Below are 144179 nucleotides of genomic sequence, written 5' to 3'. Positions count from 1 at the left end.
AACTTCGCGCAGGGCAGATTGGTTCGCAAAGTGAATATATTTGCCCTATGCATGTTTATATTTAAAAAGCTGAATAAGAGGGTGCAGAATGCGAATGTCTATAGGAGCTTTTTAAATATGTCACAATTCGCAAATTGCTAATATTTACACTCTGTGACTCAATTACACCACAATTTTGGTGGCGGATAAAATATTTGCAAAACAGTTGCGCAAACTGCGAATTTAAGTTACTGTCAACACTATTTTCGCACACAACAACCTCGCACATTGGGTGCACTCGTGCAAACTCCTGTCTCATGTGCGCGCCATTTGCGAAAATTTATTCACAATGCCAATTCGCAAAAAACGTAAAGACGGGCAGAGCAGTGCAATATATTTGCCTTCAGGAAAAAACATGCGCAATACAAACATTTGCAAAAAATATGCGCTGCGCGAACTTTTTAGATGACCCCCCACTGACTTTTTCAGTAAGAAGTTTTATTACATTTACTGCGCATTGGTGCAAACCATAAAATTTGCAAACAGTCTTCTACTTTCAGAAATGATCTTTAAACAATTTCTTGGTTCGCAAAAGGAAAAATTCACATCTCGCAATATTGTTCCTTAAACTGGTATTACATTGGGAATTTTAATTGCATATTGTGAATTTTAATTGCGCACTCTTAAGAAGTGCTTGAAGGTGTCGTATAGGGGAATGTAATACAAGTCGGTAACGGAAAAACTTTACGTGGACAAATTCTGCTTTGCGCAAATTTAATATAGCTTTTGCGAACCCGGAAACTGTTTAGCGACCACTTCCAACAGTGGAAGTTTGCACCAATGCGCAATAAATGTAATAAAACTTCTTACTGAAAAAGTTGTTTTGCTCCAAAAGATTACGACACCTTCAAGCACTTCTTAAGAATGCGCAATTAACATTTGAAATGCGCAATTACAATTCGCAATGCAATAACCGTTTAAGGACCAATATTACATTGCGAGATGAGGATTTTTATTCTTATTGGTGCAAATTTTTTGCTCTATCTTTTGGAGCAAACATAACGATTTTTTTGTTTTATTACATAAACTGTGCATTGACGCAAACTATAAAATTCGCAAATGGTCTTCCACTGTCGGAAGTGGTCGCTAAACAGTTTCAGGGTTCGCAAAAGCTATATTAAATTTGCGCAAAGCAAAATTTGTTTGCGCAAAGGCATAACTTTTCTCATTGCGAATAGTTTTTCTGTTAGCGACTTTTATTACATTCCACCAAAAGACTTTTTCAATTGTTTTCCATGTTTTATTTTTGCCCATTTTTCTGCCTGTTATGAAATGAAAATGTCTGCTCAGCAGGACCAAAGATAAGAGATGTATCAACGAATGATATATGTATTGCATATAATTTGTGGATACATAGGGGGCACTATCCTGGTCCTTAAACCATGGTTGAGACATGATACCCTACTGTGATGTGTTTTTATGCAACTCTGCAGTTTGTATATGATAAACTACTAAACTTTCCTTCACCATGCTTATTATGATGTCTGCATTAAATGGCATAAGGAGAGAACCTATTTACCTTCATTATTAAGTATTTGGCAAATCCGAAAAATAAATATGCGCAAATTACGCACAATTCAGTATACCCTGTGATCTTTGAAAGTTCTTTATAGTTGCTGGTCAAAACATGATACACAGCTGTTGCTGAAGGCACAAGACCCATACCAGGATGTTACCATGGAGACCAACCCAGAAAATCAGTGTACAGAAATGAACTATTATCTAGATGCTAACCAAAGGAATTTGTGCACATAAAATCAAAGTTTTTAGCTATCAATGTATGACAATCTGGGACAGCTCTGATTACAGTTACACAATCACCAGCAGCACAGACATATTTGTTAATATGTAAAAGGGGTCCTGCTGCTTTGTACTGCTTTTGCCCCAATAATATATGCTTCAAGGGTTCTCTCTGGAAGCAGCAATGAAGACAAGCACCTGCTGGAAGTTTATAGCCAGATCATGATTTCAATTAAGCACTGGGCAACAGAAGTATGCACGTAATTTTTTTTTTTTTTGTAATTTATATTTTTTATTAAGTTTTCAAAGCAGGTAAAGGACATACAAAAAGAAGAATCAAAGTAAAATAATATAAAACAAAACAAGAAGTTGTTTACAACATTGCTTAACCATAAATGCAGTGGTCTTAGTGTTACATTACACTTTAATTATTTGTAAATAGCCATGTTAAAGCAGTTTAGAACATACAAGGTGACCCTTTAGATATCCGGTCTCTTATGGCATTCTAAGAGAAATTGGTCGTAGTACCAGTTAGCTATGACTTGTTTATCTCAGACACTTTCTGCACATATTTTGATTAAGTGTCAAATTGTAGCACCTAGTAGCTAATTATCTTTATGTTGCTACTGTATATGTGTCTGGCAGTAACCCTCCTGTCTGTGTGCGCTAAAGGTGGCATGTTTCCCACGCTGACCGCATCTTCAGATATTGTCCAACTTTATCTTGAATAAAGGCAATTCTAAGTTCAATTTCTGCTCTGGTGGGTATAATGTTGGACATCCATCTAGATGCTATTGAGATGCGTGTAGCTGGTTAACCAATATCTGTGTTTGCTTAGGTAGCCCTTCTGAGGGTCTTCCCGTTAGAAAGGTTTGTATATCTAGCTGTATTTCATCGATGCACATAATTTTAGAACCTGGTAAATAGCAATGTACTAATGAGATGAAAGGGCTTGTTTACGAGTGCAAGGGCTGTGCAAGTTAATTTTTTTTACCCACAATGCACTAGTTCTCCCATAAATCTGGCATAATTCAGCCTTGAAGGGGTGATACATTTGGTGCTGGACCCAATGCATAAAAAATGCATGCAATTGCAATTGAACTTTGGCAAAAATCAGACACAATTGCACTGAAAGCGTTTCTAACATTTCTGGTGCTAACCCTCAAAATACTATTCAAAAAATGAGAAAAAGATAGTAAAAGCCCCCGCACTCTTGAATAAGTTAAATTAATTATTTAAATTATATTGTGAACCAATCAATTGATAAATATAAATTGCTTGTGCTAATAAAGAGAACTTGCTTGGTTAATTGAAACCTTCTAATAGGTTTAAATAGGTATTAAACAAATAACAAAACAACAAGTTCAGAGAAGCATAGAATTGCTTTTTCTGTGTATTAAAAATGGCTAGTGCCTTATTCCAATAAGTTATATTATGCAAGTGCTCAAATGTTTACAGTCGCCGACTGGGTGTGGTTCGAAATAAATAATTTATGCAAGTGCTAGTGCATTATAAAATCACAAGGTAATTCATTAGCAAAATTAGTTTAAGAAAAAGGAACCAGGAGCGTCATTCAAGGAAAAACTAAGTAGGAAAAGGAAAATAGTGTAGAGGTGGAGAAGTCCCAAAGAAACTGCTGCCTATTATTTTCTAAGCCCTGGGACCCCACACGCAGTGACGTAACTAGAGGGGGGCGGCAGCGCCGATCCGCGCCTTTATGCCGCCTGAGGCGGCCTTCCATTGCCGCAATTGCGCTCTCTGCACTAGAAGAGCCGCATTTCCGGGTTGAAAACCAGAAATTCGGCTCTTAGTTACCAGGAGCGGCATTTTTGCCGCCCCTGGTAACCAGGGGGGTGCTGCCGCCTGAGGCGAGTGTCTCAACTCGCCTCATTGGTGGAGCGCCCCCGGGGGGGCGGGCCCTGGCGCGGGACGCGCTGCCGGGTCCCCCGCCCCCCTCCGTACACCTGGAAACTGCCGGAATCGTGGCGCGTGAGCTGCCGGGGGGGCCCTGAGGGGGTTCAGGCCCTGACCCAATCGCACCCCCTGCTCCCCTGGTAGTTACGCCACTGCCCACACGGGGAGAAAGTAGTACACTGAGGACTGTGGCATTTGCCTGTTGGCAGAGTCTCTCTTCACAATATTTTTATTTTAATTGTTGTTCAGATCCTAATACTATTTCGATCACCTGGAAAAAACCTTTTAAAAAAAATCTTTTTAACTGAATTTGAATACTCATAGCCTGGTCCAGGGAACCGCATTCAATTCCTTCATTCTCTGTTATTTATATGGCACTGGTGTTTTTTTAGGTTATTTTAGCTCTTTTAAGAGAAAGGTTATGTAATATACGAGACCACAGTCCTCAGTGTACTACTGTAAACATTTGAGCACTTGCATATTATAACTTATTGGAATTTTGAATCTATCGCTTATAGACTCAGTATATAAATTAACAAGTTGGCACTGGCCATTTTTAATACACAGAAAAAGCAACTTTATGCTTCTCTGAACTTGTTGTTTTGTTATTTGTTTAATACCTATTTAAACCTATTAGAAGGTTTCAATTAACCAAGCAAGTTCTCTTTATTAGCACAAGCACTTTATATTTATCAATTGATTGGTTCACAATATAATTTAAATAATTAATTTAACTTATTCGAGAGTGCGGGGGCTTTTACTATCTTTTTCTCATTTTTTGAATAGTTGTTAACAGTAATTCACGCCTCCGATTCTCCACGAGGTAACAATTAAACTTAAAGGACTGCCTTCCTTCTTTGTATTTTTATAACCCTCAAAATACATCACTGAATTCTTTAGATAAAAGTATACTGTGTCTATTGACATAAGCTGCTGTGAGGACTCTGACGCTACCTTACTTTTCAAATGGCAGTAGCTTCATGTTTCCAGCACACAATTTGTAACAGGAGGTAGCATGAAAACCGAGCACAACTATGTTGAGCAAGGAATAGCTTTGGACGCAAGTACCTATAAAGAATGGCGTCAATGAATGACTATGGTCATTTTTATGTGACTATGTGGCAACTGCATTTGTGGGTCAAAAAATGAGCCTTCCAAACATTTTTTTCAGATTGTTCTCCAGAAATGTAGACTTTTTTCAATTACTTTCCATTTTTTATTTTTTACCGTTTTTTTTTTATTTTTTGTTTTTAAACCTTAGTTTAAAGTTTCAGTCTGACAGCTCAGTAATTCAGGTGCAGACTCTAAACCAGTGGTCCCCAACCAGTAGCTTGCGAGCAACATGTTGCTCACTAACCCCTTGGATGTTGCTCCCAGTGGCCTCAAAGCAGGTGCTTACTTTTGAATTCCAGGCATGGATGCAAGTTTTGGTTGCATAATAGCCAGGTTTACTGCAAAATAGAGCCTCCTGTAGTCTGCCAGTCCACATAGGGGCCACCAAATAGCCAATCACAGCCCTTATTTGGCATTGCAGGAACTTTTTGCATGCTTGTGTTGCTTTCCAACTCCTTTATTTTTGTATGTGGATCATGGGTAAAAAGGTTTGGGGACTCCTGCTCTAAACTGTTACAATTTTGCAACATTTAGTTGCATCTCTAGAATATTAGCAACTATTGTATTAATTCCAGCACCTACCAGTAATGAAATTCAGGGATTCTGCTCAGCAGGGACAAAGATAAGAAATGTATCAACTAAATGTATCAATTCAGAACAGTTTACAGGTTTGGTGACTCCCTCCCCCTTCCCAGAACCGTTTTTACAAGGTTAAAAATGAAACTTTCCCAAGAAGACGCTTTTAATCGGAAATGGACCCATTGGCTCCTCTTCATGGAATCAACGGACTGTGCAGCACTTATCAATTAGGTGGGTTTCCTTATTTACGGTATTGATGCATATGTATTGGTACCATCATTACTACATGGGGCTTCTCTGTGGACCCGGCGGGCCTCCCCTCCACGCCACTTCATAATGTCTAGATATGTTCTTCCTTCTCTCGTTTACTTACCTGTAACTCTCTTACAGCTAATGCATATTGTATTGCACAATGTTAAACAAATGGCATAATCCTTTTGTTTTATTATTCTCTTATGTTCTTATATTTTCATGTTCGTGGTTTTGTTCCCATGCTCACGTCACGAAACTGTATCTTTCTATGGATGTTATTTACTGCAATAATGATTCATGATACAAAAATATGAATATGTACCATTGCATTTTGGATGTGACTGGTGGATGTGCGTTTGGAAAATAACGAATTTATAAAAAAAAAAATTAAACTTTACATTTCAATATTAGAAAAACGGTCAAACACAGAAAATAGAAAGTAATTGAAAAGTCTTTATTTCTGGTAAACTATCTGAAACCATCTGAACTGAAAAAAGTGTTTGACGGCAAACAATCCCTTAATAGAAATGGAGCAATAGAAGTTTCTTGTAAAGGGACCCTGGTGCCCTGCCACATTATGAGTACAGGCACATTCACACATATGTACAAAATATGCCTTGGAAATACTTCAGATAGTATTCCATGGGAAGCTGCTTACCCCTAAAATGAATTTACAGCATGTGCATGATGCCTAAGCAGAATTAAAAGGAGAGGGTACTCTCCCTGGGGCAAATACAAGATTTATGTATAGTGCAGGTTATAAATAAATATATAAAGCAATCACTAAGCTGTGGGATACCAGATCTGATCTTGAAATATGTAACCCAAGATAAAATAAAGATTGGCTGTAGAAAAATATCTCTGAAATATAAGATAGCTAAGGGAAACGAAATTATATCGATTACATAAAATATAATAAGAAATTACAAATGTGGCAAGAACAAATCAATCACATGTAGGCAGCATTATGACAAAAAATATTTCTATAAAATAAATTAAATAATAATAACAAACAGTTTTATGGTAGTCAGGTTTTTGTTCTAGATGTTGTTTCTGGTTGCAGTTTTTACAGGAATAAAAACATTCATAGCAATAATGTTTGAGGAAATATGTAACGAAAATGTTATGTTTCAGATAGGTGAGGCCAATGTCTTGACTACAGAACAGTTACACTAAAAAATCATCACTCATTGGTAATTTACTTATGCATCTTTATAGAGGAAACTTACCATAGTTGCCACTGCTTATTTCCAAGCCGTAAAACAATAGGATGCTCCTTTACAAACACAGGAAACTGCTAAAAAAAATCTAACAGCAGCATCAATGTGACAATAAAAAATACCCACCGCAAAAAATGTGTGCACCCACGTTCTATTCATTCCTGGATTTTTAGAAGGGTGTTTATCAATGGGTGAAAGTTAGAGTTCACTGTTTGATGATAGGCTTCTATAAATCCAATAAGAATGAATAGGAAATATTTTAGTTTTTCTCTGGTGAGCTCTAATTTCACACTTTGATAAATATGCCCTCATAGGGGCAAATTTACTAAAGGGCGAAGTGGCAAAATTCGCCAGTGTTACGTCATTTTGCCACTTCGCCGATTTACTAACAGGCGATGTCGTAAATTCGCTAGCTAACGAGATAGACTCTTCGCACTCTTACACCAGGCGAATTTTCACACTGGCGAATTGACATAACTAAGCTAATTCACTAAAATGCAGATTTTCCTGAACGTTACCTCTTGCGACAGACTTGCCTTCACCACCTCAGACCAGGCGAAGTGCAATACAGTAGATAGGAGTTCCTCAAAAAAAAATTTGAAATTTTTTCAAGTCCCAAAAAAATCGCTGGTGTCTTTTCCTTTTTACAGGATGATAGGCTGAAAATAATATATACCAGGACTTATCTAGGGAGGTACTTATTATAATTAAAGGTAAGATAGCTATGCAACCAGTGGCATAAATACATATAAAGCAGACCCCTCAGGGGCCCTGGGCAAAAGGGAACCGGACCATGGGGTCTGCTGTTTCGTATTCTCCCCTCTGCAGTCTCTCTCCTACCTTAAACTTCAGCAAAAATTAGATGCGCCCCACAAGCAGATAGAAAAGTAGGAGGGACTGTTTGTACCGGTAATTTGTACCAGGATTTGTGGGTGGCCCAGTGCTTTCAATGTATGCTGCTGTGAGCAGCTCTCTTTTGTTATGCAAATGAACAAAGCAACTGTCTAATATACAGTATATATTAGGCCCATAAATCTTTGGACAGAGACAACTTTTTTTCTAATTTTGCTTCTGTACATTACCACAATGTGGTAGTGCTTCTGTACATTACAACAACTCAGATGCAGTTGAACTGCAGACTTTCAGCTTTAATTCAGTGGGTTGAACAAAAAGATAAAAATTTGAGGAACTAAAGCCTTTTTTTAACACAATCACTTCATTTCAGGGGCTCAAAAGTAATTGGACCATTGACTCAAAGGCTTTTCCATGGGTGGGCAATTCCTTCGTTATGTCATTATCAATTAAGCAGATAAAAGCCCTGGAGTTGATTTAAGGGGGGGTGCTTGTATGTGGAAGATTTTGCTGTGTACAGTCAACATGTGGTCAAAGGAGCTCTCCATGCAGGTAAAACAAGCCATCCTTAAGCTGCAAAAAAAAAAAACTAATCTAAGAAATTGCTACAATATTAGGAGTGGCAAAATCTACAGTTTGGTACACCCTGAGAAAGAAAGAAAGCACTAGTGAACTCAGCAACGCAAAAAGATCTGGACGTCCACAGAAGACAACAGTGGTGGATGATCAAAGAATCATTTCCATGGTTAAGAGAAACCCCTTCAGAACAGCCAAACAAGTGAACAACACTCTCCGGGAGGTAGGTGTATCAATATCAAAGTCTACCATAAAGAGAAGGCTGCATGAAAGTAAATACAGAGGGTGCACTAAAGGCCTGGCAGAGCATTAAAAAGAAGGAAACCCAGAATCTGGTGATGTCCATGAGTTCAAGACTTCAGGCTGTCATTTCCAGCAAAGGGTTTTCAACAAAGAAATAAACCTTTTATTTTCAGTTTTTTAATTTGTCTAATTACTTTTGAGAAATGAAATGAAGTTCTTGTGTTCACACTGGAGGTTGTGCAGGACTCACTGGTTATGCTTACAACTGATTTATTAGAGCTCCAAAATGGCTAACTTTGTACATACATTTCAAGAAGGAAGTAATTCAAACCATAGAGAGCAAAAGAGAAAAAGAAGCTAGAAAAACACATCAACTAGCAGAGAGAATACATAGCACTGAAATAACATTTTGACCAGTAGCTCCCTCTAGTGGTACACAACACTCCTCCCCCTAGCCGACGTAATCGTTCATCCACCTTGGAGGCACCCCATTGCACTGTGGCCGTTCATAACCAGAAGTCTGACCACAAGGGGCATTCTGGGAGGAGTTATCAAAGTTCTCTATAGGAGCAGAGTCACTCTCTGGTGAAGTATTGGTTTCATTAGTTCCTTGGCTGCATGAGGCTGCCACTTCATCTGGAAGTGAGCCACTGGGAACCATATTGGGGCACTCCATGCTGTCCATTAAGGTAATGTCATTTGGCAGAACACGCCTCAAGTTTTAAGGCGCCATCCCATAAGAAGCTCAGCAGGACTGACACCTGTGGTTGGACATGGGGTAACATGCTGAGATAAAAGAAATCGTGCAAGTCTTGTTGACCAGTCCCCATTTGTAATCCTTCTAAGTGCATCCTTTGTCCATTTCCTTGAGGTTGACGTGGTGCAATAGTTACTGCCCTAATTATGTTGTTTTTCGTAAAGGTCTTAAACTCTTCAGAAGTAAAAGCAGTTCCATTGTCCGATACAATTACATCTGGTATTGCAAACAACTGACGAAGGGTTAAAATTGTTTACCGCTGATGTCTGAGAGGACACTGGGATGACCTCTAGCCATTTTGAAAAAGAGTCTACCACTACAAGGAAGTTCTTCCCCTGGAGGGGTCGAGCAAAATCAATATGAGGTCTAAACCAAGGCTTTTTTGTAATTTCCCAAGGAAAAACTGGTGCTGCAGGGAGGCTGTGATGAGAGTTCTGGCAAGTGTCACACAGATGTACAGCCTCTTCTATGTCTGTGTCAATTCTGGGCCACCAGACATAACTCCTTGCAAGAGCTTTCATGCGCACAATTCCTGGATTGGCTGCATGGAGCATGTCAAGATCAGTTTTGCGTCCTCTTTTAGGGATGACTACTCTGCTTCCCCATAATAAACACCCTTTATGTGCAGACAGTTCATGCTGAGGGCTTGAATATGGTCTGAACTCTTCAGAAAACTTTTCATTTGGCCATCCCCACCACACCTAGTTGAGAACATGAGAAAGGATTGGATCCTTTGCAGTCATATGAGCAATCTCAGTAGCTTCCAGTGGAGAATCGGGTAGAGATTCCAGCATTAGCACTTCAAGTAAAGGAGATAGTGAGCAGTCTGAAATTTGAACAGGCAAGGGTGTAATCATAAGCACTTAGCTTAAAGTGATACTGACACTAAAAAATTTATTTTAGCATATGAATGTACATTAAATGTTACCTATAGGTCATGTTGATCATTTTTTGCTGAGAGGTTTGTTTTGTATATAATTGTTAGTTGAAGTTCCTAAGCCTGACTCACTGACACTCTGACTTTGCCAACCTGACTGTCCCATCTCAGCCTGTTAGTTACAGTTTCTAATGCTAACGGACTCCTGCTGCACAAATATGGCAGCCCCCTCATACAGGAACATGGGGGATCAGACAGGTAATGTAAAAGCATCATGCAAATACTTTATGGCAAAGTTAGAAGTAGCTTGCAAAGCCAATATTATAATAGATGTAAAAAAAAGTTTGATTTCAGGTGTCAGTATCTCTTTAATACTCCATCTGAGCATTTGAGGTGAGATAACATTCGGAGTAGGAAAATCCTTTGAGAGCAAACCCAACAATGGCTTGTGATCCATGTGGATTTCAAATGTATGTCCATAGAGGTAGTTCTGAAACTTTTTAACACCTGCTATGACAGCTAATGCTTCTTTATCAATTTGTGCATAGTTCCTCTCTGCTGATGTCATGGTCCTAAAGTAGTAAGCAACTGGTGCCTCTTTACCATTTGGCAGAATGTGACTAAGAACAGCACCAACACCATAAGGAGATGCATCTGCAGTAAGAATTAATGGCCAATCTTCATCATAATGAACAAGAAGAGAACAGATGTCAGCAACTGTTTAACTTTGCGGAAGGCCTCTGAATGTTTGGGAGTCCAGTTCCATGGAGCCCCTTTGTCAAGTAAGCGATGAAGAGGCTCTGCCACTGTTGCCTTGTGAGCAAGGAAGCTGTGGTAGAAATTAAGGAATGCTTGAAGCTCTTGTTTAGATTTTGGTTCTGGTGCATCATGAATAGATTTCACTTTATTTTCCGTAGGACGAATGCCTGAAGCATCTGGTAATGTACAGAACCAAAATTAGAAAAAAGTTGTCTCTGTCCAAAGATTTATGGGCCTAACTGTATTGATATCCCTCGGTGAATACAAGATTCATTGCCTTTTAAATAAAATTATTAATGTCAATAAGGCTCCAGGCTTACATCCATAAGCACAATAAGTGCATTCAAGTTAATATTTTGGTGAGGTCCATCATTAGTTCTAACCTGAATAATGTAATGCTTGGTTTTACAATGCAGTCAACAGGAAACTGGGCATTGGTGTTGCAGTAGATTGTGGCCTGTTTTTATTTGGCTAAGGCTTTTGCTATAGCACCATCATTTTCTCTTAAAACTAAAGTATGTCAGTCTTAGGAACACTAATTACACATGGAGAATTGTCAGTGTATAGAGCGTAGTGCAAACAGTTGACTAAGTTATAAGTATACAACAGTGTTGTGTACTGACTCTGCTTTTTACCAAATGATTATAAAGGACTTTCAAGTGGGCAATATACAGTATCTCTTGTCCCCAGTGAAATCTGAGTTCAATTCATACAAGATGAAAAATACAGGACTTGTAAAACCCCATAAGTTTTCTTAGCTATTTCTGATCAAAGAAAAATCGTTCGATCGATGGATCAAAGTATTTGCGGTAAATCCTTTGACTTCGATATTTGAAGTCGAAGGATTTTACTTCGAGGGTCGAATATCAAGGGTTAATTAACCCTCGATATTCGACCCTTAGTAAATGTGCCCCGCAATGTTTATTTAGGAAGGAATTTTAGCAGACTGTAGTCACTTCGATCAAGTTGAAGCTAAGTAGGAATTATTTAAGAAAAGGGATATTAAATGTGTGTCTTTTGTAAAGCTCAGTTGCAATGAAACCATTTTACATAAGACTCTATCTTTCTGCACATTTCAGGCAGAGCAACAGAAATGTGCAGCTCACTAAATGCCCAGGGTCAGGTCTGCTTCACTTTCACTGAGCACATTAAATATAATTACAGTTCTGCACTGCACACATAAACTGTGTATTTAAAATAAATGTTTTCTTTATTCTGGGTTGGTGATTACTTGTTATGGTACATTTACATTTTTTAAGAAAACAGGAAAGCGTTATAACATGCATATGTACTATTTTGTAGCTAAGAATAGTTTGGGTGCAGTAGAAATGTGATTACAGTTTAATTTATCACTGTTGTTTAACAATGTAGATATTACCTTTGATGGTAAGCAAAATTTTTCTAAGGTCTTGGATGACAATTCCTAGTGTTCGAAACAAATGCCATTCAATAAAAGACAATGCCCTTGAAAACACTGTAGAATGCTACATTAGCTATGCGACAGACATCAAAATGCAATGGGCAGCATACACTCAGTTTCTTGTTACCTGGCAACACTTGTATTCACTTGGCAACGTAACGTCAAAGGAAAAAAGGGAAAAAATGTTTCAAGGGTAAGCCTGAATAGGTAACAATACCTGAACAGAATATTCTAAAAAGCTAAATTAAATACAAAAAAATTAATTTTCAGTTTGACAAAAAGATACTTCCATTAAAGGAGAAGGAAAGCTATAATCACTGGGAGGTACTAAATAGTAAGGCACCCCCCTTATTACTTGGTACCCCCAGCCTGGTGCTCCAGTTTGCTGAAAATTGCACCAGACCATGTATACTATTACCTTGGGATCCCTTGTGACCTATATTACTATATCACCTTGGGATCCCTTGTGACCTATGTATGCTGTCAGGTATGGGACTTGGGATTTCCCCATAACAGATCTTTCCTAATTTGGATGTTCATACCTTAAAGGAGAAGGAAAGGATTTGTGCACTTGGGGGATGTCAAATGTTAGGCACCCCCAAGTGATTGTATTGACTTACCTGAAACCCCAGGCCGGTGCTCCTGTCAGCAGAAAATTGCACCGGCCCAGGGTTATACCAGTGAGCACCACGGACAGGGCCGGCCTTAGGCCTATTGGACCAATTGGGCCCAACAGGGCCCCGCACCTCTGGGGGCCCCGCACCACAGGGCAGCACAGATAATATTTCCCTCAGCACATGATGCTGCCTGGCCTGCCCCCAACTTTGAGAGTCCAGCCCATCCCCCAACTCCATAGTAGGGATGTAGCGAACGTCGGAAAAAATGTTCGCGAACGTCCGGACCAAAATGCGAACGGTTCGCGAACGTTGCGAACCCCATAGACTTCAATGGGAAGGCGAATTTTAAAAGCTAGAAAAGACATTTCTGGCCAGAAAAATGATTTTAAAGTTGTTTAAAGGGTGCAACGACCTGGACAGTGGCATGCCAGAGGGGGATCAAGGGCAAATATGTTTCTAAAAAATCCATTGTTGACACAGCGCTGCGTTTTGTGCTGTAAAGGGCAGAAATCACACTACGTCACTCAGGTGGTGTTTCTGGAGACGGTATTATTATTGATATTTAGACAGAATGTGAAAAAGCTCACACAGCTAGGTGGCAGTGGTTTGAAGAACAGATGCAGATGAGAGATCAGCAGCAGGACAGACAGCTGCCCACAGCAGCTACATACAGAGCACTGCAGTAGAAGGTAGATTACTAGCCAGCAAAGCTACCTAACCTAAAATGTCCCTCAAATCCCTGCAGAGTTCTGTCCCTACAATACAGAGCAGTATCAAGTAGATTACTAGCCAGCAAAGTTACTATCAACTGTCCCTCAAATCACTAACAGCTCTCTCCCTACACTAGCTCTTCCAAGCACACACAGGCAGAATGAAAAAACGCTGCAGGGCTTCAGTTTATATATGGAAGGGGAGTGGTCCAGGGGGTGTGGGGGTGGTCCAGGAGGGAGAGCTTCCTGATTGGCTGCCATGTATCTGCTGGTCTGGGGGAGAAATGGCAAAAAAAAGCGCCAGCTAAGGCGAACCCAAATTGGCGAACGTTGCGTTACGTTCGCGAACATTCGGCGGACGCGATCGGTCGATGTTCGCGCGAACAAGTTCGCCGGCGAACAGTCCGCGACATCCCTACTCCATAGGTCTAGCCTGCCCCCAACTCTCATAGGCCCAGCTTTCCTCCAACCTTGATAGGCCCTGCCTGCCCCCAATCCAACCAAGCCTGCTCCCAAACTGAATCGGCCCAGCCTGCCCCAAACTAATTGGCCCAGTCCACTCTCCTATTTCCTCCCTCTCTCTCTTACCCTGTGTGCCCCTATTATGTGCCCCTATTTCATCCCTCTCACTCTCTTACCTTGTCTGCCCCTTTCCTTTCTATTTTGTGCCTGTATGCCCTTATTTTCCTAAATACTTGGAGTGTCAGTAGTCAGCAACACTTTGTCTAGGGGCCCCGCCAACATGGTCCCAATTGGGCCCCACATTTGATAGGATCAGCCCTGACCACGGAGCATGTCTCTTCCATCTTCCACTTTCTTCTCGTGGCTGCGAATGCACAGTAGAACGAAAAGCCGAACTTTAACTAAAAAGTCGGCTATTTCGTTCAACTGCGCATGCGTTTGCTCTGGGAAATTTGAAGAAAAAAGAAGCTGGAAGAGGTTTGCTCCGTGGTGCTCACTGGTATAACCGCAGACCGTTGTAGTTTTCTGCTGATAGGAGCACTGGCCCAGGGTTTTAGGTAAATCAATACAATCACTTGGAGGTGCCTAACATTTGGCACCCCCTAGAGCATGAAGACTTTCCTTCTCCTTTAAATAAACTAGAAAATCATGTAAACATTAAATAAAACCAAAAGGCTTGTTTTGGTTCCAAAATGATTCATTATATCTTAGATTGGATCAAGTAAAAAGTATTATTTTATTATTACAGAGAAACAGCAAATCATTTCTAAAAATTAAGATTATTTGGAGGAAATGGAGTCGATGTAAGACAGCCTTTCCATAATTCAGAACTTTCTGCATAACGGGCTTCCAGATAGCAGATCCCATACCTATGCGTACCCATACTGTGCATGCTCACTCAGCCCAGGGCCATAAAAATTAAGAGTAAGAAGATGGCAACATGGGACTCTTACAGTATTATCCCTGGTTGCCTCAGTTTTCAAGAAACAGGAGCACTGGCAGGGGTGATTATGCCTTTCGTTCTCCTAAATTCTAGCTGATTCAGTTAAGCCATTCTGAACCTCCAATTTGCCTGACAAGGAGAATAAAATTCCTGAATATTGTACCAAATTTAGTAATATTAATAGATTTGTTTTTACTTGCTAACAAAGGTGTCAAACCATTTATTGTAATTATCTGGCTGTATAATTCAGGCGGAGACTTCTGCAACTTTACAGATCTCACAGTCAAAACTGTTTGGAAGAAAACTTTCTCATTTCATGGGATGTACTTATGCTTTCTGAAATGAGCTACTACTACTATGGCATTGGGATATTTAGGGGCTATTTAGGGGCGATAATTGTCTAATATCCCCTGCAAGGTTGCCATATCATTTAAAAGAGTAGTTCCTTTAAGTTAATTTTTAGTATGTTATAGAATAGCCCATTCTAAGCAACTTCTGAATTGGGCTTCATTTTTTTTAATTATTAAGTTATTTGAATTATTTGAATGAATTAATGCATGGTTGATAGGGTAATTTGGACCCTACCAACCAGATTGCTGGAATTGTAAACTGGAGAGCTACTAATAAAAAGGTAAATAACTCAAAAACCACAGTTAATAAAAAATGAAAACCAATTGCATATTGTTTCTGAATACCACTCTCTAAATCACACTAATGGAGGAATGTAATATTAGGGTAGGACTACACAGACGTTTCCGGCGCGATCTGACGCGTTGCAGCAAAACGCAGGAGACAAAACACAGGCAACAAAATAAGGTAAGTGAATGCATTGTCAGATGAAGTCGCAGTGTTGATCCGCCGCGACTGTCGGATGCAGACAATGCACGATGCGTCTGCATCCAACAGTCATGTCGCATTGGATCAACGCTGCTACTTCATCCGACATTTCTATCTCTTGCCTTATGTCCGTCGCATGCGATTTGTCGCCTGCGTTTTGTCGCAGCGCGTCGGATCGGGCCGAAAACGTCCGTGTAGTCCTACCCTTAGGCACTAACACAAAAATCGCTTCCAATTTATTTGTAATGTGAATAAATATTTGCAATTTTGCCTTTGCTCCAAAATTTTACGCCACCTTCAAGCCAGTGTTAAAGGTTCGCAATGCAATTGAAGCCTAATGAAGAATACTAGATTGCAACATTTAAATTTTATTTTGCAAATTTGTTCTCTTTGCAAATTTTATTGCATTTCCCCTTAAAAGGCCTTTTATCAATAGTCTAATTTTTATGGTTTTACAGGTTTTTCAAATCACTACTACACTCGGTTTCTCTAAACCCATGAATGTCATGAAATTAATTTTAAAAAAATCAACCACGAATAGGAAAAGTCACAAAGACTGCAACTTTTTTTGTATTGTTGCATAAAAGTCAGAGTCAAAAATACCCGAAAACCTCTAACATCATGAATCAAAAAAAGATCTTCCAGTTGTAAAAGGGACATCTGCCATTGACATGTTTTTAGCTGGAGTATGTTTTAATTGTAATTGATGCCGTTTTGTTGCATAATAAATCCTGAAAAAGTTGCACTTTTTTTCAGATTTTTGGTGCCAAAAAGCCTGACCGAAAAAGGCCCCTACAAGTTAACTCAAAGGTGAACAAGGGCTTTCAATGCCCTCCCCAAGATATTAATAAACAGATTACAAAATTGCACTCAGCCACCCACTACAGAACCTTGGGAAAAACCACATAGAACCAGAGTCCAACTAGAGAATGCCCATGTGCCAGTAATCTGTATACAATTCTTTAGCCAGTTCAGTATCCATACACAACATAGCACTAGGGTTGCCACCTTTTTTGGAAAAAAATACCGGCCTTCCTATATATTTATCTTTTTTCCCTATTAATAATATTGGGGTCAGCCATCATTTTTACTGGCCAGGCCGGTACCAGCCAGGCGGCAACCCTATGTAGCACCATAAAGTCTAACAGACCTAGGTTTAGAAAACAGAACATTGTGGCATTGTCTTGGCCAGATAACCACATGTATTACAACACCACTGTTCAATGTCCTGCTTAATGTGATGCTCAAATCAAGAGAATTTGTTCACCCTGTTGAAGATAATGTTGGTCTCCAGGATATACTCTACTTACAGGCCTAAAGTTGTAATTAAACATTTACAAAAATAAATGTAGAGAACCATGTAGAAATGAATAATATTTGTGAACACCTCTTATGGTTCTTGAAACTTTCTGTGTACATTTTTCTTAGGTTCAATAGTTATTTTCCTTTTGTTGTGCAGCTTAGTCTAGGCTAGAAAGGAACCTGATACTCAAAACTCTTATATGGGAAAAAGGGACAGAATGCTAAAAAGAGGAAGAGGGAGACTGGTTTAGTGACTTGGTTTATGTTCCTGTGACTTTTTTTTACACTAGTTAAGTTGATATTACAGCAACATACTAACTATTTTGAGCATTGTGTTATAATGATAGTTACAATACATTCTCTGTTCTCTTGGCATTCATGTAGAGTTTAAAATGAGCAGCTCATGTTCCAGTGACAAAATATAGATAGTGCTACAGCCCTGTTGTGATCAATTTAAGGACATATGTGGCATATTGTCTCTTGCATTTTATTGCATCGACAAACCACCGGAAGATTCCTTTGCATTGTGGGGACTGAGAATCACTGCAATCAAATAGAATAATCGCATGAAGATATGTATGATCGCATTTTCATGCAATTATGCAATTTGAGTGTTTTACGTGCTAATCTCAGTGATTACCTGAGGAGATGTGTGTCTTAAATTTATAGCAATTGAGAGATACAGTATAAGACTAAAGATGACCATACAAATCCTCTCATCTGGCAAGAACTGCTCCTGATTTAGCCACCACATTCTGGACCAAATTGTGCTGATCTGAGCTTGGAACAATGTTCTCCTTGATTGATGGGATTATCAACCCAATGCAGGACTCTAGTGATGTGACCAATACCCATGGGACCCGCACCCCCCTTTCCGGGTCCAGGTTGAGCTCATCTGCCTGCTCTTCCTGCACCTTACAATACAGGCTTCTGACTTCAGCTTTTATAGACGCACGCCTGCTCGCCCCACCCCTTTTGTGACATCAACCGCGGGGCAGCGCGCGTCTATAAATGGAACCCTGAAGTCAGGTGCAGGCAAGCGTGGGTAGAGGGAGGGCGGACATCGGGCAGGTGCAGATCGGGTAAAATTTGAAATTCTAATTCGAAATTCAAATTTTCCCTTCAACCCTTGATAAATCTGCCCCTAAGAATCTTGCATGTGCACTTATTTATTATTTATTGTTGCATAGCTTGCCAGTTTTTAAAATAGCAAATTTTTATATTCAAATTTTCTAGTTTTTTGCGCTTCAGCTTCCATAGTGCTGCTATAAATATAATAAAGTATTATCAGGAAATTATAAAATAGCAATTTAGGGGCTGGTATTCTAATGCTTGGGCTAAAATGATGCTTCTTTTGGTTGAATGCCTTGGCTTGCTGCCAATTGGTTTTTCAAAAAATAAAAATTTCAGCACCTAAAACCTAAAATGATCGGCAGCAAACCAAGGGTGGAAATTCACTAAAAAGCTATGTCTTTTGTGCGAATTACAGTTATCTGGCAAATTTACCAAGGGCGAATTTTTTTCTTGGAAGGCTCGACTACAGTTCACGCCACTTCGTCAGATGTTAATTCACAGTGCATAAGCGAATTCATCAAAATTCAAAGTTACGTTTTCATGGCCGGATTTACATAGTGGGCACCCCTAGGCCCACTGCCGTTGGTCGCCCATGCCCTCCTCTTTATTCATGTAACTTTTCCTAATCGGGACCGGAGCAATGTGGATTGGGCAGGGGAAATGTACAAAATTATTGCTCATCCCCAGTGTTTCTGAACCAATGTGGGTTTGGTTTGGCAGCATGCCGCCCCCTAAAATCCAACCACCCTAGGCCTGGGCCTAGGTGGTCTTTCCACAAATCCAGACCTGTACGTTTTGGCAGACCAATGCTGGCGAAATTTTGCTAGCAAAACATTGTCAGCGTGAGCATTTCATAGCGAACTTTCAATAGTATTAGTGAAATTAGTATGCGAAACTTCGGTAATACAATTATGCTGAGGTCAATTTAAATAGTGGGGTTATATATATCACATGTTGGTGAAATTGCTTGAAGTGTTAACTTATTATTTAAAATGTCCAAGAAAGCAAAATAAAGACAAAAAAAGATTATCTATTGTTCTAAACATGAGCCCACCCTAAAACAAATGTGGCATGACCTTTAAATGGTTAAAAAAACATTTAACAGTTATAACTTTTAAACACAATCCCATTTAAAAAAAATGGCAGTGTTTTAAACATTTTTATGACTTTTCAGCATACAGGATATGATGCCACTGACATAAGATTGAGGAGGATATAGCTTCATCTCATCAGACTCTGGTGAAAAGGGTATCATAATTGATAATTCACACCTTAGTGAATTTGAGGACAAACGATTGTTCGTCTGCGCAAAAATTCACCTGCCAAAAAGGCACAAAACTTTGTTAGCAATGCAGTCTTCCACTAGCAAATTGTCCTCTACACCTGTTAGTAAATTGGTGATGTCCTTGAGGACTGAATTTCTGAAAATTTTTCACTAGCAACGGGCACTTCAATCTTTAGTAAATTTGCCCACAAGGTATTGACTGCCTAAGCCTGGAGGCCCCAGTGTATGATAAGAGTAGTGCATACATCCAACAATGCAAATAAAATACTCTTGGAACATATTGTTCTGTTATTAGAATATTTAATAAATAGAAACAGGGAAAATATATGGCATAAAAAGACCAGCAGGCCCATCTGTTCATATTTACGTTTGTGAGAAACATTTATTATTCTTGGTGGTTCTTAGACTAGTGGTATGTCTATCAAACATGTTTAAGTGCATGATGTGTAAGATGCACTTGTGAGTATAACCTTTTAGCTCATAATAGTTACCAACATTAGAGTTCCGTGTATCAGCCTTTCAGCAGCCAATGGTCCAACAATATAAAACATCAAATATGTGCTCATTTACAATTCCAAATATCCTCATAATGGCCTGTAAAGGGTGATTTCAAAAGTTTGGCCCTGCATGTTTCGACTACAAAAGTGTCCCTTTGTGCCATTGTGGTTACTCTCTATGCTTTCTGCTGGGAGGGAGTTTAAAGCATCTGCTACCCTTTTAGAAAAGTTGAACATAGCGATACTACTTAGTTTCACCCGAGAACTGCAAGGCGGGCCTATTGTTCTATTATTCTGCTTCCTCTGAAATAGACTCACTTATTGTCATCACATAGCCTATTATAAATAATATATGGTTCCAAATTTAAATTTGGAATGAAATTAATTAAGGCAATGTTCACTTTTATTTAACTTTTAGTATGTTATTGATAAAATATTCTGAAACAGTTTTAAGATATTTAAGGTCATTGGATTAATGACATTCCTAATTTGTCGATTTCCTTCCTTCAAAAATCTTTGTTTGTCAGGGTCACTAAACATGTAACAAAAAAACAGACTGATCGAACAATGACTGAAGGTTTATTTTTGTTTTTCATTTTAATTTTTTAAGTCCTCTCATATTGATCTTTTCTGACTGCCAAAATTCTACTTGGGTACTAGAGCATAAAATCCAAAGTAAATAGATAGAAGTATAAAAAAATTAATTAAAATCACACAGAATGATGTCTTATCTTAGGATACTTATAGCTACATGATGTTGAAAGTGATATGAGCTAACGCTTTCATGTTTACAGTTGTTTGGAGCTCCATATAGGTGTCCAAAAGGTTCATCCAGTCGATCTTAGCTGGTAACTAGTATGTCTCAAGAGGAGTCCCCTGTCCACAAATAACACCAGATTATTCTCCTGAATGCTTATATTACATTTTTGAATGTAACAATTATAGTTTCCATTGTACTGTAACAGATCTTGCAGAGGTTGGGCTTGATGGAATGACATTGGTCTTTGGTAGACATCATAAATGAGTCATGGGCTTGTCCTTATATTCATTTCTCATGTCACCCCAGCTACTACAGGCTAAATGAGTAGTGGGGCTGCAGGACGATCAGAAGAATACCTCATCAAAGCACTGATGAGGTTCTCATCCATAAGGATTTTCAAACCTGCCCAATAGATATCTTTTTTTGAGCCAGATATCTGTAGGACAATCATCAGGAAGGACCCGTATTTACAGACAGATAAACTGCAGAATTGGTCTGAAAAAGAAAAACTGCTGTCCTAATTCTGCCCTTGTCTAAGAAGGAAACATTGCTGTCCTAATTCTGCCCTTGTATGGCCAGCTTTAAGGGGTGGTATACCTTTAAATTAACCCTTAGTATGCTATAGAATTGCTAATTCAAAGCAACCTTTCAATTGGTTGTCCTTTTTATTTTTTCACGTTTTTGACTTTTTTGCCTTCTTCTTCGGACTCTTTCCACCTTTCAAATGGGGGTCACTGACCCCATCTAAAAAATCGAATGTTCTGTAAGGCTACACGTTGATTGTTAGTTCTAATTTTTATTACTTATCTTCTATTCAGACCCGATTATATTCATACTCGAGTCTCGAGTTACCCTGCATGGTTGCTAGGGTAATTGAATCTTAAAAACCACATGAAATTGTAAACTGTAGAGCTGCTGAATAAAAAGCTAAATAACACAAAATCACAAATAAAAAATTAAAACCGATTGTGAATTGTCTCATTTGCTACATCATTCTAAAAGTTAAATTAAAGGTGAACAACCCCTTTGAGGTATATGTCATGAGACCATAATAGGCTACTTGCCTCACAGAAAGAGTTAGTGAAATATATTTTAAAGCCATCTACAAGTAATTACAGTACTAATATCTCTATGTGGTACGAGACTAATTGAATTGTTATTTTCCTCTGTTCATTTATGCTGCTGATTTATCCCCCATACCAGTGCTACAATATTTCAATGCATCTGTCTTTTAAAAACAAGCATGTCAATGCATGCTCTCACTCTGTCCAGACTCACACTTGTCTAGCATTTCAATCAATCCAAACCCCTGCTAATATCAATGCAGCATTCTGAGTGGGACAGAAACAATGCAAATGAAAAACCTTAGGTGTGCTAAAAGGAAACATACTTGCTTTTTTACATATCTGAAATCCTGTCAAGGTGTGCAAATGTTTTCTTGACTCATTTTATGTATCTGAAAGTGTGGATAGATTTGCTTTACCTTATTATATGTTGTATTTCCCTCTATTTCCACAGGGCAAGAAACTTTCTGCGATTTTTTATGAATCACATCCTGCTACTGCTAAGTACAAGTTAATACAATTTGTTTCAAGAAGATCTCTCAGTTTTCAAATACAGTAATTAAAAGTTAACTTTTTGTAAGGAAGGCTTACCTTCCACAGCATGACAGCGTCCCATCCTCTCCCCATGCGGTTCTTCCTGGGCGCAGTTCTATGACGTCATCATTTGGGCACCAGCGCAGAAACGCCAGTGTTGGATTCGACGCCAGCACAAAAATGCCAGCATCGGATTGGACGCCAGCACAGAAATGCCAGCGTGATGACGTCACCATGTACGTTTTTGGCGCCAATGAAGGGCTATTTAAGACGCCAGAGCACTCCAGAGTTTGCCCTACAATAGGTTCCACATTGTGAGTTCCTGGGTGAACTATACTACTTTCTTCTATTGATTCTGATCTTGACCTTGCCTGGAAGATCGTGTATTGAACCTTTGCTGCCTGAACTGACCCTTTTTGCCTGGACCTGACTTCGCCTTTCTCTTAACCCCTTGGATACCACAAACTGGTTGGACTTTGCTTCCTCCTTGGTCCGCTACTCCTGGCTGAGCCCTTCGGGCCCCATACACTTTTAGGGGCCGATTCACTAACTTCGAGTGAAGGATTCGAAGTAAAAAAACTTCGAATTTCGAAGTGTTTTTTGGGCTACTTCGACCATCGAATGGGCTACTACGACCTTTGACTACGATTTCGAATCGAACTATTCGAACTAAAAATCGTTCGACCATTCGATAGTCAAAGTACTGTCTCTTTAAGAAAAAACTTCGACCCCCTAGTTCGCCATGTAAAAGCTACCAAACTCAATGTTAGCCTATGGGGAAGGTCCCCATAGGCTTTATTAACCCTCAATATTCGACCCTTTGTGAATCAGCCCCTTAGTGTGTTATAGAATAGCTAGCTCTTAAGCAACTTTATTGGCCTTCATTTTTTCTTTTCTTTTTTTATAGTTTTTGAATTATTTGATTTCTTCTTCTGTCTCTTCTTCTGCCTCTCCAGTTTAAGGATGACTGACCCCATCAAAAAACAAATGCTCTGTAAGGCTGCACATGTATTGTTATTGCTTTTTATTACTAATCTGTCTATTCAGGCCTTTCCTAATACTATTCCTGTCTTTTATTCCATGATTGCTAGGGTAATTTGGACACCAGCAACAAGAATGCTGAAATTACAAACTGGAGAGCTGCTGAATAAAAAAGCTGCATATCTCAAAAACCACAAGTAATAAAAAAAACTGTTGCATATTCTCTCAGAATATAACCTGGACTATGTGGACACTTAAATCATCCCACTATTCCTATCTTGAGTTGCTTGCTCCAATGGGAAGCAAGTGACAATAAAACAAGAGTTTAGTCATGTCAGATCAGCAAGTTTGATAGGGTGTACATTGGAAGCTGGTATTCCATACTGGCCAGTAGCCAACAGTGATCCGGAATTAGAAATTCGTAGTCTCATGTTACCCCAGCAGCAAGTTTGTATAAGCGGGTGAAGCTGCTTTATATTCTTATAAATGTTTGTCTCAGCTGACATTTAGGCTGGCTATACATATCCAGATTTGCCCTGGCTGTATGGGCAGTTTTGACCATAATGAATGACTATTTGGACAAGCACTATTCAGGTTGCGGGGATGTTGCAACAGATCATCCTGGATTGCAGAAAATTTACAATTCCATCTGTCGATACACAACGTGGGCAAGTGCATGAAGTACTGAATACTGAAAAAGAATACATGTTTCTGGATTTTGGAGAATCATGTTTGAACAGTGAGACGTTTTAGGGGTCATTATACATTGCCCAGGGCATAACGGCTAGATTGCTAAAAGGCACAAGAGCACGCCCCTCAGTACTTACCAACACTTGTGCCACAGGGCTGCTGCTCTCTGTTCCAGTGCTTAGTGCAAAGAGCAGCACCAGGGAGCTCAGAAAAGCCCTGTCCTTTTAGCTGCGCTTCCTGACACTCCCTTACTTGCACGTATGATGTGCGAGGTGGGATGCCTATGTGCATCCACCCACCTGCCTCTTTTGGACAGAGAACTGCCCAATGCAAGTATCACTCTATTCAAAAGGTCAGCCATAGGTATTCATTCTGAAATATATACTATACAATGTCAAAGTGCAAAAAAATTGCCTTTTTGGCACATGCTGGTTTCATTGTAAACAACCCCTTTTAAATATTGTTTAATATTATTACATCTGTAATAAAAATGAGCCATATATAGTCATAGAATATTCTCTTTATGCTTATTAATGAAATATATTACAGTAGATCCCCCATTTTCAGTTTTTTCTGAGGACCAGAAAAAAAATTTTAACCCCAGGAAAATGCATTATGGATTTTATTATGGTAGGACCACAAAAATGGTTTAAAAGGAGGAAAAACTTAAAATCAAGGTACGTAAATTGAGGTATATAACTATATATTTGAGGTATACATACAAGGTACAATAATATATACAATTAAGTGCAATAAAAAGTTATTTGAGATAAAGCTCATACGTACAGTATCCATTATCCGGAAAACTGTTATCCAGAAAGCTCTGAATTATGGGAAGGCCTTCTCCCTTAGACTCAAATCAAATAACTAAATTTTTTAAAAAAAGAAATTCCCTTTACTGTGTAATAATAAAACAGAACCTTGTACAATATCCCAGTTTAATTATGAATATTTCTTATTGGAAGAAAAACAAGCCTATTGGGTTTATTTAATGTTTGAATTATTTTTTAGCAGAGTTAAGGTACGGAGATTAATGAAAAATATGAAAAACCATCCAATACATCTTTACTATGGCCTAATTGTCTGCTCTACTCAAAATAAAGCTCTTATTCAAATAAAGGGTAAATATAGTCAGTAACTACCCACAGCCAGGCCACGGTGCAAGATGTGCCTTACTTTTATCCTTTTTATTTATCTATAAGTAAAAATACTCCACAATTTTGTAACTGCCCTCCGCAGCATGATCCTTGCACCGGCACCTCGTGGTCCTAGTGCCGGCACCGCCCCGACTCTCCCCGCTCTCAAGCATCCGAGCACTGCGGAGCTTTGAGTCCCCAGTGCTCCTTATGGAAGCGGCATGTCAGTTGGGGCATATTTAGTCCGAAATTTTAAAAATAGAATATATAGCTACAACAGAGGCAGCCTCCTATGTTTACTCATGAACTGTACAGACAAACAAATGTATTCCTTGCACAAAGAACAATCCTTCATGGAAATATGTGTTAACAATGTCCCTGTAATGCACATATAACTGGGAAAAGTCACATACAGGTACATTGAGGTTTGATTCAATCACCCTTTATAATGTTCACATCTATCATCAGGCTTAATATTGCTCACTGAGCTTATGATATAAATGCTATTTTTCAATTCTTCTACCCATTCTCCTTTTTTTATGTAAAATTGTATAACTTTAAGTAAAAATTGTTTTTATTCTTATAACTTGGTGCTCTATCTTGTAATGCTCTTTAGCAATAAATGTGAAAAAAAGAATTCTAATTGACTCTTATTCTCTATGTATCTTCCTTTGTTCCTTTGCAAGTTTAATGAATGTCTTGTAACCTATTTTGTCTGCCACTCTTTCTGTGTCTGATTATGTCGCTCAGAGACAAAAGCAAATCGGTTACTTCAAACACTAGCCACGGACAAATTGTTCATAGAAATTTGACTGAAATTCCTTTATTTGAGATAAAAAGTTTTTTTCTTGCTTAAATACAATTCTTAAGTACATTTTGTGTGATAATTACAACTTCCATAGACATGTCCTTTTAAAACAATTTAGGTTTAATAGGTGAGAAAAGTGAGAGGCACTTATTTGTGGCCGAATAACAATGAGTCAGCATTGAGAAATGAATAGCAAGGACAGCTTTGTGAAGCACTGAGCTGGAAATATTATACCGAAACCAGAATGAAACTACAGCAATCCTTCACCTACCCTCTTGTTTTTTTTTGTTTTTTTTTTGTTCTCACAAAAAGCATTGTTTTGTGCCAAGTGGCTTTATTTCTTAGGTTTACCAAGATTAGACATTAATTACTAAACATGTTCATTCTCCGTACTGCTTTATCTAGCAGCCCCTATTAAAAACATATAATGGAGGAGATTTATGCAAGAAATTGAATAAATTGTAAAATTAGCTATACAATACAAAGATTTATCGATAAAAAAAAAAAAAAAACTGACAATATTACAAATGACATTATGCAACAGTGAAAACCATGTGATGCCTGATAAGGAATGGCGTGCCAGTAAGTATACACAATATGCACTTTTTTCCTTAGGTGTTCCCTATTCAGCAACTTTATACCTAAATACCTTGCACAACATAATCTGAGTTGTATTGTAAACACAATTACATGGTTTACTAAAGTCCTGCCCATCTAACCTTATCATGAAACAGAGGGTTTCACTGTGTTTGCATTTTTTTGTGTTCTTTATTCAACTTAAAGTGATACTGCAACTAAAAAAACTACTTTTTAAAATATGAATGTACGTTAAAAAATACCTATAGGTCATGCTGATTGTTTTTTGCTAAGAGGTTTGTTTTTGTAAGTAATTGTTAGTTGAAGTTCCTAACCCTGACCCTGTTTTGCCAACCTGACTGTCCCACCTCAGCCTGTCAGTTAAAGTTTCTAATGCTAACGGTAGAGGTGACTAAGCCCCAAACATCCCTTTATGGAGCCGTTTGAGCTGTGACTCCCAGAAGGCTGCATGTGACATGGGTGGAACATAATGACAACACGCAGAATCCCATCACACTCCATCTGCACTCTAATGGACTAAACATGTGTCCTCTCTGCACAGAAATGTCCCAGCTAAGGACCCAAGTGTATATAATATGCAGGGAGTGTACAACACAGAGATGTTTGGCAGGGGGGGGCAATCCCAAGATGTATAAATCCTCATCCTTCTCTTAGCTGCCGGGGGTCTGGGGAGCACATTTATTGAGAGTTTTGATTAGATATTAGAAATAGAACTGGCTCTGGGGAAACCAACAGAAACCTGGGCACTATATTGTTCCTATAGTCAAGTGTCAAGTAGCCAAACCTATATTTTTGTGCAAGAGAAGCACCGCAAGCCTACATGAGAGCAGGGTTCCAAGTTTAGAGGAGGAGCCCAAAGGTTCAATAAATCCACCCCTGGTGCTGAATGCTGTGGGTGCCATGCACTAAGTGAATCACTAATTTGCCAGGCAAATCACCGGGGGGTTCTGGAGGAACGTCATTTAGTTTCTACTATGTACTGTATTTACTGTATATGGCTGAAATGACAAAAAAATCCACTTGACTTGACTATTGGCCTACTCTTTCCCTCTAACAAGATGGCAGTCCCTGTACCTACTCACTGCCAGAATGCTCCTACCCTTCCTGCTCAATTGTTTATATAAACAAGCTGCTGGTTTGTAGCCACAGGGGCAGCCATTCAAGCTGGAAAAAGGAGAAAAGACACAGAATACACAGCAGATAACAGATACGCTTTGTAGTATACAATGAGATTCTGTAGAAATTATCTGTTATCTACTGTGTATCCTGTGCTTGAATGGCTGTCCCCATGGCTACACAGCAGCTTGTTTATATAAACTATAGTAGTACTTATCTGTTATCTACTGTGTATCCTGTGCTTGAATGGCTGACCCCATAGCTACACAGCAGCTTGTTTATATAAACTATAGTAGTACTTATCTGTTATCTACTGTGTATCCTGTGCTTGAATGGCTGCCCCCATGGCTACACAGCAGCTTGTTTATATAAACTATAGTAGTACTTATCTGTTATCTACTGTGTATCCTGTGCTTGAATGGCTGCCCCCATGGCTACACAGCAGCTTCTTTATATAAACTATAGTAGTACTTATCTGTTATCTACTGTGTATCCTGAGCTTGAATGGCTGACCCCATGGCTACACAGCAGCTTGTTTATATAAACTATAGTAGTACTTATCTGTTATCTACTGTGTATCCTGTGCTTGAATGGCTGCCCCCATGGCTACACAGCAGCTTGTTTATATAAACTATAGTAGTAGTACTTATCTGTTATCTACTGTGTATCCTGTGCTTGAATGGCTGACCCCATAGCTACACAGCAGCTTGTTTATATAAACTATAGTAGTACTTATCTGTTAACTACTGTGTATCCTGTGCTTGAATGGCTGCCCCCATGGCTACACAGCAGCTTGTTTATATAAACTATAGTAGAGTTTCTGAAGAAAACACTCCATTTTTACCAGGGCAGGGCAACAGTACATTATATTGTCATTCCTTTAAAGCATTTTTATTTGTTTTCTTTAACTGTTTATTTGCTGGAACATCACACAGACTCTTATGAATAGGCTTTCAGGTGTTACTTTAGGATTGAACACATTCAAATTGTGTCTGTAAATTACATTTAGACTGTAAGCCCTACGGGGTAGGGTCCTCCATCCTTTTGTCTCCTTGACACTGAGCACTTAATCTGTAGTGTAATTATATTTAATATTTATGTAAATTATATTTCTAATGATACACTAGTTAATAAGAATAATTGTGTGATCCAAATGTTTATGGATGGGAAACTGATGGCCATGATGTTGTTTGATTTTTTTTACAGCTTCTATCAATATGGCTGAGGATGATGTGTTTTGTAATTCACAGCAACTTGATGCTGGAGATTTAATATTTCCACCTTTAGACTCCAACAAGTACAATTATATACTCAGTCTTATGAAGAAACCATTTGTTTGTCCATTAACAAGGAGAAAAGGAAAGAAGGGAAAAGGGAAGAGAGAAGGAGAAGGAATAAGGAGAAAAGGAGAAAGCAGAAGGGAAGAGAGAAGGAGAGAGAACAAAGAGAAAAGGGGAGAGTAGATGGGAAAAGAGAAGTTGAGAGAACAAGGAAAGAAGGAGAGAATGGAATTGAATGGAGAAGGGAAGCGAGAAGGAGAAAAAACAAGCAGAAAAGGAGAGAGCAGAATGGAGGAGACAATGTGTATATAAGACATGGGGAGAAAAAGGAAGGAAGAAAGAAATGAGAAGAGAGAAGGAGAGAACAAGAAAAAAGCAAACCCACTGGCCTCTGCCCAATCCTGTGTCTGTGCTAAAAGGCAAAATGTTGGCCTGAATTCAGACACACGGAGCCCACAAATACTGCACTCACCTCACACACCCTACACAGCTCCCTAGTCTGGCCCTTGCCCCCCAGACCCAAATAGAAACCCCAAGAGCAGGAGTGCAGAGCAAAATCATAGTAACGACTGGTTGTCATGGCATTGCTGAAAAGGTACAAATTCACCCAATGTTGGTGATTGGAGAAGTGAACTTCAAACAGGAGGGGGTTCATCATTAACAAAATGTCATATTTTCTTTCAATTTCACTTTACTTGCACAAAATCCAGTGTAAGTTACAAAATACATATTGTTCAATTCAGTGATGTAACTGGATGTTCCTGGGCCCCACAGCAAATCCAAATTAGGGCCCGGAATATTGGTGAATTGTACTAAACTCAACAAGATGTCTCATTAATTAGGGCCATGCTGGTCCCACTACTCCCCTGTCCCCCCTCCTCTGCAGTTACACCCCTGATTCATTTACACTTACTCCTCACCTGCCTCCTGCATTGACTGACTCATGTAATGAAGTCTCACAGCTTCAACCAACCATCTAACAATAATCATTCCACACACTTCTAATAGTTTATTGCTTTTATTATAAAGATCTATTTGGTTTTACACATGTTTCATAAAAATAGATATAAAAATATATGTATAAATATATAAAACATTTTGTATAACAATAGATATATAAATGAAAAAGCTGTATAAAAACATAAATATTCTTCTGGCTTCTAGGAGTTTTGCTAATTTTCCGTCAGTACATCGTTGGCATCAGTTTCAGGAGTTTTCAGGGAACTCATCAAATCCTCTGAAGGCCTTTTGTGCAGTTGGGGATATTTGGAACATAGAGTCATGGGGGGTTACAATCCCCCCCTCACTGTCCTCTTCTCTAGTATCATCCGGGCTAGGGATGAATGGGGCTCGCACTTGCTTGGCCATAAGAGCTTCCCACATTATTGGCTATAAATACATAGAAAAATGTGTTACATTAAATATTGAATAAGTTGTGCCTATATAGCAATATGAACACCATCATTAGATTCATAGAACACAGCAGAGGAATATAAAGTGTCTGCCTTGCAGTTATGTCTGGAGATATCTGCATCCCAGTGTTGGACTAGGGGGTGTTCAGACCAACACGGGCTGCCACATCAGGGCCTGCACACCCCCACCCTGGGCCCCTGACCCCCCTCTGCTAATTCCAGGGCCCCCCTCACCAGCCCTCCACCATCCGCCTCTCCCCTGCCCCCGACCAGCACGTACCTGCTTTTTTTCTATTGGTCTTTACCTGTGTCCCACCAGCCCAGTCCGACCCTGCTGCCCCCATTCCTCAGTACAACTGCCCTGCAACAGGTATAAAATAGAACTTACATCAAAGTAGCTACAATTCATCACTTCTTCTCCGTCGTTTCTAAGTGATCCGAGCCGGCTTATACAGTCTTTGTCTAAGAGCTAAACAAACACAAATAAAAATTACACACAGGCCCAAAGCCGAATGAAAGTGGAAACTACAACAAGATTATTCTATTGTTTTATTCTACATTTCTATTGGCTATAGTGTAGGCCTGTAGATACGGCACTTACCAGTTTTATCACCATACTGGTTTCATTATCCAGATTGGCTGGAAGTTCGGGTTCTTCATAGAAGACATTTTCCCGCAATTCTCTCAAATTATTTCCGGTAAAAGGCACCTGCAAAAATAGAAAAATATCATGTCAGGAACTCGGGTATTCTGAGAAAAGAACGACGGTATTACTCCGGGGCAGGAGTTGTTATTAGTGAAATTCTAATGGCAATTTGTCTGGGAAATTGAAAGAGTTTTTATGGAATATTTTACTGGAAACACAACATTGGACTGGGGGGCCCAGTGACCACTGGTCCTGTTGATTCAGGAACCCAATAAAAAAAACCTCTAGGCCCCCAGTCAAAAAGTATTCTCTGCCCCCTCCAAATCACAAACCCCCTCTGGACCCCCGTGCCCACTGTTTCCTTCACCCGGCAGAGCCAATATTTCAAGCAGGGAGCGGGTCTGGGCGGGTTATGGAGCAGAGTGAGATCTTTACAATTTGAGTCTCTTCAATAGAATAAAGTAAATAGACAGCATTGTAGAACCTAATGGGATTATTAGTGACGGCTTTATACTCACATAGCCAACGGCCATTTTATAGATGATTATGCCTAAAGCCCACCAGTCCACGCTTCTCCTGTAGTTTCTTTCTGCAAACATTTCTGGAGCCCAGTAACACTCCGTTCCACATGGATAGGTCATTTCATCTCTGTAGCCAATACCTTAAGTACAAGGAAAACTGGGTTAGTTCCTAATCAATGAATAGGACTAATCTACTAACAGCTATATGATACATAGACTAACATAATCTAGGACTAATCTACTAACAGCTATATGATACATAGAGGTGCATGTGATACATAGAGGCCAATGGAGAGGATCAATTATAGTCAATTAAAATGACCAAAGATATTATTTATATGAGAATTCATTTGGCGATTATATATATTACAGGTATGTGACCTGTTATTCAGAATGCTTGGGACCTGGGGTTTCTTGGATAATGGATCATTCTGTAACTTGGATCATTATGTAATTTGGATCTTCACACCTTAGGTCTACTAGAAAATCATATAAACATTAAATAAACCCAATAGACTGGTTTTGCCTCCAATAAGGATTAATTATATCTAAATTGGGATCAAGTACAAGCGCCTGTTTTATTATTACACCGAAAAGGGAAATCATTTTTAAGAATTTGGATTATTTGGATAAAATGGAGTCTACGGGAGATGGCCTTTCTGGATAATGGGTTTTTAGGATAATGGATCACATACATGTAGAAAATACCAGGATATCTTACCTGCTTTGCACAACCCAAAATCTGCAATTTTGGCATATCCATCACTGTCTAGGACAATATTTGCAGGCTTTAAATCTCTGGAGGGAAAGAAATAACATGATCAGGAAAGTCTTTGGTTTCTGAACAGAGAACTAGAGAATTACCCCCCATCCTTACTATATAGGCCATATCTAATATTGACCTAGAATGCAGAACCCTCCTTTCCGCACCTGTAAGAGGCCACTTTATTCTGCCTCATAATAAAAATATAATAAAATATAACCACTGAAAATTAAATTCCCTTTTTAATTCTCTTACCGGTGGACAATGCGATATTCATGTAAAAACTTAATCCCAAGAACGATGCAGGCGGCATAGAATCTGCAAGACAAAACACATATTTCAGTTGCATTTACAAATGTGGAACATGTATCTATAAGAAGAAAGTGCAGTACTACAAGCCCATGTGAATGTACCAAAGTGACCCAATGATACTTACAAAGTGTCGCTTGGGGGCAGTGCTCCGTTCTTCAACCGGGATTCCAAATTTCCTCCAGCAGCAAACTCCATGGCTATGTATACATGGTGTTCTCTCTGGAAGGAGCAGAATAAGCTCACCAGGAAAGGGTTCCTTGTAATCCTCACCAGCCTTAATATGTCCCTTTCCAGGTAAAGTCTGAAACATAAACCAACCAACAAGTCAGGAGAAAGGAAATGAGTTTCCTTCTAGAACTATTTAATAGCTGATCAGTGTTGTCCAAAAAAAGCAAATAATTAAAAAAAACTATAAAAATTAAGCAATAAAGACCAATTGAAAAGTTACTTAGAATTGTCCATTCAATAACATACTAAAAGTTAATTTAGAGGTGAAGCCCCCTTTAATGTGACAGTTGCCCAATGATATTAGTTTGGAGGAAAAAAATGACAAAATTAATTCCTCAACCGTTTTTATGTTAAATAGACAAGTTGCATTGACACTCGTGCAAATATCCCCAGTAATTATAATGCTCACAGGAGTTGTGTGTATGTGGACCTTACAGGAACGTATAACGTGTATATAAGAGTAGTGTAAAGGATATTAAAGATCATGGAGATGCTTCACTAATATACCAACCTGTTAATCATATCACTTTGCAAAATATTTTTCTTTTCCATCTTTTTGATGGCGACCGTTTTTCCAGACTTTTTATGTACTGCCTTAAAGACCTGAAAAAAAGAGCAAGTTCATGAAATTTCAATAAATATGCAAATAAATAGCCTAATCTTCATTAAGGATGGGCTACTCACTTGGCCAAAGCTTCCACTGCCAAGCCACTCGCAGAACTGGAAATCCTCAATTGGAATAGAGGGAATAGCAGGGGTCGGAGAATCACTGAAAAGAAGAATAGAATGTTGGTCTTTGTAGGATTGAGGATTGGGGTGTCCAATAAAAAGATTAAAGAAAGAACTGGGCAGGTAATATTGTAACTTACATTGAGTCTGGTGAGAAGTTTTCTGAACATTCACTGTCCGATCTCTTCCCAATCTGAGAGGGACGAGCACAAATCACAGAATTGGGTGGAGCCTGAGCAAGCTAAAGAACAAGAAGATTCTCTATTATTTCAGATCCTTTATGGGAAAAAGGTAAATTCTACCAAGAAGTAATGCAGTAATTAAGTTCTAGAAACATTATTATCTCATAATTATGACTATTAGGAATGCACTGAATCCAGGATTATACAGATAAGGATTGCCAGTGCCAGGCCTCAACTGGGAGTCAAAATAGGCCCTGCCATTCCATGTACACAGAGGCCCAAACAGCCCCCTACCAGCCACTATATGGTAACTTTCTATGGAATCATACAGCAGCCCCTTTGGCATTTGCCAGAACCCACAGATTGCCAGTCCGGGCCTGACCAGTGGCACCTTATATACAGTTAAATACTGAAGAGGGCAGGCAATAATGTGCAGGGGCAGGATGATGATGTGCAGGCAGCATCGGACTGGGTCACCAGAGGCCCACCCAAAAACCTTTGACCAGGGGCCCACTCTCAGTACTAATATTCTTTATCTCCTCAATCAACCTCCTTTCTCCTACTCTGTTTTCTTTACATACTATAATCTATTATTCCATCTATTGAGCCTCTTTGTTCTCATAGAAATAGGGAATAGGCATGAAATAGGCCAAAAGTTTAGCAGCATGAGGGCCCACTGACATCTGGGCCCACCGGGTGGTATCCCTATGGGCTAGTCCGACACTGTGTGCAGGGGTGGGATGATGATGATTCAAAGGGTGGTCCAGGACCTGAGGGGTAGGAGATCCAATTAGCTGGAGAGACATCTGTTTCCCATTTCGGCATTGCTGAATTCAGACTGTATAATCATTTGCTAGATATTGGATGATTTGCAGGATAATGAGGGCACACATTAGTTTCCTGGGCAGGACAGTCACTAGAGGAAGTGAGAGCTGGAGGTTCATCAGTAGAGTTAGTCACTCATTATGAAGAGCTCGAAAATGGCTCGGGGGCTTTCTAGGTTCATGAAAGATCTTTACAGTTGGGCACCCACCTCTATTCTGGGCCCTTAGCCTGTCTCTGCCCCCAGCAGCCATCCCTGGAAGCCATTGTCAGTTCCCTGTTGGACGTCATTGGGCAATGTCACCAGCCAAAGAGCCACTGGAGGATGCTGGGATACAGGACAGAAAGATGGGGAGAGACAGAAGGCCAACCTGAGAGGTGGGGGGTAAACCCTGAGCACCTTTATCTGATGACTCATAACTGTCAGCCTTCATAGGCACATGGGGGTTAGTTGGCATTATCTTCTATTAATACCAGCCTATGAGGGAGTGTTATCCAGGGAATCCAGTGTAAAGGCCCAGAACCCAAATACAGATTGGGCCTAACCTCAGATGTGAAACACATTGGAGACACAGGTAACAACATCCAATAGATAAGGAAAGTGCATGACATGTCAACTCAATAGCAAGAAATCCAGGGGCAATTTTGCAGTTCAGTTTTTGTAGGTCTGTCCCAACCAAAGTGACAGGGCCCAGGGGTGCAATTATAGAGGAAGCAGATCCTGTGGTGGAGAGGACCCCACAAGGCCCTAATTAATTAACAAATTCTATATATATATATATATATATATATATATATATATACATACAATCTGCAGGGAAGCAACATGCATCTAGATTTATACACAAGAAATGCACACTAAAGCTAAACGACTCAAAAACCACAAAAAATAAAAATGGTTGTCACTCCAGCACTCCCCTGCATGTTGCTCTTGTGTAGGGGATTTATGTAGTTAGTCAGCTTAAATATTGCAATATATGGACAAACAATCCCTGTTTTCTTTAAAGGGTAAGGTATTTTTTAGTCGCTTAAGGCACAAAATGTCTCAATGTCTTAAATAAATTGATAACGGGTTGAGTACAAAGGACCTCTTGTATTTGCTTGCACTAGAGATGGCAGGGGTAGGTGGCTGTGATAATTCTCTTGTCTTTTGGCACACTTCCTAGTTGGCCGGGCACTGTATGCTCAGTACACACATGAACAGGTCTCTGTCTTGCTGAACTGCAATTGGTTCTTTCAATATCAGCTTCCAATTCTCCCCAATCTCACCCTAACTGACTACAGCTCAGGTCCCTTCAAGCCCAGATTCTGGTTCCTCCTCAGGTGGGAGGTGGGTGCTGCAGGGCCACAGCTCAGAAACCATTGGTTCAAAACTAAGTTGGCTTGGGAAGAAAAATACATTCATTTGTATCAGCCCTTCTAGGGTTTTTGACACCATCCTCCCCCATTACTTACCAAATAGAGACTATATATTTATTACCTTTCCCATGCCAGGCAGGGGCAGAGATATGAAGCCAGGAACAGTATTTAATAAACCCACTAATTTGAACTTTGCCACCAGCGGGAACTTTTGTTCCATCACACAACTTTACCATAGAGACCAATACCATACAATACCAAACCCTGGCAACCGTTTTCTGATGGGATCACTTTTTACCCCTTTGACAGTCAGGAATAATCTATAGATTGTCATGATTCTCTGCACTTCCTGTGTCTGGGCTGCTCTCTTTCCCATGATCGGATTTCTTGGAAGTGGTGTCCTTTCCTAAAGTATATGAACCAGAAAATATTATTTCTGCTGTACAGTATTTGGTGTATTGTATCTATGCCACCAGGAATGAATTAACATTGAATTGGACCTTGGGTGGTCCCCCTGCTCCACCCCCAATCCACCTTATGACTACCCCCATCCTGCTTTATATTGATGGAACCCTGGAAACCATGGGCCTCTGGTGACTTGTAGGATTGCCTTATAGTAATCTGCAACTGGGGGGCACAATGTGCCCAGATCTTTGACGCTTTCTGTGTCTGTGCCAAAGTCTTGCATGTGTTTCCTTTATTTTGGGAGCTTCTGATAAACGAAAAATATGTGAGAGGCTTAAGGATATTGTACCCATTAGTATAGGGCCATACCCATAGCTACCTTGCAAACCAGTTCAGGTGAAATAGCAAAGTTACTACTGAATAATGAAACTTTAAAACATAGTCTTTAATAAATATCATTAAAACCAAAGTATGCAGGGCCATGCGCTCAGCACCACAAAATCAAACAAGTGTGCAGACCCACTGCCTTAATAACAGTGCAGGACAATTGCCTTAAAAACACAAAAAAATTAAAAGCTGCAACAGGTGGTAAACGGTGGAGTGAAAAACGGCGTAAAGTCAGGCGATCTTTTAAAGTTTAAGGAGGCCTAGTTACAGCCATTCAACCCTCCCCTCAATTCTTCCCATTCCCTGGAGGACAATTCTGCCTACCTATGTTGGGAACGGATGGGAGCTTCTCCCCCACCGTCCACCTATGCTGCCCGAAGCATTTCGCCGTAAAAACGGCTTCTTCAGGGGCATAGGTGCTGATCTCGTGTCTAGAATCGGTTTAAATACCTATCCGGTAATTTTGCTGCAGTGGCGCATCCAATTTGCGTCACTTCCGGTCGCGACTTGCTGAGTTAGAGGCGCCAGCCGGAAGTAGTCATCCGCGTCTGCCCTTAGATGCACAACAAGCTAAATGCGCATGCGTCTTCAGTACTGTGCCAGTACACAGGCGAACTGGGTGAAAGCAGTTATCTATCCTCACCAGTTCCTGCATATCATTCAAATTGCGCATTTGCTATAGTGACTTTTCCAGTACTGAGTCTAACCAAGTCCCTGGCTCCTTTCATGTTATATAACTATATGATTGACTGCATAAATTACCTGAAAATAAATATAGAAAGGCTCAATTACATGAAATGAGAAATAAATAGTCAGGTTTAGCCATTATTTTGTTAGACTACCTATATATATATATATATATATATATATATATATATATATATATATATATATATATATATATATATATATATATATATATATATTTATTTCTACAATGGATACTGGGAAACATATATCAAAGGAAGGGTAGGAAGGTAAATCCTTCATTTAATCCCGAGGGGGCTCTGCTTTTCATAGTATAGATCCATTCTGCTTCCTTACATAATAGTTTTATTATCTAAATCACCCACACGTGTGGTATTATTAATTTTTTCAATACCTATGAAATGCATGACCTTAGTATTGCCTGCATGTACTTCATTTATGTGGTTGACTACTGATGTGTTCCTTTTGTTTCTAACATCGCGAACATGTTCCATAATTCTCCGTTTCAATTGTCTGATCGTTTTGCCTATATAATCCATGCCACACTGGCAACGCATCATGTATATGACCCCTTCAGTATTGCAATTAATGAAATTATTAATGTGATGCTCACAGTTGTCAATTTTTCTAGTAAATGTGGACGTTCTTTTTATAAATGGACACGCTACACACTTGCCACATTTGTGACAGCCTTTTATTCTATTGGACAGCCAGGTACTTGATGTAGGGGGCACATAGTGACTTTGGGTAAGACTATCACGGAGATTTTTACTTCGTCTAAAAGTTATGAGCGGTTGATCCCCCAATGACTTGGTTCAGTGTGGTGTCTTGTTGGAGAATGTGCCAATGTTTGCTCACTATGTGTCTTATTTCTCTATGCTCTTTACTGTAATCTCCAATAAGTCTAATACACCCTGGACTGCTATTCTTCTGCTGGGTGGTCTTTTTTTGACTTCTTAGGAGTAGGTTACGATCCGATTCCAGAGCTCTTTTATATGCTTTTTTTAGAGCATTGGGGCTGTACCCACATTCTTTGAACCGTGTATAGAGTTTTTTAGCCTCTATTTTATATTCCTCTATTGTGCTACATAGCCGTCTTATCCTTAAATACTGGCCAACTGGTATTCCTAAAATGGTATTTCTTTCTTGGGTGTTGGCTGTCTGCATGAAGTAAACTATTAGTGGCTGTCTCTTTCCTATACACTGAGGTCAGTAAATTGTTATTGTGAACCTTATCACGGAATATTCGAATATCCAAGAAATTTAAAGTATTGGCGTCAATCTGAGCAGTTACCTTTAAGTTAATATGATTGATATTGAGCTTCGCTACAAATTCGTAAAACTTATGACTGGTACTAGTCCATATTAATACTATGTCATCTATGTAGCGAAGCCAGAGGGGAATGTGCTGTGTGTATTCTGACAAATCCTCTCCGAACACCAGATTATTCTCCCACCAGCCCAAAAAGATGTTAGCGTACGAGGGGGCGCATGTACTTCCCATTGCTGTCCCCCTTAGCTGATGGAAGTATTTACTGTTAAAGGTGAAATAGTTGTGAGTTAGTACAAATTCAAGCAACTCAACAACAAAATTGTTATGTACAGTAAATTGGTGTCCACGCTGTATGAGGGTGTCTTGAACTGCCTTCAAACCAAATTCATGTGGTATACTGGTGTATAGTGATTCGACATCTAAACACACTAGGTAATGATCGGGTCCCAGGCTAATGCCATCCATATGCCTAATTGCGTCTGTGGTGTCCTGTATGAATGACGGTAGGCAGCTGACAAATGGTTTTAGAACATACTTACTGGAGGGTTATATCCCTGAAACTATGGGGCGTCCAGGTGGACTTGAGGGATTTTTATGAATCTTGGGGATAGTGAAAAAAGTTGGAATAACTGGGGTATAACTGTCATGAATTCAAATTCATCTTTATTGATTATTCTTTTTTCTAAACCTATCTTCAAAATTCGGGAAAGCGTTGTTGGAAATTCTTTGGTAGGGTCCTTGGGTAGCTGCGTGTAACACTTTTTATCACCTAGTTGTCTCATGCATTCTTTCACATATGTGGTTTTGTTTTGGATAACGATGTTGCCACCTTTGTCACTAGGTTTAATAATTATTTCATTGTTGGCCTGTAGTTGTTTCAACCATTGTCTTTCTCTCCAGGACAGGTTGTTACTAGAATATGTTACTGTGCTGTTTTTATTCTTGAGGTTTCTGAGGTCATGTGTGCAGGCCTCAATAAAAACTTCAACCTTTGGGCAAATTGGACCTGGAGCTTCTGATAAAGGCAAGTAAAGCACAGGGATTGTGTTGGAGATAAGCACAGTACGGACTCCTGCTACACAAATATGGCAGCCTGCTCATAGGCGATCAAAGGGAGTCAGATAGGTAATGTAAAAGCATTGGTCAAATACTTTATGGCAAAATTATAAGAAGCATGCAAAGTCAATTTTATAGTAGAGGTAAAAAAAGGTTCAGCATCTGTTTAATGCTGCGTTTTCCTTTTCTAGACCATTAATTTAGCTCCATCGGGCATTTGCATAGCCATAGTAAAAGGGGTTAGTCACCTTTGAATTAACTTTTAGTATGATGAGTGATATGCTGAGACAATTTACAATTTTCATTTTTTTTATTATTTTTGGTTTTTGACTTAGCATTTTTTTCAGCAGTTCTACAGTTTGCAATTTCAGCAATCTGGTTTGTAGGGTCCAAATAACCCTAGCAACCATGAATTGATTTGAATAAGAGACTGGAATATGAATAGGAGAGGGTCTAAATAGAAAGATGATTAATAAAAAGTAATTTTATAAATAGCAATAAATGTGTAGCTTTACAGAAAATTTATGTTTTAGATGGGGTCAGTGACCCCCATTTGAAAGCTGGAAAGGGTCATGTAAAGAAAGCAAACAATTCAAAAACTATAAAAAAAGATATAAGATACTAAAAGTTAACTTATAGATGAACTTATAGATGAACTACCACTTTAAAGTAAAAAGGGTATATACTTGCATAAGGAGGTACTCTATGAAATGTTAAATGAGTGGTTCACCTTTAAATTAACTTTTAGTATGTTATTGAATGTCTGATTCTAAGAAACTTTTCAATTGGCCTTCATTATTCATTTTTTTTTAGAGTTTTTGAATTATTTTCCTTCTTCTTTCCAACTTTCAACTAAAAACAAATGCTCTGTAAAGCTACACATTTATTGTTATTGCTACTTTTTATTCCTCATATTTCAATTTAGGCCTCTCCTATTCATATCCCAGTCTCTTATTCAAATCAGTGCATTGTTGCTAGGGTAGTTTGGAGCCTAGCAACCAGACAGATGAAACCAGAGAGCTGTTGAATAAAAAGCTAAACAACTCAAAAAACACAAATAATAATAAAATAAAACCAAATGCCAGTTGTCTCAGAATATCACTTTCTACATCATACTAGTAGTTAACTCAAAGGTGAACAACCCCTTTAACTGTTTAAGCAATACGTCTTATGTTTAACGCTAATAACTCTTTCAGTACAAACCACCAGCCAGGTGTTTCCAGTAGCAATAAAGTGCAATTAGACTATTGCCTATGGCATTTTTTAGCCAAAGCAGGTAAGTTACTTGTTAGTATTACTAGTAAATGTACACTAATATAACCCAATAGGATGTTTTGTCTCCTATAAGGATTAATTATATCTTAGTTGGGATCAAGTACAAGGAACTGTTTTATTATTACAGAGAAAAGGGGGAAAATTAACAAAATTTTAATTTTGATTAAAATGTAGTTTATGGGAGATGGTCTTCCGGTAATTTGGAGCTTTCTGGATAATCGGTTTCTGGATAACAGATCCTAAACCTGTATTTATTATTTGCCTTTTGTATAAGGCTGCGGGCACATGGCTAAAGGTCTCCACTGCTCTCAGCCTGCATATCTATGCAGGCTGAGAGAAGCAGATCCGCTCCGTGTCCCTACTTAACTGATTTGAATCTGATCCGCCTGAGGGCGCACACATGCAATGGAGCAGAAGTGGAGGTCAGCCCAAATACGCAAAAGGAGGCATCTCAAGGCTGACCTCTATTACGTGTGTGCGCACACAGGTGGATTTGATTCAAATCAATTGGAAAGGGACATGGAGTGGATAACCTGCATATTTATGCTGGCTGAGCGCAGCAGAGTTTTTCAGTCAGTATGCCCACAGCCTTAGAAAGAATACATTTTGTGTGTGGCTTAATATTTTTCAGTGTTGACCACTGTATGTAGTCACTTTCCATGCCATCACTGGTGAAACTCAGGTAAGAGGACACAAGCTATTAAAAGAAAAGAAAAAAAAACAAAGGAAAATACCATCCACTCCTACATTCTAGATGTGTTTATTGAACTGTCAATTACTAAAAAATCTTTGAAATAGTCCACTTTTTATAACTGCTTATAAAGTATATATATATATATATATATATATATATATATATATATATATATATATATATATATATATATATATATATATACAGTTCCAAAGGTGCACTCCGTAGACCAAGGCAGTACCTGGGTGCTCAGCAATGAAGGTAGATAGAGTTTTGCAAAATAGCGGCACTCACAGGGTTTCTTAGTGCAAATAAAAGATTTTTATATATATATATAGACAAATACAAGAGTACAAGAGTCCTCTGCACTCAACCCATTATCAATATATTTAAGACAGAGATATTTTGTGCATACTGCTACTGAAAAATGCCTTACCCTTTAAACAAAACAGGGATTGTTTGTCCATATATTGCAATATATTTAAGCTGGCCAACTACGTCAAAGTCATCCCATATCTGGCCAGTCCTATGCTTGATTTTCATCTGATTCGTTAAGCATTCTATTGCTTAATTTTACAAAGGGACTATTTTACCTGCAACTTACTAGCTGCTTTCAAAGTAAAACTCCCAAACTTGGCTGCCCTTTTATTAGACACCAGTGGGATCACCTGACTACAGCTGGGAAGGGTGGGAGCTACAACATGGAGCTGGTCACTGCTCCTGTATAACTATAACAAACAAGGGAAAGTTGTGCTAACCACTAATTTTTAAAACCATTAGGCGGGGGTTGAGTGCAGAGGACTCTTGTATTTGTCTATATGTATTTTGTGGTCACAGCCTCATTGCACCCCCACCTAATGGTTTTAAAAATTAGTGGTGAGCACAACTTTTCCTTGTTATTTATATATATATATATATATATATAAACAAAAGTCCAGAGAAAGCACTCACGGCCATGACCATCAGCTGTGTATCAAAATATATTTATTCGTGCATGGTGCATCAAAGCGTTATATATATATATATATATATATATATATATATATACACATACAAGTCAACACTCATCAGGAATGGCAACACTGCTGCTTTATAAAGAGATATATAAGAGGTATAAAGAGAATATATCAGTGTCTATAGAATATATGGATTGTCTGTTGTCTTTTGTCAGAATAACACTGCTATAAAAAAGCAGTTACAGATCATCAACAGAAAATATACACAGAAAATATATACAGAAAAAAGTGCATTCTGTAATGATATTGGACACTACCAGGTCTTAAGCAAGGAAGGTGAAACACTGAGTGAGTTGAGAAGATGTCCCTTGGAGAGTGCAGAGAAAGTGTATGAGAGTAATGGAAAGGCCAGTGATATAAGTGTTTAAATAAGAGAAGGGCTTGGAAGAGCAAAGAAAATAATTACATGCAAGGGATTTAACAAAAGCCAGCTGAGAGATGTTATCAAGAGAGAAACTGAGCTTGAAATAATAGCATTGCAATCTATGAACAGAATTTCCCGTGACTTGGTCTAGATTCTGGGAGCACAGATACCTGTAGTCAAGTCAAGAAGGAGGTAAGGCCCATAAAAAAGGGCAAGGCTGATAAATAAAAGACCTCTGTATAAATGGCACCTCTGAATGATTGCTAGTGCCTATTTCAGCTTCTTATCCGGTAACTAGATGTGCACTGTTTCTATCTTTATTTTATATCTTGCCATTTGGCAAGAGAGAGCTAAAAATCTAACAAGCATTTGTCACAAAATAAGTGGTTGCTAGTTGTTGCCTGAATCTAAGAAAGTAACAGATGTTTCGTCCTCAATTTGTGCTCGAGTCAGGCAGATCAGCACCGAAGCAGGAAGAGGACAGAGAAGGATTTAGATGACTAGAAAGATAACCAGGATTAGTAATTTCCTTAATTCCAAGTGGGGGAATTTGTCAACGAGTTTGCATTCTGCAGTGTCAAATATTGCTGAAATGAGAAGTAAAATAAGCAGAGAGTAGATGCTGGAAGATTTGTGTAATGGCCCACTTATTAATAATTATACTTGAAGCAATATGTCAAAAAAGCAGTATCAAGGGCTGTGTGAAAAGCCCAGTCTAAGAGGAAAGGGAATGCTGGAAAAATGTGTTGGCTAGAATAAACAAAAGGAAGTAATTGGAAAGAGAGAACAAGTGAAAAATTGTCTAAATGGAGTGAATTTAAAATTATGAAAAGACACATGGGTCTAGAGACACTGGTCTTGCTCCTAATATGCATATAAAGAATATTTTACTTCTCTTCCTCTGCACTGAAATACCTTTGGCGTTTTTACTGAAGGGGCAAAGTGCAAAGTGCCATGTGTGCCAACATTGAACCTTGTTGCACCATACATGCACCTCCAGAATTTAGAGCAAAGATTTGCATGGCTCACAAATAAGCACATATCATATAAAATTATAATTCCAGTAACTTTTATAAGATTGGGTGAGCATACAGGTTAAAATATTTTTGGCTTAGTCTTGATGGGGCCCACGGCCATATAATTAAACAGGGCCACCCTACTTTGAAATCACATCAAATGAAACACAGTGGTACTATTCTGATTCAGCCTTCTTAAGCCTGGGGCCAAAGGAAAATCGTGCCATAAAATTCTTTTGGATTATTACTATAACAACATTAGTAATAAAATCATTGTATAAGTAGAGAATGTCAGGTATCTTACGTGATTACAAAAACAAAAATTAATACACGAATCGGACCTGTTATCCAGACTGCTCGGGACCTGGGGTTTTCTGGATAACGGATCTTTATACCATAAGTGTACTAGAAAATAATGTAAACGTTAAAAAAACCCAATTGGATGATTTTGCTTCCAATAAAAATTAATTATACAGTATCTTGGTTTGGATCAAGCACAAGGTACTGTTTTCTTAATACAGAGGGAAAGGAAATCATTTTTAAATTTGGATAAAATGAAGGCTATGGGAGATGGCCTTTCCATAATTCAGAGCTTTCTGGAAAATGGGTTTCTGGATAATAGATCCCGTACTGTAGTTCTATTCATGTAAATGATATTACTCAGTTACCAGTTGCAGGGTTAACCAGCACCTCTACCAATACCCTTGCATTAAATCATACAAAAGAGAGGGTTTAAAACAATATCTAGAATATCTTTTTTTGTTTTCTAGGCACAATTGAAAATAAAAACGAGATATTAAGTACCTTTCTATGCAGAGTTATTGTTACCATGCTTTATTTTTAATGTTTATTAAGCCGAACTTTACTTAGAATATTCAATTGTTGGAATTAGTGCCAATCTGCTCCAACACCTTCTATTACATTTCTTCACTTCTGAGGAGTAATGACTTCTCTGCTAGCAGAGAGATCTGGAACTTGAAACAATGAAGGATAACCACATATGTTATGATTTTTAAATGAATGTTCTAAATATCAACTTAATGTTGACCTCTTCTGAAACATGATCATCTATGGATCTTATTAAGTTACATATTTATAGTTACATAGTTAAACAAAGTCCATCAAGTTCAACCCCTCCACCCTCTATGCACATACATACACACTCACACCTCATTAACAGAATTAGCCATCACAACATCATCACTGTGGCCTCTGGTGATCCTTTATATGGAAAAAAGATCCCCCACTATCTGTCTATAATCTATTGTGCCCTCTAATGTACTTGTAAAGAGTAATTGCAAGTTATCATTATACTGGAATTCTAGAAAAAAATACTGCAGTGTTGGGAAAAACGCATGGTGATTTGTGTTCAAAATGTACACCTTGCACTGCTTTCATAAATTAGGCTTTAAGTGCGGTAAGCATAAGGCATGCGGCAGACCCTGCCAACTTGAATGAGGCCCCAGGTTTAAAAAAACCCATCTAAATGTAATTTGCCTAACCATGCCCAATGCTGTCATGACCATGACTTTTTTCCCCTAAAAACATACACAATCCATCCAAAGATCCTTTCCTCTACAAACTGTGATGTCACCACGTCACAGACCGGACTTCCACCTCCACCCACAGTGGTGGTTCTTGTTCCATCCACCACCATAAGAATCACTTCAGGGCTGTTCATTTATAAGGGGGTTAAAATAGAGTGTTCCACAGTTTCCCAGAGGAAAATTCCACAGCTCTCTTATTCACTTAAATAGGATTTGTAGGGGCAAAAATCAGGTGATTTATTATGAATATCAAGAATAAACAAATCTGATGTACTTCTTATCTGAACCCTCAGTTTAAGATTTCTCTCTGGATTTAGTTTATCAATGCACTATTGCACAATATATTAGTTGAACGTACTTATATGCTCACAAATTGCTGTGCTAGTAGCCAAAGCATTGCGACATGGAGAGCAAAAACAAGACATTAAAAAGCCTTTTACTACAGTTATTTCTTAAAAACATCCAGAGTCAGACCCTAGAGCTTCATGTTTCAAGTTAATATTCTTCTTTAATACTGGGCTGCAAAAGAAGAGTGTTTGCTATTTGGATAACTGTAACACAATGAGTGCTTCATGTGGAGCAAATAAAACTCATTGCTTATAGCAAGCTTTAGCCTTTTGTCTCCTCCTTGCACATTAGCAGGAATGATTTGTGAGTAATTGTACTCCTCAAGTTGCACAGAGGGAGAGCCTTGATTGTGCTGACATTGGTGTATCTAAGCAACTATCTAAGCAACTAGAGTGAAACTGTAAGGGCAGGGTAACAAATGCTCTTGACCTACTACCCAATGGCAATGTGTGTAAAAAAAAGAGCAGTCGGATTAACCCTATGAATGAAGGCTTTGATATTTAAAAAGTAGGGAACATTGCCGTGAATCTGACATTTGGGAAACACAAGAAGATTTATTTTACTGCATATACCATACCATACGGCATATTTAGGTGTACAAAAACATCTTACAGTTATTGATGAATGCTAGGGGTTTTAGTGTAAAATGATGGATAACAGGGTACAAAAAAAGTGCCTCTAAACTGTATGCATGTTTTCCACTTACCATTAATGCCACCAAACAACCCCATGTGCCACCCATAAGTTTCTGAATATAGTTTTTAACTAAATATTGACACCAATGAAATGCACATTGTTTGTATTTTTTAATCCAGCACTGCATTGCATGAGAGTTGACTAAATGACTCTGTATATTGATCATACCCCCTAAAAATGCTCAACAATTTTCTCTGTTCTTTCTAACAGTGTTCTCTCTAACAGTGTTCTGTCATAATGACTTTTTCATTTCCTATCTGTCTCCCTGTGTTCGTCTATGAGGGGGCTGCCCTATTTGTGCAGCAGAAGTCCTTTAGCATTAGAAATAGAATCTTTAACTGACAGGCTGAGATGGGACAGTCAGGTTGGCAAAACAGTCAGGTTTAGGAATTTCAACTAACAATTGCTTACAAAAACAAACCTCTCAGCAAAAAACATTAGCATGACCTATTGGTAATGTACATTCATATTTTAAAAAGTAGTTCTTAGTGTCAGTATCACTTTAATAATACTGGAACTTGTCTAGTATGGATCCTGCAGCAAGATATTTTAAGGCATCTCACAAATAACCAGAGCCTCCCATAAAGTGAAATTGCACAAGTCAGTGAAAAAGCCTATTATGCCCACCCCCTACACATTCTGACCTCTGACTGGGGTTGAATTCTCTTTTTTTATGCTACTGCTGTGACGATTTTTTAATATCTATTTGCAAAACATTGCTTTTTCAGCCACTAACAAAACTTTGGGGAAGTCACCATCAACTGAAATATAGCCTGTATCTTTGGGTAACAAGAAAGGCCACCTGCAGAAGGAAGGAGGGAAATTTTAGGGATATACCAAATCCATAAATGTCGAATTTGCCTGAATACAATACAATCTGAACTAGTTTTCCAGTAAATTAGAGGTAAAAGAAAAATTAAAAAATTGCATCTGAAAAAATGTGAATTAATTCATTTGACTTGCTAGTTGTAGATTATTTATTACTGAATTGTTTCTCTATGTCAAATTTTGGTTAAATTATTAGTCTTAAGTCTTTTATTATTATTATTGTATTATATCACAGATGATATGATATATTGTATTATCAGATATAATCATTGATGTTTATAATGCCCTAGAACACGATTGGCATCTACTTGTTCTATATGGCAACTTCCCTAAATGCCAGCAAACAAGCAAGAAATGCAGAGGTATTAAGCTCATCATCAGATTTTTACCTAGTATGAAATATAGGGCACTGGTTAAGTGAGGGACTTTGGTGTGCTTAAATCATCAATTCTTTTATGTTATCTATGTAACTTTGTTTATTCTTCTAAGGAGGTCAGGGAAGGTAAACATGGGCAGTTGTCCGAAGTCCAAGACATTGCTACTGTGCAGTGCCCTCCCCCACCACTTACTGTACTTCTGCAAAGGATAATAAATAACAACAGTGTTGTCTACTATCCTGAACCCAAGTACAGTCAACGGCCCTTCTCTGCCACCCAGTCTCAGCGTAAAACACTTGCAGCCCTCCACTACATGCAAGTACAAAATATTTGAAAATCAAATGTTTGCATTATGCCATTGGATTCCCTTATGGGGAGCACAATGTTTGTTACAGTATACAGTGTCTAACCTTTAATACCTTTGGAGATTATTTCCTGTGAGGTCTTGTTTCCTGGCAGTGATAATTTTTGTCCTTAAAAATATGAAATTGGCCTACTTTTAGAGAACTTAAAGGAGTGGTTCATCTTTAAGGTATCTTTTAGTATGGTATACGATTGTCAGTTCTAAGCAATATTTACATTTATCTTCATTATTTATTTTTTATTGTTTTTGAATTCTGACTCTTTCCAGCTTTTATATGGGGGTCGCTGACCTCATCTAAAAACAAATGCTCTGTATGGCTACAAATTTATATTTATTGATACTTTTTATTAATCATCTTTCTATTCAGATCATTTCATATTAATATTCCAGTCTCTTATTCAAATCAGTGCATGGTCGCTCGGGTAGTTTGGACTCTAGCTGCCAGATTGCTGATATTGCAAACTAGAGTTCTGCTTTATAAAAAGCTAAATAACTAAAAAAACACAAATAAAAAATAAAAACAAATTGCAAATTTTATCACTCTCTACATCATACTAAAAGTTAACTCAAAGGTGATCAACCCCTTTAAATATGGCACTTTAGTTAGGTCAGCAAAGTGTGCTCCTCTGTTTGAAGCTTTCGTGTCTGGTATAAAAAAATTGCTTCTGAAGGAATGCAGTTGGTTTATAGTATCAAAGAGATGCAGCTAAGGGCAAATAGAGGCCATATTGGTTACTTAGAAAACCAGTCCTTCTGCTTTAAGCCTTTTGCGGAGCATTTGACTCACTGCACATTAGCAAAATGTCCAGCAGCACTGTATATTCTGATAAACTAAAGCAACAAATGTTAAGCCATGCACCCAGCATGCTATCGTTCTCAGTGAATTCACCAAACGGTGCAGAAATAGATTTTGCAATGGCTTAGGTAGCTCTAGCACTACAGGAAAAGGACAGAATGTTCAAAAACAACTGCAATTGCTTTTGCTCATTACACTGTCAGACCTGCAAAGAGAACACTTCCTTTAACCAGTGTATCTGTTTATTCCCAGTAGAAAGCTCTGAGTTCCCTCCCGCTCAACCTTGAAAGCCAGTCAGTTCATTCTTTCTCTGTAGAAGCCAAGTAAGCCAGTGAAAGTTGTGTATCTATGTAGGAATTAGCTGCAATGAAAAAATAAGGAGAAATGTAATAGTGCTTTCATAATGCACTGTCAGGCCCTAAACCATGGATCCTTTAAAAATATTCCATAAATTAGCATGAAGCAGTGATGTTATCTCAGCGCGTAAATAATGCAATTCATTGAATAAATGCTGAGTCTGAGTTACTTAGCAATTGCCTTTGTGTTTGTCTTTGAAGAGATGAGCTCTTCATTGTCATTCATGGAATATGTATACCTGAGAAATGGAAGCCATTCTCCGCCCAAAAGAACTACTGACACGCTTGAAGTAATTCAGCTCCTATATTACTGGCAGAATTGCAAGGCAAGGACGTTTTATTGTTGATCATTTTAACATGGGTAATTCTTCCGTATCAGTGCTCCAAATTAACCTTTTGGTGCTGAAAAGCTTTTTACTGGGGGGGGTCCATCGCATAAGAAAATGTGTAACTGAGAATGTACTTGATAGTCAAAGTCTATTAAAATACCTTTGTAAATTGCTTTTTCATTCATTAATGTGCATTTTGCCATGACGCAGAAACTGTATAGTTTGAAACACTAGAACCAATATGTTTCTCCAACGAATTGGTTGCTTGTTACTGAAAGATCAGTTAATTGTTTGTCTTGTTGAGATATATGTTGAAAAAAAAACAACAAAACAACTCACCATATTCCAGGATACTGTGGAGAGGAAGATTAAACCTACCTGTACAAAGAGGTGCAACATTGCTATGAGGTGGCCTACATCTTTTTATTGATATTTTTTCTACATGAAATTCTAATGATGAAAGTACATTATTTTTGTATATTCTTAAAAATACTCCACTTAAAAGGGGACCTGTCACCCAGACTTAAAAGGCTTTATTATAGAAGTCTTTTATAAATTAAACAGAACACCCAAATTACAGTAAGCTTGTCTTAATAAGCGTGCCCACAAAATTATTGATTTTCAGCAACAACGTAGCTCTATGTAAAAATCCAGCTTAAAAAAAGCAGCTACATGAAAACGCTATGAAAACTACAGTGTTTTTTTCCAGAGCGACTTTTGCCAGAACTTACTTGATGCTTGAACAGGCCCGGACTGGCAATCTGTGAGTTCTGGCAAATGCCAAAGGGGCTGCTGTAAGATGCCATAGACAGTCACTATTTATTGGGCTGCTGGGGGACTGGTTGGGCCTCTGTGTACTTGAAATGCCAGGGCCTATTTTGAGCCCCAGACCTGTGCTTGAATTTTTCCAACTAAGTTTTATGAATTACGTGAATTCTGTGATGTAAATTGATAGCATCAAATGCAGCGTTTTGGCAGTGTTAAATAAAACATACACCTTGCTAAATTCACCATTTATTTTATACTTTATTTGTTTTTTCCTGCTTTAATTGTTTTACACAGGGGCGTAATTTCAATGTATATTTGTGAAACAGGACAACCTGTGGATATTTTGGGGGCCCTAAAATTAATTTGCTGTGGGGGCCAGTAACATCTGTTTACACAACTGGTTTTACACAGCTGGCCAGGAATCCAGGGCACACACTGATAGAGATCAGCACGATAATTTTTTTCAGGTTTGATCGGTCAGCATCACACCATACTGATACTAGTTAGTCTGACATCAGTGGTAGGAAAGCTTTTCGAAGGGTTAATAAAGGATAAGATACTGGACTTCACGGCAAATCATAATACTATTAGTTTGTGTCAGCATGGTTTCATGTATAATAGATCTTGCCAGACTAACTTAATTTCTTTTTATGAGAAGGTAAGCAGGGACATCGATTCTGGGATGGCAGAGGATGTGATTTACTTAAACTTTGCTAAAGCATTTGATACAGTGCCACACAGAAAGTTACTGGTTAAATTAAGGAATGTTGGCCTGGAACATAGTATTTGTACCTGGATAGAGAACTGGCTAAATTATAGACTACAAAGAGTGATGGTAAATGGAACATTTTTTAATTGGACCAGTGTTGTTAGTGGAGTACTGCAGGGGTCTGTACTAGGTTCCTTGCTTTTCAACTTATTTATTAATGACCTGGAGGTGGGTATTGAAATTAGTGTTTCTATTTTTGCAGATGATACTAAATTGTGCAGAACTATAGGTTCCATGCAGGATGCTGCCACTTTGCAGAGTGATTTGTCTAAGTTGGGAAACTGGACAGCAAACTGGAAAATGAGGTTCAATGTTGATAAATGCAAGGTTATGCACTTTGGCAAAAATAATATGAATGCAAGTTATACACTAAATGGCAGTGCGTTGGGAGTTTCCTTAAATGAGAAGAATCTTGGGGTTTTTGTAGATAACAAGTTGTGTTTTTGTAGATAACAAGTTTATAGGTCCCTGGTAAGGCCTCATCTGGAGTATGCAGTGCAGTTTTGGACTCCAGCCCTTAAGAGGGATATAAATGAGCTGGAGAGTGTGCAGAGACGTACAAATAAACTGATTAGAGGGATGGAAGACTAAAATTATGAGGGTAGAGTCGGTAAACTATCAAGGTTGGGGTTGTTTTCGCTGGAAAAAAGGCACTTGCGAAGGGACATGATTACATTTTACAAGTACATTAGAGGACATTATAGAAAAATAGCAGGGGACCCTTTTACCCATAAAGAGGATCACCGTATCAGAGGCCACCCCTTTAGACTAGAAGAAAAGAACTTTCATTTGAAGCAACGTAGGTGGTTCTTCAAAGTGAGGTTGTGGAATGCACTGCTGGGTGATGTTGTGATTGCTGATTCAGTTAATGTCTTTAAGAATGGCTTGGATGATTTCTTGGACAGACATAATATCAAAGGCTATTGTGATACTAAACTCTATAGTTAGTAAAGGGTATATATAATTTATGTGAAAGTATGGAGGTGTGTGTACGGATGCTGGGTTTTCATTTGGAGGGGTTGAACTTGATGGACTTTGTCTTTTTTCAACCCAATTTACAATGTAACTATTCTGGAGCTGCGTGTGATGTTATGGGAATCCAGGTCATGCCTAATCCTTCTGTGAGTGCCGTATGCATACACAGAATGCACTGCCTACCCAGGCACCTTCCAGCCAACTGCCTGCTTGCTCTGAACCTTCAGGTATTTGAGGCAGATTGTCGCTAGCAACAATTTTTGAAATTCATCATGCCTACCTGCTATCAAGAGATTTGCCTGGCCTGCTCTCCACTACTATAGTTTCTTCAACAGAGAAACATACAACAGTCTCTACCACCTATGGAGAAATACCCATGACCATCTCCAAAAGCTACCATTAACTTTAGTTTTCAGATGTGAGTGGTTGCATGCCTAAAAATGCTTTGGTGAACAGCAATGTTTCCCACTAGTCAATGGGAGCAGTCAAAGACAGTCACATGTCCGTCTTTGCTGAAAGAAAATAGAAATCCGCTGGTGGAAAAAATACAATGGGGCATATTTATTATGTGGCAGGATAATACACCACACATCACCAGACTTCTCCATGTAAAAAAGGTGTAAAAGCGGCGTACACGTTTTTTTCTTAGAGTGACTTCTGCCGGAAGCAATGTAAAATTACGGCAGCGAATCTGGGGTTCACATGGTGTAAAATTACACACACCTTGTGATGTTTTACACAGCTTTTTACAACTTTATTTGTCAAATTTTGTTTTACACAGTATAATAAATATGCCCCTTAGTGTGTGATTATCTTAATGTGCGATTGCTAGTTTGACAGTTGGTTTCTTTTAGACAAATACAAGAGGTCCTCTACACTCAATCCATTATCAATATATTAAGGACATTGAGACATTTGGGCCTTAAGCTAAGAAAAAAAAAAAAATACATATAGACAACTACAAGAGTCCTCTGCACTCAACCCATTATCAATATATTTAAGACTGAGACATTTTGTGCATGCTGCTAATGAAAAATGCCTTACAAACAGGGATTGTTTGTCCATATATTGCAATATATTTAAGCTGGCCAACTACGTCCAAGTCATCCCTGGTATGGCCAGTCCTACACTCAAATTCCATCTGATTTATTAAGAATTCTATTGTTTCATTATATATTTTTCCCATTTTACTCAGGGACTAAGTTTTACTTGTCACTTACTTGCTGCTTTTAAGGTTACAACTCCCAAACATGGTTGCACTTTTATTTATTAAACTCAATGATATTATCTATTAAACTCAATGATAGGTGGAACAGTCAACTAGTCAAGTCGAGTAACTGCCTTTTTTAACATTATCTTAACTCTGATATAATAATGAGGTTGTGGATCAGTGGCAAAACATGACCCAACTGGTCGTGGGTGGGGGGGATTTTATAGAGGAAGCTGCTTCCTCTATAGTTATGCCACTGTAGTGGATACTCTGTTCATCGGTTAGATAAGGTTGTCTGTTCTGTCGTTTTTGCTGCTGCAGTTGCAGACATTATACTTCCTTAGCAGTTTTTGGGCCCTCAAGCAGAAAATCAGAAGGTGGGTATTTTCCTAAACAGAATAATCTGGCTCTGGGTCAAGGGCAGTGGCTGATCATTCCTATCCCCAGCCCTGTGAGTTCTTCCTGTGTATTATACGTTGCTAAGATTGGTGCTTATAATAATACCATGCATGTTCTAAACTTTAACAGCAGGCTTCAAATCCAATGTAGCATATGTCAACTTTAAGATGTATAATGCATAAAGTTTTGTAACCTGTACTATACTGAGTACTGTATTTATATATCATATGTATGGGTGGGTACATTTATCAAGGTTCGAGTTGTGTTTTCCACGAAAAAATTTGTTTTTTTTCAAGGTTATCTTTGAGTTATAAATCGATTTTTCGAGGTCAAAAAAACTAAATTTTAAAAAAAAATTAAAATAAACTTAATTTTTTTCAAGATTTATTATACCCCAACCCTGGAAATAGCTAGAATCTGAAAATACACCTTCTAAAACCTGTTGAGGTCATGTAGAAGTCAATGGCAGAGGTCCGTTGAACCATTTAAAGATGTTACTTGCCTTCAAGATGTTCGAGTTTTTTTGGAGGCTTTCGCTTGAAAACTCTATTAATTTAAGAGATCCAATTTTTTTTCCCATGGAAAATTCAATCAATTCGAGTTTTCAGGTTAGCCCCAAACTCGCTGAATCGAGTTTTTTCCATTCAAGTTTTTTCTTAAATTAGAAACTATTTGAGTACTGAGTTCATTCAAGGTCTAAAAAAGCTCACATAACTCTAAAATTCGACCTTTGATAAATAACCCCCTAAATGTAAGCAGCTGTGCCAAGCTGCATTTTATTTCCAGTCAGCCAGTCACTGTAAAGCACAGGAATTGCTATCAGTATTTTTCAGAAAGCCACTGTATGCTCTCTTACCAATATTACAATATTAAATTCACTGATGATAATAGTAAGGTAATAGCAGACGTATGTCATTGTCCAAGGGCAAAATTATTTTGTGTTCATACCATTTAGACTGCTGGTCCAATTAAAAGTTTTAAAAGTAAGTTTAAAGTTATATGGTTTGAAAGATTGCAAAGTGTTACCTATGTCTTATAGATTGAAACTTATGCATAAATAATATTTCTGTCTCTTGAGAAAGGCACTGCACTCAAAAATGCTTGTGAATGCTTACACATTAAACATGTTTAAGGTTTCTACTCTCCAAAGTAATAAATAAACCAAAAAGAGAGGAAAAATAATGCATTGTACTATTGCATTATAATTTGTGTGTTAAAATACAGACTTAGACCACTATTTTCTAACTAACCTAGACATGAAATCTAACAACACCATGATAAGGTTAGGTATCACTTTTTTTCCTGAAAACAAATACAATGAAGAAGTATTTCAGTCCTTTAGCTGATGACAGAAATCTGACTTTTCAGAGAAACAGAGATTGAATGATGGTTGTTGTTTGTAATCACCTGCTTCACGGATGATGAGACTAGCTGTGAGATGTGCTGCAGACTAAAGACTGATGCTAAAAATTTGTAAACAGAAAAACTAAGTGATGATACAAGTAATTGTCTATCATCGTTTCTAAAACGAAAACGTACTTGGCTGGGTTCTTAGTGGTTGCTGCCCTAAAGAGCCTTGGGATCATAAAAAGCAATGTTATGTACTGCAAGTTATCAGACTGCATGAATTTCTAATGTTCGATTTAAAAAGATGTTTCTCTGCAAATAGTAACATAGTTACATAGTTAATTTGGATTGAAAAATACAACAGTTCATCCCCTCCAAACAGGGGTGCTTCGCCAATGAGGCGAGTTGAGGCTGTCGCCCCACTAGGTACCAGGGGTGACAAAAATGCTGCTCCTGGTACTTTAAGAGCAAATTTCTGGGGGAGGGGGGGCAGCAGCAACTGCTGCCTCAGGCGGCAGAGGGGCCAGGATCGCCCCTGCCTCCAAATGACCCCAAGGGCATAAAAAGATATATGTGTCTATGTGTGTAGCAATATATGTAGGCAGGTGCATTCCTGACTACAAAATTCAATGCCATGGTGCAATCTTTGATATCAGAAAATCTATTGAAAATACTTCCGAACTCATTGGACTTTAAGAACTTTATGGAGCATATTTATATACTGTTTAAAATGAAATTCGCCAAAAAAACGTATAAAAAGCTGTCTAGAATAAATGGCGAATTTATCATGGTGTGTAATTTTACACCAGATTTGCTGCTGTTAGTTTACATGGCTTCCAGTGGAATAAAAATGTTATGCTGTTTTTTATGCCGTTTTTTACACAGAGAAGCCTGGCTATGTGTGGTGTATTATCCTGCTGTTAATAATAAATATGCCACAAAATGTTTTATTTAGTGATGATTTCAGCCCTGAAAAGGACTTGTTTGTTTTAAAGGGGTGGTTCACCTTCAAGTTAACTATTAGTATGTTATAGAATAGCAAATTCTAAGCAACTTTATCACTTTTCAATTATTCGCCTATTTCTTCTGACTCTTTCCATCTTTCAGATGCGGGTCACTGACCCCATCTGAGACCAAATGCTCTGTAAGGCTACACATATAGAGGCAGATTTACATAGGGTCGAATATCGAGGGTTAATTAACCCTCGATATTCGACTGCCGAATGTAAATCCTTCGATTCAGAATATCAAAGTCGAAGGAATTACCGCAAATCATTCGATCAAACGAAAAATCATTCGATCGAACGATTAAATCCTTCGAATCGTTAGATTCTAAGGATTTTAATCCATCGATCAAACGATTTTTCTTCGACCTAAAAATTGATAGAAAGCCTATGGGGACCTTCCCCATAGGCTAACATGGCACCTCGGTAGGTTTTAGGTGCCGAAGTAGGCGGTCGAAGTTTTTTTTAAAGAGACAGTACTTCGACTATCGAATGGTCGAATAGTCGAACGATTTTTAGTTTAAATCGTTCGATTCAAAGTCGTAGTCGAAGTAGCCAATTCCATGGTCGAAGTAGCCAAAAAAATCATTCGAAATTCGAAGTTTTTTTTATTCTATTCTTTCACTCAAGCTAAGTAAATGGGCCCCTTATTGTTACTGTTACTTTTTATTACTCCTCTTTCTATTCAGGCCTCTCCTATTCATATTCCAGTCTCTTATTCAAATAAATGCATGGTTTCTAGAGTAATTTGGACCCTAACAATCAGATTGCTGACATTGCTGACTCTTTCCAGCTTTCAAATAGGGGTTACTGACCCCATCTAAGAACAAATGCTCTGTAAGGTTACACATTTATTGTTACTGCTACTTTTTATGACTCCTCTTTCTATTCAGGCCTCTCCTATTCATATTCCAGTCTCTTATTCAAATAAATGCATGGTTGCTAGAGTAATTTGGACCCTAACAACCAGATTGCTGATATTCCAAACTGGAAAGCTGCTGAATAAAAAGTTTAATAACTGAAAAACCACAAATAATAAAAAATATAAACCAACTGCAAATTGTCTCAGAATATCCCTCTCTACATCATACTAAAAGTTAACTCAGAGATGAACAACCCCTTTAAGAAAGGTATTTATTTACCATATTTAAACCCAGTAATAAATTAGTTCATGTTAAATCAAGCAAAGTCTCTCTAGAAACACATTATATGCATTATATGGGTGTATATAATTTTAATGAAATACTTTTATTTCCACATGTATCCTACTGTATATTAAATGGTTAATATCATTTCCTGGGGATGGTTAGGTTAAAAGAGAGGCAAACTATATCACCTATACTAGCAGCATACATGGAATCGTTAATGATTTCTTTGTGATGACCATCAAGAATGTGTACATTAGTTTATTAATCATGATACTGATTTCAAAATCACATTTTCTGACATACAGAAGTATGTATAATCATAATTATATAATTAAAAATGTACCCAACACTGGGAAAGTATTTTACCATCTTTGCAAACCAATTCAGGTATGTGACCTGTTATCTAGAATGCTTGGGATCTGGGCTTTTCCAAATAATGGATCTTTCAATAATTTGGATCTTGATACCTTAAGTCTACTAGAAAAAAACTAGAGGATTAATTATCTCTAAATTTTGATCAAGTACAGACTACTGTTTATTAGGAAAAAAGGAAACAAATTTTGGATTATTTGTTTAAAATGGAGTCTATAGGAGACAGCCTTTCCGTAATTCTGAGCTTTCTGGATAACGGGTTTCTGGATAATGGATCCCATACCTGTATATATAAATTATAATTAAAACTAAAACAGCAGCAAACATGGTTTAAACATGTTTCATTTAATAATAATAATAATAATAATGAGTAAAATACTGCAAGCTTTCAGGCTATTAAAGGTTTTGTTTCTCAATACGGAACAATGACTAAACAATTTTTTGTTTCATCTTTGTGCACTATTACCGTACACTGTCTTCCTTTGCCAAGAACACATTACATGATCAATACCACTGGGTTTTCTAGGTCTTGAGTTGCATAAGGGAAAGCAGACAGGATAATGATAATGAGATGCAGAGAGTCTGGTCTGGACTGGGAGTCAAACAGGTCTGGAATGGGGCTCAAAATAGGCCCTGGTATTACAGGAACATAGAGGCCCAACCAGTCCCCCAGCCGCCCAATAAATAGTGACTGTCTATGCCTCTATGGTATCTTACAGCAGCCCAGAATTTACAGATTACCAGTCCAGGCCTGGAGTCAAAATAGTCCCTGGCATTCTAAGTACTCAGAGGCCCATATAGTCCTCCACCAGCCCAATAATTAGTGACCTTACAGCAGCCCCTCTGGCATTTGCCAGAACCCACAGTTTGCCAGTCCGGGCCTGCAGAGAGTGACTGAGGAATGATAGAGGGCAAAAACCGATGAATTGGTGAAAGAAAGCAAGGCAGATACTGATGTACTGGGAGACAGAGCGTAGTGTTCCTGCTTTACCCTGCATAAAGTGCCCACTATTCTGCTTATGAGTAGAAAGCATTGTGCTTAATTATTACAATGAGGATAGGACACAAATATGTCAATTTTACAATAGATCTTGTTTTAATTATTTTAAAAAATGCATCGTTTATTTGTTGAAATGTGCAATAACTTAAAGACTTGATAACATTGTAATCATGTATTCCCATATTTTAGACCACAAAAGACAGAGGCACTGTCATTTTCCTGTCCCTGCATTTTTTCAGTATTATATTTTAGCAGAAATTATTTCAGCAATGAACAAGAAATATGCTTGCATTGCAGAAGTCCTGTGAAGCACAGTCTCACGACCATAGAAACAGACTTGGCAGGATTTAGTATGGTTTTTTAAAAGCACAGAATGCATCTTTATTCATGAATTAAGAATATTTGCCTGCATTGAGTAATGTACATGCATAGTGTCATTTTTGCATAATTTCTATTTTCACATAGCATTCTACTACAGGTTCAGACTGTAAATTCTTCACTCTCTTTACTAAAATAGTCTATTATGGTGCAATTATTAGAAGTCCCTTAGTGAACATCAACAAGAAATGTTATATAATAATCAATGAAGATACACACAGAATATTAATAAGGTAGCACAGCAGTATTTTGGCTTTATTAGCCTTCTACTTAACATGAAGAAGGGTGATAACCTTAAAAAATCAGATGTTATTTGGGAAACAAAAGTGTTTATTCTATAAAATAGTTTTGGATTACTAGAAGAGCATGATCTTCTGTTAAAAGAAAAGATTAAAATTGGGCTGGATGGTGCATACTACTGATGACTTAATCTTTTAACACTGCCATTCTAGGCATTTAACCATGAAATCCCTCCCTACATCTCAGCTCTGATCTCAAAATACATTTCTTCACACTCTGCTTCTGACCTTCACCTCTCATAATCTTATGCCTTTCCTAACTGCATGTCACTCATGCACTTCCCTGTATCTAGAATTTCCTTTCTATTATCTCTTACGCTCTCTACTTTCCTCAAAACCTACAAACATTCCCTGAAGATTCACCTGTATAACCCTTCCCCCAATAACAATGTAGATTTTGTCATCAGCAAGGGAGCCAATGATGTAGAATCTATGTTCCTGGGTTTCAATTCATTCCAGTTTGTAAAGTTTCTGAGTTTCAGATAGAGGTGTTTTTGTCATGAGGTATTGCGAGCCTTATTAAACAGAACATTTTTGTAAAGGTAAAAAAAAAAATACCAATACAGAGACTGAATGTAACTTTAGGGAGATACCGTTGGTAACCATACAGCTATAGTGTGGCTTTACCTAGTCAGATCTGGATATTAAGGGGCAATGGGCAGTCATGCAATTCTAACTTTGCTTTGGATTGTCCTTGTCTCAAAGGGAAATCATATTATCACAAAGATCACAGCCCAACCAATGAGCAATTAGTTTCAATCAATCTAATGCAGTTACAGTGGGCTAAACAAGACCATATGTGGGAAGATAGTAAGTACCACTTAAATAGCTAGACAGAAGTACTACATAATGCAAGTACAGGGCTCCCTAATGACTTATGTCCCTGGCTCCCCTCTTCTGAATCAAGGCATGCAACACTAAATACAGAGAATGGAATACAAAGACCTCCTTTCTGATGTCGTAGCTGTCAATGAAAATGCTGTCAACGTCAGTCATCTGTACTGCTACAAAGGTTATTTTGGAAAAAAAGTCTCTTGCACAAAAAACCCTTGAAGACAGGAAACACAAGTCCTCTCCTATTTACTCAGTTGGGGACAAAGTCTGCGGGAATATTCTTCTGAACGTTCACTCTCCCAATCTGGGTTCTCAAATTCAGTGGTCCTTTCCATCACTGAGATCATCAATCCTGTGTTAATTCATCTACAATTGCCTCCAGACATGTGCATCCCCAATGTATTTCCCGTGTCACTTGTGCAACCTTTAGGATCCCACTCCTGCTCCTGTTATTGTGCATTGTAAATGCAATATGCAGTAGAAAGCATTCTTGAGTCTATTCTCCAGAGGATCTCTACGGTACTTCATCCACTGGAACATGTTTAGCCCAAAGAATGCTCCTGGGTTAAATCATCCAATGGACATGTTAGAGAAACAGGAAGTTTCTTTAAAAATTTGCCAATTTCTATCAATACTGCATCCAAAATGGTGGTGCCCATGGCTGTAATGAACGAGCAGCACATGATGTCATTATGTCGTTATCTGCCACCAAATACCCAAGCTCAATGCCCAACTATAGGTCTTTCTTGCTATGTTCCTAGGCGATCTCTAAGTTCCTGCCTGATTAACTGGTTACTAACCTTTTTGCCTGTCTTTGATTCATCTATTTGCTGCCAGCCCTGACCATTGCCTTAATACTTTAGGATGTACCCCGCACCCCTCCCCCCTCTGATAAGAACAGATACTACACAAGGGGGGTTATTTACTAAAATCTGAATTTATCTCATATTTTAATTAAACAAAGCTCAACCAAAGCTCAACCAAACTCCCGTCCAACTCAAAAAAGACAGGTCAGGAAAAAACTCTGAAATCAAATAGGACAAATTTTTCAGGTTATTGCCCAAAAACCCGGAATTTTTCAAATTATTCGGCCAAACCCAGCGCAGGCCACGATATCTTTAGTTTGGTATAGGAACATCTGCCATTGACTTATACATGAAGCAATAGAATTCAGATGCAATTTGAGTGTAGGACTGGCCAGATATGGGATGACTTTGATGTAGTTGGACAGTTTAAATATATTGCAATATATGGATAAACAATCCCTGTTTTGTTTAAAGGGTAAGGCATTTTAGTAGCTGTATGTACAAAATGTCTCAATGTCTACTCTAAAATATAATGTGGGACATTCACTAAGATTCGTTGTTGCGCCAGCGTCCGCTTCGCCGCACTTCGCCAGGCGTATTTTCACCAGCGCTATGCAAATTCACTAAAATCCGAAGTTGCGCTCAGAGGAAGCGTAAGGTTGCGAAGTTGCGCTAGCCTTAATTCGCCAAGCAAAGTTACGCTAGCGATGGTTAATTTGCATACGGCGCCAAATTCAAGTTACAATGGAGGTATATGTAGCAGCACTACACAAGCCTGGGAAACCTTCAAAACAGCAAATAACATTTTTATTTTGCCCTACACATGTGCCACTGTATAGTTAAGGTGCCATGAGTTAGGAAATGTAGGGGGGGAAGGAGGGTAGCCCCCAAAAAATTTCAGTCTTTTTCAGCCTATCACCCAAAAAAAATGAAAAAATGCCAGCAATGGTTTCTTTTTTTGAAGAAATCCCTATCTAATCTATTGCACTTCGCCTGGTCTGAGGTGGCGAAGGAAGGCTGGCGTAAAAGGTAGCGTTCCGAATAATTCGCGCATCAGTGAATTTGCGTAGGTTACGTCCGTTGTGCAAATTCGCCGCACGTAAGGGTGCGAAGTAACACTAGCAAATTTATGCCAGCGTCCGTCGAATTAACGAAAATGCGAGCGCATTCACTCTAGCGTTAGCTGGGGCAGGGACTGGGGTGGATGATTTAAAATCACTGTCAACTGATGCGGAATTTGTTTGCACTGACCAGAAGTTCTGCACTGATATGCCAAATGGTCAGTTCAATGCTATTTGACCATCCAACTGTGTTGTTAGACTGTAATAATAAACAGTAGCCATAAATCTACAGGCTGCTGGGAATTTAAAATGCTGGCCCATTTGTGCCCAGCATCGTCTTTTGTTTAAAGGTTTATCCTTTACTCTATTTCCATTTCAGTGCCTTGGTCTATAAGACTTAATTACCTATGAAACTGCTGAAATTACATAAGATAATTACAGTATACAGACCACTAAAGTCTTATTTGCCTCATCTGATTGGTTCTTGGTCAGTAAAGACTTTTTTAGCTCAATACAATAAAAACACTACATTTCCAAAGATAGCCATATCTGTTTTACCTTTTGTGTGCCTACATATTGGATGCATTAAATATTCCTTCTCTGCATTTATTTTACGCTGATGAGTGAGAGATGAGACATGTGCTTGTTTATGAACATAAGTCCAAGAAGTGCAAAATTTCTATTATTTAACAGCTATTCACAAAGGTACTTGTGTCTATGAATGCTCTTTTATACTTGGTCCGTAAGCCAAAAGACTTGTTGCTTATGCTTTTATGAACAAGTTGCAAGTTACAAAGTACAGGGAGCATGAATCCGACGTACCCAAAACAAACGCATGCCTTGCCAAAATGGTTCATGTTCCAACTACACATGCAACTGACTTGCACCTAATGAATCACATGGTAATGCAATTTTTTGGTGACGTGTATTGTCTTGCTAGAAAATTATAGGATTCACACCCCAAGTGATGACAGCACACAATTCCAACACAATTTATGTGCAATTTGGTAACAAGGATGCTAATTTGTATCTACCAGTGTAAACTGTGAGTAAATTGTGTAAATTGCTATTTTCCATGCGCTACTATTATGCTATTTGCACTTGAGTTAAATAACGGTATAATCCAAAATAATTTATTAACGCAATAATGGTACCAAGTGTGTTTGCCTCTACTGGGAGCTTTTGAACTGCATATTTATACACAGAATAGAGTTGTTACCCCCACACTAACTGACCAGCAGGTGGCAGGAAGGGAGACAAAAGCCCTCTGAAATATTACTGTTCTCAGTAAACAAAATGTTTTAGGCTTGTCTTTCTATTCACAAGCCTTTGGTATACGATCCTCTTTCTGTCTTTGTTAACTCAGCAAGGCAATGAGTTTATTAGTGATGCTGCAGTCAGACAGGGAATGTTACCTCCCAATTCATTAAATTCGTCTTAATTTCTAAAATAAATGGACTTTCTGAGTAATCTTAAAAAAATAGAATTATTATTTGTCTGTGTTTAACTGTTTTAAGACATATTTGATAAAGCAGGTTTAAAAGATTGGAGGGTGTGCTACACAACAGAAAGACCTTGCTGAATGTAAAATGCCCTTCCTTCAAATTGGCTAAATGGGCCTATAACTTTAAAGACATGTCTTGCATAGTAAGGTTTTTACCATTTGTCACTGGACCAGATTAAGGCATCTGACCATAGGTTTTTATATTGTGAAAGTGTTGCTTTAAAAAAGCTTTACAGACAGTTTATAAACAATTATATGTTCTACTGTGAGCTTCGTCTTATGAAAATGTTCAGACAGTGGCCTTGTGATTACTGAAAGCTATGGAATGTTATGCCTTCAACCGCTATGTCTATTACAGCAGTTTATATAAAACCTGACTGATGGAGTTTTCATTTCACACTTTATTATAATCCAATATCACAAAGATCAATGATAAGCCTAAAGCAGTATCCACACAAATGTAAAGTTACAGTAAAGCTCTCACAACAAGGAGGGAAGAATTGGACTTAAAAGCATGGTGGCTACTTAATAAATGAACATTACTGCTAACAGCTATAATAAAACAAAGCATGCTATCTTAACAGAAAATGTTTAAATATTCATGTCATAGTTACATAGTTAAGTTGGGTTGAAAAACAAGCAAAGTTCAACCCCTCCAAATGCATACCAGCACACTTACCTACACACCTATTGAAACTATATATACCAGTATCTATATTAATTGTAGCTTTTAGTATCACTATAGCCTAGGTCAGTGCTGTCCAACTTCTGTGTTTCAGAGGGCCGGAATTTGTTTGGCCTACATGGGCTGATAATGGAAGCCAGTGTTAGCTACTCCCTGTTTTAAAGCACACCCACTTTAAAGCACACTCATGTTACCACAAGACCATGTCCACGAAACGAAAAAAAACTAAATGGTTGCTGCTCACTGCAAGAATATCACTTATCATATCACTTGTCATATTAAGACATACCCTTAAATCCATATGCCTCATCCTCCCCTGTGAATAACAAGCATCCCCCCCCCCACACACAATTAAACACCTTAGGGTCCCCTAACAACAATTTTCAAATGCTAACAAACCTCCAGAACAAACCCCTACCAGGCTTATGACACACAGGCAGAGTATGGCACGCACAGGAAGCATAGGGCAGGCAGAGTATGGCACACAAAGGGAGCATAGGGCAAATAGAGTAGGGCACACAAAGGCAGAGTAGGGCAGGCAGAGTATGGCACACACAAGGAACATAGGGCAGGCAAAGTATGACACACACACAGGATGCACAGAGCAGGCAGAGTATGGCACACACAGGGAGCATTGGACAGACAGAGTATGGCACACACAGGAAGCATAGGGCAGACAGAGTATGGCACACACAGGGAGCATAAGAAAGGCAGAGTATGTCACACAGTGAGCATAGGGAAGACAGAACAGAGCAGGAAACAAAAAAATTTATCAGGACCACTCTAAGATGTACTACATACAGTGACGCAGTACTGGTGCCCCATCATAATTCTGTATAAAGTGTGAACAAGTGAACTATGTGGGCAGTTTTAGTCTCGGTCTCAGATGTGAACAGTACAAGGGCTTTGGGATGTGAACAATAGAAGTGTACAAGTATGAACAATGCAGGGCGGATTACATGTGTGAACAATGCAGGAGTCTATAGTCTGAATTTGAGATGGACAGCACTGCCAGTTAGCCAGCACTGGCCTATTATGCTTGTCCAAGAAATCATCATAGCCCCTCAAACAGAATCACCAATCGCAACATCATTCTGCAGGGCATTCCACAACCTCCATGTCCTCACTGTGAAGAACCACTTATGTTGCTTCAAATGAAAATTCTTTTCCTCTAGTCTAAAGGGATGGCCTCTGGTCCAATGGTCCATTTTATGGAAAAATAGATCTCCCACTAGCAGTCTGTAATGTAATCTTGTCCACTAGCAAGTGGCTTTTCTTTAGAGAAAACAACTGAACCTTGACAAATATCATAGTTTAAATTTTCCATCCCCATAACCAGTTTAGTTTCATGTCTCTGCACTCTCTCCAGCTCATTTACATCCTTTTTAAGGACCAGAGCCCAAACTGCACTACATACTCCAGGTGAGGCCTTACCAGGGACCTATAAGCAAAATTATTCCTTGAGTATGCCATATTTTATGCAAGACAGTACTTATTGGTGTTTGTTTTACTGCCTGAAATTAGACAACTTGTTATCTACAAAAACCCCTATATCCTTCTCAATTAAGGAAAACTCCAAAACACTGCCATTTAGTGTATTACTTATATCAGTGGCAACATTCTGCATGGAACTTATCGTTTTGCACAGTTTAGTATCATCAGCAAAAATGGAAATGGTACTTTCAATGCCCTCTTCCAGGCTGAAAAGCAAAGGACCAAGTACAGACCCCTGTGGTACTCCACTAACTACACTGGTCCAATTGGAAAATATTCCGTTTACCACCACTTCTTGTAATGTATTCTTCAGCTTTCCAGTTCTCTATCCAATTACAAATACTATGTTCCAGGCCAACATTCCTTAATTTAACATTTACATTCTGTGTGGTACTATACAGGCCCGGACTGGCAATCTGTGGGTTCTGGCAAATGCCAGAGGGGCTGCCATAAGGTCCCATAGAAGGTCAATATTTAGTGGGCTGGGTGGGGCTGTTTGGGCCTCTATGTCGGCTGATTGGGGCTCTGTGTACTGAAATGCCAGGGCCTATTTTAATTCTCAGTGCGTACCTGGTACTGTATCAAATGCTTTAGCAAAGTCCAAGTAGATTAAATCCAATGCCACTGCATTTACACATAAAACTCATAGTTAGGGATGCACCGAATCCACTATTTTGGATTCGGCCGAACCCCCGAATCCTCCGTGAAAGATTCGGCCGAATACCGAACCCCTGAATCCTAATTTGCATATGCAAATTAGGGGCGGGAGGTGAAAACATTATTTACTTCCTTGTTTTGTGACAAAAAGTCATGCGATTTCCCTCCCTGCCCCTAAATTGCATATGCAAATTCAGATTTGGTTCGGCCGGGCAGAAGGATTCTGCCGAATCCGAATCCTGATGAAAAAGGCTGAATCCTGGCCGAATCCCAAAACCGTATCCTGCTTTTCTACCACTGACGTCAGACTAACCAGTCTATAGTTTTGAGGCTGAGAACGTGATCCCTTTTTGAATAGTGGCACCACAGAATTCTAAGCAACTTTTCAATTGGTTTTCATTATGTATTTTTTTATAGTTTTATAGATTTGCCTTTTTCTTCTGACTCTTTGCAGCTTTCAAATGGGCATAGCTGACTCCCTTCTAAAAAAACAAATGCTCTGTAAGGCTACAAATGTATTGTTATTGTTACTTTTTTAATTTACTTTCTATCCAGGCCTCTCCTATTCATAGTCCAGTCTCTTTTTCAAATCAATGCATGGTTGCTAGGGTAATTTGGGCCCTAGTTACCAGAGCGGTTAAGATGCAAATTGAAGAGCTGCAGAATAAAAAAAAGCTAAATAAGTCAAAAACCTTCAATACTAAAAAATGAAAACAAACTGCAAATTGTCTCAGAATATCACTCTCTACATCAAGTGTCCCCAACCTTTTTCACCCATGAGCAATATTCAGATGTAAAAAGAGTTGGGGAGCAACACAAGCATTAAAATGTTCCTGGGTAGTGCCAAATAAGGGCTTTGATTGGCTATTGGTAGCCCCTATGTGGACTGGCAGCTTACAGGATGCTTTATTTAACAGTACATCTGTTTTTTATGCAACCAAAACTTGCCTCCAAGCATGGAATTCAAACATAAGCACCTGTTTTGAGACCACTGGGAACAACATCCAAGGGGTTGGAGAGCAACATGTTGCTCACAAGTTACTGGTTGGGGATCACTGCTCTACATCATACTAAAATGTATCTCAAAGGTGAACAATCCCTTTAATATGTTACAGAGATGCCCGTATACTGGCAAAGTTTGCAAGTATAAAATTTAGTTTTAGTTACTCCCTTATAGAGTTGTTTCTGCAACAGAATCTTAAAGGAGATAAAATGTCATAAAAATGTCAGATTAAGTTTGGTTTTTTGGTACATTGTTCTTTGCCATTATAAACTGAAGCCAGAGAGCCGAACTTACCAGAATTAGTAAAATAGATATAAATGTAGGCAAATCCTTTCCTATGAATGTGGATACATTCAATTCTAGATATTCTGGTCATAATACACTAGCATTAAATGCCAGCACAGTGCTTCATAGATTGTGGGGACCCATGCTACTTAACAAAGGCCCAAGGTTTTACTCCATGGCCCACCTGGGCCCTGTCAACTAAGTAGAATGAGCCCAATGGAATAAATTGCCCTACTTAATTGCACACCTTGTCATGCCTTGATCTACCTTGGACACACCACATTATGCCCTCATCTTGACCACCATCTACACAAACCTCCCCCATAAACCCAGCCCCATTAACAGCCCAAAAATCAGACCTTTGAATCTCTCCAACCCCCACTGCCATAGACCACTCACTTTAAGGAGAAGGAAAGTCTTTGTGCATTTGGGGGTGCCAAATGTTAAGCACTCCCAAGTGATTGTATTGAATTACCTAAAACCCCAGGCTGTGCTCCTATCAGCAGAAAACGGCACCCGCCTGGGGTTATACCAGTGAGCACCATGGATCGATCCTCTTCTGTCTTCCTCTTTCTTCGCGCGGCTGCAGATGCGCACAGGCACGTTTCAGGGGCTGCTGCCGCCTGAGGCAGCAGCCCCAATGCCGCCCCTCCTCCTGCTCCGCTCTTCTAACTACCAGCGTCGGAGCGGGTGGAGGAGGGGCTGCATCGCTAGTGCAGTGAGCGCTATTGCGCTCGCTGCGCTAGAAGAGCCGAATTTCCGTTTTAAAAAACGGAAATTCGGCTCTTAAAGTTACCAGAGGCGGCTTTTTGCCGCCCCTGGTAACTGGCCGCTCCATGCCGCCTGAGGCAAGATTCTCACCTTGCCTCATGGCCGGAGCGGCCCTGCATGCGCAGTAGAACGAAAAGCTGAACTTTAACTAAAAAGTCGGCTGTTTTGTTCAACTGCGCATGCGTCTGCCCGGGAATTCTGAAGAAAGGAGAAGTTGGAAGAGAATCGCTCCACTGTGCTCGCTGGAATAACTCTGGGCCAGTTCAGTTTTCTGCTGATAGGAGCACTGGCTCCTACCGGCTCATTATTCCTTATTAATAGTTTTTGAATCATGTGCCTTTTTCTTCTGACTCTTTCCAGCTTTAAAACTGGGGTCACTGACCCCATCTGAAAAACAAACTATTATTATTGTTATTGCTATTTTTTACTGCTCCTCTTTCTATTCAGGCCCTCTCCCATTCATATTCCAGTCTCTTACTCAAATCAAAGCATGGTTGCTAGAGTAATCTGGACCCTAGCAACCAGATTGCTGAACCTGCAAACTGGAGAGCTGCTGAATAAAAAGATAAAATAACTGAAAAACCACAAATAAAAAATGAAACCCAATTGCAAATTGTATCAACATATCACTCTCTAAATCAGTGATCCCCAACCAATAGCTCGTGAGCAACATGTTGCTCTCCAACCCCTTGATTGTTGCTCCCAGTGACCTCAAAGCAGGTGCTTATTTTTGAATTCCAGGCTTGGAGGCAAGTTTTGGTTTCATAAAAACCAGGTGTACTGCCAAACAGAGCCTCAATGTAGGTTGACAATCCACATGGGGCTACTAAATGGCCAATCAAAGCCCTTATTTGGCACCCGAGGAACATTTTTCATGCTAGTGTTGCTCCCCAACTCCTTTTACTTCTGAATGTTGCTCACGGGTTCTAAAGGTTGGGTATCCCTGCTCTACATCATACTAAAAGTTAATTCAAAGGTGAACAACCCCTTTCAGGTTTCCAATAGTCCCTGTTTCCCATGGAATGCCCTATTTCAGGACAAGCCTGTGGCAATTGACACAATGCAGGATGCAACCTTTTGCGATGTGCCTGGTCTGTCCTGCATTGTCAATGAGGCCTTATATGTTAAAGGGATACTGTCATGGGAAAAAATTTTTTTTTCAAAATGAATCAGTTAACAGTGCTGATCCAGCAGAATTCTGCACTGAAATCCATTTCTCAAAAGAGCAAACAGATTTTATATACTATTTTGAAATCTGACATGGGGCTAGACATATTGTCGATTTCCCAGCTGCCCCAAGTCATTTGACTTGTGCTCTGATAAACTTGAATCACTCTTTACTGCTGTACTGCAGGTTAGAGTGATATCACCCCCCCCCCCCCCAGCAGCCAAACAAAAGAACAATGGGAAGGTAATGAGATAGCAGCTCCTTAACACAAGATAACAGCTGCCTGGCAGATCTAAGAACAACACTCAATAGTAAAAACCCATGTCCCACTGAGACAAATTCAGTTACATTGAGAAGGAAAAATAGCAGCATGCCAGAAAGCATTTCTGTGTAGGCACGAGTCACATGGACCTGGGGCAGCTGGGAAATTGACAATATGTCTAGCTCCATGTCAGATTTCAAAATTGAATATAAAAAAATCTGTTTGCTCTTTTGAGAAATGGATTTCAGTGCAGAATTCTGCTGGAGTAGCACTATTAACCGATTCATTTTGGAAAAAAAAACATGTTTTCCGATGACAGGATCCCTTTAAGAGAGGCTGTATTTGATTTTGGTAACCTTATACCACTGGACTTCCCCCTATATTTCACTATTGAGCACTGCCTATCCTACAGGCAGCTATGTACCCCTGAACTTGATTCCATCCCAAGTACTATCTTAATGAAATCAAATAAAATGAAATTGGCCAGAAAATTAGGATTGTAATCAACACTGGTATCAGTGTCTTATGTGTAATATAAAAATAAAGATTACTAATAATGGTGCCAAATAACACTGCAGAAAGAATTTTCCTTCATCCACTTGCCCTATATTTTAACCCACCCGCTATCTTTTTAGGATTGAGCACCTCAGTGAATTGGGTTATTTAGGGATGTCAGAGAAGCCCCACTAGACAGACAATAGATTTCACTTTCTGTCAGGGAGCGACTGCACAAGGAAAGCTCATGGCCTTCCTTTGATTTCTCCAAGACTGACCTTGCTTAGCTTTTATTTCTGCCTTACTTGAAGGTCGCTTTCCTGATATTTAGTTAGAGAAGGAAAACTCCCTGTCACGTTTGCTACGTGCTATTATGTACCTCGTCAGGTTTAGACAAAAGGGATTGATGGTTTGCTCAATGTATTTGCCAGTAAGAACTATATGCAGAAATAAGCGCGTTAGCAGCAGGTATAGAAGTGCCAGTAACACGGCCTGCCTCGAACTACAGCGCAACGGGAATTCAAATGGATTTCCACAGTGAGCAACAAAGAGCAGCTCCACATTGCACAACCCTCTAGCGCCACCTAACGCTCGGATTCTGCAGCTTTGTGACACATGGCAGGAATTTAGCACGGACAAACATTTGACATGTTGGACTGTATTGGCAAAGCGTCTGTGTATTTGCAAAAGGACCGATTGCGACTAAACTATGTAATGCGATTTGACGCCCCAGTCTTGAGAACAATCAGCGTTTATTGACGCCATGCTTCTCGCCAGACTGGAATGGAACTAGCAGCTCGGCTTACGATGTTGCTGAACTACGAGTCTCGACTGGATATTGTAAGGAACGAGTTGCAGCAGGTCAGCAACAGCTGCCAAACACACGGCATATTGTTCGGATTCGGTGCTGCAGAGGTTAATGGGCACATATAGGGGAGAAGGGATCGTGTGTGCGGGATAGAGAATGGGCAGCACAACTGGAAAGCTCGCACTTTGGACTGTGTCTGGCCACTGAGTCAGTCCGCCTCCTTCTTCGTCTCAGGAGTGTAGAAGACGGGCAAAGCGGCGCTTAGAGACGAGACTCGCTCTTCCCCTGAGTCCAGTTCCTTCTCCAACAAAGGGGGGTCGGGGTGCGCTTCTCCCCACCCCAACAAGAGTCCCATTGCTCCAGTGACCTTCTGCGATCTGTCTCGCCTAGCCCCTCCCAGTCGGCTCGGGTTCTGTGGCGCATCCCACCCCCCATTCCTCTCTCTCTCTCCATGCTCGGAGCATTGTGAGACAACTGGGAGTCGCGCTGTGTGTGTGAGTGCAGTGGGCTCTCGGGGAACGGCAGCCCTCGACTGTGTCATGGCGCGGAGGAGAGGAGGGAACCCGTCCCTGAACGCTGCCCTCGCCTTGCTGCTCCTCTGCAGGCTGTGCGGTGAGTTTGTGTTGTGGGGCGGGGTTGCCCAGTGTGGCTAATAATGTGGGGTTTGTGGTGGTGTCAGGGAGCACATTCATGCCATGCTGAGACGATTCCCTACCCCACCCTGTGCCAAGTCGCCAGTGCTCCGGGCTGAGCGGGGATCTCTGTGCAACAGGACCGTTACTTTCCCTCGGGCACCATGTTCCAGGCTAATGCTGTGGGCAGGAGGGGCGGGCCCACTGTTATACTTTTTTTTAGTTGACATGGACTGCTGTCCCATGTGGGGGAATGTCCGAGGTTCTGCCCTACAGCTACAGCCCTGAATGGGAGATATAGTTCATCTACAACTTGACCACGCGTTCTTGTTATCCCTCGCAATTGCACTACTTATTGCAGGCTTTCCAGTCAACTGATGGCTGTCCAGATGTTGTCAAATTCCAGCTGCCACCATCCTGTTGGTGCGATTTTGGGATGTATTGTCAGCACCATCTGGAGCCCCATGTTTGCTTATAAACCCACCTCTTCCCTGTCATATTAATAATGGTGTCATCAACTTTGTGTCATTCAAATCCTAACATCTTCCCCCCTATTCTTGCAGACAATTGTGTGAGACAGAGGCTGAACCCTTTTCTTTTTTTACAAGTTAGTTTTATGGTGATGGGGCCTGTAACCTTTGAGTTAGGGAGGGTTAGGCTGCCGTGCTGGCCCATTACAAAGAACTGGGGCAGGGAAGTGGCCACCACTGAGTGGGTGACCCTGGGAGACCAGTGATGTCACAGCTTCCCGAGGTGCAGCCACTGGAGGCGGATATGTTGCTTGGAATCACAGCACTGCCTCTCTCATCACTGGTTTATGATGACAAGAGGGATTAACCTTCACTTTGCTGCTTTGGCAACCGCTTGTATATGTATACTGTTAGGGCTGAATTCACTGTATTGCAGTTGCATTCATACACTTTAACCATAGTTGTTAACTACCTGTCTTGCAGGAGTTGCATATTTTCGCACTTGCACTTTTTGTCTGTTGTCCGGTACATCTATGTTGTGTGTAGCACCATGGTCCTAGAGGAACGTTGTTTCGTTTCACTGTGTACTGCACAAACGTATGGATGAAATGACAATAAACTCACTCTTGACTCTTACCATACCAAGAAAGTTGAAATGACCCAAAGATACATAGGACAATTATTTGGCTCTCTGAACCATTTAACCAAGTGCAGATCATGTGTTCCTCCAACAGGAAACCAACACAATTAAATTACCAAACCAGCTGTAAATCGCATGAGCACATGCTATATATTGCCTTATACTTATACTTATACTCATGGCTTTCATAAATATGATTACAAATCCCGGCTGGTAGACTGCAGTTTGATTATATTGAATTTATAGGCTACAATACACTGTCACAGCCACTAAAATTATATATTTTTGCTAGTGGAAAGGATGCCATGCTTTATTACTGAATGGTTAGTGATAGGTCGGGACATTGCACCGCACGATCATTCATCCGGCATAAGGATATATCTGTATGTCTGTGGCCAGCTTAAGTTTAGCTCGGCATTGAGCCAAGGGTGCATATTTGCTAACTGGTTGCAAAGCTTATTTATTCTCACAAACTACTTTGATGTAAGTAATTAATACCAACATTGTAATGTTAATGCCAGGGGAATATAATACAACGCATATTTCCTACATATACTTTTGAAATGTGTACTTTTTTGGGCACATGACATATATTTTAAACTTTCTGATAGCACTTGAGAAAGTACGGTTGAATTGAGTATTGTTATTAAATGAACTCCTGCAGTGTTTCTTTCAACCTGCAGTGACCCTGTACAAACTCCTAAGTTCCAACGGAGTTGAAGTACTTTTTTGTGTCCTATCTCATTTGTCTGTTCAATAACCTTTTGGCACAACCTCTGTTTTGACCCCCTTGCGTTTGGTAATCATGCTTTGCCTTGACTTATATTATGATGTTTTGAGTTCTAGAATTTTATACTATTGTTTTGCTTCCTAGAACTATATGTAGAGTAACTTGTGCTGCAAATGTGCACTGGCTGTGTGATATAAATATACTTACCTCAAACATGTATGCGAAAATTTAGCTGCCAAGGACTTATGAATGTTAATCCACATCATCAAATGATATCATCAAGCACATGTGTTTAAAGGGACACTCACACCAGATCTGCCAATAATGTAGCATCCTCTGATTCATATGGAGAAACATTCCATACAGCCAAAGACATATATGAGACATTGAATTTGTTGTCTCTCAGCAGACTAGGAGACGCAATTTAACTTTGCTGTATCAGTTCCTGCTGTGTGTGCCATAATAAATTACAGGCACCTGACCAGGAAGTAATGAGAAAACAGGGTATAAAATAACATATACAATGGAGGCAGCTGGTTTATTGTAGGCAGCACAATAAGGGTGTGCATGTACAAATATCTATAAATAAACCCAAAATATTTGATGTCAGGATTGGGACCACAGGGCGACCCTGATCTTATATCTTCTCATTTGGGATTTTTACATGAATAAATGTAAATACAAATACTTTTCTTTGATTGCATTTAGTGATGACATCTTTAAAAATGGTTTCACTGATTAATAGAATGTTAATAGTATTTGAGTATTTTGCAGCACATATAATTCACCCTAAACTAAAATCTCAATAAAGTTACCCCAACACTCTATAGTAGTGTTCCAGGCCTTCGAAATTGTCACAGGAGTTTCCCATTTTGGATTTTGTTCATACTCAGTGGGTTTTCTCAGCTGTTGAGAAGCTAAGCTTAGGGGTTGTTGCAAATCATCAAGCAGAAAATGAAGTTTGCCTGTCATGTAAGCTGAAGCTACAGGGCTTATTAATACATTTGAATGCTAATTGTGCTGGTTTCTGAGCTACCACGTACCAATTATTGAATTATTTACTAATCGGCCTTTTATCATAGCATTTATATGATATATATTCAGTAACTTGTTCATCAGTCCCTAAGCTCAGTAACCGACAGCAGCACAGAGCATGTGCAGTGAATTAGTAGAAAAGAAAATGGGCATTATTGGAGGCACAGATCTTTACTGCTAAAGGGCAGTGGTTCCCTTGTGCTGGTACAGAAGCTTAAAACATAATGTACAACATCTCTGCCCAATTTCTTTGGTTAAGCTTCAGTTCTTCTTGGCGTGGCAAAGTTGATATGCTTATGGTGGTGGCAGACACGGCTATTGGGGGAGATTAGTTGCCTCTTCTTCGGGCCTCACGAGGAAACTTCGGGAGTTACCTATAGGTCAAACTGATCTTTTTTGATGATAGTTCTGCTTTTGTAAGTAATTGTTACTTTAATTTCCTAAACCTGACTGTATTGCCAACTTGGCTGTCCCTTCTTAACCTGTCAGTTAGAGTTTCTTATGCTAACGGATTACTGCTGCACAAATATGGCAGCCCCCTCATAGAGGAACATGGGGGTAAGGAATGTCATGTAAAAGCATCAGGCAAATACATTTATGGTAATATTAACAATGTTGTGATCGATATAAAAAAGGGTTTTTTTTTTCTGGTGTCAGTATATCTTTAATTGTCTGGGGTGCAGGAGTGTAAAGATACCACTGCTGTCTATTTGCAGATAGTTATTAATTAACAACTAAGGAGTTAATATGCGGTGTTCTTTTTTTTTTTTTTTTTTAATACTTCCTTTGCTATTAGTATACAGTATATACCAGGGGTGTAACTATAGAGGAAGCAGACCCTGTGGTTGCAGGGGGGCCCAGGAGTGTAGGGGGCCCAGTGAGACCCTAATTAATTAGCAATTTTAATATATCTTGGTAAAATAGGCCAACTTATAAATATTTTGGGGCCCTAAATTGAATTTGCTATGGGGCCCAGTAACAACTAGTTACGCCACTGGTATATACTGTATATAGGTAAAGTTGTTGTACAGTGTTAGCTAGTTAAAATGTTACAGGCAACCCTTTTCAATTTAAAGATAACAAAATTGGTATAAAGATGATAACTTTATTGGCTAAGAAAATCATAGCAAGCTTTCAGAACATTGTAGTTGCTTTTTCAAGGCAATAGCTACAGTGTGAATGTTATCACTACTAATATCTATAATGGCATTGGAATCTCACTCAAAGCAATTCATTTGTAGCCATGAATGCAAGCCACCAAGGGTGTCATAGAATTACCACCAGGCCACGGCTGTCTGTAAGTCAAGGGTGTCCATGTCACAGCTGTATGCAATTCATCACAGCAGACTAGGAGGGCACACTGGTGTTTGACACAAGTTATTAGAGAAAAGGTATTGATTTGATGAGCTCTATAAGGGGTTCCATATGTCTAATGTACTGGTCTCTATAAATATAATTATGTGTTCAATTTAGGTAGCCCCACACAGATTCACTTTCTTGTTATCTGACTTATGTGCTGATGTCCAGAATGAGGTAATTAGAATGGGAGAAAAGTGTGGTGTCACTATTTTGATCAGCCAGCTCCACATCCCAACACTGATGGGAGGCTTCAGCAGAGCAAAATTTGTGTCCAGAAACGCCAGGTACAAAGTGATGGAAAGTCTGTATCAAGACAGATGGTATGGGATGTAAATACCAAAATGTTCATGAATAACCACCTTCAGGTAAGAGAAGCGGTGTATCTTAGAAGATATACAGTCTTTTATTCCCCAAATTTTTCACAAGTGCAGTAACCAGTCATAGGTTTCTTTTCAGTTTGTATCTTGCAGTTGACTCATCAAAGTCAGTTTATTGGTTACTATGGGTTACTGCATTAGATAATTTTAAATTGAAAACACATGTGACAAGGATTACGCCACTGTACTCTATATACATTTCTAAAATCTGAAGTCAGGTTCACATAGGCGACCTTACTGTCGTGTTTCATGGTCAGACATTATTGTCAAATCTGAGATTTAGCTCCCTATAGATGCAGGCAAAAAAAAACAATTGTCAGCTGAGTAACATATACATAGAGCTAGTTGCCAGCAATTGCTGGTGCATGATGGCATGTGTCAGCTCAGTGTGCCTTACTGGCAATGGGCCAGCTCAGTACATCTAAAAGCTACTGTTTTATCAAGGGGCCAAGTCACAGTGAGCCTGACCAGTATATCAACAGTGATGTCTATACTGCCCAACTTTAACCCATTTAATGCATGCAGACAAGCAAGCAAGCAGGCACCTTGTTTCTAACTAGAGTGAGGCATGCTGAATGAAAGCATGGGATCCTGGGACAGATAAGATAAGAGGTTAGAATCATTAGGGCAGGACTGTGGAGTCAGTATGTAAATCCTTCAACTCCAACAGTTTATGGTACCTCCAAGTCCAACTCATCTGTCCATATCCTCCTTCACAGAAGCACTTAAATCCAATTTGATTATGGTATTTTCAGTGCTTGTATTCAAAGTTATTTGGAGTTAGTACTTTTTTAGTGACTCTGACTCCAGATACCCTAAACTGCTCCCAACTCTGACTACACAGCTCTGATTAGGGGTGCCTAACAAATTGACACCATCCCCCACAGACATACACATGATAAGCACCTTAACAAAAGAAAAGAAAATGATGGAAACAGGAATAAGAATGTGAAAACCTATAAATCAGGGCATCTAGTAAAATGTGATCTAGTAAGATGCCCCTATAAATCAGGGCATCTAGTAAAATGTCTCTATCACATAGCTCATATCATTGATTTTGATATTCCTACATGCATAGGTCCTTTAAGATCAGTGACCAGCCAATGCATTGTTTGTTTTGTAAGGATCAGAGTCCTTATAGTGTAAGTGCTCATGCCTGGCCCGCCCCTTTTGTGACATCATCGGCGGTGCTGGTCTATAAACTGAGGGGAGAAGCCTGGTGTGGGTCGGGATGGGTGTGGGTCGAGTTTTTCTCAACCCACACATCACTAATGTACAGTGTAGTCTATATGAGAAAAGTCCCCGGAGGTCACATCCAGCTTGTGAGCCTCCTGCTTGACAAGTGTGGTATAGGTAATATGTGGGTCATTAAAACTGTTTCTCAGCATACATGTAAAGATTCTGAGAAACTATATGTTTTTCTGAGATTTCTGCTGTTGATACTGAGGTATAGTTTTGTAACTGATCCTGACTCTTGAACACTTGGCTGTGCTCCAGTAACATTTAAAAGACTTTTGTTATGTACAGTAAAAAGCTCACTGACTCCTGGTACTGGACTGCTCTAAGCAGCCACTGTTATCACTAACATTTGAACTCTAGATACATAACAGCCACTTTCACTTCCTACCCCATAGTGACAATGTACTGTTGTATGGAGAAGAATTCATACAGAGCAGACTAGGAGGGCACACTGGTGTTTGACACAAGTTATTAGAGAAAAGGTATTGATTTGATGAGCTCTATAAGGGGTTCCATATGTCTAATGTACTGGTCTCTATAAATATAATTATGTGTTCAATTTAGGTAGCCCCACACAGATTCACTTTCTTGTTATCTGACTTATGTGCTGATGTCCAGAATGAGGTAATTAGAATGGGAGAAAAGTGTGGTGTCACTATTTTGATCAGCCAGCTCCACATCCCAACACTGATGGGAGGCTTCAGCAGAGCAAAATTTGTGTCCAGAAACGCCAGGTACAAAGTGATGGAAAGTCTGTATCAAGACAGATGGTATGGGATGTAAATACTGTTGTATGGAGAAGAATTCATACAGTAGTGTACAAATGCACAGTTTATTGTTGCTGTTTTACAAAAATCCTGAGATGTGGAGGCCCATTTATCAAATGTCAAATTTTGAATTCATGTGAATTTTTTTTATAAATAAATTTGAATATACTCAAAATTTGACTGGGTGGTTATTTAAGAAAAAAATCTAATATCTAAAACTCAAACAAATACTACTGACCCAAAAACTTGAATCGAATTCAACTCAACACAATCGTGTTTTTTCTCCGAAAAAACTTGAATGTCAGGAAGGCTAATAACATCTTCAAATTGGTCACTGGACCTCTTCCATTAACTTATACATGAACTTGGAAGGTTTAAAGTGGAGTATAGTGTAATTCAATTATTCCCAGGGTATAGGTTTGATACATATTGAAATTCAATTAAAATTCAAATCGAGTTTGGATAATTCACAAAATTTGAGAGTTTTGACCAAAAATTTTTTTGAAAATTCAAATCAGTATTTCCTATTCGACCTTAATAAATCTGCCCCTTAAAGTTGTTATTAAAAAATGTTTTTAATGCATTGAAGCTTTTTATAAAAAAAGAATGAAAACTTTTTTGACCAAATTGTGTGATCAGATTAGACCACTTGTGCTCTGCGAACAGTAACAATCTGCATCTGTTTATATAAACATCTTTGTGTCAATTTTCCATATAAACAGCATGGTATTATAATCATAGGTTTCAGTCTATGTATTGAAGGTATTAAAAAATTACATGTCCAGGACTCCAGGTCAACATTAAAGGCGTGCGAACTGCAGCGTCATTCAGCCATTGTTTATTTCGCTTTTGTTCCAGCATCTGTGTTTGTTTTATGGTCTGCAAGTTCCTATTGTTGCAACTGCTGAGTCTTGCATGCAAAACTCAAAGCAGTCACCTCGCTTCACCAAAATTGACCTCTTTTTTTTTAAAAAAAATGGTTGGGTAAAAAAACATCACTTGGGTGTGGGGGCACCATTCTTTTATTCAGCAAGAAAAGCACTGCAGAACATGTCTTTTTTTTTTTAATATGCCCATAATTTGTTGGTATAATATCACTCTAATGGCAGTACAGGATCCACAGTAGTGATGTGGCATACAGGGCATATTCTCAGAAGGCTTGTAGAGTTAAACAAATGTATTTTTGTGCAAGAAAGGAAGTAATAAAGTCTGGGGCAAAAAAGGGGTTCAATTAGTTCTGAAGTTAGGTTTTGTGTGCTTGCATGAGGTTGGACCAGATGGTACAGTCTTTGTGTTTGTGATTATCTGTGGAGGAAAAAAATGCAGCCCTATGTTCCTTGTGTTTAGCACCTAATTCCTAAATCTGCTTGGCACAGACCCACACTAGCTACAGCCAGATATGTGTCAGCTGAGGCACTTTAGCCATGAATGTTAAAGGCTTCATTTCCTCTGTGATGTATAATTGCTTCTGGGTAAATCCTGAACTGAATGAGTGATCATGTATTCTTAGATGTGATTGTTGCAATGCCTTGGTTACTCTTAACTAGAGTCCTGCAGCAGGTTGGGTACCCACGGGTTACCACAAATAAGGGTATGGACGGGAGTCGCGGTTCTGTGGTTTACGGGTTGGCTTCTCAATAGCGAGTTTAACTCCTTTACATATGTTTTTAAAACTTTTTCTGACCACGTCTACTTCCAATGATGTCACTTCCGGTTTACAATGACAGCACTTGCCGTTTCTTGATGGTCTGTAGTTCGCGGATCGGGTTGTGAATAAGGCACTTGCGGGTCGGCCAAGTAGCGGGTCCAAGCTGGTTGTGGGTCCAGGTGCGGGTCGGGTTTCAAAAATTGGTTCCACGCAGGACTCTACTCTTAACGGTTCCCAAACTGTGAAGTTTACCCTCCTTGAGTGACCTGGGGCAGTAAGAGAATAGCTATTTGACCATCTAGAAATTTATGAAAGCCCAACTTGGAGGTCGGGGAAGACTAAAACTTGCTTTCCTAGCTGTTTTTGGGGACTATGGACATTACTGAGGCATCTTTCTTTCCATATATTTGTAAGCTTGTTATTAGGGTCACTGCACTGTTACTCCACTGTACTGGGCTCTGGAGGGATGGAGTCTGGAGTGCTGAGTCCTCAACTTTTCCCCATTGTTTTGACAGCTGCTGCAGACTCTCCATGCTAGTACAATTGTCTATGCCAGTCATCTCACAGCGACACAATGAGCATAAGGTATAAAACAAAAGGGAAGTACAATGCAAGTACAGGTATGGATCAGTTATCTGGAAACCCGTTATTCAGAAAGCTCCGAATAACTTAATAGCAGTCTCCTATAGACTCCTATTTTATACAAATAATCCAAATAGAGGTATGGGACCTGTTATCCAGAATGCTCGGGACCTGGGTTTTTCCAGGTAACGGATCTTTCCATAATTTTCCATAATTCCTCACAAGGAAACTTTGTCGACTTCGGAAAACGAAGCGCCACGTGTGCATTGCCACATGCGATTTTCATTTTAGCCGGCGGAGGGCAGGGAGAAGGCCGTTCAGGGAGATTGTCGCCCAAAAGAAGAGGCGATTTGTCGCTGGGGCTGACCCTTAAAGGGTTTGCTCACCTTTGGGTTGACTTTTGGTATGATGTAAAAAGTGATATTCTGAGACAATTCACAATTGTTTTTAATTTTGTATTATTTGGGGTTTTATGTTATTTAGCTTTTTATTCAGCAGCTCTCCAGTTTGCTATTTCAGCAATCTGGTTGCTAGAGTCCAAATTAACCTAGCAACCATGCATTGATTTGTAAAAGAGACTGGCATATGAATAGGAGAGGGCCTGAATAGAAAGACAAGCAATAAAAAGTAGCAATAACAATAAATTTGTAGCTTTACAGAGCATTTGTTTTTTTTAGATGGGGTCAGTGACCCAAATTTGAAAGCTGGAAAGAGTCAGAAGAAGAAGGCAAATAATTAAAACACTTTAAAAAATAAATAAGGAAGACCAATTGAAACATTGCTTAGAATTGCCCATTCTGTAACATACTAAAAGTTGATTTAACGGTAAACCACCCCTTTAAGGAAATTATATGATTTTTTTTTACACAAGATCTTAGATATTGTGTCAAAAAGTAACCTTTTTTTGCAAGGGGTGAATTCAGTAAGTATTTTAGTTGCAAATATCAAGTTCTTTTCTAACTGGAATGTATAACCAAATGGTTTTACAGTGGCCACCTACGAAAGGAGCATATATACGTGCTTTATTTCTGTTTCAAAAATCTAAATTTAACTTAGCAACTGAACTGAAATTATATCTTGCAGGGGGTGGATGCAGTTTTTAAAAAGACTGGACAAATACAGGAGACAGGGAGCCTGGTGTCCTTAAGTGTCACTTCCACTCTAAATGTTTAGTCAGAGGCATTTAGGATGTGGAAATGTCAGTTTATGAGACTGAGCAGTATACACTGTAGGAATTCTCCTCTCTTTTGTTTAACTTTGGTGGTGACTACTGAACTCCTACCGACATTCAAGTGCTTGTAACTCTTTCTGCATGTCTCTCGCTTTATATACCTATCTCTGATATATTTATATATAGGGATGGGCACATTTCGCCTTGTTTCACCATGGAATTGACCCCCATAGACTTGTATGGCGTCGTGCGGAAAAAAAAAAAGCCACGTGTCAAAATTTTTTTGACGCCCATAGACTTTAATGGCCATCGGCGACATTTAGCCGGCGGCAGATTTTAGTCAAATTCGCCCATCCCTATTTATATATTCTGAATGCTGAATCTGGATCACCATGATCTTAAGTCTTTTAAAATCATTTAATAATTCCAGTGGGATTGTTTTGTCAGCAATATTGATTTATGCTAGTTTGGATCAATTATAAGGTACTGTTTTATTATTACAGAGAAAAGGGAAATCATTTTTAAAAATTAGAATTATTTGTCTAAAATGAACTGTACGGGAAATGCCATTCCCCTAATTAGGAGCTGTCTGGATAACTAATTTCCAGATACAACACCCCACACCTGTATTAGTATTAATTTTACACAACTACTTTTTTTCCATTTCCTTCTTGCTCCTTTACAGTCGACTCTGACCATGTAATGGTAATTGCTTATGGCTTGAATCCAAGGCTGTGGAGTCGGTTCATAAATCCTTTGACTCCAAATCTGACTCCTCCTCTGTTTTTAAAGCAACAGTAAAACCAGAAACTGAAAGTGTATAAAAGTAATTAAAATATAATTTACTGCACTGGTAAAGCTAGTGTATTGGCTTCATAAAGACTACTATAGTTTATATAAATAAGATGATGTGTCGCCATGTTTTATCTCTTATATATTATGTAACCTGTGCCAACACATCACTTTTACCAGTACATGCTAATAGTATATTATATGTTAATTACTTTAAAATTCTTTCTTATTTTGGTATTACTGTTCCTTTAATATACTAATGTATTTGCCATGTTGCCTGAAAGATTTTAAAGGAATACTGTCATGGGAAAACATTTTTTTTTACAGAACACATTCGTTAATAGTGCTGCTTCAGCAGACTACACTAAAATCTTTTTTTCAAAAGTGCAAACAGATTTTTATATTTAATTTTGAAATCTGACATGGGGCTAGACATATTGTCAGTTTCCCAGGTGACCCCAGTCATGTGACTTGTGCTCTGATAAACTTCAGTCACTCTTTGCTGCTGTACTGCAACTTGGAGTGATATCACCCCCCACCCCCAGCAGCCCATCAGCAGAACAATGAGAAAATAACCAGATAGCAGCTCCCTGACACAAGATAACAGCTGTCTGGTAAATCTAAGAACAGCACTCAATAGTAAAAATCCATGTCCCACTGTGACACCTTCAGTTACATTGAGTAGGAGAAACAACAGCCTGTCAGAAAGCAGTTCTATCCTAAAGTCCTGGCTCTTTCTGAAAGCACATGACCAGGCAAAATTATCTGAGAGGCTGCCTATAGACCAATATTACAACTAAAAAAATACAATCATTGGTTCAGGAATTACATTTTATATGGTATAGTGAATGATTTGCAGTGTAAGTGTAATTTAGAGATCAAAACTACACCATAAAAATTATGTCAGAATCCCTTTAAGTAACACAACATGCAAGGCATTTTATCACTGCCAAAGCTCAAAAATATAAACCACATCTTTTGGTCATTCTAAACCAAAATCAAAGTTAATCTACATAAAGCAAGAACAATTGGAAAACCTAAAACAATTTACAGTATATATTCATTGGACCTGGCATATAGCTGTAGAATAGCTGTTAAGTACAATCCAAAATTAACTAAAGAATTGTTCTTAGAAACAGAATTGCTTTTGCCATATCTTCCTTCATAGAAGCTCTTAAATCATATTTTATTGTTTTCAGTGTTCGTATTTAAAGTTATTAGAAGTCAGAGTCGATACGTTTTTGGTGACTCCAACTCTATATACCCAAAATTACTTCCGATTTCACAGCTTTGCTTGATTCAAGCACAACCTATGAGTGGTCATATACAAATGACGAGTCAGGGTGCAAACTACACAAAACATAGTGGCTTGACCTTGTTTTTTGCACTTGGCACTCTGCCTTGCCATGAGCACCCATAGGCACAGGTCCTTGTGATCCAGAATGTTTGTCTCTAGTTAAGTTGTTGTACCCTTCTCTCTGAGGAAGTCACAATAAATAAAACCACATCACAGCCTGTATCATAAGGTGATTGTTTTACCCATATGTTTACTCAATAATAATTATAATCTTATTGCAATACAAAAAAAAAAAATCTGTGGAACTCTTCCTCATGCTGACAGACATACTAAATTATGGGGTGCATCTGGCTGCCTTTAGACAACCCTGATTTCAGGCTAGCTATTCTAAAGTGCTTTTAACCTTTCATGCTATGTAATAAGCATTTTCAAATATTTTCTTTTAAAATTATCTTTCTAATTTTGGTAATGTTGGTGACATTTTTGTTGTTACAGGACATACTCAGACATCCTTGCATTACATAAAAACTATAAACTATACACCTGTTTTGTTTTCTGAGATGTGATATCCTACAAGCTTTGTTGAAACAGTTGTTTCTGGATGGCAGCAGGGAGTTTGTAAAACAAAAACACTGTTCATCATTTGGCTTTGCGCTTTGACCCCACGTGTGGTTGCGCATTCTTCAAGCATTTCTTAAATTACAGTCAATGTTTGTGCAAAACTGCTCATCAAAAAAACTTAGCAAAAGACACACTACCATTCCCAGCAGTAAATGCAACTATGTGGCATATTGTGCCAACATACCAGCCAAATGGGTTTCTTTCCCGCATGGTGACTATCCACAATAAGATACTGTACTTGGGGTCAGATTTAATTTGAGGAGAAAAACTGATCTCCAACTTTCATTACAGATTTTCCCCTTAGACTTCAATGCAGTTTTCATGTGCTTACTTTTTACTGTTGAAGGACTTACTCTTTCTTCTTACACTAAAGACTTATGAATTTGGTAGAGGCTAATAAAAATGGTCTGGACCTTTTGGGTGAGTCATGCATCCAATATTTTAATGTACTATTAAAAGGATTGTTCCTCTTTGAGTTAACTTTTAGTATGGTGTAGAAATTAATATTTTGAAACAATTTGCAATTGGTTTTCAGTTTTTATTATTTGTGGTTTTTGAGTTATCTGGCTTTTTATTCATCAGCTCTCCAAATTACCCTAGCAACCATGCATGGATTAGATTAAGAGACTGGAATGAAAGAAGAGTAATAAAAAGTAGAAATAACAATACTTTTGTAGCCTTACAGAGCATTTGTTTTTAGATGGGGTCAGTGACCTCCATTTAAAAGCTGGAAAAAGTCAGAAGAAGAAGGCAGATAAAAATAAATATAAAATAAAAATATGGAAGACCAAATGAAGAGTTGCTTACAATTGGCCATTCTATAACTTGCTAAAAGTTAATTCAAAGGAGAACTAAACCCCCCCCATACCAAAAAAGCCCCCCATAACTGCCTGGCATTGCCCTCCCTCCCCTCTCGCTCCCCGCACTGTGCATTAGTAAAAAAAAAACCAGGGCGCCATCTTCCTCCGCTTTGTATGCTTTCAGGACTCAAAAGTGATCACGAAGCATGCGGGAACATGTGCAGTTGGGCCATGTCAGGAACCAGCTTAAACTGCGCATGCACAAATCGGCATGGAGTCCTGAAAGAATATTAAATGGTGGGAGATGGTGCACCGGAGCTCCGCTGCTCTGCATTTTAGGTCAGATTTATTTTTTATTAATGCACAATGCGTACAGGGAGAGGGAAGGGGGGCAATGCCAGGCAGTTACGAGTGGCTTTTTTGGCACTGGGGTTTAGTTCTCCTTTAAAGGTGAACCACCCCTTTAACTAATGAATGAAGCTGCATAGCTCCAAATAACACAGATAAGTACAGAGCCTCTACATTTAGTGCAGCCTTGAAAATTGCCAAAAAACAAGAGAGTAGTCAGTGCATTAGCAGAATACCCTCTTTCTTGTCCTAATTGCCTTTATTTGGTACACAAATCTTAAAGTTGATTCATAATACATGTTTTAGTGTTGCATTATCCTAAAAATTGCCCTCACTGATTCCTGTTCAAGAATGGATTGTTGCAAAGTGGTTGTGAACCATTTCATGAATATTCTTCAAATTCCTGTGGTAAAGGCAGCAAAGGCTCAGTTTTATTTGACTGCAGTTTTAGGCAGCTTTAACCCCATTTTCCATAAGCTAGATGCTTCTAGTAACAACAGTAGGAAGTCAACAATCAAAGGATTTTTGATTGCTGCAATTTTAAAGCTATGTATTATGTATTACTATTTTTTACTTTGCTTATGATTTTTCAATAGGGGAATAGGTGAATTTTACCAGTTTCAGTGATCCCCCAGCACCCATAAATTTTAAGAGCTAGGTTTTTTTTTTTTACAAGGTAGATTTGCATTATTCATTTTAGTATTGCCCGTGTTTATATTTTGGTCCCTCATATTCATATTGCGTCCTGACTTTGAACTAATGCTTGCTTGCTAGGGTCACTTGTCATAGGATGTCACTGTTGACATCACACTAGTGATAAGTGGAACTGACCTCTTTGCCAAAAATTTTGCAAAATGGCAACATTTCCCTGAAACGCAGTGGAGTAATGGGAAGGAGAAAATACATTGCAGTTAAGGTGTTTTCTTGCGCTGCAATAGCATATGCTTTGCCCTACTGTGTTAGAGAAGCTCTTTTTCACTGATGCAACTGTTCTCCATAGGAGGGCAGCTCCTTAGGGCAATGGCAGACAAGGATATTAGCAGACAAATCTCCTCTTCTACAGGTGACAAATCTCCTCGTCTACCATTGCCCTTAGATAGACAAATCTATGATGTGTGTGAGAATGTACACAGTTTAAGCAATGTTTATTTGGCCTTTGTCATCTGCAATTGCCTTTTCATGAGTCATTTTACAGATTCAGCTGGTGAGTGGATTTGTGCCAGGACAGGGCCTCTCATAGTCTTCTACACAAAATTATCATAATGACAATAGGTGTGCCCAACAAGGAATACATACATTGCAGGTGAATGGTAAAGTTCATATTCTATTCACATTTAGAAATACAAATAATTTCATTACTATTTCTGGAGCGATTAAGAATACATATTTAAATGAAGGAATATAACAGTACAGTTTATGCAGCGTACCATCATACCAATTTAGCAAGGCTTAGCAACCGTTGAGCCCTAAGATAACTTGGGGGAAAATGAAAAGATTTCTGTGTCTGTTTTAAAGATATTCCCTCCAATCTCACCAACACTGACTTTTAGTCTGAGATTAAAGGAGTATTTAAAAAAGCATTTCGGAACTAACCTAACTATCCTCAATCACAGCTTTGGCTAGGGGGTCATCCTGACATTTTACAGAACGACTGCATAGCATATGGTGTTCTATTATTCTGGACTGAGGATGCCCTTAAGCATCAAACTCTTAAGCAACAGAACCCCTCCAGCAAATACTGGTTACAATATACCCGCATGAATCTTCTGATGTTAATGCCATGTCATATGAATTAATGTAAACTAGACCTTAGTTACATTTTAGATGTTTTAGTCAGCATGTCTTTTACCAGTCAAAACGGAATCAATGTATAATTATTTAATTTATTACTTGTGTTAAAGCCACTTTGTTCTCTGGAGAATCTGCAATTCTTTACCAACTGTTTCTGCATCATGAGCTATTCATATTAAGGCTAAAATACAATTATTTTTGGTGTCCTGTATCATATTACAGCATCTGCAAATATGTGCTTGGAATCTAACCTCCTTTTTAATGAACACTGCTTAATCAAGGAGAACTAACTCAGTAATAATGGACTCCAGTTTAGATGCTGGCCATAGCAAAAATTTGCCCATTAATTAGGAGAAAAACTCTGTAGTAAAATGTGCCCTTGTCTGGCTGCGGCAAAACAGTGACCGTGACCTCTAATCATGTACTAAATGGAGGATAAACTCCCTGAATTGTTCTCAAGGCAATTAATGTTCATGCTGTTGATTTGCTGCCATTTATTATTGAATATAATGGATAAACATACTGCTTCACAAAAATGTACTGGAGCTGCTGGATAAAACAAAAAGGCACGGTGCTACTGGTCTGTAAAAATTATATAAATATATGCCATGCCAAGTTAATAATCCATGGGATCAGATCTTGATGCAGTGGATATTTCAGAATGCTGGGAACTGTAGCGTTGATGCAGGCAAATTGTTTTCTGCAATCACTGGATTTTTCAGATTGAATTTTATGGGAATTACACAGATCAAATGAAACTCGTTTTTCAAGTCACATTCTAAAAGTATATTTACCTGAATGCATGTGCGAGATGTAGCTTGAGATCTCTCTGCACAGACATAAATTGGTTACGACATTATGGGCTCATACATACTCGTGCCCACTTTAAATGAATTGTAAATGTATAAATAATGTGCAGTGGTAAGAGCACTGAGCAATACTTACCAGTGTTTATTAGGCATTTACAATCAGCACAGCACATGCAATTCTCTCTTGTTTGTTGCACATTCAAATTAGTACTGAGAGCAAATTACATCCACATTGTGTTTAATATGCATCACTTGCTAATCCTGTGTATTATACAGAGCAGCAGAGATGTTATAAATGCATATTTGATTTGCTTATAAACATAGTTTAAAAAAGAACTTCCAGTGCATAAATCATGTCTTTTTTAATTGTCAAATGCATTATAAGCACATTGTAACTAGTGTAAAATGAAATGGTTTTTATACACTGTACAGAAAATAGAGAACCCCAGCAGAGCTATGCGGAAAATGTGATTTATTAAAGTGTGCCACTACTTGTTTGGAGGTGTACAGCCCCTTTCTCATTGGCTTTATTAAAGTGGCATTGCTCTGCTACTAGGCATCCTCCTTTCTCTCTACTTTGCTGGAATTGCTGTTGTACTGATATAGGAGCAGTTAAGTTAGGAGTTAGCCTCAGATGTTACTAGCCAAGTTGGGCCTCTGGAAGTTCTTGAATATACCGCATTGCATTTATACACCTTCTTCACATACTCCAGTTTCCTCCCATGCTCCAAACGTATAAGGCAGGTTATTTGGCTCCTAATGAAATTGACTCAAGGAAACTTTGAGGATTTATGCAAATGATGAACTGTCTGTATAGCACTTCATAATGTGCCAGAACAACATAAATAATGGATAATATGCACTCAACCTTGTACTTTTTTAGTTCAAGTTGTGCAGATACATGTCCAATGTGAAAGTCAGGTTCTGCAGATCTGTGCCCAACCCAGACCAGCTGAACGGGATCTGCTATATGCCCACAGACTAACCAACCATACTCGCCCTACCTCCACTTCTAACCTAACCACGAAACTGGAAGACCTCTTTAAGTCACTGTACTCTGATGTAGGGATCTTGAGTTAATATCCTCTGACCGCTCTTCTGTTGACTTCTATTTGCCTCAAGGTAGTGACTTTAAGGGCTTGTGTATTATATAGTGAATAAAGTACCCCCTCTTGTAAAATATAAGGATATTATAAGTTACCGAGGAGTTTCATGACCATATAAAAACACGAGGCCAAAGGCCGAGTGTTTTTATACAGGTCATGGAACTCAGAGGTAACTTCTAATATACTCATATTTTGCAACTGGGGGTACTTTATTTATTATAATACACAAGTTTCAGTGAGTCATGCGACAGAAATGACATCACTACTCACCGTTTATAACTGATGACATCAGAACTCACCGTTTATAAGGATATAATTTACAAGATATTCATGGCTTTTGTGTATTATAATGATATAATACACAAAAGCCATGAATATCCTGTAAATTATATCCTTATAAACGGAGAGTTCTGATGTCATCAGTTATAAACGGTGAGTTCTGATGTCATTTCTGTCACATGACTCACTAAAACTTGTGTATTATAATAAATAAAGTACCCCCAGTTGTAAAATATGAGGATATTCGAAGTTACTTCGGATATTAGAAGTTACCTTCGGCCTCGTGTTTTTATATGGTCATGAAACTCCTCCGTAACTTATAATATCCTTATATTTTACAAGAGGGGGTACTTTATTCACTATATATATTATTGTTTGTTTCCACTACAGTACAACTTTACCCAGAACTTTTTAGCTTTTGAGAAAATTGTCTAAAACTGGCAAAATGTGGTATTGCAACTAGTTGTCACTAGACTATTGTAACTGGGTATGTAAACCTGTGTAATATGTTGAGAAAATCGGCAAGCACTCCGGCCTATGACTACGTATCTCTATGATACGAAACGTGTCAGGATTCGATGTTTTTAAACTGTTGAAATAAAAGTTGTTTTTTACTTCATGAGTGGAGTCGGGAGTGCTTGCTGATTTTCTCAACAATTTGCACAGACACCTACTGCTAAGGGTTTGGGCGATGCACCCGGACCACTCGATACGTCGGGTGCGTGCTTTTCACAATTCAAGCTTTCCATACAAAGTTGGTCTATACTAAAGTGTGGGACCTGGGGTTTTTACACCCAGGTCACAGTTTTTACAGGATGTCAAAGGATAGAATTAATAAAATTTATTTGATTAGCACCCTGTATAAAGTAAAAGATTAAGGGACTGAGCAGCTTTCATCCATATCGTTCAATGTAAACCTGTGTGTTTAGAAATATTTTTTATATGCATGGTTATGTCTTATAAAAGATTGTACAAATGCTTTCATATCCTAGTGTAGAATATAAGCTAGAGCAGTGCTGCCCAACATCTGTGGTACTGAGGGCTGGAATTTTTCAGGCCTACGAGGTGGAGGGCAGATAATGGAAGCCAGTATTGACCACTCTAAACCACACCCATGTTACCACAAGAACTTTTAAGACCATGTCCACATTAATGGTGGAAGCACACCAAAAAAACAAATGGTTGGTTCTCACTGCAGGGATATCACTCATCACTTATGTGAAAAATGTAAGTCATATTAAAACATACCCTTAAATCAATATGCCTCCTCCTCCCCTGTGGATAACACAGTACCCCCCACCCAGCACATGACTAAACACACAGGGAGCATAGGACAGCCAGAGTATGGCACACACAGGAAGCATAGGGCAGGTAGAGTATGACACACACAGGGAGCATAGGACAGAGAGAGTATGGCACACACAGGTAGCATAGGACAGGCAGAGTATGGAACACATACAAGAGCATATGACAGGCAGCGTATGGCACACACAGGTAGAATAGGGCAGGCAGAGTATTGCACACACAGGTAGCATGGGCAGACAGAGTATGGCACACACAAGGAGCATAGGGCAGGCCGAGGATGGCACACACAGGGAGCATAGGGAAGGCACAGCATGGCTCACACAGGGAGCATAGGGCAGGGAGAGTGAATACATCATACTGTACTACATACAATGTATGTACTATGTGGACACTTTTAGTCTGGGTCTGATTTGTGAACAGTACAGGGCTTTGGGGGTTTGAACAATAGAGGTGTTACATGTGTAAACAATACAGGAATTTATTGTCTGAATGTGAGGTGTAAACAATACAGGGGCCATTTAATCTCAGTACTGATACATTTTAAATCCTACACAAGGTAAGCAGTAACAGCAGGTAGACTTTCATGTGGGGCGGCCACACAAAGGAGGGCCGTGGGCCACCTGTTGGACAGCACTGAACTAGATAGTATTGCTTAGTTTTCACTTTTGTTTAGGAGGGGGTCAGAACCTACAACTTTTATGAGGGGGTGTTGGGCTAATTTGAAGCTCCTAAAATTCTTCTTATTGTGTCCCCTATAATGTCAGACTATTTATTTTAGGCTAAAGTGGGGCTTACTTTAAAGGGAATGTCAACCCAAAAAATAAGTTTTTTCCTAAATAAAAGAAAACATAATTCTAAGCAACTTCATGGTACTGGAGTTAAGTAAATGCTGCTTTCAATAGCAATTGTTTTTACAAATAACATTAAAAACACTGAACATTTTTAATAAATGTATATTGGAAAGTTGCGTAGAATTATTTTTTATTTTTTTATTTTGGGGTTGACTTTATTATGGTGGGGAATTTTGAATACAAGGTTGTACATGTTAAACAAAGGAACACTGTATCTGAGAATTAGCATACTGTAAGGCAGCAAAGAGTGTTTCAAAATCGTTTTAATCTCAAGCACAATTTACGCACTTCAGACCTCTATTTTTAGCGGTTCATAAAGAAAACTTATCATTATTCCTAATGTGAATGAATGCAGATAATATAAACATGCAGAATTATGTTTGCCACTATAGTTTAATATCCAGTCTCGGTACAGGTGATAGGGCCTGTATGTTCTTCCCATTTCTACATACAAGCAGGTTAATTTGCTTCTGATAAGGTTGGCCCTATTGTGTGAATGTGATAGGGATCTCAGATTGTAAGCCGATTGGGCAGGAAATTATATATAATATCTATGAAATGCTAAACTCATCAGCGCTATATAAAATATAACTATAAATAAAATAAATGTTGGTCCTTGGTTAATAATTTGGACATTTTATTACAATATTTATATTTAGTGCATTTTTTTGTATATATGTTTCTCCTAGTCTACTATTGTGCCATCTGTAGTGTCCTGCCAAAACAATGGCGCTCGCACTCCATGGGCATGCAAGCTTCATTGTGAGAAGTTCTTTGGTGAGCAATTGCTCTCAGTGACCCTGCCAATACATCAGCACTGGCTTCTCTCTTCATCCATTATTCCTAGAGCAGCTGTAGCTGCTGCACCTGCTTTCTGTAGAGTTTGAAGGGATTGACTGGCACCACCCCATGTCATTTGAGTCTAAATGGACCATAGCAAACTTGGGGGATTCTTAACTTGGACGCCTGGACACCAACACAACTTGAACTTATCCCATGAAGCAATTGACTAGGGTGGGCATCTATGATAGTCCGGAAAAGTTAAATCAAGGTAGTTGGTTTATATGGGTAATTTACAAAAACCCTGGGCAGTAGTGCAAGAGTGCTAAATGGACACAAGAGAGCATCTCTTATTAGTGCTCTTGCACAGAACACCCAAGGTATGGCTGTGCTTTGCACTTAGGCTAGGCAGTAAGTGCAGTGCTTTGATGTGGCCATCAAAATAATGTATAATTTATTATCCATCAGATCTCCATGTCCACCCACACTCATGTTCACATCCCCTTAAGCACGTAGTGAGGGAGTCTACCTAGTCGGTTGGGAACTAGCTTTAATAGTGCTTTGTAACATTCCATATGTAACTATTACTGTTTGTTCTTGCAACAAATACCTTGTACTTACCTCTTTTTTTTTTTTTTTTTTTTTTTTCCTTTTCTCTGTTTATTTTTGCATATATTTTACAATAAAAGCAGAATTGAATTAAAAAAAAAAAATAATGCATAATTTAGGGGACATGGGCACCTACGTGCCTACCCTTCAGCCCCCCTTCATCAAACACAACAGTGCTGTATCCATGGGGATTGACCTGCAGCAATCCATCTTGTGTGGAAGGCAGGGTACAAAGAGCCCACCCATTTTTGCACTTCAGACCTTGCCTTCTGCTAGTAGTAGATGACTCTTTGTTTTGTAGCCATTCATACATTTTCTCTCATAGTGTTTTGCTGCCTTTAAGATGTATCTTAAATTCAAGAATGAACATATTTGTAAAGAACATTTTGCATACTGCCATTAATATGTGTTATATTGTATTGATCTGTTTTGTTATTCATGACTTAATTTCAAATAGCTATAAATACCGCACATACTACCGACTATCATTTCCTAGTTAAAAGTTTAGCTGTCAGGCTTGCTCTATATTTTGTAATTTGCATAAATCTGGTGAACGATAGACTGCACTTAAAGGGGGTTGTTCACCTTTAAGTTAACTTTTAGAGGGTTATTTAATAAGGTTTGAGTTGTGTTTTCCATGAAAATTAGAGTTTTCGAGTTTATTTTTTGGTCAAAACTCACATTTTCAGGTAGAAAAAAACACAAATTTTTCAAGTTTTAAAAAAAAAACCTCCTGACTCTGGAAATAGCTTGAATTCTAAAATACACCATCTAAAACCTGTCGAGGTTGTGTAGAAATCAATGGCAGAGGTCCCTTGAAACATTTGAAGATGTTAATAGCCTGCATGGTGTTCAAGTTTTTTCAGAGGGTTTTGCCCGAAAATTAGAATAGAAAATCAGAAGAAATTAGATTAGAAAAATCCGAGCAATTTGAGTTTTTTCCTGCAGAAAACTTGATTGATTCCAGTTTTAGGGTTTTGTAATTTGAACTCGCATAATCGAGGTTTTTCCATTCAAGTTTTTTCTTAAATAATATCATAACATTCGATTTGTGAGTTCATTCAAGGTATTAGAAACTCTAACATTCGACCTTTGATAAATAACCCCCTTAGTATTAGTATTATGTAGAGTGATATTCTGAGATAATTTACAATGAGTTTTCATTATTTGTGGTTTTTTTAATTCATATAGTTTTTTTATTCAGCAGCTCTCCGGTTTTCAATTTTAGCAGTCTGGCTGCTAGGGTCGAAATTACCCTAGCAACCATGCACTAATTTGAAGCTGGAGACTGGAATATGAATTGGAGAAGCCCAAATAGAAAGATGAGTAATAAAAAGTAGCAATAACAATACATTTGTAGCCTTAAACCTTTGTTTTTTTAGATGGGGTCAGTGACCAACTCATGGTAAACTGCTCATGGTTTAATTATCCAGTGTCCATTTTCATTGTTACACATTTTATAGGATATATATACTGCTTCTGGCAACTGAAACAACACTGATGCCTTTGAAATGCTCAGACATGGTATAATTGCATGTTTTAGTTTCCTTAAAGGAGAACTAAACCCTAAAAATTAATGTGGCTTAAAATGCCATATTTTATATACTGAACTGCACTAGCCTAAAGTTTCAGCTTCTCAATAGCAGCAATGATCCAGGATTTCAAACTTGTCACAGGGGGTCACCATCATGGAAAGTGTCTGCGACACTCACATGCTCAGTGGGCTCTGAGCAGCTGTTGAGAAGCTAATCTTAGGGGTTGTTGCAAATTATCAAGCAGAAAATGAGATTGGCCTCTGCTATATAATATTAAGCTGATGCTACAGGGCTGATTATTAAATTCTGATGCTAGTTGCACTGGTTTCTGTGCTGCCATGTAGTAATTATCTGTATTTATTACTAATCTTATACATTTATATTCTATACTGTACTGTATATTGTGAGTGGGTCCCTAAGCTCAGTAAGTGACAGCAGCACAGAGCATGTGCAGCGCATTAGCAGAAAAGAAGATGGGGAGCTACTGGGGCATATTTGGAGACGCAGATCTTTACTGCTAAAGGGCTGTGGTTGCTTTGGGCTGGTACAGAAGTCCAAAACAGAATGTACAACATTTCTAGCTATTTCTTTAGTTAAACATTCTCTTTTAAGATGCAAAAAAAAACATCCATCAGTAATATGCACTAATGATTTTGTTATAAGTTACTCTATAATCATACAAATTTTTGGATATAATTACTTGATGTTGTCCCTTTATTCTTGTGCCATATAACTGATCAAAATCAGCAGTCTGAGCTGTTTCATTGCTGAATATAGACGTTGGCCCTTGGCTTTTGTCAGATCAATCAGCAAGCTCTATTGAAAAACCTTTCATTTATTCAAATTAAGACAAATTTAGTTGAGCAGGTGAAGGGAAGTGTTGAGCAAAGTCTTTATAAGATGAGTGGAAAAAAGTTTCCTAATTCTTCTCTTTTTCATCTCTATTAAAGGGGTCGTTCAACTTCAAACACTTTTTTCAGTTTAGTTGGTTTCAGATAGTTCAGCAGAAATAAATACTTTTTCCATTTACTTTCTTTACTTAATTTTAAATTTGTGATTGTTTTTCTAATATTGAAGTTGAAAGTTAAAATGTTCACCTTTTCAAGCAGTTCTGGAAAGGGGGGGTCACTGACCCTTGAACTGTTATAAATTGATGCATTTAGTTGATACATTTCTTATCTTTGTCCCTGCTGTGCAATATCCCTGAGTTCCATTCAAGGCAGCTGTTAGAATTGATACACTAGTTGCTAATATTCCATAAATGCTACTGAGAAATGTATCAACTAATGTAGCCACTAAAATGTAGCAAATTGTACCAGTTTCTCAGCAGCATCTCAGCAACTATTGTATCAATTCCAACAGTTGCCTTTAATGAAACTCAGGGATTCTGCTGAGCAGGGACAGAGATAAAAAATGTATCAACTAAATGTATCAATTTAGAACAGTTAAAGAATCGGTGACCGCCAGAGCTGCTTTAGAAGGTGAAAAATGAAATTTACTCTTCAACATTACAAAAAAGGCCACACATAAAAAATAGAAAGTAATTAGTCTTTATTTATGGTGAACTATCTGAAACCAACTGAAGAGAAAATACTGTTGGAATGTGAACAACCCCTTTATTAATAATAATAACTACTAATTGCAACTATGCAGATGTGTGAGGAGCAGCTTTGGACACAAATACCTCTGATGAATAGCATCAATTAGTGTAGTGGCTGCATCCATTTCTGCAAGACCACAACTGTAATAAGCATTTTGCTTTGAGAAATCTTTCACTGTATTCTAGCCAAAGCAGAAACACGGGGGCATCAACTAAGTGATTGTAGTCACTGGGGGCCTAACATTTGGCATCTCCCAGCAATTTCACTTTTCCTTGCCATATGTAATAGACCAAATTGACCTCCTTGATTCTGAGATGCTGCTCTCCAAAACATAGATTCATGTGATGTGCATCCAGAAATCTGCCAGCAGCATGTCACTATGCATTTGATGTTGCAAAAAGTTTTTCTTATACCCAAGCTCAGTACATGTGAAAAGATTGCAAGGTTGGCAACTGGTACAAATCCTGAAGCATTATCTATTTATTTATAGTTAGCCTGACCTTGGTCCAAAAAGTAAAAATCATCACAAGGCGCTTGTTATGTTCCTTACAGTAACCAATACAGCCGCATTAATAAATCTCCCTGCAACACACCTACACTGTACCCATTCTATTTGTGGGTTGGTATATTGCTGCTCCAAACACAACAGAAATTTAATTTATTTTTCAGTATCCTTTGAGTTATAGATGGATAAATCTGTATTAGTATAATAATCTTGGTAACTGCACACGTGCACACTAGTGTTCCTGTCATTAAATATGTCTGTGTACCAGTGGTAGGAAACCCAATATTGAGGGGATTGTGTTTCAAGGGTTATATTACTTACACATAACTTCCTGCATTGCAAAACCTAATGGAATGCTTTTAATGTTTTTACATTTTAGAGCAGCATTAGATTTGTCTGGTTAACGGAAATCCTGTGGTTGCTTTGGTTAGCTTAATGCCCTGTCCCGATATACTGAATAGTAATACTTTTATCTCTATGCTCTAACGTGGGCACATTTGCTGTGTCATATGTTTGGGAATTTATTATTTGTTAATTCATATAAAAGGAATGGATGTGCTTTTGGCTCTTGGCTGCAATGATTACTTTCTTAATTTTAGTTATATATCTAAATTTCAATCCTTGGAATGCTATACAAGTGATTGCCAGAAATGCTTAGTGTTTATCTTTACTTACTGCAACATGTATACATAAAGGAATGGGAATGGTGAAATAGGTAAGAGTGTATTTATGTTGGTACTGGTATGGGAATTAATATCTAGAATGCTCAGACCTGATCTTTTCCTGGATCTTTTTGTAATGGATCTTTATATCTAAAGTCTTCGAGAAAAGCATGTAAACGTTAAATAACCCCAATAGGTACTGTTTTAGTATTACAGAGAAAAAGGAAATCAGTTTAAAAAAATTTGATTATTTGGATGAAATGGAGTGTATGGGACGGCCTTCCCATAAGTCAATGTTTTTGCATAACATGTTTCAGGATAACAGATTCTATACCTGTAATGTGGGAATGGTGACAGTAAAAAGGGGCTTTGGACGGGTATTACATGTTCAAAATGAGTGGCAAAGTAGGGTTTCTAGAATATTTAAAATTATTTCTGCTATGTTTCCTTGAATGATTTCCTTTCCTAATAAAATATCACAGTTTGCTGTTTCTCAATAACTTTTCTGATATTTCACTTAAAACACAGATTCAATTTTCAGTTTTTCCCCACAATGTAAAAGAGAAACAACATTGGTATTCTACTGGGTAGTCTTAAAAAATAACTAAAAATGCATGAGAACACTGAAGATGTTTATTAGATATATTTATGGTTTATAGATATAGTTATGGTTTATTTATGCAACCTAGAAAGAATAGATCATAAAGGGGAAGGCTGCCCTCTTGTGGACATTGAAGTAGAAGTGAAATATTTGTAATAATCCTCTCTAATGTAACCCATGATTGATGGGGTTTATGTTGGTCGGTATCAGAGAAGGGATTTATGGATTTAATGCAGATTAACACCTTCCCTGCCAGACATATGCAGATTATAAATCATGACCTGTTTTTCCAATGAATTGCACCATTAACAGCATTCTCCATATCTACAGATTTACAAGGAAAAATTATGCCTCTTTTTGCCTGTATTTATTTTTGTTAAACTGCAACCAAAGTAATGTAGAAATGCAGCCGTTGGTATCTGCAATCACACACTTCTAAGTGTTTTTCTTACATTTCTTTTTTGAACCAAGTAACTGAGCACTTTGTTCTTGCTTTTTTATTTGGATGATAATAATAGCAATTGGTTTGTTGTGTGCACAGAGCACTCGTTCTGTTGGACCTGGGGACTACCATACTGATTGCCTTGATTGGGAATTTCTCCATACATAGCCAGAGCAAAATCACTCCTTAAGTTCATTAATTGATAGACCTTGTATTATTGCTAGAGGAAGTAGTAAGGCATATCTCACAAATGCATTCGGATCTTTAGTCTTGGAAGGCAGTGGTAAATGACAAATAACATAACCAATGGTATGGCCAGTCCTACACTCATCTTTCATCTTATTCTTTAAAGGAAAACTATACCCCCCAAAATGAATACTTAAGCAACAGATATTTAAGTTTATATATTTATATTTAAATTGATATTGCCCTTTTACATCTCTTGCCTTGAACCCCCATTTCATGATGATCTGTGTGCTGCCTAAGAGATCATCTGACCAGAAATACTACAAATCTAACTGTAACAGGAAGAAGTGTTGAAGCAAAAGAAAAAACTCTGTCTGTTTATGGCTAATGTGACCTAAGAAGTATGGTTTGTTTGTGTGCACCGTGAATCGTACGATCCCAGGGGGCGGCCCTTATTTTTTAATAGCAATTTTCTATTTATGATGGCAATGGCACATACTATTAGAAAAGTATATTATTATGAAAATGCTTTATTTACATATGGGCTGTTTTATACAATATCTTTTTATAGAGACTTACATTGTTTGGGGGTATAGTTTTCCTTTAAGAATTCTTTTGCTTCATTATACATTTACACAGGGACTAAGTGATATGTCTGGTGCAATTCAGTGCTGCATCAAACACAAATTATGCATCAGAACAAGAAGGGGAAAATCCAACCCGTGGCTGATTCATCCAGACAAGACACTGTACTGGCCATGTTAAGAAATAACAATAAATAGCTGGATTCATGTTTAAAATAGTAGTGAGTAAGTACAGGCATGGGATTCCTTATCTGGAAACCTACGTACTTGGAGGCCATCTCTCATACAGTCTATTTTTTTAATTAGTAAATTTTTATTTATAATAAAAAATAAAATACGGTAACAATAAAACAGCACCTTAAACATGATGGTAACTAAGCTGCATAAATCCACATTTGTGGCAAAACAATTTATTTAATATCTAAAAGTATTTTAGTAGATTTAAGGTATCGTGATCCAAATCAGAAAAAAACCTTATCCGGAAAACCACAGGATCCGAGCATTCTGCCTGTATAATGAAAGCAGATACTATGGGGCAAATTCACTAACAATCGTAGTTTCGCCAGGTGCAACTCCGCTGCGCTTCGCAGCACTTCGCCAGGCGTAGTTTCACCAGCGCTTCGCAAATTCACTAAAATCCGAAGTTGCGCTCAGGGGTAGCGTAAGGTTGCAAAGTTGCGCTAGCGTTGATTCGCTATGTAAAGCGAAGTTACGCTAGCGAAGGCTAATTTGCATAGGGCGCCAAATTCAAATTTCAATGGAGGAATACGTATCAACACTACAAATGCCTAGAAAACCTTCAATTCATCAAATAAAATTTTTATTTTGCCCTACACATGTGCCCACTGTAGGTAAGTTGCCATGAGTCAGGAAATGTAGGGGGGAAGGAGCGGAGCCCCAAAAATTTTTTCGATCTTTTTCAGCCTATCACCCATAATGTAGAAAACACGCCAGCGTTTTTTGGGACTTAGAAAAAATTTTGACTTTTTTTTAAACAATCCCTATCTACTCTATTGCGCTTCGCCAGGTCTGAGGTGGCGAAGGAAGTCTAGCGTAAAAGGTAGCGTTCAGTACACTGCGCGCGTTAGTGAATTTGCGTAGTTACGTCGCTAGCGAAAATTCGCCAGGCGTAAGTGTGCGAAGTAACACTAGCGAAACTACGCCAGCGTTCGTTAGTGAATTTGCGCAGTAACGAAAATGCCAAACGCTAGTGAATTAACGCTAGCGTTCGGCGCTTAGTGAATTTGACCCTATATATCTCAGTCTGAACAACTAGAGCTAAAAACAATCCACACAGGATCCAAACCTATAACAGGTATAGCCTGCAAAATACTTATAAGGCACCAACAAATAGAAGCCTATTATGATATAAAATGATGAATAAATAGTGAAATGATGTATGTAGGTAAATAACTGTTTATAATAGCACAAATGCTTTTGATAAATACAATCCATACTCGTGAAAGGTACAGACCAGTCCTACATTTGTTGGTAATGAAAATGAATGATGTATGATAAAGCAGTCAAACTGGGAATCCTATCTGGCTAGGTGTTTTATGCTGGATGCCAGAAACCTATATGGCACAATTATTTAGTCAGAGACTTAGCCTTATCCCTGTTGGGTGCCCAGACAAAGCTTGTTAATAGCTTTGGAACATTTTTGCAAGTTGTTCCTTGGCAGGTTTCTTTCCTATTATTGCCTTGGAATTGAAGCACTTCAATTCAGTTAAATTAGACTGTCACGGTAAGAAATGCCAAGGCGTTCTGCAGTTTCTTTGAAACAATATAATTATATAAATTATAATCTGCCCTGTTCCTACACCTTTTTTTCTGTGTAATAGAAAAGGAAAACGAACCCTCTCGCTACCATGGAAGTATGTGCTTGAAAGAAATGATTGTATAATAATGCATCATAGCAAACAAAATGAAGAATTACAGCATGTATGAAATCATTTTAGAGAATACAGGTATGGCATCTATTATCCAGAATGCTCGGGACATCGGGTTTTCTGGATAAGGTGTCTTTACGCAATTTGGATCAACATACTGTGTCTACTTAAATAATCATTCAAACATGAAATAAACCCAATAGGATTGTTTTACCCCAAATAAGGATTAATTATATCTTAGTCAGGATCAAGTACAAGGTACTATTTTATTATTACAGGTATAGGACCCATTTTCCAGAATGCTCGGGACCTGGGGTTTTCTGGATATTGATTCTTCCACAGTTTGGATCTTCATTCCTTAAAGGGGTTGTTTACGTTGAGATAACTTTTAGTATGATGTAGAGAGTGATATTCTGAGACAATTTGCCATAGGTTTTCATTTTTTATTATTGAAGGTTTTTGAGTTATTTCGTTTTTTATTAAGCAGCTCTCTTAAGCAATCTGGTAACTAGGGCCAAATTACCTTAGCAACCATGCATTGATTTGAATAAGAGACTGGAATATAAATAGGATAGGGCCTGAATAGAAGGATCAGTAATAACAATAACAATACATTTGTAGCCTCACAGAGCATTAAAAGGGAGTCAGTGACGCCTATTTGAAAGCTGCAAAGAGTCAGAATAAAGGCAAATAACTATAAAACTAAAAAAAAAATAATGAAAACCAATTGAAAAGTTGCTTGGAATTGGCCGTTCTATAACATAATAAGAGTTACTTTAAAGGCGAACCACCCCTTTAAGTCCACTAAAAACCAATTTAAACATAAATTAAACCCAATAGGATTATTTTGCCTCCAGTAAAGATTAATTATATCTTAGTTTGGAGGAAAAAAAATCATTTTTAGAAATCTGAATATCTGGATAATGGGTTTCTGGATCACAGATCCCATACCTGTATTACCCAGTGCATTTTAACTTGCATTGAAATTTCAAGTATTTTTTTGTGTTGAAGTTTTGATGCCCATGCTAGATCCCTTCCAGTGTGGGTGACAACATGTCCAAAAATACCTTTGTATAGTAGTGAATAGGATTTGTCAGTGGTAAATAGGGATGCACCAAATCCACTATTTTGGATTCGGCCGAACTCCCGAATCCTTCGTGAAAGATTCGGCCGAATACCGAACCGAATCCTAATTTGCATATGCAAATTAGGTGTGGGAAGGGGGAAACATTTTTTACTTAATGGTTTTGGGACAAAAAGTCACACGATTACCCTACCACCCCTAATTTGCAAGTGCAAATTAGGATTCAGATTAGGTTCGGCCAGGTAGAATGATTTGGCCGAATTCGAATCCTGCTGAAAAGGGCCGAATCCTGAAACGAATCCTGGATTCGGTGCATCCCTCATGGTAAAACAGTTTACTTGTGTAATCAGTAGTTTGCCAGTATGTGAAGCTGAGTAGTTCTCCGTATGGAATGGCACATTGTCATTTGTCACATTGCTCCATTCCCTACTCCTCCAACCGATGCAGACAAATACTGGATGTTTGAATGCAATCACTGTTCCTATTTTTCTTACTTTTGTTCTATTATTGTTTCTGTTCCTCTCATTTATATTTCAAAGTTCAGTTACTTGTTTTGCTCTAGTTTAAACCAATGTATTCATTGAAGTACCTTAGTAACAGCGGAGGAAATAAACGAAATGTTGACTGTGTCATTACCAAAAAGTTATTCTGCTGTGGCCTTGAATGCAGCACTGATTGTAATGAATGGAAATCTTTGAAAAAATAAAGTAAAAAAACTTAATTTTATATACAATTTATAAACTCAGAAATTGTACAAGTGCAGGCTAAGAGTATGTTATATAGCATATAGAACCCTTTTTTATTTTTACTGACCCTTTAGATTAGCCTCTCTTGGAAACATTTGCCTTTTATTTTTGGCAACATTCATCAATATTAATATGGTTTGTATGGATATATATATTCGTGCCTACTCCAGTATTTATTTGTACATGTCTCTGTGTGTGTGTATACATATTACTTTTTGAGGCCACTGAAAATTTTTCTTTTCTGTTTGAAGAACATAGTCATTCTTTATTATACCTTCTGGCACATTCCAGAAAATCTTATTAAGTTTGTTGGGGAGTTAGAAAAATGATTGTCTTGTGCAGAAGGACTAAAAAGGCCAACATTCTCTATGTCTAGATCCTGAACTCGATTTTCCAAGCTATCTAATATTTTGATAATCCCTGGTCAGATGTTGGTTGGATATATACATTTAGCCTCATACACTATTCATAAGCTACTAACGCAGTCCGGTTGGTAGGAGTTTCCATTTAATATTGGCCTGTGTTAGCCAATGGGGGCTATGTTACTGCATTTTATGGATATGGCTTTGTTTCTCAATAATACAGAACAAATTACAGTAACTCAGTTTACTTGTACAGAATGCTCAGGTTCTGGGGTTTTCTTTCAGTATTTTGTATGTCCCTACATTAAGGGGTTTATGTAATAACATTTAAATTTATCTCATGTTTTTATGAAACCAAACTCCCATCCACAATTTTATTTTATTTATCAAAAAAATAACTTGAAAAAGTCAGGACGGGAAAAGACTCAGTAAAAGCGAGTGAAAACTCGAATTGTACAAATTTTCCCGATTTGGTGCCCGAATCTTTTGATTATCACATGAAAAACGGAGTGAGTTTTTTTGAATTATCAGACAAAACTCAGCACAGGTCACGATATCTTCAAAAGGCCATTGACTTCTACATGACCTCGGCAGGTTTGAGATGCCCGATTTTCAGATTCAGTCTTTTAGCTGCTTCGGGGTATAATAAATCACGAGAAAAAAAATTCCACAAAAAATTTGAGTTTTTGCCCAAAAAAACTTGACTAGAAAAAAATTTAGGTTTAGTAAATAACCCCTTTTTATTTAAAAAATTATTTCAACAAAAAATACACCCAATAGGTTTTTTTCCCACATAAGGATTAATTATATCTTAGTTGGGATCAAAGTTTATTATTATTTATTATTTTATAAAATGGAGTCTATGGGAGATGGCCTTCCTGTGTTTCGGAGCTTTCTAGAAAGCGGGTTTCCAGATAACGGATCCCCTACCTGTACTTTTACTGTAATATCGTGCCTATTAACCATGATACATATTTTAATCAAATGACTATTATATATTTTTTACACTTCATATATTGGTGCTCTTTTAACAGGATCATTTGCTGGACCAGTTCATGTGGACCCACACGTAACAGCAGTTTGGGGAAAGAACATTACACTGAAATGTTTAATTGAAGTTAACGAAACAATAACTCAAATCTCATGGGAGCGAATTATTGGCAAAGGTGCACAGACCATAGCTGTACATCACCCCATTTACGGAACTTCGTTTGAAGAGTCATATCAGCAAAGAACGACATTCAAAAACACTTCTCTCCATGATGCGACCATTGTTATAAATAACATTGAATTTTCTGATGCTGGAGAGTACATTTGCAAAGCAGTCACATTCCCACTTGGAAATGTCCAGTCATCAACTACTGTTACAGTGTTTGGTAAGAGAATTTACTTTTTTTAACATTTTTTTAACATTTTTTTAAACAGCTGATTATGAATAAGTGGACATTTCAGACACAAATCGCTGTGTTTTTACCACAGTGTGGCGTTTTTCCTAGAATTCCAGTAAAGGTCACGTTTGAGATATGAGTGTGGATGCAAATATTTAACCTTTTTTTGGCAAAACACGTACAAGTTGTGTTGGACAGAACTTTTACTTGTCACTTCTGGCACATTACTTTAATAACAGCATCAGTGTGTGCCTCCATTTATTCACAAATGTCTGGAAATGGTCAAAGTTCTGCCAAGTGAGCCAGGCCCTGATGCTGTTATTACATTACAAATTTCCTTTAAAGGAATTATTAAGGGTAAAAATAAAAACTAGGTAAATAGATAGTCTGTGCAAAATAAAAAATGTTTCTGATATAGTTAGTTAGCCAAAAATATAATCTATAAAGGTTGGAGTGACTGGATGTGTAACATAATAGCCAGAACACTACTTCCTGCTTTGCAGCTCTCTTGGTTTCCACTGATTGGTTACCAGGCAGTAACCAATCAGTGACCTGAGGGGGGGGGGCACATGGGCCATAACTGTTAGCTTTTGAATCTGAGCTGAATGCTAAGGATCAATTGCAAACTCTCATGTGCCCCCATTCAAGTAACTCCTGAGTAGAGAGCTAAAAAGCAGGAAGTTGTGTTCTGTTATATTAGACATCCGGTCACTCCAGCCTTTATAGATGTCATTTTTGGCTAAATAACTATATTACAGTTTTTATTTTTTCATGGCTTGGACTTCCACATAGCAAAGTGAAACACGAAGACTACAGCACTGGTAATTGTATGTGAATTGTAAATTATACATTGCCCTGGCATGATAAGGGTTAATGAGTAAAGGCGAAAAGGCCATAGAAATTTCTTTTAAAACTTAAGCATTTAAAGAAAATAATCATTAAAGAAATTAATTATGGAATTATTTATGCAGTAGTGTATTGTGCATTTAATATGCTGTTTAATATGAAAATCTCTCTCTCTCTCTCTCTCTCTCTCTCTCTCTCTCGCTCTCTCATATATATATATATATATATATAGCCGGGGTGCACGGTTAAAATATATATATAACCATGTATTCAAGAAACCGGCACTCCCATGTAAAAACTTCAGTTATTTATTGTGTTGTACCAATGTCCAACGTTTCGGTCCTTGTTATGACCTTTCTCAATATATAAATATTTTTTTCTTATTTATTTAATATTTATTCTTATTTTAGTTGAACCAACTGTGAGCATTTCAAAGGGGCCTGAACCCTTACTGGACGGCGGGAATGAAACGGTAGCAGCATATTGCACAGCTGCTACTGGAAAGCCTGCTGCGGAAGTGTCCTGGGAAGGGTCTCTTGGAAGAATGGAAACAAATGTAACATCTTATCCAAACAAAACAGTGACTGTAATGAGCCAGTACCGTTTAGTTCCAAGTCGGTTTGCACGAGGAAGAAACATAACCTGTGTGGTGAAGCATCCTGCTCTGGAAAATGATATTAGGTATCCATTTACTTTGGATATACAGTGTGAGTAATCTGATTAAGTATTTTTATTTCTTAGCTGTGTTTACTTCCAGAATCAACTTCCCACTTCTAATGTTAAAGTAATCATTGCTAAAGATAGTACTTAGCCAAAGTAGTTAAACGACTCAGGATCTCACTATACATGTAGTGATTTGGTTGGGCAATTTTGACATTTGGTAGTTTTGGCCAAAAATCTGGCCTGATTATAATGCCATCCTTGTATGGGAGAGGAATAATGAGTTACCTTTTTAGGTTTTAGTGAAGTTAGAATAAGAGAACAAAAATATTCCCAAAAGAAGCCCAGACCACACTGAGATGACAGCCCCCTGCGGCCAACTTTGAAAGCATTTGTTTAATTATGCTTCTGGTGCAGTAAGTTCATGTTTATGTTTAGTATACAAAATACAAATGAACATGGAGTGCCAATATGTTAGGCTTCCCCAGTGAATGAAATGAAATTTGCCCCAGACCAGAGCTTTCATAAAAAATGTATCGTCCTAGGGATCTTTCACAGTGTTCTCTCTGAACAAACTTACAGACAGGCTGCAGTGGTTTGTTTAGAAGGAACACTAGGAATTTTACTTGTTGAGTAAAAGCACCATTTCAGTATTCATTTAAGTACTGTTTGTGGCTCTATTCAGGAACTGAATAGAATAGAATTCATTTGTAAATCTCTGTAAGGAGGGCATACAGTTCTACTGTTTTTTGTGTAGTCCTTACATTAGACTTAGGTCTTTAGGTGTTTGGTGTTTTGGTACATTTTTCAGTATGGTGCCAGTGCAAAAATAACCCATAGAGAAAATGTAAAGGCCCAGAAGTGTCAGGCACTTGGCAAGTTGCAATGTTGGTGCTTCTGGGCATCTTACATTTGACACCATATGAAGCTACAGGGGCACCACACTAGAACATAACTGGCCAATTTCCTGAAATCTGCCTTAAATATATCAGTATCTTATATACTTCCAATTTCAAATGATATCCCCTTGTTCTAGAAACCCTATACTTAAATATGCTACCTACTACTGTCTATTGTCATTGATAAATGTTGTTGTTGTTGTTGTTTAGTTCTTCTCTGAACTGATTCTAGTTTGTCAGTTTGGGAGCATACCCTTCAGAACAACAGGCAGTACTCCAACCCGTAATACATGAGTATTCCCATATAACAAAGCATTATTCTGAACAGAGAAATATGACTTGGTAATAGGTTTTTTAAAGTTTTGTAATGACATTGACTTCCTTATTTGACCTATTATTCTATCATCTGTTGTTTTTATGTTTTCCTTTGATGATGTGAACATGTTTAATGTGATATTTATAATAAAATAGCTGCATTTGGCAGTTCAATGTGAAAGTGAGGAAATCCACTCTTCCAAATAAGGGCTAAGCTGCTGGAAGAGGGAATGGTGATTCCTTTGTTTACATTAATAAAAAGCAGGCCAGGTTTGCTGCATTTAAAAAGAAGATTGGTACAGGCTCACTGACAAGAGTTAAATCGAAACATTTTGCGGTCAGGCTTTGTTCGGTGCCTGACTAACCCTAAATGTTTCCTTCATGACTTAAATTGAAGAAATCAGCCCTTTATTTAGCTAAATTACAGATAGAGGGGAATTCTTCTATGAGTCATGAAAATTGTATTAAAATGTATACTTCTTGTGCTGTTGATGCTGGTTTTTCACCTTTGGTACAGTCCAACCAAAATATCTTTTCATTTAACTGATGATCAAAAGCAGGTTTTTATCCAGTCTCTGTGTGAAGCAAGAATGGAGCAAGATGACTGGACAGTTTGGCTATATTGGTTGAAATTCACATCCATTTTTGGATGTAATAACATGACAGACTGCCCTGTTATCCCTTTGCAGCACTGACAGTTTTCTCTGGATAAACAATCTGGTCTATTGATGCCCTTCCATGGGTATTTGTCAGGTAAATCTACTGACCCATTAATCTGTGCCTGGCAGTAGTACATCAGTTTGCAGTGAATATCACATCAAGAATATCATAACATGGATGATATGTAAATGCCTTGTGAATTCATGCATTCTTGACCTGTGCATAGCTAAAAAAAAACCTGAAATATCAAATGCTTTATTAATATGTTTTGCATTAGATGCCCCGGAAGTTTCAATAACTGGATATGATGATAATTGGTTTGTTGGCAGAACAGATGTTTATCTTAAGTGCAATTCTGATGCTAATCCATCTCCTACTGAAATAAAATGGACAAGGTAAGCACATTACTTGTGAGCCATTTATATTCTCTGTTGGTCATTGTTCTCTGTTAATAGTATTCTGTATTAGGTATGTCCAAACTGTAGCCTGATTGATTGATGCTAATCTGTAATTCTAATCCCTCTCAGGAGCTCAGCAACTGGGGAGGTGATGGGAGTTACATCAACAAGTGTTTGGATAGCTTTGAATTTATGAAGTCAAATAGTACATCTGGTTGCAGAGTTATTGTCTGATAACATTAGGCTGATACATTGTTGTCCCCTCAATCAATATCTATTTGGGGCTCAGTGAAACATCTTTCAGGATGCACTGGATAATACTGTTGAAAGAGGGGTGCATCACACACAACTAAGACCCCCAAAAAGAATTGTTTTTTTTATGGACTGTTCATAATGGATCTATGGACTGTCAGTGACATTTCTCAAGTTAAGTATTCTTGATGTGATTATGGTACTAATCACATAATTGCTGTACAGTTAATTAATTGATTATACATTGGTAGCACACATTGTGACGGGATTATTGGCTATAATAAATCACTTCTGCCGATGCCTGTAATTTTTCGCAGCCACTGGAAATATTCACTGCAATAATACTGCCATTTACAGAATATAGGAATATATTACGTGCTGTCTTATCTACCACTTGCCACTACTGTAATATCTTAAAGGGTTGTTCACTCTTACATTTTAGCGTGATGTAGAGAGTGATATTCTAAGACAATTTGCATTTGGTCTTTATTTTTTATTAGTTGTGGTTTATTAATTAACTTTTATGTAGCAGCTCTCCAGTTTTAAGTTTTAGCATGTCTGGTTGCTGTGGTTTAAATTACCCTAGTCAGGGACCCCCATTTAAGAGCTGGAAAAAGGCAGAAGAAGGCAAATCATTCCAAAACTGTAAAAAAGAAAAAATGAAGACCAGTTGAATAGTTGCTTAGAATTAGCAATTCTATAACATACCAAAAGTGAACTTAAAGGTAAACAGCCCCTTTAAAATAATAACACTTATTTTACTATGTCGTTTTCATGCTTCACCTCATTGTAAGGGGGGCCAGTAGTAAGCAAGAAGGCCCTGTACAGGTAGCTAAAATGTGTACATTCATTATCACATGTCCTCTGCTAAAAGTATAGATTAAATACATTCCCCTGCGTAAATCGGTGAATAATAAAGAACCTGTGTGACCATTTATTGTTACGTTTCTGGTTTACAAATGGAATTGTAAATATTGGTGCTTCTGTTCTGCACTGATGGGCCCAAACAAATGACAGTAAAGAGTAGATAGATGTAGCTGTGCTTCAGGGCTTTTTTTTCCGCTGGCTCTAGCTCATTGCATTGCCATGAAATCTGATTAATTTGTAAGCAAAATATGACACTACTTCAAAGGGGAAACTCTTGCATAATGTTTTTTTCCAGGCAGTAACTTTCTTACTAGAATATAAAGCTTCTGTTTGCTTACAGAAATCAGATATCCACAGCAAATAGAAGAGGATGTTTGTGCCATTTGTGTTGCAAGTAGGGAGCCCAAAGCACAGGCTGTGCTTTTCTTACTGCACAGTCACATGAAGCACAAGTTTTACTTTATACAATCTGGCAAAAATAAAAACATTAAAGGCATGCATGCTCATGTATTGGTATGTATAGAGCCAAGCATATTTCATTTAGCTTATCAAACAGTAAAATGATGACTAAGGCTAGATTCCTGTCAAATGAATGTAATGAGAAAGTATCACTGTGCCCCTGCTTCAGGGCCTTATTATCAAATAATTTTGTATCAATTCTGAACTAAGCACACTGTTTTTAAAAACCACACACACAAGTTTAAAATGTGTGCACAAAATAGATTTTTTTTTGTTTGCCTACATAGCCAAGAAGGAATTAGAGGGAACATTGCCGGTGATGCTGCCCAGAGCAACCAAACAGTAATTTGATTTCAACAGTTAGAAAACATAAGCAAAGATCCGATTGGTTGCTCTGAGCAACATCACTGGTAATGTTTCACTCCACTTTTTACACAGCATGATAAATAGACCCCAGGTGTCTACATCACAGAAAGGTGAAGTAGTGGAGATTTTTATGCCACACAAGGGTATATACAGCACACAACCACTGCTGCACTGCATAGCAAAATACTGTGCTATGTACCCCTATATTGGGTAAAACTGAGTGGTACAGTCACTGTATAACAACATAGTCTTTAGCATAATTTGAACTTTAAAGGATACTGAGAAATATTAATATGAGATACAATACCACCATAATGTGCTTTTCATATATACAGTACCAGTACGGTGCTAACAACATAGGGCTATTGCAGTAAGCTATGTCATTCTGTGTTTCGATAGACTGTGTATATCCTACTGGTCAACAGTTTCAGTAACACAGTACAGGTATGGGACCTGTTATCCAGAATGCTTTGGAACTTGGGTTTTCCGGATAACCCATTCATGCCATTTTAGCACAAATGCAGTTGTGTCCTATTACAGTTATTTGAATAAACTTCTTGGCCTCCTGAAGTACAATGCAGATATAGCAATATAAGGCAAGAGTGACATTCAGAATGTTACAACTAAATGTATTTTTTGTGGCTGATGTTTAATGTCCTTGCACTTACACATACATGTGATTTCAACAGATCTCTCATCCCCTGAACATGGCATTGTCATATGTATATTATATATATATATGCCAGTATCCATGGTACATGATTTATATAAAAAGGGAACCTATTTATATAAATCCTGCGAGTGCCAGTACCATGGATAGACTGTTTTGAATTTTTTTTACTGTAGCACCCAGGTTGTTGACTAGCTTCATGGTGTGCAGTCTGTACCTGCCGTTCCTTCATTTGGAGCGAAAAACAAAAATATATATATATAATTGTAAGTAGCAACAATGAGAGCTCAGCATCCATTTGTACACTTACTATAATTTCAATCATGAACAAGGCTTAAGGTGTAACATTTGTAGCATAATTGTTTGTTCTCCTTTGAATTACATGTGGCTGTTTAATGTGGAAGTGGGTAGAATAGTCCTGAGCATAGAAAAAAATGAAGCATAAGCTGTTTTGGGGCGTTTAAGTGCATTATTATATAGTAGTAAATTCTTGGACATTTCTGATCAACATTCATGTTCCTCACCATAAAACAAGCAAGCATATTTTTTTAGCAATTTTAACCGTCATGCTGCTCCCATTAAATTACAAACAAGGCAGCAACCTATAAATATTGTCAGGCTAAAGGGCATATTGGCACTAATTAAGGTAGGCTGTTTGTAGAAAAGCTAACATACTTAAGTATATACAATTATGCATAGGACAGTTTTTTATTATTATTTTTTATTATGTGCAATTGCTTAAGATTAATTCGACAATCAGTGCCAAAACACAACTGGTGCCAGAGAATGAATATGCATAAATGACACCAGCACGCAGGTATCAAAGGAACAGTAACACCAAAAAATTAAAGTGTATTAAAGTAATGAAAATATCATGTAGTGTTGCCCTGCACTGGTAAAAGTGATCTGTTTGCTTCAGAGACACTACTATAGTTCATATAAACAAGCTGCTGTGTAGCAATGGGGAAATTGAAAAAAAGGCTACAGTATATGGCACAGATTAATTAGTGGATAACATTATGTAGAGCTTATCTGCTGTGAAACCTGAGCCTTTTCTTATTTGAATGGCTGCGCCCATTGCTATATAGCAGCTGATTTATATTAAAAAAAAAGTGTTTCTGAAGCAAACACGCCAGTTTTACCAGTGCAGGACAACACTGCATTGTATTTGTGTTACTATAAAACACTTCTATTACTTTTAAAAACATTTTTGGATGTTACTGTTCCTTTAACAGCCATTGCCTGAAATATAGCCACACAATTTTTCCATTCTAATTCCCTGCAGCAAGCAACCTGAGTTATCATTCCTTCTGTCAGAGGGAAGCAGATCTACTTACAGTCAATACTTGAGAACAATGTGTAATTTATGTAAAGTAGTATAGTTTTAGCAATAAGTCAGCTATGGTAGCCATTGCATTTGGAAAAGTATATTTTGCTCTTGCTTTATGGTTGGGATCCTAGCTAACACTTATGGTCAGGGCATACATATCTCATAAGATTAAGAACACAGTCAAGTTACTCATCATCTGAAAATCTTTACTGCACAGTTTTTTGGGGAGGTGACTGTCTAATTAAGCTATGAGAGTGTAAGTGATAGGGCACTGGCTGATGTTTGACGTGAAATATAAAGCCCCTATTCACATTAAATAGCTTTCCCATAACTGTTTTGCAGTTTTGTAATATTCTAAAGAAGCCAGTGAGGGTCATGGTATGTCATTACTGAATGGGGGGGGCGGGTTGATTGGTTTGAAAAAGCATCATAACCTTCTCTGGAGAGGTTTTAGGTCTAAAAGTCAATTGTAACAGTTTAAGATAAATTGGGGAAACTGTGACTTGCAGTTTAAAGGGCAATTCACCTTCATTAGTAAAATTGTAATAACACATAAAAACCACAAAAATGTGTTCAAACTTTCATAACCGGCCAAATTTAGTAAAATGAATATGGTAATTAGTGGGTGTGGCCACAAAAATGGGCATTTTGTCCATGTTTCTATTTCCAAAATGTTGGGAGGTATGATAAAGATATATTTGATATTCATACCTCTTATTTATTATAGTAATATATATATTAAGGTTTTAGCTAGAACTTACCTTTCCTCTAGAACAGACAGGCTAGCTCACGTGCATATGCTTTATAAATTGTTATAGGGAATATTTTAAATTAATTTAAAGGGGTAATATAATGTCCTGTTCAACATAAGTGGGAATTGAAAAGGCAAAAATAAAAATTTGTATATATAAAAAAAAGTACAAAAAATTAAGACTAATTGCAGCTTGTCTCTTAGAATACTACTGTCTACATTGTAATGGAAGCTCTTTTTAAGGCGAACTAACCCTTTAATCCTTGCCAAACACACAGTCGCCTTGCCATGTACTTCCTATAGCATTTAGACTACATTCTGTATGCTCTTAGGTATGCCAGCTGTCTGTCAGCACACACTCTTCTAGATCTGTTTTTCCTAATCCCATATCATTTAGCTTCCTCCTGCTTATGTCAAGCTCACACACTAATACGTGTCACAAAACTGGAGATACAATACAAATCTCTTCTGAGCTGTTCCGTTAAATAGACTTGAGGTGATACATGCTGTTTTATTGGAGAATAAATGATAAAAAACTGAAATAAAGATGAGCCCAAGGCTTTCTTTGTTTGGGTTTAGCTGACAGAACATTTCACTCCGTGCCATCCCTCTTATTTGAACAGGACTAAAGTGAATGTTATGTTGACGGCGTGGGATACGCATTACTCGAGTTTCGGCTGCAGCTCTGCCAAATGCCATTGCTTCAATCGATGGGTGTTGTGTCTTGTTCACCGAAGCTCCTTGTGACAGGTGTTGAAATCGATCCTGTCGTTCTTATTGGTGGCCTACACTCTCACCCCTGATAACATTCCAGGGTTATTATATTGCAGTGATGAGAAATCGAATAATGTATCCCCTGTTGTAATATAGAAGAACATTTGAAGTCACCGTGGAATTCCAAGACCAAATAAAGGCACAAGGCTGCAGACGGAGGCCTGCAGAGCTCTTAAATTTCGGAAGTGACTGTCCGCATCCACATATTTTAAAGTGGGGGTGCTTATATAGTGGATATTGTGCCCACTGTTGTAAACTATAGTGATAGAAATCATTGAGGAGTTTCATGACAGTACAGAGGCACAAGGCTGTGGCCGAGTCCCTTTTTTTTTTTCCAGGTCATGGAACTCTGGGATGACTTCTGATTACTATATATACACAGGTTTCAGAGCCACATGATACATGGGGAAGGGGCAATCACCCCAGCAAAAACATTTTGAAGACCTCTTCAACTCAAATGAGTTTTGATACAAACAGAACTGATTGTGAGACACTTTGCATCTGCTACACATACCTTTTTTGGTTTCTGTGGTTTCCAGTTTGAACTTTTAGCCTTAAGGGTACTATTTTTAATTGCTAAGATTTCAGCTATCCATCTATGTATCATGCTGACATTGTTTTTGCCAAACTGTCCCAAGAACAATTTTTGGACACTAATTGCTATGTATTTTCCCCTCACTATGTACAGCCCCCCCCCCAGAATTCCAGCATCATTGTGACCAAGTTTCATGCATTTTGAAGGGGTTGTTCACCTTTTTTTATTATTTGTAGTTATTTAGCTTTTTATTCAGCAGCTATCCAGTTTGCAATTTCAAACTACCGTAGCAACCATGCATTAATTTGAATAATAAACTAGAATATGAATGAGAGGACCTGAATAGAAAGATGTTTAATAACAAGTAACAATAACAATACATCACAGAGCATTGCTTTTCAATGAAGAAGGCAGATAATTTATAAACTATAAAAAAATAAATAATGTAGACCAATTGAAAAGTTGCTTAGAATTGGCTATTCTGTAAAACAATAAAAGTTAACTTAAAGGTGAACTGCCCCTTTAAGAGTCTTCTGTTGGACAGATGCACACGTGCAGATGCAGAAACGGCATCTGCACGTGATTCTCAGGGCGCGTTCCTTTAGGAAACTTTTGAATCACCACCATGTTTAGAGGGGCTGTTCACCTTTGAGTTACCTTTCAGTGTGATGTAGAGTGATATTCTGAGACGATTTGCAATTGGGTTTGAGTTATTTAACTTTTGATTCAGCGGCTCTCCAGTTTGCAATTTCAACAGACTGGTTGCTAGGGTCCAAATTACCCTAGCAACCATGCCCTAATTTGAATAAGAGACTGGAATATGAATAAGAGAGGGCATGAATAGAAAGATGAGTAATACAAAGTAGCAATAACAATACATTTGTAGCCTTACAGAGCATTTGTTTTTTAAATGGGGTCAGTGACCCCCCATTTGAAATTTGGAAAGAGTCAGAATAAGGCAAATAATGCAAAACCCCCAGGAGATGCCCCATACTCCATACTTACCCCTTGGCACAGATTCTTCCAGCAAAGTTCCACGCATCCATCTTCCGGCTCCTCTGTAAGCTGACTGGGAGATAGGTATTTCTGCACATGTGCAGTTGGAGCAGTTTGCCAGTTTGCGCAACAGCGAATGAGATGAATTACACGGAAATTGCAGATCTCTCAGTCAGCTTACCGAGGAGCCAGAAGATGGATAGGTAGAACTTCGCTGAAAGAATCTGCGCCGAGGGGTAAGTATGGAGTATGGGGCATCTCCCCGGGGGGGGGGGGGGGTAGTTAGCCAGGAGGGAGGGCTACATGGGGTGGAGGGTAGGGTTTTTTTTCCCCACAGGTTGATTTCTCCTTTAATGTTAAATTACACTTTGTATTTACAGTTTACTAAAATATTGCAGTTGTGCTGTGCTGAACATCATCATTCTAATACCATGTTTAACTCTTATTAATACAGGTTAGATGGAATTTGGCCTGAAGGCTTACAGTCTGTCAATAATACACTACTTTTCAGCCTCCCACTTACTCACAATGTTTCTGGGATATATGCGTGCAAAGTGGCCAATGCACTTGGTCAGAAAAGTGACCAAAAGATCATCACAATTCTTGGTGAGTTTGCATTCTGCAATTATTTGTATTTGTGTTTTTGTATGCATGTGTATGCATGTTAGTGATGTGCCGCCCGACCCGATACCCGCGGGTCTGGTGGGCTTCGGCCGACCTCGCACGCTTCTTCACGGGTGGCAGGCGGGTGCGGGTTGAGCTCTTCTCCTGCTCTCCCCGCCCACCACCGTCAAATACCGGCTTCCGACTTCCGGGTCCGTCTTTTATAGACGCTTCGCCTGTTCGTCCCGCCCCTTTTGTGATGTCATCGGCGGGGCCGGTCAGCGCAGGTCTATAAAAGCAACCCGGAAGTGCAGATGCAGGCTAAAGGAGGGAAATCCCGACCCGCATATCACTAATTGGTGTATATATCACGTAAGCCTAAGTAGTTTTGTATAGTCTTTTTGTAATTTTTTTTTTAGCCATTGAGCTACTGTGGAACTCAATCCAGAACTGCTGATGCTTACCCTCCAGACCCATGTCTGTCCTTCCCAGTCCCCTATCTGATTCGCAGCTCTGTCCATTTGCAAATGAGCAGCCAGCAGTCGCTGATATAGAGGAGATGCTGGGGAAATAAGCATGGAATACAGCGGGGTACTGTACTGGGGAAGCAGCAGCCTCACACTACTTTATGCATGCAATAAATATGTGTGTGATACAATTCTGCTTGTTCATAGTAACAGCAGATAATTTGGTCATTTACAAACAGAGGCAAGGGGGCAGATTTACTAAAGGGTGAAGTGGCTGTCAAAAATTCAGAAATCAGGGACATCGCCAATTTACTAACAGGCGTAGAAGACAATTCGATAGCAAAAGAAACCATCACTAGCGCAGTTTCCCACCCTATCGCCAGGTGCATTTTCGCTCAGTTGATCGATTGTGACTCTGCAAATTCACTAAAGTGTGAATTTTACAGAACGTTACTTCTTTCACCAGAGTTTCCTTTGCCACCTTACACCTGGCGAACTAACAAGTTGAAGCTACATCCTCCTCAATCTGATGTCAGTGACATCATATCCTGTATGCCGAAAAGTCATAAAAATTGGCGTCATTCATAAAGTCCAAACTATTAAAGATTTTTGTTTTAACATTTTTCCCAACCATTTGAGGGGCATGGTACATTTGTTTTAGGGTGGGCTCATGTCTATGGCATTAGAGAATCTCTTTTGTCTTTATTATGGTTCCTTGGACATTTGTAATGAAAAGTGACCACTTCAAGCATTTGCACCAACATCTCTGATAAAAACATATATATGACCTATATGCACCCACCCTATTCAAATTGACCTAAGCGTAAGAGTACTAACGAAGTTACGCTCGGCAGAATTGAACGCTAGCGAAAGATCTCTATTAAATGGCCACGGTGACAAGCTAATGCTAGCAAAGCTTTGACACATGACAGCTTTTAAGAAGAGTTCCATAGTATGAAGGAACAATGGAGGGCAAATATTACAACTTTCCTTTACATAAACTTTCATTTTCCCATTTAAAACATCTTCTCTACGCCTTTTCCTCCCTGCTGAGGAATAAAAAGGTGTCATCACATAGGTTTCCTATATTTATAACATGTTAATACATTCACTTAAATGTTCTTTTAATACATTCACTTAAATGTTCTAAGTGTTGGCTTTGTGACTTGTGGTATGCCTATACCCACTGCTGAGATCCATATAAAGAGTTATAAAAAGATCTACCACATTTTCACATACCGGAATGCAAATCAAAGGCATGTCGTCTTGTGCTTGTGTCTTCAAACTTTTATTTTCTAAAATTGGCCAAAAAGTTTACAATGTAAAATGGATGAAAGCCTGAAAAGGAGGCCTAATCCATAAAGCCATATTGGGGGCAGAACAATCCTATTGGGGTTATTTAATGTTTTAATGCCTTTTTATTAGATTTAAGGTATGGAAATCCAAATTATAGAAAGATCCCTTATCCGGAAAACCTGTACTCCCATAATATTTAGGGGCTGGTGTGCTTCTTACTGAGAATATGGATCTCAGCAGTGGGTATATGCGTACCACCAGAGCAATGTTTGCCCTTCGCCAACAATTGCCTTAAAGGGCACCATTCATGACCTAAGTAAATACACTATGTGAAAGTTCAAGAAATCCAATTTTTAAAACAGTTAGAACTGTTTGTATAATGTAAATGATCAGCTCACTATTCCTTCTGCAAGATCTCCCCTATCTCCCCTGCAGTTCTAGCTGAAGCAGCCATCTTGGATTTCACTGGCTCCTCCTACCTATATCTTCCCAGCCAACTGTAGCTCTGAAATCTCGCACATGCTCAGTTGAAATTCCTTGCTTGCTTATCAACCCTTCTAAACTACTTTCAAATCAGCCAAACCTCTGTGTTAGCTGTTGTTCAGTAGTGCTGCCACCTGCTGGAAGTTAGTGTGTGCCCTTCATTTGCATAATGACTTTACCAGCAGGGGACAAGATAGGGAAATCTCCTGATACTCCTCCTAGTGGAGGAGTTTACTTAAACAAAGCATTCTGGGTAGAATACTCAAAGCAGTGTTACAATCTGAGCATGCTCCTGAAATTTGCATATTAGAGTCTCTGTTATAGTCTCAGTATGGCTTCCCTCAGTGAAAGAACCCATTTGACAAAGTAAGGGATTTTTTTTAAAACCTGCAGTTTTTTCAAAAAAACTATATATGTAGTTTGATTAAACATGTTAAGCTGGTACTGGTCAGATTTTTAATATGTGTTTGATTTTGGCTGTGATAGGTGCCCTTTAAGTGACCCTGTTATACAGTTTGGTGAATAGCTAGAAAGAAATGTTAAATCATATTTCTATAATTAGCTTGGCCAGAAAACTCTTGGGTTCTCAGATTAAAGCAAATATCCCTGACTCCTAAAAGTCTGAATGCTTCAGCAATTTATTTATGCTGTTCCTGTAATCTGAAGCCTCCCTATATGTCACATCATCTTTTTGTCAATTTTAGTGCTATCATTAGTGCCAAAACACAGGTTATTTATTCATACAGTCCACATCATTCATTAATTTTGCCCCATCTGTGTTATCAGTTTAGTATATTCTCAGTGAGCAGATGAATCCCTAAGGAGGGCGTATGGGTTAAGTTTAGCTCTCTTCATCTCATATGCATCAGCAAGTAAATATTATATGTGTGACTGTCCATAATAGAGCCAGAGTAAATGGTCAACCTTTCTGGCAGTTGTCGGTGATAATACAGTACATTGTATATCAGGGGAGTTTCAGTTTTGAACAACTCCCAGCATCTAGGCGGTGTAGCATAATGCCAAGTGTAGAATTTAGTGTTAGAGTTGCAATGTGCAAGCTGTGTTATGTTCCCTGGTGTGTGGCTAAGCCAATTCCAGATGCACCTAATGGCCTCATTTAGTGCACAATGTGTGAGCTATGTCAGATTATATTAAATATTGATACTGCAGATAAGAGTGGCATTCTCACAGCATCTGCACAGCAAGGGAAAATAAAATCATGTAGCCTGCTCTCATGAAGAAACATTGTGGGCATATTAAGTCCCTACTATTGCCTTATTTTTGCATAATGAACAGACCTGCCATGAATTATACAGTGTTTAAACATAGCAATGACCTTGACTGAGCGGTAATATTGGTACAACATGTTATCAAAGGAAATACTGGCTGGTAGGGACATGAGTGATGAGGTGTGGAGGTGGGGAACATGAGGTGGGGCAGAGCATTGATGCAACAGAGGCAAAGCCATTATGTAGAGGAGTGAAGTGGCATAAAGAGGCAGATCAGGTGGAGATTTGATGAGTAGGGTTGATTTAGATAGGTGCCTGATGGGTAGAAGGGGAGCTGGGTGAAGGTACTAGATAGAAGGTAGGCTGGGTGAAGGTACCAGACAGAAGGTGGGCTGGGTGAAGGTACCAGATAGAAGGTGGGCTGGGTGAATACCAGATGGAAGGTGGGCTGGGTGAAGGTACTGGATAGAAGGTGGGCTGGGTGAATGTACTGGATACAAGGTGGGCTGGTTGAAGGTACTCGATAGAAGGTGGGTTGGTTGAAGATACTAGATAGAAGGTGGGCTGGCTGAAGATACTGGATAGAAGGTGGGCTGGTTGAAGATACTAGATAGAAGGTGGATTGAGTGAAGGTACTGGATAGAAGGTGGGCTGGTTGAAGGTACTGGATAGAAGGTGGGCTGGTTGAAGATACTGGATAGAAGGTAGGCTGGTTGAAGATACTAGATAGAAGGTGGACTGAGTGAAGGTACTGGAAAGAAGGTGGGCTGGGTGAATGTACTGGATACAAGGTGGGCTGGGTGAAGGTACCGGATAGAAGGTGGGCTGGGTGAATACTGGATAGAAGATGGACTGGGTTAATACTGGATAGAAGGTGGGCTGGTTGAATACTGGATAGAAGGTGGGCTGGGTGAAGGTACTGGATAGAAGGTGGGCTGGGTGAAGGTACTGGATAGAAGGTGAGCTGGGTGAATACTGGATAGAAGGAGGGCTGGGTGAAGGTACTGGATAGAAGATGGATTGGGAGGATATGACTGGGGATTACAAATGTAAATTTTAATACTGGCCTTGGCTGGAAATTTACTGGCCAGATGGCAAGACTAGGTACATCAGGACCCTACGCTCACCTCCATGTGCCAGTAACATCATAAAGTGAAAATTGTGTACCCGTTATTTAAATGTCTTTTTTTGCCCAGCACGCTGCAGCAGCTGTCCCATATGATATGTAAGGCTTTCATTTTATAGCTGAGTAGAGAAGAACCAAGAATAACATTTTGTCTTTCCAGTTAAGTACTGAAACCAATGTGCACCAAACATCTTTTCTGGTATCTGTTTTGCTTTTGCAGGCAGTGATGAGTTAGGGCCTGGGCCACAAGTACAAATAAGTCAACAGACACGGCCGTGTTAGATGCAGTTTCAGTGTGCTGCGGATGTGTTTGCCTATTTTATAGATTCACCTTGTGTTTTCACAGGGTCATTTCAATACCTATATCAGCATTTTCTTGCTTTAATGCAGTCAGATCAAGTGTACAAAGATTGAAAAGCTGGAGATCCTTCTCAGTAGCAGGGATGATGATTAATTCCACAAATATATTAATATGGTTAAATAAGTAATTTAAAGGGGAAGGAAACCTAGTTGGCGCAAAAAACTCCCCCCCTCTCGTGTGTTGCCCACCCTCCCTCCTCCCCCCTGGCCTACCCGTCCTGCTGGGCAAATGCCCCTAACTTGTTACTTACCCTTCTGCGCAGGTCCAGTCCAGGGAGTTCACAGACGACATCTTCTTCCATGCGATCTTCTTCCTGCTTTGAACGGCATTTTGGCGCATGCACAGTAGGAGCATTTCGCCGGTACGGATCTACTGCGCATGTGCCAAAAGTCACAAAGTACTTTTGGCGCATGTGCAGTAGATCGTACCGGCGAAATGCTCCTACTGCGCATGCGCCAAAACGCCGTTCAAAGCAGGAAGAAGATCGCGTGGAAAAGTACTTAACAAAGTACTTTTGGCGCATGCGCAGTAGATCGTACCGGCGAAATGCTCCTACTGGGCATGCGCCGTTCAAAGCAGGAAGAAGATCGCGTGGAAGAAGATGTCGTCTGTGAACTCCCTGGACTGGACCTGCGCAGAAGGGTAAGTAACAAGTTAGGGGCATTTGCCCAGCGGGACGGGTAGGCCAGGGGGGAGGAGGGAGGGTGGGCAACACACGGGAGGGGGGGAGTGATTTTGCGCCAACTAGGTTTCCTTCCCCTTTAACAAGAACAGCAGTGTTGGCTATACTTGAAAAATTAAATAAGCAGCGGCAATGCAAATGGAGGCATACTCATAACCTTCTTCTTATTTAGCTAATACTGACATTCTCTTGCTTTTCTGTGTTTCTTTCTACTTCTCCCATTAGATCCTCCCGCTACTACCCCACTTCCTACAATATCACAGACCCGCTCAACTACTGACATTATTGGCATAGAAACATCTTCCAAAAAACTTCATACTCCAGCGTCCACCTTGGCTGCCCTGCAGGACGGAAACTTTGGCACAATTATTGGCAGCGTAGTAGGCGGGTGTCTCTTTCTGATACTGTTGATTGTGATTTTTGGAATCATCTACTATAGGAGGAAACAGACATTCCGCGGCGACTACTTTACCAAGAGCTACATCCCTCCTTCTGACATGCAGAAGGAGTCTCAGATAGATGTTCTTCAGCCTGAAGATCTGGATCCTTTTCCAGAGAATCCCAAAAAAGAGATTAATATTAAAGCAAACGATCATATCTATAACGAATATCTTCAAGATGTAGAGAACTCTGGTTGGAACAATGTGATTAGCTACGACAGATACCAAGAACACTTTGACAGGCCAACAACTAACTATCCTGATAAACAAATGCCTGTTGTATCCAGGTACAACAAAAACTGCTTTAATGACAATGAAGATGACCTTGTATCACATGTGGACGGTTCTCTCATCTCACGGAGAGAGTGGTACGTTTAGAGAAAGACTGCTGGGAAGGAAAAAAACTTTATAGTGCATTCAACTACATGATAAGATGGGGGTGGAGGTCATGTGACCTCTTAAAACCACTTTGTTTTCATACCCATTTACCTTACTTTAGAAGTGGATGAGTTCAAATGTGGTCTCCTGCATCTCTGTCTATTGGAAATATGTAAATATAATCAATACATTGGACATTTGGTGATTAAAACTTAGTTTTCCTGAGGAGTCGGGAGAAGTTAGGTACAGAGGTAACACTGAGTGTAGAAATCTACATAAATCTCCCCGTGTTAGAAAAGGCTGCTATTCATAGACAGTATTCCCATTGTGGTTTATATTGCTCCGGTACAGTATGGGTGGTTCCGCTCTCAGTAAAACTTCGCAAACCAAATAACATTGATTTTTAAAATGCCTCCCGTGCTCAGCAGAATTATTCTTTTTCTAAGGGATATGGTTACTTTACTCCGAGTCCGAATCTTCTAGCATAGCAACACTGGCCATGTTATCTGTCAATAAATAACAAATTGTAAGTTTTGCTTTTTATATTTTAAACGTTAATTGTGGTTGCATACATTAATTGTTTTCCTTTTTATTCAGCAATATGACTTAAAGGGACAGTGTCAACAAAAAGTCATTTTTTTTTCCATGTAATTTGGCATCCCCCATAACTATGGTTACTGCTCAGTCCTAGCAGGTTTAACAAATAAGTTTCTTCTGGAATATTTATTCATTTGGGGAGATTATTATAATGTTTCCATGTAGTTGCCTGTTGCCCAAACTCTGTAGGTGACTGACTCTCTAGCAGTGCATGTTTTTAGTATATCCACTCAGAGCACATGTACACAGTGGAGCCTATTTATCATGCTAGGTAAGACATTGGAGAAAAACATCAGGTGATGTTCTCCATAGCAACCAATCAGCAATTAGATTTCAGCAGTCACCTACAAGTTAGAAAACAAAAGCATCAATCTGATTGGTCGCTATGGGCAGCATAGGCCCCTTAGTTGTCATGCTTTATGGATAGATGTGAGTGTTTAGGTCCAAAAAGCAATTTTAATTCAGTGACTCTATGGGCAATGGCACACAGGGTGAATTGAGGCATTTTGTCAGCTGTTTTTTTTTTTTTTGTAGCCAAAACACATAGAACACCACACTCTCTATAAGTCATCTTAATTCTTATTCATGTGCCAAGCTTGTTTTTCACAACAGACACACAGTAATAAAAGCGAGACTTGACTCCAAAGAAAACATTTTTAGAATAACTGGATAGAAATAATGTTCAAGTTCATATTTTACATTTTTGTGTGTCCCTGTAGGATTTACTACTTGAAAAATGTTAACATCTTTAATTCCAAACAGGGTTTTGCATTGGGTTAAATATAACATTACAGTACAAGCCTTGCATAATGTGTGGGAAGCATAATGTGTAGTTGTTTCAATTACACGCGGGCTTAGTTACTAACATTAAGCAGGTTTGCAGCAGTACAGTAAACATACGCTTTCATTAATTAACTGTTTGCAGGCTAAATAGTAAAAGCACACTTCTAACTGGGTGCAATGGGTTGCTTAAAGGGGTGGTTCACCTTTTAAGTTTACATTTAGCATGTTATGGAATAGCTAATTATAAGCAACTTTTCAATTATTTATTTTTCATAGATTTTAAATTTTTTGTTTTTTTCTTCTGACTCTTTCCAGCTTTCAAATGGGGGTCACTGACCCCATGTAAAACCAAATGTTCTGCAAGGCTACACATGTAGGGTTATTGCTCATCTTGCTAGTTGGGTCCTCTCCTATTCATATTCCAGTCTCTTATTCAAATCAATGCATGGTTGCTAGGGTAATTTGAACCCTAGCAACCAGATGGCTGAAATTGCAAACTGGAGAGCTGCTGAATAAAAAGTTAAATAACTCAAAAAATACAAATAGTAAAAAATGAAAACCAATTGCAAATTGTCTCAGAATATGCCTCTCTACAGTATATTAAAAGATAATTTAAAGATGAACAACCCCTTTAAGTCATCTCTGAGGGTAATATATGAAAGAATATACTTTTGCATCTAAATACAGCTTCATTACCAGGGTGTTTAGTAAATAGATACTTCATTCTCATCAAGGACACATTACAGACCCCTCGGTTTTACAGTTATGGAGAACTGACATATATGCTGTCTAGTTATATTATAAATGAGTTAAGCAATTAACATCTACAGTGTCTCGCACATAATAACCGTACAGATGTGATGTAACTTGAAGCTTATAACAGTATTCTGTTTCAGCTCAGACATTACATAGGTATCCTGAGGAATTGGATAACCTCTGATGCATTCTCGTACAGAGTTATGTGCTTTGAAAAATAGAGCAACTCTGCCCAAAAGGTACATCGTGATGCACCTGTTAACGAGGTAGAATTAGATATCAAACTAGTGGCCTATAGATCCACAGAAGAAAGTGTCAGTTCTTATACATCAGTAACAAAAAGCATTTCCATTTTGGTCTCACCATTTGTACAAGCCAGAGTTAGTTCAACTAGAATTGTCATTACTGTCACCCAATTATTGTGTTGTATAAGTAACCAGAGCAACAGTCACTCTATATGTACCATATTGGTGCCTCCATCAAGGCAATTGGTGGTGCTTACGCTACATCCTATAATTATCCTATCCTAAATATCCGATACGTTCAGACCTACATTTTAGTTTTTCTGGGTGCAACAAGGATTATAGCCTATATGTATCTATTTTTAGTTTCATCATAATGCATAGCTTATTGCCTTCACTAACACTCTTCTATATAGTTGCATTTGTATACAGTATGCAAAGTGGAACTGCCACTCTCTATAGATATCAGCATCCTCAGTGCTTGAATGAAGTATTTGGTCGGCACTGCTTTACTAAAAGAGAAAGGGATATGCCACCTCAGGTTGCTAGATGTATATACAAACATGCCAATGCTTCATGTGCACAACACTTTGTTAGATGTACTAATCGAGTATGTGTTCCCATTAAACGGGTGCTTTGCCTTTAAGGTAACTTGTAGTAAAGAATGGCCAATTCTAAGCAACGTTTCAAATGGTTTTCTTTATTACTTTTTTTTCTTCTGACTCTTTGCAGCATTCAAATGGGCGTCGCTGACCCCTTCTCAAAAGCAAATGCTTGGTAAGGCTATAAATGTATTGTTATTGCCAATTTTTATTACTCTTCTTTCTATTCAGGCCCTCTTCTATTCATATTCCAGTCTCTTATTTAAATCAATGCATGGTTGCTAGGGTAATTTGGAACCTAGCTACCAGAATGCTTAAACTGTTTAAAAAGCTTGAACTCAAAAACCTTAAGTAATAAAAAATGAAAACCAATTGCAAATTGCCTCAGAATATCATTATCTATATCTTACTAAAAGTTATCTCAAAGGCGAACAACCTCTTTAATTCTCTGAGATCAAAGGTCCAAAAAGCGTCTGTGTAATCTTGGGGGTGCCATTCAAGTCCCAGTAGGGTTGTAGGACTAACCTTTGTGTAGCAGAAACAGAAAAGCCGTTTCAAATGGGTTTAGTACTTTAGTAACTATTTACGGGTCAAATTAATCCGTTGCTCTCTAAATACCTATAAGATGAAAACCTCTTGTATAATATTTGCCAGAAAATATTCTACATGCAGCTGCTATACAAAACACATATAACCTTTAAATATCAGTTCCAGCTTTATTGTGTTACTGGCCCTTTAAATCGTCATCAATCAAGTTACAGTATGCATTGTACCCCTGCCCGTACTGCATATTCTTTGTTTTCAATTGGGTTTCCGCATGGCCGCAGGTCGGTTTTATCCTCTTTACCGCTCTCTGCCATTATCAGCCAAACAATGTGATCTGCAGTAGAAATATTTATGGGTAATGACATTTTTTCAGATTTGGTGAAAAAGTTTCTCTTTTTGTTTCTGTATGAGGCAATGTCTGTATTTATAATGACCACTCAGTGGTACCAAATTGCTTTGCAAATGCCAAAGTATGTTTGTTCATTGTAAAAAACAAAAAAAAAAACCCTGTGGTACTTTGTATATGAATGTATGAATAGAATTGGCCCTGCTGTTCTTATTTTTATACAGTGCTGCCTGTAATATTTGGGTCATATTGACTTGTAGAAAAAGAAAAATTGTCATTAAAAAGCTGCAAATAGGTTGAAAGAAATAAGAAGTCTAAAACCTTAGTGATTCTTCCCTAAGATTTGAGTTTTCTCTGTGCTAGAAGTATATTCAAATATGATCATGTGAGTGGCAGGGAACTTAGTAACCCGATTTCCCAGCTTTCGTGCTCATAAACCACTAATTATTTGGTTCAATATCAAAAACTGTTAAACTAATATATCGCCTGTACAAATGCCCACTTGATCACTGTGCAAGGGTTATTGGACTTATAATGTATTGTACAGTATTTTATAGTCAAAGATCCTGCTACAGGTACACAGTTTTAACTGAGCATCACCAGGCTTTAAATGGAATGTATACGAATCTGTACCCCATTTCTCATGATAAACATCGTCATGGTGCTGGCGCTATGAATTGTTCCACCCAATCAGCTCCTGGAACATAAACAGCTCATTCATTTCATTAACCTGTTTGCTTGGATCATAACAATAACAGACCCATTTCTCTGTTCTAGGCCACTGGCCAGAATATACACCAGTCTTACAAATGAATCATGATGAAACATTAGGGTTTGCACGGATGAATCGATAAAGTGGTTTTCGGCATTACCATTTATTGATTCTTTCACCTCTAAACAAATGGCAGCAACAGATTCCCCATATAACGTGCTGCACATATGCAGTTTGCTTGTGAACCTTGGGTACCTCTGCACGTGGCTTTCTCTGTGGCCTGTTCTTCAGGGTGTCAATGGGTGGTCTGTGTTATATACAGCTGTTGGACTAAGAACAGCTCTGGCATATAACTTACGTATATATAACTTCTATATGTGACTTCATCTGAGCAGAGCAAATATTTACTGTACAAAGCTGCCCAGACACACTGAAGAATAGAGAGAGGGTTCTCTATAGACAGAAGTGTAAGCTTGCAAAAAGCATCAAGTGTGCAATGTCATGGATCACTTTTATATATCTATTTAGCCAATAGAGACATAATAAAATAATTTAAAGGGAAATATAAAGAGCCTGATTATATTAAAATAGTTTTGGGTAAAAATGTGGGCTGGGAGGTCATAACAGGCCTCCAGTTAAACTTGGAATTTTTTGTTTGCTGTATTCTTACCTAATTTCTCTATGAATTGTCCAGTCCAATAGTAGCTTTGGCCTCTGCCTGCAATGCTAAAAGGGAGCATCCTACAAGTGGGTGTTTGGCCAGTCCCAGCAATGCAGTATCATTGTAGCCAACAGTCTTCTTTACCTGCCCCTAAAAGGCAATTTGGCACATACTTTTCCCTAAACTGAAACATACCCTAATGCATAGTAATGCATACGTTCTCTAAATGTATCTACACAATAAGAGATATGATAGGCACTAACATAATGTTTTTTTTGGCCTTGCCAAAGACACTTGCACAAAATCAAACTGATGCTGAAGTATATTTATATTTTGTTTTTTGAACTTTGGCTGAAAATATTGTGTGATATTGGGCCATGTTCAGACAGTGTTAAGGTTTATCTCATAAATTCTAGAACTGAATTTAGAGAGAAGTTTTTCTCATCATATTATTAATTTAATCTAGCCCATGATGTGCCTCCATAATTTCATCTCCTGCTCTCAAGTCTTTGCACTCAATTCCAGAGGTGCAAATAGTGGGACGGGGTACAGAACAGCATGCAAACCATGCACAGTAGCCAATGCTTTCTACAAACTGGCTTTTTATTAAATGCAAAATTGAGCCCCTATGGGCACAAAGTGCAATGGAAACTGTGTACTTCATACTTATCTAAGGCAGTTTATAGCAGAGCTTCCTTGTGTTGAAAAGTGCTGCATTCTAATACACGCCTGCCCTACAGCTTGGGTGGGTGCAAGAATTAAGAGGAAAGTGCATTTGCCCTTACTTTTTATGTTTAAATGGAGGAATTCAGTTCCTGATACCCATCTTTATCCATTCTAGCAAACAGTAGTCTTATCTTGCTTAATGGCAGGGTGTCTCATATAAATATACCAATGTCCCACAAGATCTAGAAGAACCAATTACTCTTAATCTAAGGTGTCAGCATTTACTACACCATTTCTTGGAATATGCATGGCTGAGGTAACCACTAGAAACATAAAGCTTAGCTACGGCAAAGTAAAAGAGTGCATTGAACTAATCAACAATGTAAATATATACGAAGTTAAAGCTGGTGTAAAATAAGTGGATGGAAATATCCCTTGAAAGTAAAGAATAAGATATTGTGACGTGGGCAGCATAGTGACTCGATGCGTAGCATTTTATCTTGCAGCACTCGGCTCTCAAGTTCAGTTCTGGCCAAGGCACTATCTGTAATGATATGTTCTCCCTGTTTCTTCTATTTACATTTCACAGAAGCTGTTGAAAGCACTGTTAAGAGCAAAAGGGGTTGCAAAGCTTCCTTACAGGAAAGCATGTACTGCCTTGTGGTGTCCCCCAAAGAGCCATACTGTGTTGTCTTTCATGTTTTACACTGTCTCCAGTCAGTCCAAAATGTGCTGCTTGTCTATTACCACAGCTGCATTCTGGGTAGAAATACTACAAATCAGCTGTATGTTAATGATTGTAGATGCTTAACTGGATCCCAGTGTGTGTTGTCAGGGTATACAATAAGGCAAGAAGCGTAGCAACAGCTTTGTGGTGTGATCCATCGAGGCAGAAAGAGACCAAAGGTCTAACTCCATTTTTAGCATACTAGCTATTGAACTAGCAACTACATTTTCCCTCTAAATAAGCAAAGACAAACGGCTGTTAACATTGTCGGCCAAACATTAAATCGACTTCAAGTGAATGTAATTCATTTCTGCTTTAATGATCAAGATTGTAAAAAGAATCAGGCTGCACTGGAGCAGCGTCTTCTCTGGTTTTAAAAATGGATTTGATTTAAGTTCCTTTTTCTCTGCAGTCTTCCAAATTTTGTATATTGTGTATGCGGCGCTAGATTTTTTCCAAAATAGCTCTAGATTTGTAATTAAGGACACCATTTATTTCCAAACGAAAGCTTTTCTACACTTTCAGTTACAACAGGTTGTAGCCGAGTGATAGAATTATTTGTTTATGCATTGACTTGTCTTTGTAATATAATGTTCCAAATTTGATTGTCCCTAAATTCATTTTAGAAAAATGTATTTGGCATTTGTCGACCTGCTAAAGGTTCCGTCAGTCCTCTTCATTTCATCCATGTTTTTGATTCTGAAATGTGTACAATTTCCTGCTAAAGGCGACACTTGAGTTTAGGGTTCGAACTGTATTTACGGTCATGTTCAAAAGGTCTTATATATACATATATTTTGATTATATTCACGTTTACATTTAGTAACAAGTCGCTTGCTGCTTTCAGGGATGTATTTACCCATGAATTGTAAATCACCAAAAAAAAAAAAAATGAAGTCTGTCAAGAGTAGTAGTAGGTTCTGAAATCCGTTTTTAGATCTGTACGTAAATCTACTTGTTTCTAAACTGCAATGTTCAATTTTGACGGCTAGATGAAGCAACTGAAAAATGTGATCTATTTTTTTTTTTTTTATATGAAATATTTTACTTGCGCTTCTGGTAAGTGTTGGGATGTAACTTTTGGATTCAGAATTTGTTTTTTTTAAATGTACTGCAATTTGAGTTTACTAATTTGGATGATTTGCTAATATAAATATTAAATTTTTATGATAAAATATTTGTTATTCTTGAACTGAGCTTGCGGTGATGTTAAGATATGTTTGTTGTAAAACAAGAATGATTGTTACTCTGAGCGAAATAAATTTTTACTGAATTACGATCTGAGAGTTGTCTATAATATCGCCCAGGAATTATTTCCATCTGCAGTGTCAACCTGGAGACGCTTAGACCCACCGGAGCCTTTGCCCCCACCAATCACCCTTCCCTGCCGCTGACCACCCTTCACCTCACTGTTGCAAACCCCCTTCCACCAACACAAACATGATGCCTGATGGACACAGAGTGGTGGTATTGTGCTGCACCATTCCAACATTATCCATCTGTACCCAAATGTTGCTTATCTCATTTGGGTTTCCTTTTATCACACACATTTTATTTTCTCTCTAAAAATTTGAGATTTTTTTTTACAAAAAATTCTATATAAAGTTGAAATTTATTAAGAGGCATATTTATCAAGAGAAGAATTTCGAATTTGAAAGATTTCAAAATTCAAATTCAAAAAGACCAACCGAAATTAAGTCCAAGGTTTTTTTTTGGGCAAATAGGTCCATTTTGGATCGAATAGGTCCGTATTCAGCCGAATTCAAATCGTACTAATCGAAGTAATAGCGCATTCCATCAAATTCGAATCAAAGTTTTTCCCAAAAAAACCTTTGATTTTTCAAAGTCCACCAATTGACTCCAAATCGGTTATAGGAGGTCCGCCATTGTCTAAAACAGCAATTCGGCAGGTTTTAGATGATGAATGGTCGAAGTCTAATTTTTAAAGAGACAGTACGATGAATTTCAATATTCTAGTTTTCACATTTTTTTCCAAATTCGAATCGAATTTGGACTATTCCCTAGTCGAAGTACACAAAAAATAGCTCACAATTTGAATTTTTTGAATTTTGACCTTTGAGAAATCTGCCCCTAAGTGTAAAAACCAAAAAAAACTCTAGTGCAAAACTTCTCCAAGCAAAAGCTGTCACAGTCCCATAGACAATGGGAGCTGCGCTGATCCAATTGGACTTTTTTTAGCCATTCAAACTTTGAGGTTTTTGGATTTTTTGTTTCGTAGCAAATATCTGAAAAAGTCAAGGTTTTAGAGGTTTTTGAGATATTCGTATTTTGTTCTGCATTTTTCCTTTGATACTTTATATATTTGGATCTTATAAAGCGATGGTTCACCTTTAAGTTAAGTTTTGGTATGTTATAGAATGGCCAATTCTATACAACTTTGCATCTGGTCTTCATTATTTATTTTCTCTAGTTTTTAAATTATTTGCCTTCTTCTGACTCTTTCCAGCTTTCAAATGGGGGTCACTGACCCCATCTAAAAACAAATCCTGTGTATAGCTACACATTTATTGCTATTGCTACTTTTTATTACTTATCTTTCTATTCAGGTCCTCTCCTGTTCATATTCCAGTCTATTATTCAAATCAGTACATGGTTGTTAGGATAATTTGGACCCCAGCAACAAGATTTTTTGCTGGAAATACAAACTAGAAAGCTGCTGACTAAAAAGTTAAATATTTTAAAAACCACAAATAATAAAAAATTAAAACCAATTACAAATTGTCTCAGAATATCCCTCTCTACATCATACTCAAAGATAATTTAAAGGTGAAAAACCCCTTTAATATCTTTCATGGCATTTGTGATTTTAGAGAAATAGGTTTCATGCTTTAATACCACTAAAATGTGACCTTTAATAAATGGGCCTCCAAGTGTAGAAGTGGACAACCAAACTTAATTTTCAAAACTTGTCGGTTTTGTGTGTTAGGGCAAGAAGCTATTATCACCACCCTCTCTTGTCCCCCCAAACATAACAGTTTCTTATTTATGTAAGTGGGGTAGAGATCAACAGCTTTAGGAAAAAGCAGCAAAATGAAAGTGGAATGAACTTGATGTTTATATGCTAACTAAAACTGGCCAAATTCTCAAACTGTTTCAGGAATTATAACCGAAATCTCATTCCTTTATTCAGTTTCTTTCCCTTCCCCGATGTAAATGGCATGACAGCACAATTATTAACACAGCCTTCTGCTTTATAAATATAACATTTCATATACATTCATTCCTTTCCATATGCAGCTCTGTACACCAGAGACTTTTGCGTCCTGATATACTATTTTAATGTTTTGTATATAATTTGAATTTGTCTGTTTTATTTGCAGATAAAACACAGTCTATACAGAGAGAAGTGAGATTTCAGGAGAAGTAAGAAACAGCATGTTGGCATATACATTATAATATTGCTTGCCTGGGACTAGTGACTGATAGGTTGGAGATTGTATTTATGTATGCACAGCTTACTGGGCCCATCTTGGGAATTAAGTGCATTCATACTCTTGCTTAGTAAATGGGGTCGCTTATGTGGGTCAGACAGCTCCTGTAACAATAGATTAATGAGCATCAAGCCTTGATTAGTAAACGTGACCCTATAAAGGATGCGTAGATAGAACTAATAGTTAAACTACAAATATTTTAAGTTGAAAGCCACTCAATTAGCAAAACAATTTTGAAGAAGACTGCTGGGGCCCTGATTTCCATCAATCCCTCCCAAGCTTTTCTCAATGAAGACGTCTTTTTTTCAACACTTTCAGTCTGTTATTTCCTATCTGCATTAGATGCTTTCATCCTACAGTGACCTCTTGTGGTATAACATAGAATGAATAGATAGACAGATTAGATAGATAGATAGATAGATAGATAGATAGATAGATTGCAAACCCTTCTATGGGCCTAACGTTCCAAAGCCCCCAAGCCGTGAGGTTTAATGAATTGTTTTTGCTTATGAATTATTGGAACAGCCTTCTCAAGAGAGAGAGAGAATGTCGCTTTTTCAACAGGTCAGAGGCTACTTACTGGGCACATCCACCAAAGGCAACAGCAAAGCATATATGCACGAGTACAGCTTTCCATGTCCTCTATGTCCTTCTGGTTGGTTATGCTGGCTTTAAGAAATGCTACATTTAATCAAAAAGAGCTTCAAACTAATCAGATTATGGATTATTTTCCTTTACCTTGATGTATTTATAAAAGCTCTATATGTAGAAGCTGCCATGAACTTGATTGAAAGATTGATTGGTTACTTGTCAATATCTTTAGGTTCCTTAACAGTACCAAATCCTTCAATAAAATCTTTTTCTTTTTAGGACCTGACCCTCATTGGTGATTGGTTATTAAAAGGGGTGGTTCACATTTACTTGAACTTTTAGTATGTTATAGAATGGCCAATTCTAAGCAATTGGTCTTCGTTTTTTCTTTTTTATAGTTTTTAAATTATTTGGCATCTGAATCTTTCCTGCTTTCAAATGGGGTCACTGACTCCATCTTAAAACAGTAATAAATTGTTTAAAGGTGTATTTGGAGACCAAATTAATCTTAAAACAAATGCTCTACAAATGTATTGTTATTGCTACTTTTTATTATTCATCTTTCTATTCAGGCCTCTTCTATTCATTGTCCAGTGTCTTATTAAAATCATGGTTGCTAGGGTAATTTGGACCCTAACAGGCTTTGTTCTTGGCCTTCTGTCTATGTGACTGCGAGGTCAGTGTTGTTCTCACATTAAATGAGCTGGCATTCAAAGAGTTAATAAAATGCACCTGAAATTAAACTATTATTTTACAGACCATGCTTTAAAGGATACCTCGTCGCTGACAGCCGCAGAAGCCGTTATTGGAGTCGTTCTTGCTGTTTTTTTTATTACAATATTTGTGACTGTGTTTCTAACTCCCAAGAGAAAACAAGCCCCATTCTTTGATACCATGTGAGTAATTGTTGGGGGGACATTGTTCTCTTGCTCACATAAAAACCCACTTGTCATATTTTCATTTATTTCAGGATTATCGAAAATGGCTAGTTATTCTGCTCCAAGGCTATTTATAACTGATTTTCAGGCACAGCGTGGGCTACAAACCCAGCTGAATAAAACCCCCATTCAGAGTCATTGTGTGCCTCTTTTGAAGCAGGATTAAATACATTTGCATGATTATGTGCACTTTAAAGAATTTAGCCATCCAGGCCTGAAACTTTGTCACAATAAATTCTCACGCTTTATTCACAAGAAAGCCCTGTAAGTGCCAGTGTTTGGCTCACACAGCTTACTCATTTCACTTATCTATTTATGGATAAAGACATCCATGCAACTGACTTTCCTTATTTTTTACATTATACAGTAAGAGTAATTTTGCCTGATTATTTTTAGGGGCTCTGCATACATACTATATACTGTTATATACTGTTATCTACTGCACAGAGCTGGGTCTCATAATACCATACTGTTCCAAGTTGAAATGTTATTGTGTAGCTACAAGATATACATAACAAAAGTCCTGGGTGTCACAAGTCTGCTGGCCTCACCACAAAGGCATACTATTCATGCTTATATTACTGGTTCTATTCAGAATAAAGCATTTGTCCAAACCTTGTCCACCTTTTCACATTGCATTGTAATAAGTCCCAGAGAAACAAGAGGGAGTGCTAGGATTCTTGCAAGATGGTTTCAGAAAGGCAATACGGCCCAGGCACTTTCCATGTTTTATGGGTGAATTATTACATTACAAAAGTACTATACTTATAACATCCCTTCATATACAATGCCCTTCATACTGTTTGGCACAAAGACACCCTTTTCTTTGCTTTACCCATCTGCTCCTCAGTGTAAAACTTTAAATCAAACAATTCAGACATGATTAAAGTGCACATTCCAGAGTTTAATTTAAAGTTATTTGCACACATTTCAGTTTCATCATGTAGAAATTACAACACTTTTTATACATAGTCCCCGTCGTTTCAAGGCACCATAATGTTTGGGACAATTGGGTTTACAGTGTTTGCGATTACTCAGATGTGTTGCATTGCTTCATTATTACAGTAATAAGATACCTAGACTTGCTTCTACCATTTGGTGTTTGTATTGTAGTTGCTATCGTTCAACATGAGGAGAAAAGCTATGCCAAGAAAAGTCAAAGAAGCTACTGTATTATAAGGCTGAAAAACAAGAATAAAACCATTAGAGACATCGGTCAAACCTTCTTGATTACCAGAATCAACTTTCTGGTGAACTTTGTTCAACTCTGGTAGGCCAAGGAAGACCTCCACTGCTGATGACAGAGGAATCCTCACTATGGTAACCAAAAATCCTCAAATGCCAACAGATCAGAGACACTCTTCAGGAGGCAGGTGTATCTTTGTTGACTACTATTCACAGAAGACTTCATGAACATTAATATAGAGGCTACTGTAACGACCACGTTGTCTGGAACCTTGAGAGGTGAACAGTACCTTGGGATGCACACCCTGTGGGTTCTGGTGTTCACCAACGCCCTTTTGTGGCCCTTTCTGCTGCAGAAGCCAACGGGAAGTGCGTAGCGAAAAGCGAGGTACCGGCAGGGATGAAGAGAAAACGTAGTCAGGGTCAGGCAAAGGGTTCTAGGCAGGCGGCAGAAGTCGAAGTCAGTAAACGGGCAGAAGTCAAAACCAGGTATATCAAGCACGATCAGACGCTTAGGCAGGAGCAGAAAACTGAAACCAGCTTGGGCCTCAGCAAAATGGTGGACAGGCCTTTTAAAGAGTCTTTGGTGCCAAAACTTCCAAATTAAGCATGCCTTCCATATGCTGAAGTGGGACAAGCCCCCGAAAAAAAAACAGGAGTTGAAAGTGGCTGCAGTAGAGGCTTGGCAGAGCATCAGAGAAGATACTCAGTACATGGTTATGTCTATGAATTAGGGATGCACCGAATCCAGGATTCGGTTCGGGATTCGGCCAGGATTCGGCCTTTTTCAGCAGGATTCGGATTCGGCCGAATCCTTCTGCCAGGCCGAACCAAATCCGAATCCTAATTTGCATTGCAATTGCATATAATATGCAAATAGTCTGGAATGTGTGCTTTAATCACTTCTGAATTATTTGATTTACTACGGAGCAAAGGGGTAAATGAAAGAAAATGTGTCTGTCCCAAACATTATGGAGGGCACTGTATTTCTGCACTCAATATGGCTGGAAATGATGATTGGCTCACAGCTTCCTGGTTTGCTTACAAAATTGCAAAGTTTGGGTTGTCACACTTTAGGCATTCATACAGTTGTATGAGAATAATGCAAGCATTGCACATATTTGCATTTGATCTTCATTCCATCTAAATTTATTATAATTTTATAAATATGTTTTTAGGTACAGACTAGGGATGAGAAATTTAGTGCATATTTTTAGGTCATTATACAACTGGGAGCTTCAGGTCACAGGTCCATTAAAAGTGTCAGGTTGCCACCTTTAGTTTGTCATCCCTCTGAGAAATAAGGAGGTGGGTCACAGGGCAGGGAATAACGTTTTATTAGTTTACAGAAGGTAAGTTCCAGGGTTCATAGGAAGGGACTGTGGGTGGGAAATGGACATATGGGTTTTACCCGAAAATTGACTTTGCTAATATCAGATACTCACTGAATGAAGAACTGGAACACAGACACATTCAATATCCCATTCATGGAAATCACATTTCCGGTCCAGCAATGGGGAATAGTTATTGGATTATGAGATGCTTTACAGAGTATCTCTTCATCTCTGTGACTGTTCCTCCAGAAGACTTTCTCTGCAATAATATGAGTTTTATATTAGTGATAAGGTTGAACAGAGTTAGTTATGCAACTGGTTATCCAGAAACCCATTATCCAGAAAACTCCAAATTACAGAAAGTTCATCTCCCATAGACATTGTACTTGATCCTAATTAAGATGTAATTAATCCTTATTGGAGGCACAACAATCCAAATAGGTTTAATCAATGTTTAAATGATTTTTACCAGTCTTAAGAGACAGAGATCCAAATTACAGGAAGACTGCTCCAGAAAAACCCAGGTCCCAGCATTCTGGATAACAGGTCCCATACCTGTAATGTGAATAGTGTAAAGTAACAACATGCTGGGAAAAAGTATAACAAAAGAGAGCCCAATATATGCCAGTTTAATAGAAATCATGAATTGCATTAAAGAACTGAATTTATTCATATATTAACTTATTAGCACGCAGGGCCACATGAAGGTGCTCACTGGCCTAGAGCTGAAAAGTATGGCATGGGCTTATTTTCCAAAAGCTTTACAATATAACCTACAAGAAATAAAATATATGGGAACTATGATCTGCACTATGACAATGCAAGTGTGGATATTGGATGGGCAAAACTGTTCTTGCATCTCAAGCTGACCATACATGTGATTTTCAGTACATGTGTGCAACCTGGATGACCTTGACTGATATCTATGTTTTACCAGTGAAGATGTCAAGACGCCCTTCCGCACAGTAAAGTCATGGAAAAGCAGCAGGACCTGACAACATACCACGTTGGATGCTAAGGAAATGTGCTGAACAACTTGAGACATCTTTTCTGATATCTTCAATTCATCCCTAAGCTCAGCTGTTGTACCTGCATGCCTCAAAATCTCCAAAGTCATCCCTGCGCTGAATAATTCTACTGTGTCTAGTCTCGGTGACTACTGGCCTATACTCACACCCTTTATCTCAAAGTGCTTTGAAGATTACTGAAGAATATGAAAACAAAACTCCAGTGGAACCTAGACCCACTACAGTTTGCCTACCGCTCAAACCATTCTACAGATGATGCCATTTCAACTGTTTTTCGTTTGACGCTCTCTCACCTTGACGAAAATGACACATGCGTCAGAATGCTATTTATCAATTTCAGCTTATCATTCAACACAGTCATTCCACAGCAGTTGGTAAGGAAGCTGGACTTGCTAGGCATAAACACCTCCCCCCCCTCTGTAACTGGATCCTGGACTTTCTGAATGATAGGCCCCAGTATGTCTCAATAGGGAATAACACCTCCAGGGTCCTAAGAATGAGCATTGGCTCCCCCCAGGGATGTGTGCTTAGCCCACTGCTATTCACCCTACTGACACATGATTGTGCTGCTCAGTATAGTTCAAACCACATCATTAAGTTTGCAGATGACACAACAGTGGTGGGTCTCATAAGAAACAATGACGAGTCTGCATACAGAGAAGAAGTAAGACATCTAGCAGACTGATGTCAGAACAACATCCTAACTACCTAATTGCGAGAAGACTAAATAAATGATTGTGGACTTCAGAAAGAACTCTGCTGCTCACTCCACGCTGTACATCGGTGGCGCCACAGTGGAGATAGTCAACTGTGTAAAATTCCTAGAAGTGCATATAGTAGATGATCTCTGATAGACACGGTAAAAGCTTCTTCCCACAAGCAATTAGAGTTCTTAACTCAATAATATAGTAGAACTAACTGCTGAAGTTCAGTCCATGGGCAATTTTTGAACTTGCACAATATGTGAAATATAAACATGTAAATTGCTACTTGCACCTGTCACTATATATCTGTCCTTATCTTGGAATATGTTTGTTTTTTCTCTTTTTATATGTATTCTTATTGAAAAGCACCATGGGGGGCTTGGGTGAAATGTGATTTCGATATGCTGTATAACTGCATATGGTTTGTATTGACAATAAAAGGAATCTTGAATTTGTGATGGTTATCACAAGGCTCCTGTGGGGAGGTTTGAGAATTTCGTCTGCTGATGTATCATGTCGTCCATTCCATGAAGTATCACCAGATAAGAATATGAAGAGGAGCTGTTCCAAATGGTTAAACTGCCTGAACAGTCGGAAGGAAGGATCAAGGTGATCATACCATATATGGCCTATTATATAGTATCCATTTCTAGTTTTTGAAGAGTGTACCTTGCTCATCCTAATAATGATTGCTGCTCTTGGCACCCCCATTAATGTGTGTATTCAAACAAAGCTTTAATTTAAAGCTTCTTATTGGATAGACCAAAAAATTGCACATAAAAATAATAAAAATGATGTAAATAAAGCAGACATGGTGCCTTTCAAATAAGTGCTATTGCTCTCTTGCAGCTGAAGGCTTTGCTAATTGATAAACTTGTCATGCTTTCCACAGAACTGAACTTCCATCTTCACACAAGCCTTTCCCTGCTTCTGAGGAGCTTGATAGAGAAGATCCCTATGAGGTACATTGTTAATTACATCTTGGGTTAGATAAATATAATAAAGAATATTTGTAAGGCTGATCTTTCCTATACTGTGTGTTAGAATGCTAGTTCATGACCATATATTATGAGGAAAATACTCTCCACTTGCCTGTCTTCAGGCCCAACATAAGTGATTAGTGTCACCTAATGAAGTGGTCAATGATCACTGCCTGAAGTGACTCTTAGAATACAGTAATTGCACCACAACCAAAGCTTTGTATATAATACAATACACTGCAATACAGCCACTTTTATACCAGAGCCAAGAAGAAGTATTGATTATCGACATACCAACCACACTACTGGCCATATAAATGTTTATTTAAATATGTAGAAAGGAAATTAAACTTGACCTATACATTCTTATGCATGCTGAGTTTCTATTTGTATTCTAGGTTAAAGGTATTAAAGGCCATTACTACTCACAGTACGTATGAAGAAAAAGCAAAAAGGATACTGACTGCTCTAAGAGTCACAGCACGTGGAATGCTTTCATAGACTGAATTATTACATCAATATTATTCATCAGAGAAATCCTCCCTGTATCTTTGGTAAAGAATAAACCACACAATAAGATCTAAACAAAATCTTTGGGGCCCTGCTCAGTCTTTGTTCCCAAGCCAATTACAGTGTGTGCCAGTGGCAAATCCCCTATGGTGGTGTAAAAGTATGGCCCCGACAGATCCTCCTACCATGCATTGCACTCTTTTTGCCATGAATAATACACCTAGGTATTTCTGTCCCATGGATATGAAGTTCCTGGCAGATTCCCTTGTGCTGGCACAAATTCAGCTACAATAACTTTTAGCCATGAAGTAGATTGGGGAAAGTTTATTTACACATATCTGCCATAGTCCTTAAAGGGGAACTCCACAAAAACATAATTTAAGCTTTTTGAAATTTAGACATAATTTCAAGCAACTTTGCAGTATGAAGCAATTAAAAAATATGCAGACTTTTCATGATTTTTAATGGTTTGGAACAGTTCCCTAAGTCTAGCCCCCTGCTCTTTTGTTGATCTGTCTGACTACTTTGCGGAGCTGGCTGACTAATGTTACTTTGTATTAGGAGCCACCTGTCCTTAGCCTGCATCTTCCAAACCCCACAATTCCCTGCACACGTGATTTCAATAAGGAACGGAACATCATAGTGCAATGCATTGTGGGTTATGTAGTTCCTGCATGCTGTCTGTAAGCTGTGGAGAGGTTGTAACATCAGTGTTTAGTCCCTCCCTGATACAGAAAGAGAAGAGCTGTTAAACAGCTGGACTGGAATACTTTTTGAAGAAACTGGTAACTGTGATGGTTAAATTAGGGGTTTCTGTGTTATGTGGGCCTCTTTATCAAATTTTGGTTTGGAAGCCGGAGATCCTCTTTAATAAATAAATAGTTTAACATGCTGATAAAGTGAGTGTCCTACTGTATGTACTATTAGGTTTGTTTTGATTTTCTAATAGTAATAAATGTATTTCCTTTTTATGCTTCTTTATCCTCATTTATTTTAGATTTTCATACTTTTCTTGTGAGTTTATTTTAAGATGCCTTCAAGTATATCTTAACTGCAATTTAGATGTCTTTTATTCATTATAATCATAAAAGATAAAAGCTGGAGTTAAATATATGCACTTGTGTGGTTTAACAAAGAGAGGTACAGCCACCAAACTGACTTCCAAGACCCCAAATTACTTCAGTACCCAGAGTATAATCACCATTTGGCAAAAGATATAGGGAATATCAACCATATGGCGACTTAATTCATGCAGTTAGTGCCTTTGCTTTTCCATTAGTGCATATACCTATATTTCCAGGGAAAAATCATGCAAGTGTGCACTATTTTGAATAATCGTATGTGGAGAATAGTGTTGATTAAATTCACCATTCCCTGGTATGTCAGTAACCTTAATTTTAAGGGTTCATTCATACAGATGGGGCATTTCACCCTGCATTGCCCTGAGTTCAGTTTTCCTGCAGCAGGGGAGCACAACTTGTTCTTCTTTATCAAACGTGTAGTAGTACAAAATTCTGTGAATATATTCCTGTGGTGCTCAATCTGGAAACCTTGATGCAAACCTCAAAAAAATCAGATGGCACACACTCTGGCAATCGTGCTACATATTTGAGGTTTATTGAGATTCCCACACCTCTTCTTTATCAAACTGTACTGACACAGGCACATCCAAGAACCAAACACAGGTGGAACCCATAGTGTTGCGTTCCACTTGCTTCAGCTCTTCAGTGCACCTGTGTCAGTAAGGGTCCATGAGGAAGCTCCGGCTGCTTTTTGTTCTGTGCTCCCCTGCGGTGGAATGCAGGAAAAATAACGATATGATGAAACGCCCGTCTGTAAGAACCCTTGGTCTGAATACCTTAGTAAAAAATCATGGTATGTAGAAATGGATTCCAAAGTACAACTATTTATTTTGTAAACTCACCACATGTGATTCATCCAGGGAGTAATGGAATGAGTTATTGGGTGCTTTTTTAACAAGAAAAAATATCTAAGGTGAAATGCTGGTAGTACTGGTAGTAACATGATATAGAGTTCTGGCAGGACATAGCTTTCTGTGGCAACATTTGCTAAAATTTATAAAGATCCAGGAAATCGTATCAATAGTACTGATTATACAAAGCCTAGGTTCTTGAAAGCAATGGACAAGGGGTCCAGCTTTAAAGCTCAATATTATGAACCAAAGGGGGCCCGCCCAAATATAGAGTTGAAAATTTCCTTAAAGAACAAGTAAAGGCTTATCTTTATACTTAGGCAAGAGTGACACCTTGTGGAGGCTTTTTATCATTTTCTCAATCTACACCTTTTATATAGTACGGAGCTCTTTGCATTTTATTCTGCGCAGACACAACTCCTGAGGGGGAAAAGGTTTGCAACTGTCAGTTTGTCCAAGCACTTAGGTCTGCAGTTCTTTCATAGCAAACTCTCTGTCCAGTGCAGAATTATTTTTGTTTAGTTTTGTTCTGCAAATTCTACTGCAACTGTAGTTGTGTTTTGTCACAAATCATACATAGTTGCACTGAAAAGTGAGGATGCCATCATTTTCGTCCTAATGGCGCATGTGCCATACTCTAGGTGCATGTCAGCGACTGGCCACTGTGGGATCCCTGGAGCTACTGCCAGCCTGAAGGTGGTGGAAGGGCCAGCTACAATTACACTGGAATTGTGGGGGAAAACTCAGTCAGTGATTTAAAGATAGATTAGTGTCACTAATTGCATAGTGAAGGTGAATACATGTATGGAATCCATTATTTTGAATAAACTCAATAGGATTGCTTTGCCACCAATGTGGATTTATGTAGCTTAGATAACATCGAGTACCAGGTACTGTTTTATTATTACAGAGAAAAAGGAAATATGGATTATTTGCTTAAAGGGGGTTGTTCACCTTCCAAACACTTTTTTCAGTTAAGTTGTTTTCAGATTGTTCACCGGAAATAAAGCCTTTTTTCAATTCCATTTTTGTGTAACATTTTCTAAGTTTCTAAGTTTAAAGTTGAATTTTCCTGTCTCTGGTGTTTCAGTCTGGCATCTATTCAGGTGCAGAATATAAACTGTTATAATTTCACAACATTTAGTTGATACATTTCCCAAGAGCATCTGTAGAATATTAGCATCTATTGTATTAAATATTAACAGCTGCCTTTAATGAAACCCAGGGCTTCTGCTCAGCAGGGCCATAAATAAGATATTTATCAACTAAATGTTAGCAATTTAGAACAGTTTACAGGGTCAGCGACACCCCCCCCCCCCCAGCTGCTTTAGAAAGATAAAGGAAGGCGAAAAATGAAACTTTACACTTCAATATTGGAAAAATCGGGCACAAATAGAGGATAGAAAATAATTGGAAAAAGTGAACTGTTATATATTATAAGTGACCGAGGAGTTTCATGACCATACAAAAATACGAGGCCGAAGGCCGAGTGTTTTTATACAGGTCATGGAACTCCGAGGTAACTTCTAATATCCTTATATTTTACAACTGGGGGTACTTTATTTATTATAATACACACGTTTCAGTGAGTCATGTGACAGAAATGACATCAGAACTCACCGTTTATAAGGATATCATTTACAAGATATTTTTGTACATTATTATGGAATTGTAACACCTATTTGGGCCATACGGGGTTAATTCACCAGTGACTTAACGTGACTCTAACACTTCAGGCTAGGGCCTTCGCTATATGGAAGATTAAAGGTGTGGTGTAGTGTAACTACAACTCCCACAGGCTACTGTGCAATAACAAAAGACTTGGGCGCCAGGAGGTTCTTAATAAATCAGGAACAAGGTTTATTGAACTATGCACGAGGCAAGTGACATCAGGTTTCTACTCACGCAGGGGTTGAGGCAACATCATATAGAGAGTTCACACAGATCTGCAGGCAGGCTCACTTAGAGCAGACACAGGCTGACACTCCCTGGGGACAAACTTCACCTCTGCGACTTATTCTAGTAGTGGTCTCTGGATCAACCTCAGGGCAATCACTCTCTCCTGATTCCCTCTC

General features: G+C 38.4%; 1 protein-coding gene and 1 long non-coding RNA gene across 7 annotated transcripts; one reads left to right on the top strand and one right to left on the bottom strand.

Moving 5' to 3' along the window:
* Positions 1-31487: 31487 nt before the first annotated feature.
* Positions 31488-32691, bottom strand: LOC121399646. Its single transcript, XR_005965235.1, has 3 exons — positions 32632-32691; positions 32335-32411; positions 31488-31753 (listed from the first exon to the last, which is right to left on the bottom strand). It is a non-coding gene; the product is annotated as an uncharacterized LOC121399646 (long non-coding RNA).
* Positions 32692-70663: 37972 nt separating this feature from the next.
* On the top strand, positions 70664-141806 carry nectin3.L (poliovirus receptor-related 3 L homeolog). 6 transcript variants are annotated; one of them, XM_041581950.1, is made up of 9 exons: positions 70664-71957; positions 104615-104956; positions 106225-106521; positions 108626-108743; positions 116201-116352; positions 134250-134388; positions 139123-139290; positions 139574-139643; positions 140060-141806. In XM_041581950.1, exons 1-9 carry the CDS (start codon positions 71885-71887, stop codon positions 140099-140101), a joined length of 1401 nt encoding a protein of 466 aa, XP_041437884.1. In that variant the 5' UTR covers positions 70664-71884; the 3' UTR covers positions 140102-141806. The 6 variants fall into 6 exon arrangements, 5 of the variants coding, with proteins under 5 accessions (XP_041437884.1, XP_018101953.1, XP_018101954.1 ...); XR_001934390.2 differs by lacking the exon at positions 139123-139290 and adding an exon at positions 132791-132833 and having other exon boundaries at positions 70675-71957; positions 140060-141203; XM_018246464.2 differs by lacking the exon at positions 139123-139290 and having other exon boundaries at positions 70671-71957; positions 140060-141161.
* The last annotated feature ends 2373 nt before the right edge of the window (positions 141807-144179 follow it).

This window comes from Xenopus laevis, chromosome 2L, assembly GCF_017654675.1.
Source record: "Xenopus laevis strain J_2021 chromosome 2L, Xenopus_laevis_v10.1, whole genome shotgun sequence".
NCBI lineage: Eukaryota > Metazoa > Chordata > Amphibia > Anura > Pipidae > Xenopus > Xenopus laevis.
The sequence above is the reverse complement of the archived record's forward strand: the minus strand, read 5'-3'. Positions and strand labels throughout refer to the sequence as shown.

What these genes read in the sequence shown, in the direction of transcription:
- nectin3.L (XM_018246463.2), top strand. Translation starts at nt 71,885, where the DNA reads ATGGCGCGGAGGAGAGGAGGGAACCCGTCCCTGAACGCTGCCCTCGCC. An exon ending in GCTCCTCTGCAGGCTGTGCG is followed by an intron (nt 71,958 to 104,614) that starts GTGAGTTTGTGT and finishes CTCTTTTAACAG; the next exon opens with GATCATTTGCTGGACCAGTT. An exon ending in ATTTACTTTGGATATACAGT is followed by an intron (nt 106,522 to 108,625) that starts GTGAGTAATCTG and finishes GTTTTGCATTAG; the next exon opens with ATGCCCCGGAAGTTTCAATA.